The following is a 144,179-nucleotide window of genomic DNA, read 5'->3' as shown; positions in this document are numbered from 1 at the left end:
CTACCATAACCATGGTCTTGGTTGAGCAAGGGCAATATTACTTTAAGTCTCAAGCAGGGTGACCTCAACATACTATATATCGCCATACTATATACCACCACACTATACAGTGGGGCAAAAAAGTATTTAGTCAGCCACCAATTGTGCAAGTTCTCCCACTTAAAAAGATGAGAGAGGCCTGTAATTTTCATCATAGGTACACTTCAACTATGACAGACAAAATGAGAAAGAAAAAAAATCCAGAAAAATCACATTGTAGGATTTTTAATTAATTTATTTGCAAATTATGGTGGAAAATAAATATTTGGTCACCTACAAACAAGCAACATTTCTGGCTCTCACAGACCTGTAACTTCTTCTTTAAGAGGCTCCTCTGTCCTCCACTCGTTACCTGTATTAATGGCACCTGTTTGAATGAACTAAATCACCTAATCATACCTAATCATACTATATAATCATACTATATAATCATACTATATAACCATACTATTTAACCATACTATATAACCATACTATATATTACCACACTCTATATCACCATAATATATATAATCATACTATATAACCATACTATTTAACCATACTATATAACCATACTATATATTACCACACTATATCTGAAACACTTTATGTTAATGATAGTATGAAGCTGTTTCAAGCAATAGCCAGCTCACTTTGATATGCATTTTCAAGCACGGGTAGAAACAGCTAGGTGTTCGGCTGGTACCTTCAGCAGGCAGCAGATGGCACTGCTAGGGGTGATGCCAACGTCTGTCAGGACCCAGCTGTCCCGAAGGATGGATGGGTGCTAGAGGGGGGTTCTGTGGTACCAGAACTCATGAGATATGAGAACTCACGCATATCATCACATTTGGGTAGAGCCATTTACAGAAGGTGAACACATGGGGAACATTTTTAGTAGCCTAGGGTCCGGGAAAGTGTTGGCCTTTTTAAAACCGCATTTCGTGCAATTCTACATCCTTTTACATGACTGGAGACTTTGGCATTATCTTTTTTTAATCCGCACAAATGATCGAAATGGCAGGCTACTTTGACACTGACAAACTTAGTATCTGAGATCAATAAAAACGACCTTGTCTTGAATCCATCAATAGCCTATAGGCCTAGGTTTGTGGAGAAACATATAGTAGGCTACAATATGAGGAGGAAATTAGTCCTAAAAATGCTTTCCAGTTTCACTGACTCACCCAATGATGCGCAGCTCACTCGCTGGAGATTGTCGATGCGCTCGTGTCAAAAGCCTATCTCTCCCTCTCTCTGTTTTGTAAAACAATGTTTGGGTTTTGATCAAATATTTTGGTAGTCTACAGCATAGTCTTATCTTTTCAGCAAGAGTCATTGCTTTTCAATCTGTGTTTTCCCTCGATTGTATTTGAAATATTGCAAAAGGCCTGTTTTGTCTGCCTGCTGTTTTTTCACTGACAGATTTGCCTCGCGTTCCCGACTGTAGGCTATTCTTTGTTATTGGGCTACAATCCGCAGCTAGGCTATTTAAAAAAGGGGCCATTGGTCCTCTGTAGCTAAATTACAGGGCTTCTCATGACGTATTAGGCTATTCTGAATGATTTAATTTATTTCTGAACAGACAGCAGTAATTCCGTAACTTTAGAAAATTCCTCCAGAACCCTTCATGCAGCTATGATTCTATAAGGAAACAAATGATGAAGTGCAACTCTGGAGAGATGAGGGGGCAGGATAATTGACGAAGAGGCAACTCGAATGAACTTTGATCGCTTTTATTATAATTGTTACATAGCAAAAAGTGAAAATTATTTTTCATGGCACGAGAGGTACCGGATTCGGCCAAGTAGGTTCCGGAACAAAACAGTCCAGAACGGAACGGTGCCGGATCCTGTTCTGGCATGATCCTGCTCAAATTAAGCACTGATTTGAAGTACCTATGCCTCTACCTGCTGAGTATAAAGATTATTAAACTAGATTCAGTGGGCTTGTCATTCACAGTACTGATGAAAAATCAAGTATATTTGATCTAAATGTGGGTATACGAGGACATCTAGTGGTCACCGGATTTAAAAAAAAAATCATGCAAGCTATCTTTGCACTAGCATGCGATGCCATATATTTGACGCAGGTATTTATTTTTCAACATGTATTGTCATTGACTGGAACAAAATATAATTGTATGAGCTATGCCTCTGTGTCCCGGCGTTGTTGTACCCCTCTACTATCTGGCTTGGTGGGGCGATCTCGTTCTGCATGCCTGCTTCACTGAGATACAATGTGTCGTCATGCATTTGTGCATGCACGCTGTTAACGGTCATACCCGTCTTGCTAACTTAGCTAGCTCATCAACCAGTATTTTATTCGCTTTTTCTGCACGATAGCACTTATTAAAGCCTTGAAACTCATGGGGACCTCACTGTTACCACGGGTCATCGAGCTAGCCCTTATTTGGCAGCAGGGTTGCATCGGTTTCCATTGGATTTGACAGCTTGTTAGGCTGGCTAACTAGGTAGCTAATTCGCTAACGCGAACTGTTTATCACGTAGCAGCCTATGCTGACTAGCATCGCTAGCAACTAGCTAACATGGATAAAGTCTAGTCGTGGGTCCACAAAATCAAACAAATGGTACTGAACTGATGACAAAATCATGTTTAGAAATTGTAGTAGCTATTTATGTTTTTGTTGTTGTTGTTGCTTAATGACATTGCGAATATCATATTTTTTGTCATTTAACTACCGGTATGTATTTAATCCGGTTTCGGCATGAGAAAAGTATTAATGGCAAATTCCAGCACTAACGGATACCGGGAAATAGAAATAAGAGAACCGGTCACGAATGCGGAGCCACGCCCTAAAATAACATGTGACCACAAGGCGTTTGTGACGCATTCATGTGTTCCAATTTTGTCATAATTGTCTGTAGCTTCTAAATTGCTTATGAGCTTGGCTGCCCTTCAGAAAGTAGCTGATTCTTGTACTCTACAGCTGTATTTTCCTACAGTTACTAATAATACTAGCAACAAAACAGATTTCATTCCTTAAAATGATATTGCCAGATGGAAGAAAATAATAAGGTAGGCCTAAACTGTAATAAGATATACCTTAAAGACTGCTTGTGTTTAATCCTGAATCCAGTTGCCCCTCTTGTACTGGGATAAAACAATAGGCAAGCCATGAACCTTATGGAGGAGTACATGTGTTTTGTAGACACACCTGGGTTCTAGACTGGCTGAGGTAAACATTTTAGGAAAGCCTGGGTTTTTAATATCGAAGTCATTCTAAGGGGTAGGTTTGACAAAGCAAATGAGTGAGTGAGGCTTTTGACATGAAGACAGTGGTTAGATTCTGCCATTGGGACTGCTCTGATGTTTCCATTCTCTCCTGGTTATGACCATAGAGCCTTGTCCCAGTCTCTAGACCTGCCTGTCTGTGTGATGGATGACCACCTGACCTCTGAAGCTGTCAATGAGATGGTAAGTTGACCTTGTCATTTCATATTACAACATTAATCCAATAAAATGTTATAGTGATGCTATCATTGGCAATGTTGACATACCACAACCATCTCTGTTGTGTTGCAGTTGTTTAATTGGCCCAACGTTGCCAATGCTCCTCCACTCTTTAACAGTTAATAATTATTTCAGTATGATATGTTGTTTATTAAGTTTGATTATTTGCAATATAATTACATTTCTACCAGGAGCAGAGCAATTGTACCAGGAGCAGAGCAACCTCAGTGATGGAAACCACAGAAGAGGGAAAGCTCAACAATGTGGAACATCTGACACTTATGGACTTCCTTCAAAACCTAACTGAGAAGTATGTTCTGTTTTCTTTGGTACTATCACACCTTCAAGGAAATAGGATCAAATTAGAAACTGATCAATCGGAAAAAAATGTTCAGTGCTAGAAAAGTTGTCACATTGCAATTTTGCCAAAACAACTGACACAAAGCAAGTATAACTTCACGATCAGGCAAATAATTAAATAAAAACAATTCTGCCACGCATCCTGATATGACAACATTTATAACAATATTGTTTTCAGGCAATGGAGGGGGATTCGTGAGGGCATGTTTGACCCGGTAAGATCATGTTACTGACAATTTAATTAGATTACCATGAAAACTCTGCCTAATGTTTAACCTTGTTCATAAGCTTTAAAAAGACGCACTATGCAACATTTTAAAACACTTCTTCTGTTTCTGGAATACAGCTGACAAAACAACAGCTTGCCGGCTTGTGTCTGAGGATTGTCCAGTTTTTATCGGACAAGCTGATGCAGATCATCATCCCAGGTCTTTACGAACTACTGGGCATCCAAGATGCTGCCTCCTCTCCATTGTCACAGAGAACTCTCACAGCGTCACTCACCAGTCTGTTAGACGATAAGACTAACACCAAGTCCCGCGTGAGATTTACTGAGGCTGGTGTACCTAAGAGGCCAGGCAGTCGAAAGTCTTACAATAGCTTTCGCATCCCGACTCCCTACCCTTCCTCCAACTGTATGGAGCAGGAAGAGGAAGAAGAACAGGAATCACAACTTAAGTTCAAGGAGATTTACCTGACTAAGGGCAGTCTGGGCAGTGGAAGCTACCTGCCCAAGGGGGCCATGAGGTATGTTCTTAAAGGGAAATTTAACAACTTCGTATTCATCTCCAGCATCACCATATGTGAAAATTACACATTTCCATGCTTTGTAGTAAAAAAAATATAGAGGGACGTAACTGTTTCCAATAGTGCTGAGAAATTAGTGCTTTTTGAGGTTGGTTTGGTTTCCATTCAAATATTTAAAAAATAATCACGGTTTTGGATTTCAATACTTTTTTTAGACATTGAATGCACTATGGATTATGTGTGTTGAATGCTGTAACAACACATAATAAAACAATGAATACAAGTCCCATGATGGTAGTGACTGTCCATTACTGTTTATGACTTATCAACCATCATTTACTTTCTCATATAAAATATTTATTTGATGACTTTATTATTTCATTCCAAGTCATCAACTCATCTCTATAGAGCTGCTGCTTATTCTGTCTGACAAAATCACTATTTTAGTAGTTCTTCTAAGTAAATAAGACCTACTTTTATGACCGCTGAACACCAACTGTCAATCACTTAGATCATGTATTTCCAGGTAGAGGATCCTCGCAACGCAACTGCTTTTTATCTCTCTCATGCATTCTCTCGTCTCTCCGTCTCAGTCAATGAGGTTTCCGTATCTGCTCCACACAGAGTGGACAAGCAAGTGGGCGTGCAATGGATTATGGGAATTAATTGCCGTATTTTCTGTGCTAAACTATGTAGAATATTGGCCTGTTGGAAACTACAACTCCCTACTACATTGCATAGTTCGTGCTTGATCTGATTTATCTCTACAGAAACTGAGCATCGAGCTCACAGAAGAAGAAAAAAATTAACTATATGGAATTCAAATAATTGAGCCGACGTCGGTCAATTAGTTGTTTAAAAACCGAAAAATAACAAAAATGTTGGTTAAATGCTCAGCTCTAGATTCTAATGACATCATCAGTGTGCATCGTGTGATTTTTAACCAATTATGAGTAGGCATTGCCTGCTAATTGGTTGATGATGTCATAGAAAACACTTATCTTCCTCTTTCTTTTTTACTACAAAACATAGAAATGCCCATTTTTCACATATGCTGATGTTGGGGTGGTGCTGGAGATGATGAATATGAAGTTGAAACATTTAGAAATTTCCCTTTAACATTTCTTCAAACAGCCTTGTATTTATGATTGTCCTTGAAGTTATTAGAAGTTACAGTATTTGAAGTTTATAGCAATTTGGATTTTTGTAGAGGATAGATATTGCCAGGATAGATAGATATCTACAGGCCAGTTTCAATACAAATGACTTATACAAAATACATTTTATTGGGCTTTAGAAATTAAGCAGTTAGGCTGACATCACACTAAGGTTTTTTCTCAGAGAAACAGCAGCGTTTTCCTCATTGTTTTCAATGGTGCAGATGTATTTGACACACTGAATGTGCATCACAGCCTTACATATTATTTGTTTGACTTTGATGATTTCTGCGGTTTTTTTCCCAAGGACTCTAACCTCTCTGTCTGATGTGCAGAAGAAAACAACCAACTCTGAGACGCTACAAGTCCTCTTAGGTGTCTCAGAGGACACCCTTGTCACCTGTGTGCAGGACAGCCTGCAAGGTTCTCTATCCAAACTTGCATGCATGTCCAATTCTCCATCTGGAAGTGCAGGCTCTATGATGCTAACCCCTGCTGTAATGGCAGAGTTGGCTAAAGATGTCAAGTCGGCCTTATCAGTGGTCGTTAAGAGTGCCTCCGCTAGCCAAACCTCTGTAGTGACACCGGTAAGGGGAGACTCACAGACCAAGGTGACTGAGAGCATGGTGAGAGAGCTGGCTGCTAAACTTGAAAAAGTTGACCAAGAGAGCAAGAGTCTAACAGGGCAAGTCATGACCATGATCTCTGACACAATGGTGGCTTTTGTTGACGAGAACGAACAGAATTTGCTGGAAGATCTGAAGGACAAGATCACGTTTTTGGCATCGCATGTTGGCTTCATTGAGGATCTTGATGCCCTGATAAGGAAATACGAGACCAGCTACAATATTGGTGAATCTGGTTCCTCCTGCACGCTCACATCTAAGAGCATCCAAAAACTCTCCAGCCGGGAGTTTCAAACATCAGCAATACAAGCAGTGAGTGGAGTTCTTGACAAAAAAGTCAGTAGTTTGAGCTTTCCTAGTTCAGTCATTCAGTCTGAGTTAACAGGTGCTGTATCAGGTCAAACATTGTCTGGCATTGTAAAGACAGAGTCAATTCACCCAGTGGGCTCAGCAGCGTCAGTAGTTGTTAAGACTTTCGTGTCAGATATGAAGTCCTTGGCTGAATCTGAAGAGAGTCCCCAACAGAAGAGTGCCTGGTCTGCTGCTGTTCACATTTACCACAGCATCCAAAACAACTTGAAAGATTATTTCAGCAAGCTTCAGCGATGTGCCTTAAAGAGCATTGTCACATCTGATGATAACATCACAAATGCTGAGTTTAAGGAGACAGTTCCACTTCCTTGCTTAGACATGACGTATAGGCCCAGTAAGAGTGAGCCTCAGTTGCCAGAGTCCACTGGTGAAGTTACTTTACAAAGAGGCCTAAGTGAGTGCTCAAAACTTCTTTGGGCAAAAACTGAGTCAGAAGAAAGCAAGCTCCTTCTGACAACTTGCACCAAAGAAGTCATCTCAGAGCTTCTGGTCGTGTACAACACTGAGGTGTCAAAGGAGGACCCCCTGTACACTGTTGGAGAAAAAGGATCAGGCTTCTCTATTGAGAGAGAGAAATTTGTAGAGGGTGTTCTGGCTCAGCTTGGGGATATTGCCCATTCCAGGGCCTCATCACCAATAGTATGTGAGTTCCCCTGTCAAATTGAGGACAGCAGAAGTAAGGCCACAGCTTCTTTGACTAGTCTGTTAGATTGTATTAGAAAACTCTCAAGTGAGGAATTTAAGAGAAATGCCACTCAAGCAGTGAGTGAGTTCCTAGTTAAAAAGTCCTCCAGTAGCTTAACTAGTGCACAGCCTGCTTATTCTGTAGCATCCAGGTATTGTTCCATTCAAAACCAGTACACATGGTCAAAGGATATTTGTGCGGATTCTGCTGCCTTTGGCATCATTGAAACATTTGTGGAAGACCTGCAGAGCTTGGCGCAACCTGCAGAAGTAGAGGAGAGAGAACCTGACCTCCAGGAAAATGCACAAAAGCTACAGAGCAGGATCTGGTCTGCTACCACTAGTTTATATAACAATATTCAGAAGACATTAAAGGACTTCATCATTCATCAGCGGAGGTCAGACATGCTGAGCAGAATGTCTAGTCATATACCCACAGAGGACTCTGGACATCTTGGGACTAAGGAGCACATTTGTTTGGCAAGCCAGGACTTGAGGCAAGCTAGTAAGAGTGTGCCTCACTTGCACAGTTTGAACCTTGAAGTGGCTCTACACAGGGGTGTCAGCGAGAGTTCAAAACTTCTCTGGACTGAAACAGACGAGGCTCTACTGACCAATAGTACCAAAGAGGTCATTTCAACAATCTTGACCTCATGCGAAGATCAGGCATCAAATGCACCTTGCTTCTCCACAGTAAGAAAGAAAATATCTGATATGTCCCTTGAGGTCAACATGTTGGTAGGTGGTGTTCTGTCTCAGCTGAAGGACATCTCCTTGTCAAGGTCCCCAACACCATGTGAAGACATGTTTGAACGTCTCCAAGGTTCTCCTGAGCGAACCTCTCCAGTAAGTCTAGATTGCAGCACGGCTGCCTCCAAAGGCATTGCATCTTCCCACAGTCTTTCAACAAAGAGCCTCCAAAAACTCTCTAGTCATGAGTTCCAAACCAAAGCTGAGAAAGGAGTGAGTGAGGTCCTCTCTAGATCATTTAACATTGTGGAGGAAGGTACAACAGATAAGTACCTCCAGTCTGTATCTACATCCACCACATCTACTGATATTATACAAACCATGGTGAAAGACCAGCAGGAGCTCACCCAGACCACCCAATCATCTGACATGGTATCTGGAACCTCCCTGCTCACCACTGGACAGGTTTCTGAGAAAAGAATCTGGTCTGTTGCTCGTAACATCTACAACAGTCTGCAAAGTAAGATTACGGAGTTTCTCAGAAAAGATCTTCAAAGATCAGACACAACACTTGGTTCAATCCAAATCTTTACATATCAAAGCAGTCCTGCATCACAAAGAGCAAGTCTCGGCCATCTTGAGGTCAACCAGAGCAGTGTTACACCTGGTGGAAACGATGCCTGTGTGGACATTCCGCACAAATTACTACCTAAAACCACTGAGCTCTCAGGATCCATGCTGGAGGATATTGACACGATCCGTTGTAGGAGTGCTGACAGCCAAAATACAAGAAATACCTCTTCTTCACGCTCCCCCATCTCTCTAACACCTACTTCAAAATTAAGGCAGTCGAAATGGCACTTTGCTTTACCCGGGACTCCCATCCCCACTGAGTTTCCTGCTCAGATTGACTTTCCCATTGTTAGAAACACAATCATTGAGGACTTCTTTCACACAGAGGACTTACTTCCTGTAACCTTTGTGGACAAAGTCAGGCAAGCTGCTGGGGTGGTAGTGGACATTATGGTGGAAAGTGTTGAGAACACACAGGAAGATGGACAGGGTGCTTCACATCTTGACGACCTCCGATCTGCTGTTAGGAAATTGAGAAAAATCATTTCCACTTGGACCATCCACATTTTCAGCCATGAATTGTTGGATAAAGTGATAGCCCTTCAGGACAGCCACAGCACTCCACAGGCCTTAACATTGGCAGCAGCCAGAAGTGCTTCAGACTCCATTCTTTCAAGGCTGAAATGGGGAAATGAACAATGTGCCATATCCAAGGAGCTCTCCTCTCAGCTTCTCCAGATATTTGCTGAAGAGACAGTGAAGTGCTTCCTGAGACAGTGGTCAGATGAGTATGAAAACATAAACTTTGATGTTTCAGTCCAGAACGATCCAAAGACTTCTACTTGCATGGTCATTCTTCAAATGATCACCAAAGCCACTGCTAAATGTTATTTTGAGTCCGCTACCAGCGTGGCCACCAGTGACATTGTAGAAGGCGTGTTTGATTTGGAAAGGGATACCATCAGCAGTACTGGAGAGCAGGTCCTCACCTTCAATACAAAGGTATAGTACACATACATCTTTCATGAATAACACTGCTGTTGACCTTTTATATGATTCTTTGTGTCATGGCATTGCACTGCTTCTTTGCAGTTGATATGCTGTACTTTAAGATATCGAAAACATTTCAGTTTGTTTTAATGTGCCTTTTCCCACCAACCAGGGTTCCAAGAACGTTAGTAAGAACCTCTGTCCTCAAGAGTCTCTGGAGTACCAGCCTCAGAACATTTCCCCTACTGTGTACTTTACAGGTAAGCCCTCCTGCTGTTTAGGCTGCTGCTCAGTCAAGACTGAGACATTATCCCTTTACCATTCCACTAATTCATTTGGAAAGACGTTGTACTCCTCTGAGTTGTTACCTATGACATACTGTACTGTGGGCTGGGTGGTAGCCTAGTGGGTTAAGAGGTTGGGCCAGTAACCGATAGGTTGCTGGTTCAGAATCCCTGAGTTCACGAGGCAAAATCTGTCAATGTGCTCTTGAGCAAGGCACTTAATCCTAATTGCTCCTTGTAAGTCTTTCTGGATAAGAGTGTCTGATAAATGAGTAAAAATGTAAATTGATGGCATGCTGGATGGTCTTTCGTTGCAGAGACGATGACAACATCTCATGGCTCCTTTTCTCCAGAGGGAATTTATGATATCGCATCGTCCTTCCCACTTGAAGAGAAGAGTCGCAAACCCTCCCTTTTCACCAGATTGTCTAGATCCATCACGAAAGGCTTTCTCAGCCCATTCAAATCTTCAAGGAAAACCAAATTATTTAAATAAATTCCTCATTATAACAACGAGAACATTCATTTTTTCAGATGAAAAACTAATCGTATTGGTCACATATGCCGAAAACAACTGTGAGATGCTTTATTACGAGCCCATTCCCAACAATGCAGAGTTAAAAAGTAAGAAAATATTTTCTAAATAGTAACACAATAACAATAACAAGGCTATATACAAGGAGTACCAGTACCGAGTCAATGTGCATGGGTGCGAGGTAGTTGAGGTAATACAGTATGTACATGTAGGTAAGGGTAAAAGTGACTAGGCAATCAGGATAGATAATAAACACAGTAGCAGCCGCTAGTGTGAAAGTCGGTCAGTGTCACAGTGAATGTGTGGGTAGAGTGTAGTGAGTGTGCATCGAGCCAATTCAAGAGAGTCAGTGGAAAACAATTAGAAAAATACATCAATAACAAAGGGGGTCAATGCAAATAGTGCAGGTGGCCATTTAATTAACGTTCAGCAGTCTAATGAGTTGGGGGTAGAAGCTGTTCAGCAGTCTAATGACTTGGGGGTAGAAGCTGTTCAGCAGTCTTATGGCTTGGGGGTAGAAGGTGTTCAGCAGTCTAATGACTTGGGGGTAGAAGCTGTTCATCAGTCTTATGGCTTGGGGGTAGAAGCTGTTCAGCAGCCTTATGGCTTGGGGGTAGAAGCTGTTCAGCAGTCTAATGACTTGGGGGTAGAAGCTGTTCAGCAGTCTAATGACTTGGGGGTAGAAGCTGTTCAGCAGTCTAATGACTTGGGGGTAGAAGCTGTTCAGCAGTCTAATGACTTGGGGGTAGAAGCTGTTCAGCAGTCTAATGACTTGGGGGTAGAAGCTGTTCAGCAGTCTAATGACTTGGGGGTAGAAGCTGTTCAGCAGTCTAATGACTTGGGGGTAGAAGCTGTTCAGCAGTCTAATGACTTGGGGGTAGAAGCTGTTCAGCAGTCTAATGACTTGGGGGTGGAAGCTGTTCAGCAGTCTAATGACTTGGGGGTAGAAGCTGTTCAGCAGTCTAATGACTTGGGGGTAGAAGCTGTTCAGCAGTCTAATGGCTTGGGGGTGGAAGCTGTTCAGCAGTCTAATGACTTGGGGGTAGAAGCTGTTCAGCAGTCTAATGACTTGAGGGTGGAAGCTGTTCAGCAGTCTAATGACTTGGAGGTAGAAGCTGTTCAGCAGTCTAATGACTTGGGGGTAGAAGCTGTTCAGCAGTCTAATGACTTGGGGGTGGAAGCTGTTCAGCAGTCTAATGACTTGGAGGTAGAAGCTGTTCAGCAGTCTAATGACTTGGGTGGAAACTGTTCAGCAGTCTAATGACTTGGGGGTGGAAGCTGTTCAGCAGTCTAATGACTTGGGGGTAGAAGCTGTTCAGCAGTCTAATGACTTGGGGGTAGAAGCTGTTAAGGAGCCTTTTGTCCCAGACTTGGTGCTCTCGTATCGCTTGCCATGTGGTAGCAGAGTGAACAGTCTATGACTTGGGTGGTTGGAGCCTTTTGCCAATCATTTACATATCACTTACTTTATTTTTATTTGATTTGATGTCATATTGTAAAAGTATGTATCTGTTTTGCTGAAAATATGATTTTGAAAACAATGAATGTCTACAAGTGCTTCATAAAACAGTTATATTTATTTTTGGATTTTCAAAAGACAGCAAATAGCCAATCAAGTATCAACATAAGTGAAATGAAAGACAGATTTAATTTTCAGTGAATAATTGTCTTGTCCAGTGAGCAACTCAATGACATCGATTCAATGACATCATTAGATCACCTCCAAGAAGCATCTTCAACGTTCACCTGACAACCCATTGGATAAGACACATACACTAACCAAGTGTTTCTTACCTGTCAAGAAGGTTGAGATCAGAAGCTTCTTCAATACCCCAGAAATGGAAAGGCTTTGAGACAAAGACAATCAACTGTCCAGATAATGCACATACACTAACCCGGACGTTCTACTTGCCCCACTGAGTTACAGCAAAGTTATCATTTATGCATGGGTCCACGATCCACTCATAGCTCTCACAGCTATCTGACAGTTCTCAGAATACTAAGGAAGAAGTGTGTGATATTGGATTTGGTATCCTTCCCAGTCCCAAGTGATTGGGAGTCCCATATTGTGCCGCATAATTGGCCCAGCGTCGTCCGGGTTTGGCCATCATTGTAAATAAAAATGTGTTCTTAACCGACTTGTCTAGTGAAATAAAGGTTAAATAAAACTAAACTATTTAAGCTGTCTGCTATGTTGCTGTGTAAATCCACACACTGCAGGGGAATGATGACACATGCTGTGCTAACACATCGTCACAGTAGTTGTCAGTTTTGTAACGTAAATAAAGAGTTTGTCAAATACTCTATGTGAAATACAGTATGTATTATTTTCCCATAATGCCATTATTTCATGTCTTGTGGTATTTTTAGCATTTTTCCCCCCCTTATGTATCAGGTGTATTATTTTGACACTGCACAGACTCATTTAAATGAGCAATAATGATCCACATCTTAATAAAATAGTTTTAAGGCAGCAGTGTTCATACTGTATTTTACATTGATTTCAACCACTATAGGTCTTCATCAGCAAGTGAGGATTTCTATGGATAAAAACTAGTGTTAAGTGTGGGGGGGGGGGGGGGGGGCCTCAATTAGACCCATGTCAAACACTTACAATCACGTACAGTACAACCACATTCAGTACAATCACATAGTCACATTCAGTACAATCACATACAGTACAATCACATAGTCACATTCAGTCAACTGAATGATTCTAGAATAATAATAATTCCATTCACATTTGGCTACTACAAATAGCCAGTGAAATATGATACGTTTTTTGTTACTTGAGAGGAATGACTGAGAATCCACTGCCTGCCGTTGTAAACTTTCTGCACACAAATCAAACACAGTACTGACTATATCTATAAGCCTCATCCAAAGGAACAAAATTCTAAGTCGTCCGCATTGTTTCAGGCATCATCCGTTCCAAAGTCTCATCTTGTTCACTGTAAAAAATAAAAATAAAAACTCAAATAAGAGTTCCTTTTTGGACAATTCCAGGTTGTCCCTCCTTGTTTCAGTATGTTTAATCTGCCTAATGACCAGGATCCTGGTGTCTACCCAATGTGCTGAGCACTCCTCCTGGACAGAGTCCGCGCTACATTCAGCTGCTGCAACCATGGTCTCTGTGTGAAGGCACTGTTAGAGAGTCAATCAACCAGAACAAGGTTAGGAGACCAAATCTGTGTCCTAGCATTGTGAAATACTGTATATGTAATGGCCTCAATACATTAATGAAGCGCCCTTACATTCTATCCTCTCCCCATACTGAAACAACTTGTTAGGGTGAACCAAGAAGACTGACACTATATACCTTCTAAGCATGATAGTTGGCTCATGATTTGTTTCAGGACTTGTTAGGGTAAACCTATAACAGCTTCTAACCCCAAGTCATAAGACTGCTGAACAATTAATCAAATGGCCACCGGACAAGTTCAAATGTTTTATTATTTGTTACTTTAGTTTATTGGGTAAATATTCTCTTAACTCTTCTTGAACTGCACTGTTTGTTAAGGGCTTGTAAAGTAAACATTTCACGGAAAGATCTACACTTGTTGTATTCAGCGCATGTGACAAATTAAAGTTTGAGTTGATTTGATTTGACTATGTACCTTCTAAGCATGATGGTTGGCTCATGATTTGTTTGTACTGAAATCTATTCAGGGAGGATAAGGGTATATCATAGGCAGTGATGTAGTGGTAAAACCATTGACTGGTAAATGCTGATTGCCGTTCAGGATTAAAGAAGTAACGCTCCCTCTACTTTCAATGCATCTTCCACAAAAGGTGGGTAAATGCTTGCACAAAATAAAATAAAAAGTGTGTAAACAGCTTTTACATGTGTCCCCCCCCCCCCCCAACACCACTGATTATAGGAGGCTTCTTCTGACAGTATTCACACCTTTCATAAGAAACCTCCAGAGAAATATTCATATTCACCGTAGCTGTCATTTAAACTTGGACTAACCTGGCCAAGGCCAAACAGTATATGGCGTTTTCTCTGGGTGTGCGGTCGCAGTGGAGAGAAAAGGCCTCCAGTGAGGTGGTGAGGATCTGGGCGGAGTTTGGTGAGGCAAACACAGGTCTGAGATTGGTGTCTCTGGAAATGGGCGGGAGCGGGACTCTGCTCCTCCATTGGTTGCTGTTCTGATCCCCACTCTCATCCTCCTCACATCCCTTCCCTCCACATCCCCTCTTCTTCTCTCTTTCATCCCTCGTGGCCACAGGGTGTTGCTTCGGTAGTTGAAGAGGTTTATCCTGGGATGCCAGGGCGCGGAGCGGGCAGGTTACATGAGATGGGCAGTTGATGGGGGTCAAACGTCGAGAGGCTGTGGACATCACCCTGATACCCGCCTTGGCCTCACTCCTCCTGGGCTTGGAGGACATCTTGGGGAGGGTGAAGCCGTCCACCAGGACCGTGTCGCCCACCCTGGTCCTGAACGGAGCCCTGTTGAGGCCCATGCAGTGCCTGGATGCTGCCCTCCTCTGCCCCAGCCTCACCCAGCCCTTTATCTGGAGGTATGTCCGCATGGGCAGGGCCATACCTGGGAGGACCACCACAGAGCACAGCTTGGTGGCCAGGTGACTCACACGCTCCCTGTGGCCGTACTGAAGGGCGATCCTCGGGGGGTCATGACCCTGGGGATCCTGACAGGCAAGGGTCAGAACGCTGCTGGCGATACAGAGTTTGAGGATGGTGAGCTGGCCTCGCTCGATGGAGGCGACAGCGGGACACTTGGCGACGTCGGGGTGGGCCGTCTGGTGGCACCACTCACGGTAAGGGTGAACCCCCACCGGCTCAATGACACGCACCCCCCTCTCCAGCAGCCAGCCGGCCAGGTCCAGGTGGCCCAGAGAAGCAGCGATGTAGAGTGCCACCCGGAGCTGGAACCTGGAATAATACAGAATCAATGTATTTATATGTATTTATGTATTTATTTATTTATTTTGTCAAGTTCACAAGATACAGTGGGTTATAAAACAGTACAGTAAAATGCTTACTTGCAAGCTCTTTCCCACAATGCAGTATTAAATATCAGGGTAAGAGAAAAAACGTATGAAGGAAAAAAACACGAGAATATAAGCTATATACAGGGTCAGTACCATTATTGTAAGCTATATACAGGGTCAGTACCATTATTGTAAGCTATATACAGGGTCAGTACCATTATTGTAAGCTATATACAGGGTCAGTACCATTATTGTAAGCTATATACAGGGTCAGTACCATCATTGTAAGCTATATACAGGGTCAGTACCATCATTGTAAGCTATATACAGGGTCAGTACCATCATTGTAAGCTATATACAGGGTCAGTACCATTATTGTAAGCTATATACAGGGTCAGTACCATTATTGTAAGCTATATACAGGGTCAGTACTATCATTGTAAGCTATATACAGGGTCAGTACCATTATTGTAAGCTATATACAGGGTCAGTACCATTATTAAGCTATATACAGGGTCAGTACTATCATTGTAAGCTATATACAGGGTCAGTACCATTATTGTAAGCTATATACAGGGTCAGTACCATTATTGTAAGCTATATACAGGGTCAGTACTATCATTGTAAGCTATATACAGGGTCAGTACCATTATTGTAAGCTATATAAAGGTTCAGTACCATCACTGTTGATAGTAAGTCTATCATACAGTTCAGTGTGTAGATGTGTATTCTGACCTCACAGGTCTCTCCCTAGACAGGTGTCGTTGGACGGTCAGTCTGTGTCCCAGGAAGCAGCCTCTGAGGAACTCCGCCCACCCATGCCAGGTGTCCAACCGTAGAGTAGCCCCTGGGAGACAGAGACACATGCAGGTTGTCCTCCTGGTTTCCATGAACCAAGAATGTGTTCCATACAGTCCATTTGTCTCTGTGTTACATCCATAAGGTGTTGAGCCAGAGGACCATTGATCTACTGCACAAGGAAGGCCATACCCAGGTCAATGGCGTAGTCGTGCAGCCGGTTGCAGTCGTAGAGTTGCAGGCCGGTGGGAGAGCTCAGTCTGAAGGAGCTGACGGGAAGCCCACACTGCTGGGACACCAGGGTCATGAGCCTGGCCACAGACGTACTCAGGAGAAACACAGTGCCCAAGACTGAGAGGGTCTCCCCCGTCACGGCACTGAACACACGCACCACCGGCTCCCGCTGAAGTATAAGACCATGGACATACAGTTAATTCACTTGTTTTACATAAATACCTATGTTGTGTTTATACACCGAGTAAACAAAACATTATGAACACCTGTTATTTCCATGACAAAGACTGACCAGGTGAATCCAGGTGAAAGCTATGATCCCTTAATGATGTCACTTGTTAAATCCACTTCAGTGTAGATGAAGGGGAGCGGACAGGTTAAAGAATTGATGGCAAAAGGCGTGGTGCAACTCAATATTAGGAAGGTGTTTCTAATGTTTGGTACACTCAGTATATATAAGTTAGGAGTCATATAATTACAGGGGTAAGATGAAGTGGCTCCTTTGCACTGATCTTAGGTCTGGTTTGTGTTTTTACTGCTAATGGTAAAGGTTAGGATTTGGTGAGAGTAAACTGATCCTAGATCTGTGCCCAAGGGCAATTTCTATCCAGAGACAAATCAAAGGTCCATGCTATTTAAACTTATAATATACCACCATCTCGTGGCTCAAATTTGTAACAACATTTTCTAATTCATGTGCTGTACTGAGTTTTGTTCTATCACATTGAACACTAATCTGGGTGTAAATTAAATTGAACACTAATCTGGGTGCAGATTAAATTGAACACTAATCTGGGTGCAGATTAAATTGAACACTAATCTGGGTGCTGATTAAATTGAAGACTAATCTGGGTGAAAATTAAATTGAACACTAATCTGGGTGCAGATTAAATTGAAGACTAATCTGGGTGAAAATTAAATTGAACACTAATCTGGGTGCAGATTAAATTGAACACTAATCTGGGTGCAGATTAAATTGAACACTAATCTGGGTGAAAATTAAATTGAAGACTAATCTGGGTGCAGATTAAATTGTTAACTGAAATATTATGAATATGTATTTCAATGAACCCAAAGGGCCTCTTCTTCTCCTACTATACGGCCTGCTGTGCTCGGCTGTACTTTGCTGTACTCTGCTGTATTCTGCTGTACTCTGTCTGCTGTGCTCTACTGTAGTCTGCTGTACTCTGCTGTAGTCTACTGTAGTCTGCTGTGCTCTACTGTACTCTGCTGTGCTCTACTGTAGTCTACTGTAGTCTGCTGTGCTCTACTGTACTCTGCTGTGCTCTACTGTACTCTGCTGTGCTCTACTGTAGTCTGCTGTACTCTACTGTAGTCTGCTGTGCTCTACTGTACTCTGCTGTGCTCTACTGTACTCTGCTGTATTGTCTGCTGTACTCTGCTGTGCTCTACTGTAGTCTGCTGTGCTCTACTGTAGTCTGCTGTACTCTGCTGTACTCTACTGTAGTCTGCTGTACTCTGCTGTGCTCTACTGTAGTCTGCTGTACTTTACTGTACTCTGCTGTGCTCTACTGTAGTCTACTGTACTCTACTGTACTCTGCTGTACTCTGTCTGCTGTACTTTACTGTAGTCTGCTGTGCTCTACTGTACTATACACCACTGGGTATACAGACTCTTCAGATACTATTAGCGAACACCAGACTGAGGTCGAGGCGATTACATGGGGAAAAGGTTTATGACTGTAAGGGTGTTTGGTACAAAGACAACACTACATCGGGCCACATTTCAGCTCTATCCCAGGTCAACCATACAATACTATAGAGTTCCACTCTAGTCAACCAGCAAGAAGGAGAGACAGACAGAAGGTCTGGCTTTGACTATGTCAATGATGGGATGTGTAAGTAAGGATTAAGGAACACAAATAAACATTATTCTGATGGTTACATTTGTACTTAGATACATAACCACTCTCCTCTGTTAGCAAATCTTCCACAGAACTTTGTGGAACAGAGTGAGTTCTGTCCCTGTCTGGCTCTGGACATGTACCCAGGGACCTCTGTACAACAACACTTCACACTCATGAAGCAGTGTTCTTACTAACCAATCACTCTACCATAACCATGGTCTCGGTATAAAGCAGTGTCCTTACTAACCAATCACTCTACCATAACCATGGTCTTGGTTGAGCAAGGGCAATATTACTTTAAGTCTCAAGCAGGGTGACCTCAACATACTATATATCACCATACTATATACCACCACACTATACAGTGGGGCAAAAAAAGTATTTAGTCAGCCACCAATTGTGCAAGTTCTCCCACTTAAAAAGATGAGAGAGGCCTGTAATTTTCATCATAGGTACACTTCAACTATGACAGACAAAATGAGAAAAAAAAATCCAGAAAAATCACATTGTAGGATTTTTAATGAATTTATTTGCAAATTATGGTGGAAAATAAGTATTTGGTCACCTACAAACAAGCAAGATTTCTGGCTCTCACAGACCTGTAACTTCTTTAAGAGGCTCCTCTGTCCTCCACTCATTACCTGTATTAATGGCACCTGTTTGAATTAACTAAATCACCTAATCATACTATATAACCATACTATATAATCATACTATATAACCATACTATATAATCTTACTATATAACCATACTATATAATCATACTATATAACCATACTATACAATCTTACTATATAACCATACTATATAATCATACTATATAACCATACTATATAATCATACTATATAACCATACTATATCACCATACTATATATTACCACACTCTATATCACCATAATATATATAATCATACTATTTAACCATACTATATCACCACACTATATATCACCATAATATATATACTATATAACCATACTATATCACCATACTATATAACCATACTATATAACCATACTATATAATCATACTATATAACCATACTATATAATCATACTATATAACCATGCTATATATAACCATAATATATAATCATACTATATCACCACACTATATATCACCACACTATATATCACCATACTATATATCACCATACTATATATCACCATACTATATATCACCATACTATATAATCATACTATATCACCACACTATATATCACCACACTATATATCACCATACTATATATCACCATACTATATATCACCATACTATATAATCATACTATATCACCATACTATATATTGCCACACTATATTTCACCATAATATATATAATCATACTATATAACCATACTATATATCACCACACTATATATCACCATACTATATATCACCACACTATATATCACCATACTATATATCACCATACTATATAATCATACTATATAACCATACTATATAATCATACTATATAACCATACTATATCACCATACTATATATTGCCACACTATATTTCACCATAATATATATAATCATACTATATAACCATACTATATATCACCACACTATATATCACCATACTATATATCACCATACTATATAACCATACTATATATCACCACACTATATATCACCATAATATATATCACCATACTATATATTACCACACTCTATATCACCATACTATATATCACCACACTATATATCACCATACTATATATCACCATAATATATATCACCATAATATATATCACCATACTATATATCACCATAATATATATCACCATACTATATATCACCATACTATATAATCATACTATATATCACCATACTATATAATCATACTATATATCACCATACTATATATCACCATAATATATATCACCATACTATATATCACCATAATATATATCACCATACTATATATTACCACACTCTATATCACCATACTATATATCACCACACTATATATCACCATACTATATATCACCATAATATATATCACCATAATATATATCACCATACTATATATCACCATAATATATATCACCATACTATATATCACCATACTATATAATCATACTATATATCACCATAATATATATCACCATACTATATATCACCATAATATATATCACCACACTATATATCACCATAATATATATCACCATACTATATATTACCACACTCTATATCACCACACTATATATCACCACACTATATATCACCATACTATATATCACCACACTCTATATCACCATACTATATATCACCACACTATATATCACCACACTATATATCACCACACTATATATCACCATACTATATAACCATACTATATAATCATACTATATAACCATACTATATAATCATACTATATAATCATACTATATAACCATACTATATAATCATACTATATAATCATACTATATCACCATACTATATATTACCACAATATATATAATCATACTATTTAACCATACTATATAACCATACTATATATCACCACACTATATCTGAAACACTTTATGTTAATGATAGTATGAAGCTGTTTCAAGCAATAGCCAGCTCACTTTGATATGCATTTTCAAGCACGGGTAGAAACAGCTAGGTGTTCGGCTGGTACCTTCAGCAGGCAGCAGATGGCACTGCTAGGGGTGATGCCAACGTCTGTCAGGACCCAGCTGTCCCGAAGGATGGCACCAGCATAGCTCAGCTCCAGGAAGTACCTCACCTGCTTGTCGTCTGACAGTTGCACGTGGAAGTAATCCTGCCAGAGGAAGAAGATTGGAAACACAAGGAGCCGTAATTGAGTGTCCCATACAATCAGAGTGAGAGGGCTCAACACTGATGGAGCCGTAATGAAGGGTGTCCCACACAGACACCCATTATGGAGGGTGTTTCACCCAGACAGATGTCAATGTTTACCATACAATAATTGTAAAAGTGTCCAATTGTGTACAATTAAGAAATAAGGCCCAAGGAGGTGTGGTATATGGCCAATATACCACGGCCAAGGGCTGTTCTTAGGCACAACGCAACGCGGAGGTATATTGGCCATATACCACAAACCCCCAAGGTGACTTCTTTCTTTTTTTCCAATTTAGTGGTATCCAATTGGTAGTTACAGTCTTGTCCCATTGCTACAACTCCCATATGGACTTGGGAGAGGCGAGAGCCAAGAGCCGTGCGTCCTCCGAAACACAACCCAGCCAAGCCACACTGCTTCATGACACCATGCCCGCTTAACCTGGAAGCCAGCCGTGTCGACCGTGTCAGCGTGCACTGCTGCGTGCACTGCGCCTGGCCCGCCACAGGAGTCACTAGTGCGTGATGGGACAAGAACACCCCTGCCGGCCAAACCCTCCACTAACCCGGATGACGCTGGGCCAATTGTGCGCCGCCCCATGGGTCTCCCAGTCACGGCCGGCTGCGACAGAGCAGGCTCTGAACCAGGATCTCTAGTGGCACAGCTAGTACTACGCAGTGCCTTAGACCACTGTGCCACTCAGGAAGCCCGGGTTGCCTTATTGCTATTATAAACTGGTTACCAATGTAATTAGAGCAGTAAAAATGTATGTTTTGTCATACCAGTGAAATACCACGGCTGTCAGCCAATCAGCATTCGGAGCTCGAACCACCCAGTTTATAATAGTAAAATAGACAATAAAATCTACATAAACATTGTTGATTATCATAATTTCAATCCCATCACATAACCATGTCTCCTACTGTAAGTACTATCGCCCCATCACATGTCTCCTACTGTAAGTACTATTGCCCCATCACATGTCTCCTACTGTAAGTACTATTGCCCCATCACATAACCATGTCTCCTATTGTAGGTACTATCATCCCATCACATGTCTCCTACTGTAAGTACTATCGCCCCATCACATGTCTCCTAATGTAAGTACTATCGCCCCATCACATAACCATATCTCCTACTGTAGGTACTATCACCCCATCACATAACCATGTTATAACCATAACATATTGTAAGTACTAGTCACATACTTTACTTGACACCAGCCAAATGAACAAATTGCTTCTTAGAATCATCTTCCTTTCCCATAGCTGTTCAGTGTACAAACAGAGAGAGGGGAGTAACACTGCTATATTACCAGATAACTACAGTACTTAGAGGTTTAATTACCTTGACCATCAGTTTTACGCTCCCCACGGTCTGGTCAGGAGAGACGTCAAAAGGCTCACAGGAACCATCGAAGGCGATGAAGACCCTCATGGCAAGATGCCCCTCTCCACCACTCTAACCACAGAGTGCAGTTTGTGTGTCGTGTTGAAGTTTGTATCTAGGGTTTGTCTGAGGAGACCATTCTGGGGAGGGCCAGGGAGAGAAAGGAGACAGGGTGGCATTTGGTGTGTCTAAGGAAGTACCAGGGAGGGAAGGGAGGGAAGGGGAGACTGGGACGTTTGGTGGATCTAAGGAAGCCTCTCTGCAAGGAGGAAGAGGCGGGGGGGGGGGGGGGGGGGGGGGGGCATAGAGAAGGGTATGATGGATGGTGTTGAGTTCACGAGAGAAAGTGAGAACACACACAAACACACACACACACACACACACACACACAGATAGATAGAGAGAGAGAGAGAAGAGTTATACCTTTGCAGGGCACACAGAAGCATGTCTACTTGCCTACTGATAAGCACAAAGATAGTAAACATGTCTACTTGCCTACTGATAAGCACAAGGATAGTAAACATGTCTACTTACCTCCTGATAAGCACAAGGATAGTAAACATGTCTACTTGCCTCCTGATAAGCACAAAGATAGTAAACATGTCTACTTGCCTACTGATAAGCGCAAGGATAGTAAACATGTCTACTTCCCTACTGATAAGCACAAAGATAGTAAACATGTCTACTTGCCTACTGATAAGCGCAAGGATAGTAAACATGTCTACTTGCCTACTGATAAGCACAAAGATAGTAAACATGTCTACTTGCCTACTGATAAGCGCAAGGATAGTAAACATGTCTACTTGCCTACTGATAAGCACAAAGATAGTAAACATAAAACTATGGGTCATGTGGCAATGTGATGATACAGAAATAGTAAGTCCTGAATGATCCCTGGTCCAAAGTAGTACATTACATAGGGAATAGGGTATAAAGTACTTAAGAAAAAATACTTTAAAGTACTACTTAAGTAGTTTTTTGTGGTATCTGTAATTCACTTTACTATTTGTGTTTTTGGCAACTTTTACTCCACTACATGCCTAAAGAAAATGATGGACTTTCTACTCCATACATTTTCCCCGACACCCAAAAGTACTCGTTGCATTTTGAATGCTTAGCAGAACAGGAAAATGGTCAAATTCACATACTTAGCAAGAAGAAAATCCCTGGTCATCCCTACTGCCTCTGATCTGGTGGACTCACTAATCACAAACGCTTCGATTGTGAATTAGTGTTGGTGTGCCCCCGGCTATCCGTAGATTTAAAAAACATGAAAATTGTGCCATCTGGTTTGATTTATATTAGGAATTTTAAATGATTTATACCTTTACTTTTGATACTTAAGTATATTTTAGCAATTACATATAGTTTTGATACTTAAGTATATTTAAAACCAAATAATTTTACTCAAGTAGTATTTTACTGAGTGACTTTTACTTGAGTCATTTTCTATTAAGGTATCTTTACTTTGACTCAATTATGACAATTGGGTACTTTTTCCACCACTGCATAGATACATTGTCTGGTGTTAAAGCACATCCTTTAGATTATTCACATCAGAGCAGGTGACTACAGTCGGGCTATAAAACATATCATTCGGATTATTCACATTAACACATTATTCACATGATTCACTCACACACACCCCAAGGAAGGTCCATAACAAAGTCACACCTACTAGATATCTCCATTCGTACAACCAGATCACACCACAGTGCGACATTGATACACCACCAGCCTTGTGTGATGACTTCAATTCCAGTTTGGTGCTATAGATGGATTAGTTGATAACGTCACGAAAACAATGCGCAGACGTCAATGAGTTTTTATGATTCTGGATGGCCAGATATCTACCAACACAGACAAGAAACTTCCATGTGGGGAATACTACGTGACTCGTTTTCAGACAAACTATGCTATTTTCAGCTCGTTTCATCTTGTTTCAAAGACAAACTATGCTATTTTAATCTCGTTTCATCTTGATTCAAAGACAAACTATGCTATTTTCATCTCGTTTCATCTTGTTTCAAAGACAAACTATGCTATTTTCATCTCGTTTCACCTTGTTCCAAAGACAAACTATGCTATTTTCAGCTCGTTTCGTCTTGTTCCAAAGACAAACTATGCTATTTTCAGCTCGTTTTGTCTTGTTTCAAAGACAAACTATGCCATTTTAAAGAGATAATTTATTCAGCATACAAATTAACGTGATTTTCCACCTACGTTGCCTATAGTTGACTTCATTAAGAAGGCAGTTTTTATTTATTTTTTAATATTTTGTTCCTTTAGACCCCTAATAGTCAGATTGTGTTACTGTTAGCATTCTCAGTAACTTAACAATAAACTGTAATTGTGCCTGTGTAATGGAACAGTCTTTTATTACCATGTTGTTAAATGATACATTGGTAATTGCTTTTATATTTGCATAGCAATGAGCTGAGAGCTTTTGTAACTACTGTAAACCATTTTTTCCTTATTCCATTTGTATAATAATTATACATCCATTTCAAGTCCTATGTAACAACAATGTTGCTATTGTTGTAATCACATGTAACAAATAAGATATTGTCACGTACACCGGATAGGTGCAGTGAAATGTGTTGTTTTACAAGGTGCCCCTGGAGCAAATTAGGGTTAAGTGCCTTGCACAAGGACAAATCGACAGATTTTTCACATTGTCGGCACGCGTATTCGAACCAGCATCCTTTCAGTTACTGGCCTAACACTCTAACCGATAGGCTACCTGCCTCCCCCCTCTAACCACTAGGCTACCTGCCCCCCCCCCCCCCCCCAACCACTAGGCTACCTGCCCCCCCCTAACCACTAGGCTACCTGCCCCCCCCCTCTAACCACTAGGCTACCCCCCCCCCCCCCCCCCCTCTAACCACTAGGCTACCTGCCCCCCCCCCCCCTCTAACCACCAGGCTACCTGCCCCCCCTCTAACCACTAGGCTACCTGCCCCCCCCCCCCTCTAACCACTAGGCTATCTGCCCCCCCCCCCTCTAACCACTAGGCTACCTGCCCCCCCCCTCTAACCACTAGGCTACCTGCCTTTTGAATATCAAAAGGAAATAATTGCCTTTAATTGATTTTCTACATTCGACAACCTCTGCCCCCCCCCCCCCCCCCCCCCTCTAACCACCATGCTACCTGCCCCCCCTCTAACCACTAGGCTACCTGCCCCCCCCCCCCCCCCCCTCTAACCACTAGGCTACCTGCCCCCCCCCCCCCCCCCCCCCCCCCCTCTAACCACTAGGCTACCTGCCCCCCCCCCCCTCTAACCACTAGGCTACCTGCCTTTTGAATATCAAAAGGAAATAATTGCCTTTAATTGATTTTCTACATTCGACAACCTCTAATATTTGAAAAGTTTGGTATTTTCAAATAAACTATAAATTACAACAATTTTGTGCACAGGTCTGCTGTACTTCTGCTGTACATTGTGTAGGTTTAGCTTCTATACACGTTGTTTTCTCAAATGAGCTTCTTTTAAGCATTTAGTTAGACGCAGCACCCTCTTATTCAGAAAAACTCTCTTTCTTGAGGTAACAATGAGTTAAAGAAGGCCATTGAGGATTTCATGGTTGTGGGAGGGACTGCTTTGCTCTTTTTAGAGGTCATCTGGATGAGTTGTGTTTGGTTCCTATGGTAACATAGGCAGCAAATAGAACAATGACTAGAGATTGTTTTTTTTTCTTTTCAGTTCACAAGATACAATGGTGAACATGGAGAGAAAAGTGGGGCGAAGACACACAAAATAATGAATGGTCTGTCTACGACTGGGCTCCAGTCTGGGTTTGCTTTCATGTTAGAACAGTGTGGCTGGTTCAATAGAGCTCAGTAAAACCACTAGACAAATAACTGTAAAAAAAAATAAAAAGAGAAGACATTTGCAGAATTTTTATTCACCATTCAATGGTAGAACAATCCAAAGCCCATTTTCATGTGGTAAAAGTAAAAGTACTTTTGGGGGACATTTTGTTAGGACCAAATGCAGATAGTAAATATACCAACATTGATCATCTCCATGCCATTCAGAAAATCTGCAATGCAGTATGCTGCCTAACTGAAAGATGTGTTGTTGCCAAACTGAAAGATGTGTTGCTGCCAAACTGAAAGATGTGTTGCTGTCTAACTGAAAGATGTGTTGCTGCCAAACTGAAAGATGTGTTGCTGCCAAACTGAAAGATGTGTTGCTGCCAAACTGAAAGATGTGTTGCTGCCAAACTGAAAGATGTGTTGCTGTCAAACTGAAAGATGTGTTGCTGTCTAACTGAAAGATGTGTTTCTGCCAAACTGAAAGACGTGTTGCTGCCAAACTGAAAGATGTGTTGCTGCCAAACTGAAAGATGTGTTGCTGTCTAACTGAGATAAGTGTTGCTGCCAAACTGAAAGATGTGTTGCTGCCAAACTGAAAGACGTGTTGCTGCCAAACTGAAAGATGTGTTGCTGCCAAACTGAAAGATGTGTTGCTGTCTAACTGAAAGAAGTGTTGCTGCCAAACTGAAAGATGTGTTGCTGTCTAACTGAAAGACGTGTTGCTGCCAAACTGAAAGATGTGTTGCTGCCAAACTGAAAGATGTGTTGCTGCCAAACTGAAAGATGTGTTGCTGTCTAACTGAAAGATGTGTTGCTGTCTAACTGAAAGATGTGTTGCTGCCTAACTGAAAGATGTGTTGCTGTCTAACTGAAAGATGTGTTGCTGTCTAACTGAAAGATGTGTTGCTGCCTAACTGAAAGATGTGTTGCTGCCAAACTGAAAGATGTGTTGCTGTCTAACTGAAAGATGTGTTGCTGTCTAACTGAAAGATGTGTTGCTGCCTAACTGAAAGATGTGTTGCTGCCAAACTGAAAGATGTGTTGCTGCCTAACTGAAAGATGTGTTGCTGCCTAACTGAAAGATGTGTTGCTGCCAAACTGAAAGAAGTGTTGCTGCCTAACTGAAAGAAGTGTTGCTGCCTAACTGAAAGATGTGTTGCTGCCTAACTGAAAGATGTGTTGCTGCCAAACTGAAAGATGTGTTGCTGCCTAACTGAAAGATGTGTTGCTGCCAAACTGAAAGATGTGTTGCTGCCAAACTGAAAGATGTGTTGCTGCCTAACTGAAAGATGTGTTGCTGCCAAACTGAAAGATGTGTTGCTGCCAAACTGAAAGATGTGTTGCTGCCAAACTGAAAGATGTGTTGCTGCCAAACTGAAAGATGTGTTGCTGCCAAACTGAAAGACGTGTTGCTGCCAAACTGAAAGATGTGTTGCTGCCAAACTGAAAGATGTGTTGCAGTCTAACTGAAAGATGTGTTGCTGTCTAACTGAAAGATGTGTTGCTGCCTAACTGAAAGATGTGTTGCTGCCAAACTGAAAGATGTGTTGCTGTCTAACTGAAAGATGTGTTGCTGTCTAACTGAAAGATGTGTTGCTGCCTAACTGAAAGATGTGTTGCTGCCAAACTGAAAGATGTGTTGCTGCCTAACTGAAAGATGTGTTGCTGCCAAACTGAAAGATGTGTTGCTGCCAAACTGAAAGAAGTGTTGCTGCCTAACTGAAAGAAGTGTTGCTGCCAAACTGAAAGAAGTGTTGCTGCCAAACTGAAAGAAGTGTTGCTGCCAAACTGAAAGAAGTGTTGCTGCCAAACTGAAAGATGTGTTGCTGTCTAACTGAAAGATGTGTTGCTGCCTAACTGAAAGATGTGTTGCTGCCAAACTGAAAGATGTGTTGTTGCCCAACTGAAAGAAGTGTTGCTGCCTAACTGAAAGAAGTGTTGCTGCCAAACTGAAAGATGTGTTGCTGCCTAACTGAAAGAAGTGTTGCTGCCAAACTGAAAGATGTGTTGCTGCCTAACTGAAAGATGTTTTGCTGCCTAACTGAAAGATGTGTTGCTGCCTAACTGAAAGATGTGTTGCTGTCTAACTGAAAGATGTGTTGCTGTCTAACTGAAAGATGTGTTGCTGCCTAACTGAAAGATGTGTTGCTGCCAAACTGAAAGATGTGTTGCTGTCTAACTGAAAGATGTGTTGCTGTCTAACTGAAAGATGTGTTGCTGCCTAACTGAAAGATGTGTTGCTGCCAAACTGAAAGATGTGTTGCTGCCTAACTGAAAGATGTGTTGCTGCCTAACTGAAAGATGTGTTGCTGCCAAACTGAAAGAAGTGTTGCTGCCTAACTGAAAGAAGTGTTGCTGCCTAACTGAAAGATGTGTTGCTGCCTAACTGAAAGATGTGTTGCTGCCAAACTGAAAGATGTGTTGCTGCCTAACTGAAAGATGTGTTGCTGCCAAACTGAAAGATGTGTTGCTGCCAAACTGAAAGATGTGTTGCTGCCTAACTGAAAGATGTGTTGCTGCCAAACTGAAAGATGTGTTGCTGCCAAACTGAAAGATGTGTTGCTGCCAAACTGAAAGATGTGTTGCTGCCAAACTGAAAGATGTGTTGCTGCCAAACTGAAAGACGTGTTGCTGCCAAACTGAAAGATGTGTTGCTGCCAAACTGAAAGATGTGTTGCAGTCTAACTGAAAGATGTGTTGCTGTCTAACTGAAAGATGTGTTGCTGCCTAACTGAAAGATGTGTTGCTGCCAAACTGAAAGATGTGTTGCTGTCTAACTGAAAGATGTGTTGCTGTCTAACTGAAAGATGTGTTGCTGCCTAACTGAAAGATGTGTTGCTGCCAAACTGAAAGATGTGTTGCTGCCTAACTGAAAGATGTGTTGCTGCCAAACTGAAAGATGTGTTGCTGCCAAACTGAAAGAAGTGTTGCTGCCTAACTGAAAGAAGTGTTGCTGCCAAACTGAAAGAAGTGTTGCTGCCAAACTGAAAGAAGTGTTGCTGCCAAACTGAAAGAAGTGTTGCTGCCAAACTGAAAGATGTGTTGCTGTCTAACTGAAAGATGTGTTGCTGCCTAACTGAAAGATGTGTTGCTGCCAAACTGAAAGATGTGTTGTTGCCCAACTGAAAGAAGTGTTGCTGCCTAACTGAAAGAAGTGTTGCTGCCAAACTGAAAGATGTGTTGCTGCCTAACTGAAAGAAGTGTTGCTGCCAAACTGAAAGATGTGTTGCTGCCTAACTGAAAGATGTTTTGCTGCCTAACTGTAAGATGTGTTGCTGTCTAACTGAAAGAAGTGTTGTTGCCTAACTGAAAGATGTGTTGCTGCCTAACTGAAAGATGTTTTGCTGCCTAACTGAAAGATGTGTTGCTGTCTAACTGAAAGAAGTGTTGTTGCCTAACTGAAAGATGTGTTGCTGCCTAACTGAAAGAAGTGTTGTTGTCTAACTGAAAGATGTAATTGCTTGCCAAAGGAATTTCCGTTACCGTCACATGATTGTTTGGTAGACTTTTACAATCGAGTTGTAAAGTTTTACAGAGGACTCAACTAATTTGCATGTGACCTTTTAAAATAACTATCTGTCTCTGAGTGCTGGGAGCTGTGCAGGATTCTATCACACAAAGGCAAAACAGTTGTCGCTCCTAGCTCTTCAATCAATAATGGTTGGTTTCACCCAAGACCTTTGAATGTAGGTGGGGGAATTGATCAATGCGAGGGTAGTCACATCCTCAAAAGAGTGTAGGTCAGCAATCAGCTACTTATGCCATCAATAATAGTCCCCACACCAGTGGCGGTCGGTGACATTTAAGATGAGGGAGTACGATTATTTTTACTATGAGCATGGCCTTATTTCTATTACAGTATATCTATTACAGTATACAGTCTATTACAGTATACAGTCTATTACAGTATATCTATTACAGTATACAGTCTATTACAGTATACAGTCTATTACAGTATACAGTCTATTACAGTATATCTATTACAGTATACAGTCTATTACAGTATATATATTACAGTATACAGTCTATTACAGTATACAGTCTATTACAGTATATATATTACAGTATACAGTCTACTACAGTATACAGTCTATTACAGTATATATATTACAGTATACAGTATATTACAGTATATCTATTACAGTATACAGTCTATTACAGTATACAGTATATTACAGTATACAGTCTATTACAGTATACAGTCTATTACAGTATATCTATTACAGTATATCTATTACAGTATACAGTCTATTACAGTATACAGTCTATTACAGTATATATATTACAGTATACAGTCTATTACAGTATACAGTCTATTACAGTATATCTATTACAGTATATCTATTACAGTATACAGTCTATTACAGTATATCTATTACAGTATACAGTCTATTACAGTATATTTATTACAGTATACAGTCTATTACAGTATATATATTACAGTATACAGTCTATTACAGTATACAGTCTATTACAGTATATCTATTACAGTATATCTATTACAGTATACAGTCTATTACAGTATATCTATTACAGTATATCTATTACAGTATACAGTCTATTACAGTATACAGTCTATTACAGTATATATATTACAGTATACAGTCTATTACAGTATACAGTCTATTACAGTATATCTATTACAGTATATCTATTACAGTATACAGTCTATTACAGTATATCTATTATAGTATACAGTCTATTACAGTATATATATTACAGTATACAGTCTATTACAGTATACAGTCTATTACAGTATATCTATTACAGTATACAGTATATTACAGTATATCTATTACAGTATACAGTATATTACAGTATACAGTCTATTACAGTATACAGTCTATTACAGTATACAGTCTATTACAGTATATCTATTACAGTATACAGTCTATTACAGTATATCTATTACAGTATACAGTATATTACAGTATACAGTCTATTACAGTATATCTATTACAGTATACAGTCTATTACAGTATACAGTCTATTACAGTATATCTATTACAGTATATCTATTACAGTATACAGTCTATTACAGTATATCTATTACAGTATACAGTCTATTACAGTATATCTATTACAGTATACAGTCTATTACAGTATACAGTTTATTACAGTATATCTATTACAGTATACAGTCTATTACAGTATACAGTCTATTACAGTATATCTATTACAGTATACAGTCTATTACAGTATATCTATTACAGTATACAGTCTATTACAGTATATCTATTACAGTATACAGTCTATTACAGTATACAGTCTATTACAGTATATCTATTACAGTATATCTATTACAGTATACAGTCTATTACAGTATATCTATTACAGTATATCTATTACAGTATACAGTCTATTACAGTATATATATTACAGTATACAGTCTATTACAGTATACAGTCTATTACAGTATATCTATTACAGTATATCTACTACAGTATACTGTCTGTTACAGTATATATATTACAGTATACAGTATATTACAGTATACAGTCTATTACAGTATATCTATTACAGTATACAGTCTATTACAGTATACAGTCTATTACAGTATATCTATTACAGTATATCTATTACAGTATACAGTCTATTACAGTATATCTATTACAGTATACAGTCTATTACAGTAAACAGTCTATTACAGTATATCTATTACAGTATATCTATTACAGTATACAGTCTATTACAGTATATCTATTACAGTATACAGTCTATTACAGTATATCTATTACAGTATACAGTCTATTACAGTATACAGTCTATTACAGTATATCTATTACAGTATACAGTCTATTACAGTATACAGTCTATTACAGTATATCTATTACAGTATATCTATTACAGTATACAGTCTATTACAGTATATCTATTACAGTATACAGTCTATTACAGTATATCTATTACAGTATACAGTCTATTACAGTATACAGTCTATTACAGTATATCTATTACAGTATATCTATTACAGTATACAGTCTATTACAGTATATCTATTACAGTATACAGTCTATTACAGTAAACAGTCTATTACAGTATATATATATATATATTACAGTATATCTATTACAGTATACAGTCTATTACAGTATATCTATTACAGTATACAGTCTATTACAGTATAAAGTCTATTACAGTATATATATTACAGTATATCTATTACAGTATACAGTCTATTACAGTATATCTATTACAGTATATCTATTACAGTATACAGTCTATTACAGTATACAGTCTATTACAGTATATATATTACAGTATACAGTCTATTACAGTATACAGTCTATTACAGTATATCTATTACAGTATATCTATTACAGTATACAGTCTATTACAGTATATCTATTACAGTATACAGTCTATTACAGTATACAGTCTATTACAGTATATCTATTACAGTATATATATTACAGTATACAGTCTATTACAGTATATCTATTACAGTATACAGTCTATTACAGTAAACAGTCTATTACAGTATATCTATTACAGTATATCTATTACAGTATACAGTCTATTACAGTATATCTATTACAGTATATCTATTACAGTATACAGTCTATTACAGTATATATATTACAGTATACAGTCTATTACAGTATATCTATTACAGTATACAGTCTATTACAGTAAACAGTCTATTACAGTATATATATATTACAGTATATCTATTACAGTATACAGTCTATTACAGTATATCTATTACAGTATACAGTCTATTACAGTATACAGTCTATTACAGTATATCTATTACAGTATACAGTCTATTACAGTATATCTATTACAGTATACAGTCTATTACAGTAAACAGTCTATTACAGTATATATATATATATTACAGTATATCTATTACAGTATACAGTCTATTACAGTATATATATTACAGTATACAGTCTATTACAGTATACAGTCTATTACAGTATATATATTACAGTATACAGTCTATTACAGTATATCTATTACAGTATATCTATTACAGTATACAGTCTATTACAGTATATCTATTACAGTATATCTATTACAGTATACAGTCTATTACAGTATATATATTACAGTATACAGTCTATTACAGTATACAGTCTATTACAGTATATCTATTACAGTATATCTATTACAGTATACAGTCTATTACAGTATATCTATTACAGTATACAGTCTATTACAGTATACAGTCTATTACAGTATATCTATTACAGTATATATATTACAGTATACAGTCTATTACAGTATATCTATTACAGTATACAGTCTGTTACAGTATATCTATTACAGTATACAGTCTATTACAGTAAACAGTCTATTACAGTATATATATATTACAGTATATCTATTACAGTATACAGTCTATTACAGTATATCTATTACAGTATACAGTCTATTACAGTATACAGTCTATTACAGTATATATATATTACAGTATACAGTCTATTACAGTATACAGTCTATTACAGTATATCTATTACAGTATATCTATTACTGTATACAGTCTATTACAGTATATCTATTACAGTATACAGTATATTACAGTATACAGTCTATTACAGTATACAGTCTATTACAGTATATATATTACAGTATACAGTCTATTACAGTATACAGTCTATTACAGTATATCTATTACAGTATATCTATTACAGCATACAGTCTATTACAGTATACCGTATATCATTCATATTCCATTCACCCAGCTCAATGTAACAACGCTAAGTTTAGGCTAATACACAATGCTCTTATTTTCCTTATATCTCATCATGAGGTTGCTGCAACCTAGCCAATGAATGAAAGTTTACAACGTAAGTGCATAGGTCGAGAGAATGACAGATTGACAGTGACAGATTCAATGCTGCCTTGGACACTCTTGCCTGCATCTAGCTGATATAGGTGCAAACGAGAGTTTCTACGCGACAAATTCAGGTATGTTTATCCCCGTTTGGTTCTGTTTGCTTCTGTTTAAGATTTTTTTTTCAACAGAATTGGCAGAATGGATACACCCCTGATCACACGCAAACACAGTTCACTGTCATAGCAGCCACATACAAACAGCATGATCATTTTGCTCATTGTATAATTCCTTCTCGCAACTACACACTCTCCTCCTCTCACCTTTTCCCTTCGCTGGTGAACTTCAGTGTACAACATATCAGCTGTCTGTGACCAGGTGAACAAAACTTTCCAAGCCAAACCTTCATATTATAACCACTACACACAGTCTACATCGTTGTCACCATATTAGCTAACGTCATAATCAACATACAGTAGCTACTAGAACTAACGCGTTAGTAAACCCACTACAATCATGCAGTACAGTGTATAGTCAGCAAGCAGTTCAGCAGTTACACCGTCGGGCCCCGGTTGCAATAAATTAATACAACCAAAAGCTTGACTTCACTTGGAAGAGTTCCAGTGTTGGAGTTCCAAGCTAGCAGGCTAACATAGCATCCCTCTCTGTTTGAGCCGGGTGTTTGAGTAGGCTAAACTAGCTAGCTGCATTCGCAATTTTTTTTACAATGGATTATCTCTCTCTCCCTCTCTCTCTTGCTTCTCCTTAATTTTTAAAGAAATGAATTTGTTCAAAACTCTTAAATTAGGCCTCCTGAGTGGCGCAGAGGTTTAATGCACTGCATCGCAGTGCTTGAGGCGTCACTACAGACCCGGGTTCAATCCTGGGCTTTGTTGCAGCCGGCCGCAACCAGGAGACCCATGAGGCGGCGCACAATTTGCCCAATGTCGTCCGGGTTAGAGGAGGGTTTGGCCGGCCGGGCGCAATGCATGCAGACACGGTTGCCAGGTGCACAATGTTTCCTCTGACACATTGTTGCGGCTGGCTTCTGGGTTAAGCGGGCATTGTGTCAAGAAGCAGTGCGGCTTGGTTGGGTTGTGTTTCGGAGGATGCATGGCTCTCAATCTTCGCCACTCCGGAGTCCGTACGGGAGTTGCAGCAATGAGACAAGACTCGCTGGAGCGCGATGAGACAAGGACATCCGGCCAGCCAAACCCTCCCCTGAACCCGGACGACACTGGGCCAATTGTGCGTGGGTCTCCTGGCCGCGACCGGCTGCGACAGAGCCCAGAATCTCTAGTAGCACAGCTAGTACTGCGATGCAGTGCCTTAGATCACTGAGACAGAGCCTGGACTCGCACCCAGGATCTCTAGTGGCACAGTGTCTTGCAGTGTCTTAGACCACTGGGCCACTTGGGAGGCATTCACTGTTGATTGTGGCCTGTGGAATGCTGTCCCACTCCCCTTCAATGGCTGTGCGAAGTTGCTGGACATTGGCGGGAACTGGATCAAGCTGTCATACATGTCGATCCAGAGCATCCCACACATGCTCAATGGGTGACATGTCTGGTTAGTATGCAGGCCACTGAATAACTGGAAACATATGTGTACTGTCTTAATAAAGCACAATTTTCCACCATCATTTTGGTTTTTTATGACAATTTAGGATGATGCACACCACCTTAACCCAAGTATGTGGGTTAAGGGGCGGCAGGGTAGCTAGCCTAGTGGTTAGAGCGTTGGACTAGTAACCGGAAGGTTGCAAGTTCAAACCTGAGAGCTGTCGTTCTACCCCTGAACAGGCAGTTAAACCACTGTTCCTAGGCCGTCATTGAAAATAAGAATTTGTTCTTAACTGACTTGCCTGGTTAAATAAATACAAAAATAAAAAATTGCAACATCCTAAATTGTTGATTAAAGCTACTTATAAGGAGGATAATCATTTATGTACTAGCCGGTCCACAGGGGATACAAGTGTATTAATCCAAGATGATAGATAGTGCAGCTCTAGCGCTCACTATCGACTGCCTAGGCTATCTTTCATTGCAGGTGTTTTTGTATCAAAGGCACTGGGTAAAGGTAAATTAATCCACAAATATAATTGTAGATATATGAATGACACCCATCACAGAAACAGTACGTGACTTGCACCAGGAAGTAGGTGGGACTTTCATAAGGTATAGAGCCCCACAGTGGAGATGTCATAATACCCATAAACCTAGCGGTCAAACATGGAAACGGTTCCAATAACTTTTCCACCATTCATTTATCCCATAGGAGATTTTAGAAACCTTTATTTAACTAGGCAAGTCAGTTAAGAACAAATTATTATTTTCAATGACAGTCTAGGAACAGTGGTTTAACTGCCTCGGAAGAGTGGGTTAATTGCCTCGTTCAGGGGCAGAACAAGAGATTTTTACCATGTCAGCTCAGGGATTCGATCTTTCAACCTTCCGGTTACTAGGCCAACGCGCTAACCACTAAGCTACCTGCCACACTTACAATAAGGGCTGTGTGTTGTGTAGGCTTACCCTGGTGTAACGTTCTGCTAACCATGTAAATCTCTCTCGGACAAGGTGACTTTTATCAATATATTTCGGCTCTATTTACTCTCAGGTTGGAAAATGCTAATTAGCATCAAAGTAGACATTATGGAAAACTACAAATCCCTGCAAGCTGCTGCACATCATCTCCAGCTGATACCTTTGCTAACAGGTACTGTGTCAATTTAAAACTTGAACAAGACAGTTAACAATTGTCCATTTAAAGAAACGTAGCCAATTTATTCATTACAACATTTAGCTGACAATAGACAGTTAATCCAGAGATTCTTACCTTTGCCTCAATTCGGTAGTCTGGTCCAGATCATCATGGTATTTGTAGTTCTTTATGATAGCCACATTAGCAGCTAATTAGCATTTCATTTTGAGGGGGTAAATACAGACGAATATATTGATAAAAGTCCCCTTATCCTAGAAAGATTTAGACGGTATTCAAATGCAATTATTTGAAGTGTTTCTAAAATACCCTATGAGAAAAAGGTTTTATGGGTATGACTCTGTGGTACTCTCATTGTTACACAAAACACCAGTGTCAATACAGGAATTATACAACCAAACAAACAACCAATTACAGATTATTCAAAGGCCTTTAAAAAAAACAGGTATTTATTGTTTTTACAGCTTTCTTATTCGAAGAATGTAGAATAATCTAGAACACCTTACAGAAAACAAGGAAGACTGGGTCTTTATTAGTGAATTTACATGTATTAATGACTTTTTCCCCATTATTACAATTACATTAAATACTTTTTTTTTTTTTGTATATTATAGTTAATGAAACCAAGCAGCACATTACCCCATAATAAACAAAAGTATTCAAGACTATTATCAATTATAAATCTATAAATACCTTGCAATAATTTCTTTACACGTAGACAATGCCAAAATGAATGCAAAACTTTTTCTGGATGCTTTTCCCAAAAAATACAGTCAATGGTACTTTTTTGTTGTTTTTCAGCTAATGATTCGCAGGGTTATACTTATGGATAATTCTGAAAGAGACCTCTTTGACCTCTCTTTCAGAAATATCCATAAGTATAACAAGCAGATATTTGTGTGGTATAATAACCAAACCTTCCAAAATATATTATTAACAATGTATTCCAGGCCAGCAAATGCGGGTTCCAAGGCCAGCACTGCCCCGCCATAAACTTCGCTATTATTACCCCACATCTTGCGCTCGAATTCATAGTCAAACTGTCAGCCACTAAATGTAAACCTTTGCATACGTGGTCACACACCCCACACGTACAAATACTATATATTTTAGATAATTTCTTTACTGTAAATACATGATGCATCACGTGGTTATGTTTACCCCAGGAAACAGTTTCGGAAAGGAAAGATTGATTGTCCTTCCGTCCAATCAGCAGCAACAATCTGCTCGGGCGGGGCGGAGTTTGCAGATAGAGGAAGCTGGCTAGTTCGGGATTATTGTTGACGTTCTGTTGTACTGGCATGTTAAAGTAAAGGAATAAAGTTGTTGCGATCATACGTATAGATAGCAATTTATTGTAATGTCTATATTATTCGCATATATATTTTTTAAATCAGAGGAAACTTCGGTCTGATTCAAAGGTAACTTTCCACGATCTAACGTTAGTTATCTAGCTAGCTAACTTGTATTTGTAGCTAGCGCTGATATAGCTAGCTGTTACCAACGTCAAATACGCTGGTGTTTAGACTCGAGTCATGTCATGATGTTGCTATCAAGCTTGGGAGTTGCAAAGCTGGCCTAATAATGGTATTTAGCTTGCTAATAATGGTAGCTTGCTCCATCGGGTATATTTAGAAGACGTGTAATAGCTTGCTAAATAGGTTTGGCACCTCTACAGCCGCCATATATTGTTAGTATCATAAAACCCGATTCACCACTTTTGCAGCTGTGTTTACGTTAGCCGGTGGTCATGACTCTCAGTTCCACAACATTACACATAATAGTCATTGGACGAAGGCGTATTCTGTATGGGGGAGGTTATCCGCGACGCATCGCTTGCGGTACGGTTGTGGAAAACAAAAGGTCATATTGATACACGCCTTTTTTTATAGGATTATGGTTCCCATATGGCCATATTTCCATGCTACAGCTCTTGTTTACAGGAAAACAGACGGGAGACCGAGTGGACTACTTGTGCTAATTAGCTATCTGCGTTTCCAAACACCCAAGTTACTGTATGTGTAAACGGAAGACATATGCCACAAACGTGTTGTCTTGTCAATGAAAAGTACTGTCGGCTGCTGTGTTAAACGCGGTTAAAACAGTGTACAGTAAGTTTGTATTTTGCATTTGTGAAATGTTTGATGTACAGGGATTTATTTTTCTATAACCGTACCGCAATGGAGAATCGATTCACGTTTAGATGGAGTATTTGGCTGTTTTGTCTTTTTAAGGTCCTTGGACTAAGGAGTAACGTTAGGCTCTTTAGTCCAATATTGGGCTATGATTAAGTTAGCTAGCTAGCTAGATAGATGGGAGATTTGCGACAAGAATAATATTAGCTAGGAAGTTAGCGTGGCTAACTGAATAGGTTGTTATCCAAGTAGGCTATGTGGTTAAAGTCGCTATCTGTCATACTGCTGGGTAGTCACATGACATGCGACGACATTGCCACATGACTTTGACATCATCCTTCTTTTGCAACTAATACGATGACTTCTACTTTCAGGCTTAACTTTACAAAGATCATTACATCTGTAGCAAGTATCATACAGCAAATGTCCCCGTACCTTTTGAAAGGGCCTACCTACGTGAAACTTGGAATTGTTTATTTGTGGCTTTATACACCTGTGCCACCTTGAAACATACAGCATGTCATGTTTTAAATGAATATTCAATATTTGGGGAGATATTTTGTGTTATTAGTAGCGCTTGGTGATGCTGTATTGCTATCTGATGTAGTCTAATGCATGTTATTTCCTCTCTGTCCGACACCGGTCATCACTGAGAAGCACAGGGCCCAAGCAGTAGGTCTACTCTTGATAAGCCTTTTATATATATTTTTTGACGACTCACACTGAATTTGAATTCTGCTGCTCTATTGAACGTAACACATTGTTTGAGTCTGGCATCCAAGAAGTCGTTTGTGTGACTTCAGAAGGAGGGGTGTTGTACAAAACAAATTCATCAGCGATTGGATCATCTCTAACAAATCTAACCAATCAGAATTTCAAAGTTGATCACTTCATCATGTAGGCTGGCTCTGGCCCAACTGTTGTTTTCAGGGACCAATCAGAACAGTCAGAATGTGTTTGGCCAGAGCGATGTGGATGGGTAGCCAGGGGTGCAACTTTCACTGCAGACGGGGGGGACGGGGGGGGGTCATGTCCCCCCATATTCTGAAATTGCATTTATCATTGGAATGTGATTTGCATCAATGGGCTTTAGGACCAAGAGGTCGCCTCCGAGCAGTCGGGTATGCTGTTTGTAGTGTTCAGCCGGCTGGATTTAGGACCATGCAAACACCACAGAGCGGGTTGACAGGCTGTGTGAAGGCAAAGCTTTTGGAAGGCTGGCTGGACCAGCACTGGAGAGTTGAGCATAGTTCAGTGTCTGTGTTGCGCTCTTTCACCGAGTTGTAAAAGCAAGCAGAGCAGAAACTGGCTACTCTTTAGCTGACTGATGTAGCTGGCAAGGTAACAGCAGTTTAACTTAACAGAAAAAAAATGATCTAGTGTTTGTTCACAGTGCTGAGCTAGTATTGTAACTGACATGTAACATTAGCTAATGTTTCTTTCCCTCTTGACTGAGGTGAATGAATTAGCTACACTAGCTAGTAGCTACCATAGCCAGGCCATCTCTTCACAAGTTGATGTACCATTAGAGAGAGGGAGAGAGCTGACCATAACAGAACATGGCCAAGATGTTCAAATGTTCATAAATGACCAGCATGGTCAAATAATAATAATCACAGGCAGAACAGTTGAAACTGGAACAGCAGCACGGCCAGGTGGACTGGGGACAGCAAGGAGTCATCATGTCAGGTAGTCCTGAAGGCATGGTCCTAGGGCTCAGGTCCGAGAGAGAGAAAGAAAGAGAGAATTAGAGAGAGCATACTTAAATTCACACAGGACACCGAATAGGACAGGAGAAGTAGTCCAGATATAACAAACTGACCCTAGCCCCCTGACACAAACTACTGCAACATAAATACTGGAGGCTGAGACAGGAGGGGTCAGGAGACACTGGCCCCATCCGAGGACACCCCCGGACAGGGCCAAACAGGAAGGATATAACCCCACCCACTTTGCCAAAGCACAGCCCCCACACCACTAGAGGGATATCTTCAACCACCAACTTACCATCCTGAGACAAGGCCGAGTATAGCCCACAAAGATCTCCGCCACGGCACAACCCAAGGGGGGGCGCCAACCCAGACAGGAAGATCACAACAATGACTCAACCCACTCAAGTGATGCACCCCTCCTAGTGACGGTATGAAAGAGCCCTAGTAAGCCAGTGACTCAGCCCCTGTAATAGGGTTAGAGGCAGAGAATCCCAGTGGAAAGAGGGGAACCGGCCAGGCAGAGACAGCAAGGGCGGTTCGTTGCTCCAAAGCCTTTCCGTTCACCTTCCCACTCCTGGGCCAGACTACACTCAATCATATGACCCACTGAAGAGATGAGTCTTCAGTAAAGACTTAAAGGTTGAGACTGAGTTTGCGTCTCTCACATGGGTAGGCAGACCATTCCATAAACATGGAGCTCTATAGGAGAAAGCCCTGCCTCCAGCTGTTTGCTTAGAAATTCTAGGGACAATTAGGAGGCCTGCGACTTGTGACACAGCAATAAAACGACTCCCACCCGCTACCGCATGGTCCCAACAATTTTGCGCCCTATATGCACAAAAGTACATTTAAATCAAATCAAATTTTATTTGTCACATACACATGGTTAGCAGATGTTAATGCGAGTGTAGCGAAATGCTTGTGCTTCTAGTTCCGACAATGCAGTAATAACCAACAAGTAATCTAACTAACAATTCCAAAACCACTGTCTAATACACAGTGTAAGGGGATAAAGAATATGTACATAAGGATATATGAATGAGTGATGGTACAGAGCAGCATAGGCAAGATACAGTAGATGATATCGAGTACAGTATATACATATGAGATGAGTATGTAAACAAAGTGGCATAGTTAAAGTGGCTAGTGATACATGTATTACATAAGGATGCAGTCGATGATATAGAGTACAGTATATACGTATGCATGTGAGATGAATAATGTAGGGTAAGTAACATTATATAAGGTAGCATTGTTTAAAGTGGCTAGTGATATATTTACATCATTTCCTATCAATTCCCATTATTAAAGTGGCTGGAGTTGAGTCAGTGTCATTGTCAGTGTGTTGGCAGCAGCCACTCAATGTTAGTGGTGGCTGTTTAACAGTCTGATGGCCTTGAGATAGAAGCTGTTTTTCAGTCTCTCGGTCCCAGCTTTGATGCACCTGTACTGACCTCGCCTTCTGGATGATAGCGGGGTGAACAGGCAGTGGCTCGGGTGGTTGATGTCCTTGATGATCTTTATGGCCTTCCTGTAACATCGGGTGGAGTAGGTGTCCTGGAGGGCAGGTAGTTTGCCCCCGGTGATGCGTTGTGCAGACCTCACTACCCTCTGGAGAGCCTTACGGTTGAGGGCGGAGCAGTTGCCGTACCAGGCGGTGATACAGCCCGACAGGATGCGCTCGATTGTGCATCTGTAGAAGTTTGTGAGTGCTTTTGGTGACAAGCCGAATTTCTTCAGCCTCCTGAGGTTGAAGAGGCGCTGCTGCGCCTTCTTCACGATGCTGTCTGTGTGAGTGGACCAATTCAGTTTGTCTGTGATGTGTATGCCGAGGAACTTAAAACTTGCTACCCTCTCCACTACTGTTCCATCGATGTGGATATGGGGGTGTTCCCTCTGCTGTTTCCTGAAGTCCACAATCATCTCCTTAGTTTTGTTGACGTTGAGTGTGAGGTTATTTTCCTGACACCACACTCCGAGGGCCCTCACCTCCTCCCTGTAGGCCGTCTCGTCGTTGTTGGTATTCAAGCCTACCACTGTTGTGTCGTCCGCAAACTTGATGATTGAGTTGGAGGCGTGCGTGGCCACACAGTCGTGGGTGAACAGGGAGTACAGGAGAGGGCTCAGAACGCACCCTTGTGGGGCCCCAGTGTTGAGGATCAGCGGGGAGGAGATGTTGTTGCCTACCCTCACCACCTGGGGGCGGCCCGTCAGGAAGTCCAGTACCCAGTTGCACAGGGCGGGGTCGAGACCCAGGGTCTCGAGCTTGATGACGAGCTTGGAGGGCACTATGGTGTTGAATGCCGAGCTGTAGTCGATGAACAGCATTCTCACATAGGTATTCCTCTTGTCCAGATGGGTTAGGGCAGTGTGGTTGAGATTGCATCGTCTGTGGACCTATTTGGGCGGTAAGCAAATTGGAGTGGGTCTAGGGTGTCAGGTAGGGTGGAGGTGATATGGTCCTTGACTAGTCTCTCAAAGCACTTCATGATGACGGATGTGAGTGCTACGGGGCGGTAGCCGTTTAGCTCAGTTACCTTAGCTTTCTTGGGAACAGGAACAATGGTGGCCCTCTTGAAGCATGTGGGAACAGCAGACTGGTATAGGGATTGATTGAATATGTCCGTAAACACACCGGCCAGCTGGTCTGCGCATGCTCTGAGGGCGCGGCTGGGGATGCCGTCTGGGCCTGCAGCCTTGCGAGGGTTAACATGACCAGAGATTCTCACATGGCCCTTAAATTGTATTATTAATCTATATCAGCCACTATGCTAGATGTAGATTGAAGAGAGCAGAGCTGGAGAGACTTACTTTCTCTCAAACCATTTTTTTTATAGCTTACCTTTTTTTTTTTTTTTGGGAGTGGGAAGATTTTCAGACTGAGAAATATGGGTGATCAATATTTAGGCTTATTTCTAAGCAATGTAGTAAACTACTTAGGAAGTACATTTCCTTGGAAAGATAGCTGCCCAGTACTTCTCCACACAGGTTATATCCTACTCTATTTAAATGAGACCACACATGAACCTGGTTTCTCAGGTATGGCTACTGAACTTGAAACAGCAAGAATGATGACAGACTGGTCTTCCCTGCATTAGAATGACGCATTTCCTGAACAAATTCAGTGATATCCGCCAACCAGACGTGTCGACCTCTCATTAAGCGATGGTCTTGTATTGCTAAAGAATTCAGATGGTTAGTGATTCATTAAACACTTGCTATGTTTTGCATAGACCTATAGGATATAGCCTACCTTTTTTAGGAGGACGATTTGCAGGCAGAGACAAATAAATCGGTAACCAATACTTATTGAAATTGAAAATGTGCAACGCTTGCGCACCATTGTAACCTTTTTTCTTTTCAATGAATACATTTGAGTGCACTTTGACTCACGTTGGTTGAACGCCCTCCACTTCTTTCCATTTATCAATCGCCTATTTATTTACAGACATTGTAGTAAACTACAGGCTAATAATATTTAAGTTAACTGGCACGTGATTCTCCGACCATGTATACAGCCTAGTCTATTTCGATGAGACCACACATACTTTGGACACTTGAACACTCACATCCAACTAGGAGAGGAAGGCTACTGATGTTGAAGCAGTGAATTCTGGGCGTGTGAATAAATATGTGCTTTTAATACAATAGCTAGGCTAACGCGTACAAAGCAGAAAGAGGCCCGTTTCCAAATCATCTGTGGGACAACAAAAAATATTTTAATCTGACTGTTCGCAGCACGAACAATGCCGACCACACTGCAGTGATCTCTGTCGGGACTCACAGGCATCACAAGGGAATGCAGCCCTCTAGTGTATAGTCAGTACACAACACTACTCATCATGTCTTAGCAGGATCAGATGGTGACAGTGGTCCCAACAAGGTCAGACAGCCAGGGAAGACCAGTCTACAGAGCTCAGCTGAATTTTGCAGTATATTAACAATATCAGTGAATGACACAGTTCCATCTTGAATTGATGGGTAGACCTACAGTAGCTACAGGACAGAAGCTTAAAGCTACAGTCTGGGATCTGGGAATAACAGTCATTTCAATTATTGAACCATTGATTCTTTTCTTGGATAATATAATGTACACCAAAGTAATTCTTCGTCATGCCTGATCTTATGAGGATCAGATGGTGACAGGGGTCTCAGCAGGGTCAGGTAACCAGGGAAGACCAGTCTGTGACGGTGACAGGGGTCTCAGCAGGGTCAGGTAACCAGGGAAGACCAGTCTGTGATGGTGACACGGGTCTCAGCAGGGTCAGGTAACCAGGGAAGACCAGTCTGTGACGGTGACAGGGGTCTCAGCAGGGTCAGGTAACCAGGGAAGATCGGTCTGTGATGATGATAGGGGTCTCAGCAGGGTCAGGCAGCCGAGGAAGACCGGTCTGACGGAGCTGAGGTAAATCTGTGAAGATGCAACACTTTTTATTCTCTCTGTGCAGCAAACACTGGACAAGCAAGAAGCTTCAAAGATGTAAACTATGTTTTAAGGCTGTCTGACAAACCTCTAAAGTTGATTTCCAAACTGTATCAAGGGTTGATAGATGCTTTTCCCGGTGACACAAAACAAAAATGTGAGGAAGACCTGGTAGAAGCTATTGATGATGAATGGATACAGATCTGTTAGAATGCCCAGTCATGTTGTTATAATATTAGACATAAATGACTGCAGGTTAAAACCATCCATAGAACGTTCTATATGCCAGTGAAACTGAATATCAAGCACTGAGAAATGTCATTGCTCTGCTGGAGGTGTAAAACACAATAGGGACATATTTGCATATGTCATGGTCTTGTGAAGGCTGGCAGAATTCTGGCAAAGAGTATGTTCTTTTATCTCACCATATCTACAGGTTCTCCCTTCTCCCTGTTTTTGTTTTGCTTGGAAATGTTGATACTGGAGACTGTTATCAGAAGAAACTGAGTAACCTAGCGTTTTATAGTGGCTAAGAAATGCACATTCATTGGAAGATTGGTTATCCTCCCGCAATGTCAAGTTATGTATTGCTAGCTTGAGTTTATTACTATATTAAGGGTATATGGGGGAAGGCCTGGATGCCTTATATGGAATACAGTACGGTTAAAGGAGTATTGAAAACATGCCCTCGTCAGGGGAGATACCTATTTAGGCAAAGCTTCGCTGCTGGGCTCAGTCCTGTGGGTTGTCACTCTGGCCTTGGCCTAACACCCCCAAAACCAATAAATGAATGTTTCACTAAGGTCTTAAAGCTGACTGGGGTGTGTTGTGTAGAGGTCGACCGATTTAGGATTTTTCAACGCCGATACCGATTATTGGAGGACCAAAAAAAAGCCGATACTGATTAATCAGCCATTTTTTTTAATACGAGCCTTAGGTCATTAATATGGTAAAATCCGGAAACTATCATTTCGAAAACAAAACGTTTATTCTTTCAGTGAAATACGGAACCGTTCCGTATTTTATCTAACGGGGGGCATCCATCAGTCTAAATGTTGCTCTTATATTGCACAACCTTCAATGTTATGTCATAATGATGTAAAATTCTGGCAAATTAATTACGGCCTTTTGTTAGGAAGAAATGGTCTTCACACAGTTTGCAACGAGCCAGGCGGCCCAAACTGCTGCATTTACCCTGACTCTGCTTGCATTGAACGCAAGAGACGTGACACAATTTCCCTAGTTAAAATAAATTCATGTTAGCAGGCAATATTAACTAAATATGCAGGTTTAAAAAATAATATATACTTGTGTATTGATTTTAAGAAAGGCGTTGATGTTTAGGTACACGTTGGTGCAACGACAGTTTTTTTTGCGAATGCGCTTTTATTAAATCATCACCTGTTTGGCGAAGTAGGCTGTGATTCAATGATAAATTAACTGGCACCGCATTATATGCAATGCAGGACAAGCTAGATAAACTAGTAATATCATCAACCATGTGTAGTTAACTAGTGATTATGTTAAGATTGATTGTTTTTTATAAGATAAGTTTAATGCTAGCTAGCTCCTTGCTGGACTCGCACAACAGGTCGTCAGCCTGCCACGCAGTCTCCTCGTAGAGTGCAATGTAATCGGCCATAAAACGGTGTCCAAAAATGCAGATTACCGATTGTTATGAAAACTTGAAATCGGCCCCAATTAATCGGCCATTCCGATTAATCGGTCAACCTCTAGTGTTGGGTTGGGGCGCTGCAGGGTGGTGGACCCCTAGGGGTAGAACGGGGCGACCCAGCTATATTGTGTGTAAGTAAAAAGAGCTCTACAGTACTGTTAGTCCTAAGAGATTCATTATATGGAGGATTTGCTGTTTCTGTGTGGTAATGTATATTTGAGGTGATATGTGTTTTTAATGTTTTTGTTTCCAAACCTTTCCCTTGGGAATTAAAAATGTAAGGTGGGAGGGAACTGGGAAGGAAATTGTGTTGGGAGATAGTTGATGTATACACTGCTCAAAAAAGTAAAGGGAACACTAAAATAACACATCCTAGATCTGAATGAATGAAATATTCTCATTAAATACTTTTTTCTTTACATAGTTGAATGTGCTGACAACAAAATCACACAAATTACAAATGGAAATCAATTTTATCAACCCATGGAGGTCTGGATTTGGAGTCACTCTCAAAATTAAAGTGGAAAACCACACTACAGGCTGATCCAACTTTGATGTAATGTCCTTAAAACAAGTCAAAATGAGGCTCAGTAGTGTGTGTGGCCTCCACGTGCCTATATGACCTCCCTACAACGCCTGGGCATGCTCCTGATGAGGTGGCGGATGGTATTCTGAGGGATCTCCTCCCAGACCTGGACTAAAGCATCCGCCAACTCCTGGACAGTCTGTGGTGCAAAGTGTTGGCGTTGGTGGATGGAGCGAGACATGATGTCCCAGATGTGCTCAATTGGATTCAGGTCTGGGGAACGGGCAGGCCAGTCCATAGCATCAATGCCTTCCTCTTGCAGGAACTGCTGACACACTCCAGCCACTTGAGGTCTAGCATTGTCTTGCATTAGGAGGAACCCAGGGCCAACCGCACCAGCATATGGTCTCACAAGGGGTCTGAGGATCTCATCTCGGTACCTAATGGCAGTCAGGCTACCTCTGGCAAGCACATGGAGGGCTGTGCAGCCCCCCAAAGAAATGCCACTCCACACCATGACTGACCCACCGCCAAACCGGTCATGCTGGAGGATATTGCAGGCTGCAGAACGTTCTCCACGGCATCACCAGACTCTGTCACGTCTGTCACATGTGCTCAGTGTGAACCTGTTTTCATCTGTGAAGAGCACAGGGCGCCAGTGGCGAATTTGCCAATCTTGGTGTTCTCTGGCAAATGCCAAACGTCCTGCACGGTGTTGGGCTGTAAGCCCAACCCCCACCTGTGGATGTCGGGCCCTCATACCACCCTCATGGAGTCTGTTTCTGACCGTTTGAGCAGACACATGCACATTTGTGGCCTGTTGGTGGTCTTTTTACAGGGCTCTGGCAGTGCTCCTCCTGCTCCTCCTTGCACAAAGGCGGAGGTAGCGGTCCTGCTGCTGGGTTGTTGCCCTCCTACGGCCTCCTGATGTACTGGCCTGTCTCTTGGTAGCGCCTCCATGCTCTGGACACTACGCTGACAGACACAGCAAACCTTGCCACAGCTCGCATTGATGTGCCATCCTGGATGAGCTGCACTACCTGAGCCACTTGTGTGGGTTGTAGACTCCGTCTCATGCTACCACTAGAGTGAAAGCACCGCCAGCATTCAAAAGTGACCAAAACATCAGCCAGGAAGCATAGGAACTGAGAAGTGGTCTGTGGTCACCACCTGCAGTACCACTCTTTTATTGGGGGTGTCTTGCTAATTGCCTATAATTTCCACCTGTTGTCTATTCCATTTGCACAACAGCATGTGAAATTTATTGTCAATCAGTGTTGCTTCCTAAGTGGACAGTTTGATTTCACAGAAGTGTGATTGACTTGGGAGTTACATTGTGTTGTTTTAAGTGTTCCCTTTTATTTTTTTTGAGCGGTGTATATTGACTAGACTGGTGGGGGTCGGGCGTGCAGGTGGCCTGGGCTGGCTGGGCGGTTTGGCTGAAATTTGATATAGAGGATGTCTTAATACTAAAGACAATCAAAAGTCTCTATTTTTCAAGTGTTGTTCATTTGTCAGTCTTGGTTAAAGGTGCAACACAATATTTATTATTGATCAAAAGTCTTTATTAAGCTTAATTACATTTTGTTCTAAATAGAGACGACTCGTTGGGATTGTGTAACAATGCAGGAAGTTCGCTTTAGATGACCCCCAAAAAACTCTAGGAGAGAACCTGACGGGGGATCTGGGGGTCATGTCCCCCTCACTTCTAAAACCAAAGTGGCACCTGTGGGGAGCCAGGCAATTTATATATGGGGCGTGGCCCCAGTACTGTTCAATTAAAGTCAATGCAGAAATATTCCAAATGTTCCTCATTGAAACAATTGCATGGAATTTCATTGTACTTCCAGAATTGAAATGGAGTTAACCCCAACCCTGCTATCAAGCTAGTAGGCTTAACTACTTCAATCTTGTGTGTGTGTTAGGCATGAATCAATGACAAATTCACTACTGTCTTATTTCAGAACCGAGCAGGGTCACACCAGATTTCAGAACCGAGCAGGGTCACACCAGATTTCAGAACCGAGCAGGGTCACACCAGATTTCAGAACCGAGCAGGGTCACACCAGATTTCAGAACCGAGTAGGGTCACACCAGATTTCAGAACCGAGCAGGGTCACACCAGATTTCAGAACCGAGCAGGGTCACACCAGATTTCAGAACCGAGCAGGGTCACACCAGATTTCAGAACCGAGCAGGGTCACACCAGATTTCACGTAGTGGCATATATAATTACAGTTGTCCCTGGGAACTTTGGGGTGTTTGTTCTGTGGGAGGCTGGGAGCAGACGTAGGCCTACAGACATTGACAATCGTGTGTGTGTGTTTGTGTGTGTACGTACACTGCAGGTGTGAGAGCTGCCAGTGCTGGGACAGTCCGTCCGTCCGTGTGTCAGTCGACTGACACACACACGGAATGCAAGATGCTGCTCTCACTTGGGATGCTGATGCTGTCTGCCACACAGATCTACACCATCTTCACCGTGCAGCTCTTCGCTTTCCTCAACCTGCTGCCCGTTGAGGCCGACATCTCTGCCGTGAGTCCCCGCAGACAGAGATAGGCTGAAGGATAGACACCCAAACAGAGACGGGCTGAAGGATAGACACACAGACAGAGACGGGCGGAAGGATAGACACAGACAGAGACGGGCGGAAGGATAGACACGCAGACAGAGACGGGCGGAAGGATAGACACTCAGACAGAGACGGGCTGAAGGATAGACACTCAGACAGAGACGGGCGGAAGGATAGACACTCAGACAGAGACGGGCTGAAGGATAGACACTCAGACAGAGACGGGCGGATGGATAGACACCCAGACAGAGACGGGCGGATGGATAGACACCCAGACAGAGACGGGCGGATGGATAGACACCCAGACAGAGACGGGCGGATGGATAGACACCCAGACAGAGACGGGCGGATGGATAGACACTCAGACAGAGACGGGCGGATGGATAGACATTCAGACAGAGACGGGCGGATGGATAGACACCCAGACAGAGACGGGCGGATGGATAGACACTCAGACAGAGACGGGCGGAAGGATAGACACTCAGACAGAGACGGGCGGAAGGATAGACACTCAGACAGAGACGGGCGGAAGGATAGACACTCAGACAGAGACGGGCGGATGGATAGACACTCAGACAGAGACGGGCGGATGGATAGACACTCAGACAGAGACGGGCGGATGGATAGACACTCAGACAGAGACGGGCGGATGGATAGACACGCAGACAGAGACGGGCTGAAGGATAGACACTCAGACAGAGACGGGCGGAAGGATAGACACGCAGACAGAGACGGGCGGAAGGATAGACACGCAGACAGAGACGGGCTGAAGGATAGACACCCAGACAGAGACGGGCTGAAGGATGGACACCCAGACAGAGACGGACGGGTGGATAGACACCCAGACAGAGACGGGCGGATGGATAGACACCCAGACAGAGACGGGCTGAAGGATAGACACTCAGACCGACTGAATGACGAAGAACTATTAGTTATTAAACACCACGTGATGTGATTTGTATTCTTCTTTCTCTTTCAGTACACATTTGACAACAAGACAGGTAATTTTGATGACCTGCCTGCACGGTTTGGGTACCGGCTGCCCAGCGATGGACTCAAGGTGGGTACAACAAGGGGCATTTTTTTCTTTCCGGTAAATGCCAATGTTTAATGACGTGCTTACAAATCCCTGCAGTTCATTACAAGAACTCGATAAGTCGACTGTTACATATACCCTGTCATTTTGTTTTTTTACTGCTATTGACACTAGTTAAAGTATAACCAATGATATACAGTATATACAGTTTCTCTCTCTCTCTCTCTCTATGGTCAAAGTGTTGGCACTGAATATGGTGCATTTTGGGATGCAGATTAGTAGTGAGCCCAGTTGTGGTCCAGTGGCCAAACTGGAACTACAGTAAAGTGCACTGTGTTGTGAATGTGTAGCAGCAAGATCACCATGGCTTTCTAATGAGAATGAGGTCATGGGTTGTGAGGTGCCCACTCATTGTTGACCCACACACAGCTGGCAACAGGGCTGACTCATGTCTGCACTTCTAAGCCAGGCCATTGTCCCCCCCCCCCAGTGAAGAGCTTGTTTTTCATCGCTATGCTTGCCTTGCTCTCTCACTAACCTCTCTGTTTGAAACGTCCGTGATGAATCGTTCATTTCAGTCTCTTGTTGAATCGTTCATTTCAGTCTCTTGTTGAAACGTCCATGATGAATCGTTCATTTCAGTCTCTTGTTGAATCATTCATTTCAGTCTCTTGTTGAAACGTCCATGATGAATCGTTCATTTCAGTCTCTTGTTGAAACGTCCGTGATGAATCGTTCATTTCAGTCTCTTGTTGAATCGTTCATTTCAGTCTCTTGTTGAATCGTTCATTTCAGTCTCTTGTTGAAACGTCCATGATGAATCGTTCATTTCAGTCTCTTGTTGAATCGTTCATTTCAGTCTCTTGTTGAATCGTTCATTTCAGTCTCTTGTTGAATCGTCCGTGATGAATCGTTCATTTCAGTCTCTTGATGAATCGTTCATTTCAGTCTCTTGTTGAAACGTCCATGATGAATCGTTCATTTCAGTCTCTTGTTGAAACGTCCATGACGAATCGTTCATTTCAGTCTCTTGTTGAAACGTCCATGACGAATCGTTCATTTCAGTCTCTTGTTGAAACGTTCATTTCAGTCTCTTGTTGAAACGTCCATGATGAATCGTTCATTTCAGTCTCTTGTTGAAACGTCCATGATGAATCGTTCATTTCAGTCTCTTGTTGAAACGTCCGTGATGAATCGTTCATTTCAGTCTCATCATTAATTGGTGTTGAACTCCGATAGAGGTGCCGGTTTAGATATAGGTTCAACTGTCCCGGCGCGCCGACGATCACGACAAACGGGAAGTAGGATAGACTACTGGAGGTTTTTGGTGTAATTGAATGACCATAAAATCACGAACACGCGTTTAGCGAAACCGAAAGAGCAAACAACCGCATTTATAACCACGGCAAGGTGACTGGGAATATGGTGGAATACAAAGTGTAGTTATGATCTCCGTCAGGCAAACAGACAAAACGTCAGGAGACAAAGTGGAGTCGCAGTTCAACAGCTCAGACAGGAGACGTATGTGGCAGGGTCTACAGACAATCAGATTATAAAGGGAAAACCAGCCATGTCACAGACACCAACGTCCTGCTCCCGGACAAGCTAAACACCTTCTTCACCCGCTTTGAGGATAACTCAGTGCCACGGATATGGGCATCTCCCGAGAACTGTGAGCTCACGTTCACCGTGGCCGACGTGAGTAAGACATTTAAAAGTGTTAACCCTCGCAAGTCTGCCGGCCCTAGCCGCGTCCTCAGAGCATGCGCAGACCAGCTGGCTGGAGTGTTTACGGACATATTCAATCTCTCCCTATTCCAGTCTGCGGTCCCCACATGCTTCAAGATGGACACCATTGTTCCTGTACCCAAGAAAGCAAAGGTAACTGAACTCCGATGATGCAAACGCCATTGCACAGCACACTGCCCTATCCCATCTGGACAAGACGATTACCGATGTAAGAATGCTGTTCATTGACTTCAGCTCAGCATTCAACAACATAGTACCCTCCAATCTCATCATTAAGCTCGGGGCCCTGGGTCTGAACCCCACCCTGTGCAACTGGGTCCTGGGCTGACAGTCCGCCCCCCTCCACTATGCTGATCTTTAACACAGGGGCCCCACATGGTACTGTAGGCCTGATTAGCAACAATGATGAGACAGCCTACAGGGAGGAGGTGAGGGCCCTGGCAGAGTGGTGCCAGGAAAATATCCATCCCCTCAATGTCAACAAAACGAAGGAGCTGATCGTGGACCATCCACATTGACGGGGCTGCAGTGTAGAAGGTGAAAAGCTTCTTCAGGCTCAGGATGCACCATTGAGAGCATCCTGTCAGTGTGGTGGGTGAGGGACAAGGTCACCCTTCGGTGGAATGGATGGAGGGACAAGGCGATCATGATGTCCATGAGGCAGGGTCGTCCAGCAGGAGTGGGGACAGTCCGTGTCCATGCTGCTGGAGGTCTCCAGGTCTGGATGACAGACTCAGGAGTGGAGCTGGGTCAGGTGCTGAGGCGTCAGTAGGTGGAGTGGATGATAGATCCAGGTTGGTGCTGAACTGGTTCCCCGGAACGGCAGTGGACATCGCGATCAGAACTGCGATCTGGTTTTGATGCTGGCAGGTCCAGGAGAGATGGTGAAGTCTAAGGTGCTAGATCGGACGCCGACTGGGACTCTGGCTGTAGAGTCCGCTTGGGTGTCAGATCCAGGCCAAGCAGGTCTGCGAGGAGGGCAGAGGGTAGTGTAGAGATTAGCACCGGTGTTGAATCCGGTGATGTCTGGTCCAGGAGAGACACCAGCTGGTGTGTCTGCTCGTGTGTCTATTGAGGGGCTGGCTCGGGCACTGGCGGTTGTGGATCTGGTCCTGCAGGTTGCGGAGGGGAGCTGGGCCAGGTGCTGGAACAATTTGGGCCTCTGTAGCTGTCGCGGGGCAGGCTTGGGCCATGGCAGCACCACTGGCGTCAGTTTGGCTGACTGGAGCAGGTTGGATAGGACTGGGTGTGGCTCTGGCCACGGTGGTCGGGTTCGTTCCGGCGCCGACCTGGGCATGTGAATGGATGCCTGTCGTGCAATCGGTTTGGGTGGCTAGATCCAACTCTGGCAGCTGCTGGATGTGCTGGGGGCTGCAAGGTTGGCTGGAGCTCGGGGCTTCGTTCCTGGTTGGACATACTGAAGTCCTGGTGGCTGTCTGATGGGCCAGGACGGGGTGGGCTAGGACGGTGAGTGGGGGGGGGGGGGCTAGGACAGGGGGTGGGCTGGGACTGGGGGTGGGCTGGGGCTGGGACTGGGGGTGGGCTGGGACGGTGAGTGGGGGGGTGGGCTAGGACAGGGGTTGGGCTAGGATGGTGAGTGGGGGGTGGGCTAGGACTGGGGGTGGGCTAGGACTGGGGGTGGGCTGGGACAGGGGGTGGGCTGGGACGGTGAGTGGGGGGGGGGGTGGGCTGGGACTGGGGGTAGGCTGGGACAGGGGGTGGGCTGGCGAAGAGCAGGGGTCAGGTCTGTATGCGCAGCCTGCCAGGCTTACTTACATAAGGCATCGGGGTAATGAAAGCTGAGTAATTCAAAGGCCTACTCTCTCGTTCTCCTTTTCACTGTTTTTTCTGTTGCTCTCTCTCCAAGCAATCCATTTCCTCTTTCTCTCTCTTTCCTATTTACTGTCTCTCACTCCACCTCTGTACTTCTCCTCCCTAGTGATGGAGAATACCTCATGATATGCTGATAAGCCGTCCAATTTACCAATAGTTTTTATCTATATTTTTTTGTAGCTGTCTATTTACCACCACAAACCAATGCTGGCACTAAGCCTGCACTCAACGAGCAGTATAGGGCCATTGGCAAAAAAAATAAGATTTACATCCAGAGGTGTCGCTCCTATTGGCCGGTGATTTCAATGCTGGGAAACTGAAATCCGTCTTACCTCATTTTAACCAGCATGTCACTTGTGCAACTAGAGGCGAAAAAACTCAACTCAATCACATACACTCGGACGAAGCATACGAAGCTCTCCCTCGCCCTCCATTTGGCAAATATGACCATAACTCTATACTCCTGATTTCTGCTTACAAGCAAAAACTTGGAGGAACCAGTGAACTGGTTACAAGCAAAAACAGGAAGTACCAGTGATACGCTCAATACAGAAGTGGTTCGACGAAGCGGATGCTAAGATACAGGACACTTTCGCTAGTACAGACTGGAATATGTTCTGTGACTCATCCGATAACATTAAGGAGTTTACCACATCGGTCACTGGCTTTATTAATAAGTGCATTGATGACATTGTCCCCCCAGTGACCATACGTTTATATCCTAACCGGAAGCCATTTATTACAGGCAACATCTGCACTGAGCTAATGGCTAGAGCTGCTGCTTTCAAGGAGTGGGACGCTAATCCGGACGGTTGTAAGAAATCCCACTACGACCTCCGACGAGCCATCAAACAGTCAAAACATCAATACAGGACTAAGATCCAATCATACTATGCCGGCTCTGATGCTCATCGGATGTGGCAGGGGTTGCAAACTATGCCGGATTACAAAGGGAAACCCAGCCGCGAGCCTACCATACGAGCTAAATTCCTTCTATGCTCGCTTTGAGGCAAGCAACACTGAACCATGCATGAGCGCAACAGCTGTTCCCGACGACTGTGTGATCTCGCTCTCTGTAGCGGATGTTAGAAAGACATTTTAAACGGGTTAATATTCACAAGACCACGTGGCCAGACAGATTACCAGGACTCTTACTCGGGTAACTAGGATCAGCTGGCAAGTTCAATCTCTCCCTGACCGTCTGTAATACCTACATGTATCAAGCACCATATTCCCTGCGCCCAAGAACGCCAAGGTAACCTGTCTAAATGACTATTGCCCTGTAGCACTCATCTGTAGCCATGAAGTGCTTTGAAAGGCTGGTCATGGCTCACATCGACACCATCATCCCAGACACCCTGTACCCACTCCAATTAGCATACCGCCCCAACAGATCTACAGATGATGCAATCTCTATTGCACCCCACACTGCCCTCTCCCACTTGGACAAGAGGAACACCTACGTGAGAATGCGGTTCATTGATGATAGTTCAGCATTCAACACCATAGTCCCCTCCAACTCATCACTAAGCTCAACCCTGGGACTCAACACCTCCCTCTGCAACTGGATCCTGCACTTCCTGACGGGCCGCAACTACAACATCTGCCACGCTTACCCTCATCGCAGGGGACCCTCGGGTTCATGCTTATTCCCCTCCTGTACTCCCTATTCAATCATGACTGCGTGGCCACTCCAACACCATCATTAAGTTTGCTGACAACACAACGATGGGGGGGAGGGGGGGGAATGCAGACCCGTGAGTAACTGCAGCCCCTCAGGATTTCAGATTTTTTTGTGGGCCCCACCCCACAAAGTTGCCCATCTCTGGCCTAGAGGGAAGGGGTCAGTGACCTGGCAGTGTGGTGCCAAGACAACTTCTCCCTCAACATCATCAAGACAAAGGAGCTGATCGTGGACTACAGGAAACGGAGGGGTGAGTACGCCCCCTATCCACATCGACAGGGCTGTAGTGGAGCGGGGTGTCCACATCACTGAGGTCCTATCATGGTCCACACACACCAGCACAGTCGTGAAGACGGCACGACTGTCAAGCACAAATAAAGTAAATCGCCCAGAAAAACAGTTTCATTTGTCCACAAATAAGTCACCAAGCAATACTTTCAATTGCTTCCAACGGCACCAGAACATCATAGATTTTGTTCCAGCAATACGGTGCATTAAAACTAAAAGTAGATATACCTAGCTCGGTGGAGACCCTTGAAACCTCGAGTTAACCAATCCTGTGAACGGGTTAGACAAGCTCAGTTGTTGATTTAAAAAATAAAATAAAAAAATTCCCTCTGCGTTGTTGGGAAGGGCCCATAAGTATTTCACTCTTAGTCTTCACCTGTTGTTTACGAAGCATGTGACAAATAAAATGTGTTCTGGAAAATCGATAGTTATATGCGCCAAAACTCCAGTATTTTTCATACTATATAGATTGTTCTTCATCTTCTTTTAAATAGTGAGAACTTTTTTTATTTCCATGACTGATTTTAAAACGCTCTTGTCCTTCTGCAGCAGACAGAAGTATTGTGATATCTTTTGTGAGGTCCCTGGCAATTCCCAGCTCTAGTTCTACCCCCCCCCCCCCCCCCAGCTGGAGCTAAGCCACTTCACCCACTCGTTTGAACTCTCTGCCAGCGTCTGTGTGGATGCACTGCGGCGCTTTGAGCAAGGCAGGCGTGGCAGCCCACACCCTAGGGCTCATCGTCTCATTTTTGACATCTTGTTCCATTAGTGTTCCAACTCTTGTAAAAACAATATGGTCTCGTACATGTTAGTTCGGCTGCCATTTGGCTTCAGCAGGTTGGCCTGTGACGGTTGCAGTTGTACCGGTGCCATGCTGTCAGTGTTTGGACAGTAACTTGTCCTGCTGTGTTAACAAACTGTTTGGTAAATGTGGCGTGTCGACCATGTTTCGGTCTATTGTCCAGTGATTATCTGTGCAGTCGGGTGCACTGACCCAGAACCCATTTCTTCTGTTTGGTGCTTAAAGGGACAATCTGTAGTTTATAGATCCATTTGGACTTTTTTTTTAAAGTAATGATATGTACCCAGTGATTCTTGATGAATGTAACTTATAAATGCCTCATGAGCTTTAGTTCAACTGGTGTCTCCCATCAGAACCTAAAGTTCAGCTTGTTTTACTCCAACGTGTGTTTACATTTACTTTGTTTACAAACACTTCGTACAGCTTCAAAACATGGTTAAAACTATCATTTTGATATAATGGATGGCCAGTCCTTACATCCATAGCTTGGTTATGAATTTGAGTGGTTACATTTCTCCAGCACCACCCCTCAGCTTTTTTTTTTACTAAAATAGGGGCGGTGAGGTAGCTTTGTTATTGCTTCAACCTGCTGATTGTAGCTTTATGGAACACCACTACTATTATCTTATTGCTTTCACCTCTCCAGTCCCTGTGAAGGCCAGTGAACTATGGAAGAACTGAGAGAAGAATGTTTAGGAATGAACTGCAGCAGCGTCCATGTCCCAGGGGATTGCAGTCCTGATGGAACAAACCTTCCATCCTACAATGGAGCCTGCAGTTTGTCCCAGAATCACAAGACACTTACCAGCTTGCTTGTCTCCCATGATTTCCCAGTGTGCCTCAGTCTGGGCTTTCTTTCAATGGAACCACACACCCCTCCCATGCCACGAAATGGCACAGTGTACGACTAGCCGTGTGTCCCAAATGGGACAACTGGGAACATTAATCTCTTACACACAAGGAAAGTGTGCGAAGCGCATGTGCGCCAGCCATTCCCTCAAGGGTGAAATGGTACTAAAGGCAATAATAGTACTGACGGGAAAATGTAGCCGAGTCCTGGTGTTCTCTTATAGAACGCCGTGTGTCATGAACAGAGGTTTTCCCGCTAAATCTTGTGTCTGTTCAAGAGGATGTACCAGAACTTTCTAATTGAAATGTATCATGTTGAAAAAGCACTTGTTGTCTATCTACATCGGTAGGAATTCCCCTGAATACACCCCTTCCTCTTTTAATTTGGTCAACGGGTAGGCAATGGTGTGTTCCTCATGCGAAGCACAGGACTCTCACTTCCACTCTCCTTACAAAATATAGACTGAACATCGATACCAGCGTGACCTGGGATGGTTTATGCTGCCAAGCAAAGGTTGCAAAAACTGGTGTTAGATTAGGCCTTGTTTACTTTGAAATATGTTATTCCTCCCTTACTTTGGGGTAGTCTAATCGCTAATCTAACATGACTAGAATGCTGTAGGCTATGTGATGGAACTGCTGATTTACTCCTATCAAGTCATGTCAGATCTGTGATTAGTTAAGGAAGGATAATAAACATACTCTCAAGAGTCTCTACCCAGTTTATTTGGGGTAGGGCTTTGTTCAATTAGTGATGAAGCAGCAGATAATTGCCCTGGGGGGGAACTTCACGGAACCGTGACTGGCTTTTAGCAGGGACAGGAAGCACGGTGTCATATGGTGTCATATCCTGTCACATGTCTGGCTCGGGATGCAGGAGGGGGAGTGGCCTGGGAAGCTGGAGGGCAGTAGCTGGATTCGGCCTGTGGCTTTGGAGTTGGGATGCGGCTATGTACACATCTTTCCAGGGCAAAGATCATGCTGACCCATTTCCAGTCCACACAGCTACAGGGCCTTCAGAAAGGATTCACATCCCTTAACTTTTTCCACATTTTGTTGTGCTACAAAGTGGGTTTAAAATTGATTTTTTTTTGTCAACAATCTACACAAAATACTCTGTCAAAGTGGAAGGAAAATTCAAACAAGAAACATTTTTGTGTGTGTATGTATGTGTGTATATACATACATACATACATACATACATACATACATACAGTGGGGCAAAAAAGTATTTAGTCAGCCACCAATTGTGCAAGTTCTCCCACTTAAAAAGATGAGAGAGGCCTGTAATTTTCATCATAGGTACACTTCAACAATGACAGACAAAATGAGAAGAAAAAAATCCTGAAAATCACATTGTAGGATTTTTTATGAATTTATTTGCAAATTATGGTGGAAAATAAGTAGGCCCTGGTCAAAAGTAGGGCACTATATATAGGGAATAGGGTGCCATAGGTCCTGGTCAAAAGTAGGGCACTATAATAGGGAATAGGGTGCCATAGGCCCTGGTCAAAAGTAGGGCACTATATAGGGAATAGGGTGCCATAGGCCCTGGTCAAAAGTAGTGCACTATATAGGGAATAGGGTGCCATTTGGGATGTAGACCCAATTCAGAAAATAGCACTTTATTGTTCTGTATCAAATTTTACAACCCAGTTTTGGGCTGTAAAAATGTTCCACTTGATTCCTTGTTTCATGTGACAGATCAACATTAAAATGGAGAAGTTGATATATTTCTGGGTGCCGATATTAGTTGATTTCCTAGATAAAATGTTTGGCTCGGCTGGTTTAGTTCCCATTTTTTTTTGTGCCGTCTACAAATACCCTTCCATGTTAGATCCTTGTCATGTCATCTGCTTAGTGTGTATGTGCTTAGTAGTTTCAGTATAACATATGAGATTGAGGGGTTTAGCCATTTTTCAATACACAGTTGAATTTGTTGAGCGGCTCCTCTTTGTGTGCAGTGTATCTATGAAACCTTCTCTACTAATCTGATTTTTAGATTCATTCATTTTAATCTGCTTAAAACTGCACAAACGAGACTATATTTAATAATTCCTCTGTTCTTCCTCTTATCCATAAACGGGATATGCGTTAGTGACATTTACGGACTGGGATTAGGTATAGACCTGGGTTCAAATACTGTCTTAATCTGGGCTTGATTGAGTTTGTTCCATTTAAACCACATTATCAAATAGTTTCAACATTGTAATATTCATAATCTGTCAGGCCAAAGAAAACACTCCCAAGTATTTTTCAAATAGTATTTGAATCAGTCTGATTTTAGGTTTCACGACCACTAGGCAATCCCGCGGTGCAGGAGGAGGAAGATGACTGTATTGTCTGTGAATTCAAAACCTGAAACGAACAATCGGTTGTTAAACTTTTAAAAAGTAACGTTTAAAAAAAAAATGTCAGTTGTTTTATTGTATTTTCCCTCAAGTACACTGTGCTCTGTACAGAGGTGTGTTTAGGCATTTCCTTGTGAGTCTTTTTTGTGGGTCCATTGCCAACAGGGGGAGCTATTGTAGCTTGTTCTGAGCCAGGTGAAAATGTGAGGCAGTGGCACGGTGATGTCATAGCAGGCTTTGTATCCATGGAGATTTCCAGTCTGTGTTCCTTTCTGAAGCAGGATTCAACATAAAGTAGACCATGTATCGGCTTCCATGGCCAGTTCTTCACTACCTCTTTGTATCAAATCAAGAATGGAACGAGCTTTTGGAGTGACTGACAACATCAAAGGAAACACTTGAGTAAAGGAGGGATACAAAGCATATTGAAAGGAAGTTGCTTCCACACCTGTATGGTTCCTGAGTTAATTAAGCAATTAAAAATCCCATCATACTTACATGTATAAAAATGCCCAGTTGCCCATTTATTTTGGCTAGAATAAAAGATCTTTGACTTTGAAGGAGGAGTCTCAGAGATCCCGAAGGAGGTTTTAAAAGGTGTACCAGATCACCGGATCTCAACCCAATTGAACACTAATGGGATATTCTGGAGAGGCACCTGAGACAGTGTTTTCCACCAACATCAACAAAAACACCAAATGATGGAATTTATTCTGGAAGTATGATGTCGCATCCCTCCAATAGAGTTCCAGACACTCTATGAGTTCTTCAATAGAGTTCCAGACACTCTATGAGTTCTTCAATAGAGTTCCAGACACTCTATGAGTTCTTCAATAGAGTTCCAGACACTCTATGAGTTCTTCAATAGAGTTCCAGACACTCTATGAGTTCTTCAATAGAGTTCCAGACACTTGTAGAATCTATGCCAAGGTGCATTGAAGCTGTTCTGGTTGGCTGGTGGTGACCAACGCCCCTATAAAGACACTATGTTGGTGTTACCTTTTCATTTGGACACTTACCTGTACATATGAGTTGCTGTCCATCCTCTGGGGAAGTTGATGGTATGTTTTTATACGTTTCACTCTTTCATTGATCATCCTTTTTTATTTGGAGAGATTGACCTCAATGTGGCAGCTTGTAAGAGCTGTGTCGCTGCCATTCAGAATACACACACACACACACACACACACACACACAGTCTTAGCAGTGTAAGGTACACACACACACACAGTCTTAGCAGTGTAAGGTGTACACACACACACACACACACACACACACACACACACACAGTCTTAGCAGTGTAAGGTACACACACACACACACACACACACAGTCTTAGCAGTGTAAGGTACACACACACACACACAGTCTTAGCGGTGTAAGGTACAAACACACACACACACACACACTCACAGTCTTAGCAGTGTAAGGTGAATGGAACCAGGGTCTGTAGTACTGAAATCCAGGGTCTTAGACCGCTGCGCCACTTGGGAGATAAAATGGCACCCACCCTATTCCCCATATACACAGAGGCCTATAAGGCCAGAAGTAGTACACCATGTCGGCATTAGGGTGCGATCTGGGACGCAGCTGAGCTGTAAATTGCTGTGGGATTGGGGGGGGGGGGGGGGGGGGGGGGGTCGGGCCTTGACTCAGCACCAGCTACAGCCAGCGGTGAACGTTTTAGTGGAGGAGCTGGAGTTCAGTCTCAGGAGACATGCCAGTGCCTAGAACTTCAAAACAGACCCAGACTTCCTGCATTGCCAGTACTTTTCTCTGTGTGTGTTCACACATTCACACAGAGAAAAGTACTGGCAATGCAGGAAGTCTGGGTCTGTTTTGAAGTTCTAGGCACTGGCATGTCTCCTGAGACTGAACTCCAGCTCCTCCACTAAAACGTTCACCGCTGGCTGTAGCTGGTGCTGAGTCAAGGCCCGACCCCCCCCCCCCCCCCCCCCCCCCCCCCCAGTGCTGGGGGCGTCACTACAGACCCCGGTTCCATTCCAGGCTGTATCACAACCGGCCGTGATTGGGAGTCCCAAAGCACAATTGTCCCAGCATCGTCCAGGTTTGGCTGGTGTAGGCCATCATTGTAAATAAGAATTTTGTTCTTAACTGACTTGCCTAGATAAATAAATAACAATTTGGGACACAACCCTCTCTCTCTCAGCCTGTCACCCCGGGCAACCATCTGCACTCACACCTGATAGGATGTGTAGTTACACTGTATTTAAGAAGCGCTATGCAGAAATCATCTCTCTGCCGTTTTCCTGGTTGCTAAAATTCTAATGGTTCATCTAATTTCAGTTTGTGACAAAACAAGCAAGTATATAGTGTTGAGTCATTGTACCATCTAAACCGCTGAGAAAGTATATAGTGTTGAGTCATTGTACCAGCTAAACCGCTGAGAAAGTATATAGTGTTGAGTCATTGTACCAGCTAAACCGCTGAGAAAGTATATAGTGTTGAGTCATTGTACCATCTAAACCGCTGAGAAAGTATATAGTGTTGAGTCATTGTACCAGCTAAACCGCTGAGAAAGTATATAGTGTTGAGTCATTGTACCAGCTAAACCGCTGAGAAAGTATATAGTGTTGAGTCATTGTACCAGCTAAACCGCTGAGAAAGTATATAGTGTTGAGTCATTGTACCAGCTAAACCGCTGAGAAAGTATATAGTGCTGAGTCATTGTACCAGCTAAACCGCTGAGAAAGTATATAGTGCTGAGTCATTGTACCAGCTAAACCGCTGAGAAAGTATATAGTGTTGAGTCATTGTACCAGCTAAACCGCTGAGAAAGTATATAGTGTTGAGTCATTGTACCAGCTAAACCGCTGAGAAAGTATATAGTGTTGAGTCATTGTACCAGCTAAACCGCTGAGAAAGTATATAGTGTTGAGTCATTGTACCAGCTAAACCGCTGAGAAAGTATATAGTGTTGAGTCATTGTACCAGCTAAACCGCTGAGCAAGATCATTTACATACAAAAGCCGAAAGTAAAAGACTCGACTAAGCGTAAGAGCGGGGAGCATAGAAATAGCGCACATAGAACAGATCTGTCTTTTTCAATGAGAACTACAGATCTATAACACATTTCTATGTTACATTTTGCAGCCTTTTAATAGTGCAAGGAAATGTGATTAGACATTATCAAATCAATAAATCTGGTTAAATGTGAAGCCGGCTGGCGTGAGGTTACCGTGAAGCCGGCTGGCGTGAGGTTACCGTGAAGCCGGCTGGCGTGAGGTTACCGTGAAGCCGGCTGGCGTGAGGTTACCGTGAAGCCGGCTGGCGTGAGGTTACCGTGAAGCCGGCTGGCGTGAGGTTACCGTGAAGCCGGCTGGCGTGAGGTTACCGTGAAGCCGGCTGGCGTGAGGTTACCGTGAAGCCGGCTGGCTACTGCTGGTTACCGTGAAGCCGGCTGGCTACTGCTGGTTACCGTGAAGCCGGCTGGCGTGAGGTTACCGTGAAGCCGGCTGGCGTGAGGTTACCGTGAAGCCGGCTGGCGTGAGGTTACCGTGAAGCCGGCTGGCGTGAGGTTACCGTGAAGCCGGCTGGCGTGAGGTTACCGTGAAGCCGGCTGGCGTGAGGTTACCGTGAAGCCGGCTTGCGTGAGGTTACCGTGAAGCCGGCTTGCGTGAGGTTACCGTGAAGCCGGCTTGCGTGAGGTTACCGTGAAGCCGGCTTGCGTGAGGTTACCGTGAAGCCGGCTTGCGTGAGGTTACCGTGAAGCCGGCTTGCGTGAGGTTACCGTGAAGCCGGCTTGCGTGAGGTTACCGTGAAGCCGGCTGGCGTGAGGTTACCGTGAAGCCGGCTGGCTACTGCTGGTTACTGTGAAGCCGGCTGGCGTGAGGTTACCGTGAAGCCGGCTGGCTACTGCTGGTTACTGTGAAGCCGGCTGGCGTGAGGTTACCGTGAAGCCGGCTGGCTACTGCTGGTTACTGTGAAGCCAGTGGGACAAAACACTGGAGAGCAGCAGTTTGTTCAAGATGGGCACAACATTACAGAATATTCAGATAATCATATCTGTCTCTGTACATTCTATTTCTATCTGTCTTGTAGAAGAGAATTGTGTCATTCGGCTCTTTTCATTACATTTCTGTCTGCAATGTAATGAACGTTTCACTCACTGAAGAAACACCTCTCCCTGAATGGAAACACTTGAACAGTACCTCAGTGTAATTGGACAGCATCAGGCCCTGAAATTAGGCCTGCCTCTCTGGCTGTGTTCTGACAGGCTGAGTCATGCCCGAGGCGGATCCGAGACTCCAGAGCTGCAGGACCTGCTGGGTGCCATCAGCACAGTGTTCTGTGGATCCCACCTTGTGGAGTCTGACTCACTGTGGCTATAGATGTTACCATTTTGGCCAATGTTGGTACCGATATTCCCTTGAAAATAGCATTATTATTAACCCAAGGACTGCCAATATGGCTACCCATCTCAAACCAAGTTTACCAGCCAAACTCACTTTCACTCTTTTTCTCTCCCTCCCCCTCGCTTGTTCTCTCTACCCCTCCTCTCTCTCCCTCCCCCTCTCTCGTTCTCTCTACCCCTCCTCTCTCTCCCTCCCCCTCTCTCGTTCTCTCTACCCCTCCTCTCTCTCCCTCCCCCTCTCTCGTTCTCTCTATCCTCCTCTCTCTCCCTCCCCCTCTCTCGTTCTCTCTATCCTCCTCTCTCTCCCTCCCCCTCTCTCGTTCTCTCTATCCTCCTCTCTCTCCCTCCCCCTCTCTCGTTCTCCCTCCCCCTCTCTCGTTCTCTCTACCCCCTCTCTCCCTCCCCCCTCTCTCGTTCTCTCTACCCTCCTCTCTCTCCCTCCCCTCTCTCGTTCTCTCTACCCCCTCTCTCTCCCTCCCCCCTCTCTCGTTCTCTCTACCCCTCCTCTCTCTCCCTCCCCCTCTCTCGTTCTCTCTACCCCCTCTCTCTCCCTCCCCCTCTCTCGTTCTCTCTACCCCCTCTCTCTCCCTCCCCCCTCGTCATCTCTACCCCACTCTCTCTCCCTCCCCCTCTCTCGTTCTCTCTACCCCCTCTCTCTCCCTCCCCCCTCTCTCTCCCTCCCCCCTCTCTCTCTCCCTCCCCCCTCGTCATCTCTACCCCACTCTCTCTCCCTCCCCCTCTCTCGTTCTCTCTACCCCCTCTCTCTCCCTCCCCCCTCTCTCGTTCTCTCTACCCCTCCTCTCTCTCCCTCCCCCTCTCTCGTTCTCTCTATCCTCCTCTCTCTCCCTCCCCCTCCCGTTCTCCCTCCCCCTCTCTCGTTCTCTCTACCCCCTCTCTCTCCCTCCCCCTCTCTCGTTCTCTCTACCCCCTCTCTCTCCCTCCCCCTCTCTCGTTCTCTCTACCCCTCCTCTCTCTCCCTCCCCCTCTCTCGTTCTCTCTATCCTCCTCTCTCTCCCTCCCCCCTCTCCCGTTCTCCCTCCCCCCTCTCTCGTTCTCTCTACCCCCTCTCTCTCCCTCCCCCTCTCTCGTTCTCTCTACCCCCTCTCTCTCCCTCCCCCTCTCTCGTTCTCTCTACCCCTCCTCTCTCTCCCTCCCCCTCTCTCGTTCTCTCTATCCTCCTCTCTCTCCCTCCCCCTCTCTCGTTCTCTCTACCCCCTCTCTCCCTCCCCCCTCTCTCGTTCTCTCTACCCCTCTCTCCCCCCCCCTCTCTCGTTCTCTCTACACTCCTCTCTCTCCTTCCCCCTCTCTCGTTCTCTCTACCCCCTCTCTCCCTCCCCCTCTCTCGTTCTCTCTACCCCTCCTCTCTCTCCCTTCCCCCTCTCTCGTCATCTCTACCCCACTCTCTCTCCCTCCCCCTCGTTCTCTCTACCCCCTCTCTCTCCCTCCCCCCTCTCTCTCTCCCTCCCCCCCTCTCTCTCCCTCCCCCCCTCTCTCTCCCTTACCCCCTCTCTCTCTCCCTCCCCCCTCTCTCTCTCCCTCCCCCCTCTCTCTCTCCCCCCCTCTCTCTCCCTCCCCCCCTCTCTCTCCCTCCCCCCCTCTCTCTCTCCCTCCCCCCCTCTCTCTCTCCCTCCCCCCCTCTCTCTCTCCCTCCCCCCCTCTCTCTGTCCCTCCCCCCCTCTCTCCGTCCCTCCCCCCCTCTCTCTCTCCCTCCCTCCCCCCTCTCTGGTGCGCTCCCTCCCTCCCTCCCCCCTCTCTGGTGCTCTCCCTCTGGTGCTCTCTCTCTCTCCCTCCTTCTGTCATTCTCTCTCTCCCTCCTTCTGTCATTCTCTCTCTCTCCCTCCCTCTGTCATTCTCTCTCTGTGTCTCTGTCTGTCTCTCTGTCTGTCTCTCTGTCTCTCTCCCTCCCTCTGTCGTTCTCTCTCTCCCTCCTCCTGTCGTTCTCTCACTCCGCCTTAATTAAAACAAAATGTAGGGCCCATATTGACTGTTACATTAGCCATTTACATTTTTTTTATTTTATTGAAATGTTATTTGTCATTTCTGTTGTTCTTAGTTCAGTACGTGGCTCATCATTTCTCTCTAGTCTAATTCATCTAATTTTAGATGTTTGATCTTCCAGTGAATATTTATTTAGATTCCAGGGAATATTTATTTAGATTCCAGGGAATATTTATTTAGATTCCAGGGAATATTTATTTATTTTCCAGGGAATATTTATTTATTTTCCAGGGAATATTTATTTAGATTCCAGGGAATATTTATTTAGATTCCAGGGAATATTTATTTAGATTCCAGGGAATATTTATTTATTTTCCAGGGAATATTTATTTAGATTCCAGGGAATATTTATTTAGATTCCAGGGAATATTTATTTATTTTCCAGGGAATATTTATTTAGATTCCAGGGAATATTTATTTAGATTCCAGGGAATATTTATTTAGATTCCAGGGAATATTTATTTATTTTTCAGGGAATATTTATTTAGATTCCAGGGAATATTTATTTATTTTTCAGGGAATATTTATTTAGATTCCAGGGAATATTTATTTAGATTCCAGGGAATATTTATTTATTTTCCAGGGAATATTTATTTAGATTCCAGGGAATATTTATTTCCAGCGACTGTTTCTGTTGAGGAGAGCAAAGATTCAAATGGACATTGGAACGTAAAGTTACTTAGTGTTTTTGGTATTGGAACGTAAAGTTACTTAGTGTTTTTGGTATTGGAACGTAAAGTTACTTAGTGTTTTTGGTATTGGAACGTAAAGTTACTTAGTGTTTTTGGTATTGGGAACGTAAAGTTACTTAGTGTTTTTGGTATTGGAACGTAAAGTTACTTAGTGTTTTTGGTATTGGAACGTAAAGTTACTTAGTGTTTTTGGTATTGGAACGTAAAGTTACTTAGTGTTTTTGGTATTGGAACGTAAAGTGACTTAGTGTTTTTGGTATTGGAACGTAAAGTGACTTAGTGTTTTTGGTATTGGAACGTAAAGTTACTTAGTGTTTTTGGTATTGGAACGTAAAGTTACTTAGTGTTTTTGGTATTGGAACGTAAAGTTACTTAGTGTTTTTGGTATTGGAACGTAAAGTTACTTAGTGTTTTTGGTATTGGGAACGTAAAGTTACTTAGTGTTTTTGGTATTGGAACGTAAAGTTACTTAGTGTTTTTGGTATTGGAACGTAAAGTTACTTAGTGTTTTTGGTATTGGAACGTAAAGTTACTTAGTGTTTTTGGTATTGGAACGTAAAGTGACTTAGTGTTTTTGGTATTGGAACGTAAAGTGACTTAGTGTTTTTGGTATTGGAACGTAAAGTTACTTAGTGTTTTTGGTATTGGAACGTAAAGTTACTTAGTGTTTTTGGTATTGGAACGTAAAGTTACTTAGTGTTTTTGGTATTGGAACGTAAAGTTACTTAGTGTTTTTAGTATTGGAACGTAAAGTTACTTAGTGTTTTTGGTATTGGAACGTAAAGTTACTTAGTTGCCAGAATCCACCACACACACGCTGTTTGTTGACTGTTTGGTCGTGTTAAACAGCTAATAACTGATGCTCTAACTGTACTGTGATGTCACACCCACAGGGCTTTCTGATTGGTGCACGGCCCGAAAATGCCTGCGAGCCCATCGACCCGCCCCCTATCCGGGACAACCTCACTGGCGCCTTCATCGTGCTCATCAAGCGCTTCGACTGTAACTTTGACATCAAGGTAGGGTGCATCGCACTCACAAAAACATTACATTACTGATTTCCCCTAAGTTGCCCCTAGCCACTTATCCAAGATGAGATATTTTAGCCTCCCCCCACTGGGATAATTTGATCCTAGATTTGTGTTTTAATTCTACATCAAGGCCCCCTTATGGTCTACGATGAAGTTACCACTTAGCACTGATCCAGAGTCAGTTTCCTCTTTTACCTCCTGATGGGATTGGGAAAGCTGATCCTAAGGCACAACTTCTACCTCGAGCCCCTCTTACATGCAGCACAGTACACAGGAAATGGCTTTTGCCCAGTCAGGACTTCCTGTTCTGGCACTGAACCCATCCCTCCCTCCGCTCCTCCCCTGCTTCTCTCGTGTTTCATTAACTTGGTGCCCTATAACTGCGACCTGGTCAAGATAAAGCAAAGCAGTGCGACAAAAACAACACAGAGTTACACATAAACAAATGTACAGTCAATAACACAATAGAAAAATCTATGTACAGTGCGCGCAAATGTAGGGAGGTAGGCATTAAATAGGTCATAGTGGCAAAATAATTACAATTTAGTATTAATACTGGAATGATAGATGTGCAGATGATGTTGGTGGAGTGTGCTAAAGCAGTGACTAAAACAAACTTAAGAGAGGAGGCTTCTGATGTTAACATGCATGAAACAAAGGCTTTTACGGTTACAGAAGTCAACAAATGAGAGCGCCTGGGGAATGGGTGTGGTGCTGGAGGCTGCAGGGCCTGGGTTAACCTTTACATCACCAGAGGAACGGAGGAGGAGTAGGATAAGGGTACGGCTAAAGGCTATAAGAACTGGTTGTCTAGTGCGTTGGGAACAGAGAATAAAAGGAGCAGATTTCTGCGCGTGGTAGAATTGATTCAGGACAATGCACAGACAAGGGTATGGTAGGATGTGAGTACAGTGGAGGTAAACCTAGGCATTGAGTGACGATGAGAGAGGTTGCATCTCTCGACGCACTATTTAAGTCAGGTGAGGTCACCGCATGTGTGGGGGGTGGCAAAAGGTCTAGCTAAGGCATGTTGAGGAGGGCTGGAGGCTCTGCAGTGAAATAAGACAATAAGAACTCACCAAAAGGTCTAGCTAAGGCATGTTGAGGAGGGCTGGAGGCTCTGCAGTGAAATAAGACAATAAGAACTCACCAAAAGGTCTAGCTAAGTCATGTTGAGGAGGGCCGGAGGCTCTGCAGTGAAATAAGACAATAAGAACTCACCAAAAGGTCTAGCTAAGTCATGTTGAGGAGGGCTGGAGGCTCTGCAGTGAAATAAGACAATAAGAACTCACCAAAAGGTCTAGCTAAGTCATGTTGAGGAGGGCTGGAGGCTCTGCAGTGAAATAAGACAATAAGAACTCACCAAAAGGTCTAGCTAAGTCATGTTGAGGAGGGCCGGAGGCTCTGCAGTGAAATAAGACAATAAGAACTCACCAAAAGAGTAGTAGACAAGGCATATTGACATTAGGGAGAAGCATAAAGCAATCACAGGTGTTGATCGGGAGCGCTAAGACAACAGCGGGTAAATGTCGATGAATGGACAGAGAGGGTCAGTTAGGTACACACAGGACCTGAGTTCGACGCTGGGGCCGACAGATAAACAAAATGAGGTACTGTGTTAGTGAACAGTCCAGCAGGCAACAGCTGTGTAGGCGAGTGATCAGAGGTTACAATGAGCAGCAATAGGTGAGTCAGGGAGCTGTTCGGTAGTCACTACTACGCTAGGCGAGCGGGAGAGAGTAGTAGACAAGGCATATTGACATTTAGGGAGAGGCATGTGTAGCCGAGTGATCATAGGATCCAGTGAGTAGCTAGGTGAGCTGGAGACACTGCGATTCAGACAGCTAGCTGGCCGGGGCTAGCAGATTGAAAAGAGACATTTACCTTACGCCAATGTTTCAACGCAATCGAGCTCCAACCAAAAAGAGACAGAGACTTGGTTATTTCAGGACAGTTTAGACCTACTAAACTGAGTTAAAACCCTTTTTTAATAAATGGAAAATCCACAAAGACTTTAGTGTAGCAGCATAGTAGGCCTAATTTTCTTCTCCGCAACAAAGGAGACGTTTTTTAAATGTTTGCACGGCGCTCTGAACCGTTGAGAGAGAGAGGGGTGTGTGTGTGAGAAGAAAAGGAGGTAATGGGGAGGGTGGGGGAGGTGATACGTGAGGAAAGAGCGAGGGGCGGAATGAAAAGCTCTGATTTTGATCATTTGAGCTGTTAGCATCATAGACTGTCTGCCTCTCAGATGAAAACAGATGATACATGCTTCAAATGAACAATGCTGAGGATGAAGGGGAAACACACAGTCGTGCACAAGGAAACACAGTTCCTCACAACAGAGGGAGAGAACACAGTTTTATTGTGTCTGTGACATCAGAGCAGGAGTATAGAGAGGATGAGAGGAGACAGAATCACACAGAGATGGTAGGTCATGAGAGGAGACAGAATCACACAGAGATGGTAGGTCATGAGAGGAGACAGAATAACACAGATGGTAGGAAGTGAGAGGAGACGGAATCACACACAGATGGTAGGAAGTGAGAGGTGACGGAATCACACAGAGATGGTACGAAGTGAGAGGTGACAGAATCACACAAAGATGGTAGGAAGTGAGAGGAGACGGAATCACACAGAGATGGTAGGAAGTGAGAGGAGACGGAATCACACACAGATGGTAGGAAGTGAGAGGAGACGGAATCACACACAGATGGTAGGAAGTGAGAGGAGACGGAATCACACACAGATGGTAGGAAGTGAGAGGAGACGGAATCACACACAGATGGTAGGAAGTGAGAGGAGACGGAATCACACACAGATGGTAGGAAGTGAGAGGAGACGGAATCACACACAGATGGTAGGAAGTGAGAGGAGACGGAATCACACACAGATGGTAGGAAGTGAGAGGAGACGGAATCACACACAGATGGTAGGAAGTGACAGGTGACAGAATCACACAGATGGTAGGAAGTGAGAGGTGACAGAATCACACAGAGATGGTAGGAAGTGAGAGGAGACAGAATCACACAGATGGTAGGAAGTGACAGGAGACGGAAACACACAGAGATGAGAGGAGACAGAATCACACAGAGATGGTAGGAAGTGAGAGGTGACAGAATCACACAGATGGTAGGAAGTGACAGGAGACGGAAACACACAGAGATGAGAGGAGACAGAATCACACAGAGATGGTAGGAAGTGACAGGAGACGGAATCACACAGAGATGGTAGGAAGTGACAGGAGACAGAATCACACAGATGGTAGGAAGTGACAGGAGACGGAATCACACACAGATGGTAGGAAGTGAGAGGAGGATTCCAGTACTCCTTTTAGTCATACAGGGCTAACCGATAGCCAGGGAGGTTTTTGGAGACCCACTGGGCCAGTGCACCATCCACATCAGTGGTCTGCTATTTTCAATCTAGGATATATAATTAATGTTAGTTCACTATGTAGATTATTTAGCGCCCGCGTGCCGCACACACAGCCTAGTTGGAGAGGAATCATCTGTCGAGCAGCTCTCAGCTGGTTGTCGCACGGATCAGCTCACAGAAGAGCGACATCGGTAGGTTAGGTTGTTAGATCTACCAGTAACTGTTACCTAAGGCAACAATGTGTATACAAACCAGTTATTACAAATGTTTGTTTGGTTCAAAGTCTTCCCAATTTAAATGATGACTGCAAAGTAGTCCTACCAGGCAGAATGATATGATGATGGGAACGGTGGGTTTATTATGATTTGATTTGATTTGATTATTTTCTATCGAACTCTGCCTTCACATGTAGGCTACACTGTAGACCTACGCTGACGGTACAAAAACACAGCAGTCAAACACAACGGTTTCTTGCTAGCTGCACAGTTGTATTTCAAGGGCAACCCCAAAGTGTGATTTTGAGAGTAGAAACTAATGGGGAAAAACCCCAGAAAAACTACAGGGTAGTTAGTGGATGATGTGTGTATCATTTCAATATCAGGTGCTTTTATCTTTCATTAAATCAGACTGACCAAACTAACCTACCCTTCATACACAGATAATTACATTTAACTTTGCAATATCATATTTACTGTTTAAAAAAATAAAAAATATTTATATTTATTGGGGGGAAATAAGGGTGTTAACTGATTTTGACCAATCAGCAGGCTACAGTTGTAGGGCCCTATAAAATCAGTATTATCTTTTGCTTAATTCTGTTTACAACTGAAGCCTGCTGATTGGTCAAAATCACCTAACAATAACACCCTTATTTTCCCCCCAATAAATATAAATAAAAATAAAATAAAAAAACAGTAAATATGATATTGCAAAGTTAAAATGTGTGTGTGTGTGTGTTAATCTGTGTATGAAGAGTAGGTTAGTTTGGTCAGTCTGATTTAATGAAAGATAAAATCAGCTGATATTGAAATGATACACACATCATCCACTACCCTGTGTGATATTGGCCCGGGCCAATAGCGTTGGGCCAAATGCCATTGACAAATTGACCTGAATGTTTTAGAACAGGAGCCTCCTGGGGTAGATTCGTTTTGGAGGGCTCACAGCTAAAGGAGAAGTGGGAATGAAGAGGGAGGGGTGCAAGGTTAGCACTTCCTGCATGCTGGGCCTCTGAAATGAGGGGTGGGGGCTGGTTGGTGACCCATTTGACCCCAGCTGTGGGGGAAGGAAACCCGACACTACACTACACCACACCGCCCCACTTTCTCTACACCCCCCCCCCCCTTCCGTGTCCGCCTGTGTGTAAAGAGGCCCCCCCCTCCTTACCAAGCTTCGCCTGGGACAAAAAGCGGAAAGCCGGTGAATCAACCCTTTTCCTGCCCCTCTCACCACGAAACGCACTCTTAATATAGAGGGACAAAATGGCCGTGTTGTGTAACGCACATGCTCTGTCATACAGTGTGAAGGCAAGGCCTAAAAAAATGCTTCAGTTCGGCTGGCGCCTATCCGAACTCGGCTAGCCGAACCAAATGAGTGTGCTCGCATACTCCCTTACAAGACCCCAGAAAAAAGCGGCAATAGTACTGTTTGTCCATTTTGAGACGCCGTAGCCGGTATACACTTCCTCAAAAGTCAGAATTAATATAAGATAATTCAAGAAATCTGTTATTAATTTTTTTTTTTTTTTCCCCCCCGAAGAGATCTTTAGTCGCGATTTTACATCTAAGACGTTAGGTGTAGTATTTCTCATTTAAAAAATGTGCATGAAAGTGAGTGGTCCCTCTTTGAATTAATCCCTACTGTTGACCAATCACAGACGAAGGGGCGTGGACTTCGGCTGAACACTTTGGCTCGCCTCCGGAACAAAATGCCCGAACAACCCCCCCCCCCCCCAAAAAACTTGCCAACGAACCAAAAAAACGTACTTTTACATTGCCAAAGCAAATGGAAACGACAAACTTATATTTTGTTTTTGCCATAAACATATAAAAGTGACAAGTTCTGTTTATAATTCCTGACTGACTTACAGTACGGTCTTGTAGTTATTGACCTCAGCTTTCAGCACCTGGTGTTCCCAGGTGACCTCCCCTCCCATTCACTTAGGATTTATGGTATTTTGTCTGTAAAACAAATTGGGTAATGTTTATATGACAAACGGGCCCATTTTTTTTTATCACATTCTTGTGATGTGGGTGGGCATCTATTGTAATAAATCCATTGAAAGGAAAGGGGGATACCTAGTCAGTTGTACAACTGAACACATTCAACTGAAAAGTGTCTTCTGCATTTAACCCAACCCCTTCTGAATCAGAGAGGTGCGGGGGGGCTGCCTTAATCGACATCCACGTCTTCGGCGCCCGGGGAACAGTGGGCTAACAGCCTTGCTCAGGGGAACAGTGGGTTAACTGCCTTGCTCAGGGGAACAGTGGGTTAACTGCCTCGCTCAGGGGAACAATGGGTTAACTGCCTTGCTCAGGGGAACAGTGGGTTAACTGCCTTGCTCAAGGGAACAGTGGGTTAACTGCCTTGCTCAGGGGAACAGGGGGTTAACTGCCTTGCTCAGGGGAACAGTGGGTTAACTGCCTTGCTCAGGGGAACAGGGGGTTAACTGCCTTGCTCAGGGGAACAGTGGGTTAACTGCCTTGCTCAGGGGAACAGTGGGTTAACTGCCTTGCTCAGGGGAACAGTGGGTTAACTCCCTTGCTCAGGGGAACAGTGGGTTAACTGCCTTGCTCAGGGGAACAGTGGGTTAACTGCCTTGCTCAGGGGAACAGTGGGTTAACTGCCTTGCTCAGGGGAACAGTGGGTTAACTCCCTTGCTCAGGGGAACAGTGGGTTAACTGCCTTGCTCAGGGGAACAGTGGGTTAACTGCCTTGCTCAGGGGAACAGTGGGTTAACTGCCTTGCTCAGGGGAACAGTGGGTTAACTGCCTTGTTCAGGGGAACAGGGGGTTAACTGCCTTGCTCAGGGGAGCAGGGGGTTAACTGCCTTGCTCAGGGGAACAGGGGGTTAACTGCCTTGCTCAGGGGAACAGGGGGTTAACTGCCTTGCTCAGGGGAACAGGGGGTTAACTGCCTTGCTCAGGGGAACAGGGGGTTAACTGCCTTGTTCAGGGGAACAGTGGTTTAACTGCCTTGCTCAGGGGCAGAACGTCAGATTTTTATCTTGTCAATATACACCATAGAAAGTAATCCATAATTGATTAGTTTAGGCAGGTCCTAAGAAACATTGTATTTTTTTTTTAAAGGATGGAATGGCATTTTTTTGTTTGTTACATCCAAATGAATGACATCGATAGTTCATTTACTTTGTTAATTTATTTGTTAATTTATTTTGTTAATTAAACAGACAATACCTACACCTACCCCAGACAAGACAGACCTAGACACACCTACACCAACCCCAGACAAGATAGACCTAGACACACCTACACCTACCACAGACAAGACAGACCTAGACACACCTACACCAACCCCAGACAAGACAGACCTAGACACACCTACACCAACCCCAGACAAGACAGACCTAGACACACCTACACCTACCCCAGACAAGACAGACCTAGACACACCTACCCCAGACAAGACAGACCTAGACACACCTACACCAACCCCAGACAAGACAGACCTAGACACACCTACACCAACCCCAGACAAGACAGACCTAGACACACCTACACCTACCCCAGACAAGACAGACCTAGACACACCTACACCTACCCCAGACTAGACACACCTACACCTACCCCAGACAAGACAGATCTAGACACACCTACACCTAACCCAGACAAGACAGACCTAGACACACCTACACCTACCCCAGACAGACCTAGACACATACACCTACCCCAGACAGACCTACACCAACCCCAGACAAGACAGACCTAGACACACCTACACCAACCCCAGACAAGACAGACCTAGACACACCTACACCTACCCCAGACAAGCCTTACCTAGACACACCTACACCAACCCCAGACAAGACAGACCTAGACACACCTACCCCAGACAAGACACACCTACACCTACCCCAGACAAGACAGATCTAGACACACCTACACCTACCCCAGACTAGACACACCTACACCTACCCCAGACAAGACAGATCTAGACACACCTACACCTACACCTACCCCAGACAAGACAGACCTAGACACACCTACACCAACCCCAGACAAGACAGACCTAGACACACCTACACCTACCCCAGACAGACCTAGACACACCTACACCTACCCCAGACAGACCTAGACACACCTACACCTACCCCAGACAAGACAGACCTAGACACACCTACACCTACCCCAGACAAGACAGACCTAGACACACCTACACCAACCCCAGACAAGACAGACCTAGACACACCTACACCTACCCCAGACAAGACAGACCTAGACACACCTACACCTACCCTAGACAAGACAGACCTAGACACACCTACACCTACCCCAGACAAGACAGACAGACCTAGACACACCTACACCTACCCCAGACAAGACAGACAGACCTAGACACACCTACACCTACCCCAGACAAGACAGACCTAGACACACCTACACCTACCCCAGACAAGACAGACAGACCTAGACACACCTACACCTACCCCAGACAAGACAGACAGACCTAGACACACCTACACCTACCCCAGACAAGACAGACCTACACCTACCCCAGACAAGACAGACCTACACCTACCCCAGACAAGACAGACCTACACCTACCCCAGATAGACCTAGACACACCTACACCTACCCCAGACAAGACACACCTACACCTACCCCAGACAAGACAGACCTACACCTACCCCAGACAAGACAGACAGACCTAGACACACCTACACCTACCCCAGACAAGACAGACCTACACCTACCCCAGACAAGACACACCTACACCTACCCCAGACAAGACAGACCTAGACACACCTACACCTACCCCAGACAAGCCTTACCTAGACACACCTACACCAACCCCAGACAAGACAGACCTAGACACACCTACCCCAGACAAGACACACCTACACCTACCCCAGACAAGACAGATCTAGACACACCTACACCTACCCCAGACTAGACACACCTACACCTACCCCAGACAAGACAGATCTAGACACACCTACACCTACACCTACCCCAGACAAGACAGACCTAGACACACCTACACCAACCCCAGACAAGACAGACCTAGACACACCTACACCTACCCCAGACAGACCTAGACACACCTACACCTACCCCAGACAGACCTAGACACACCTACACCTACCCCAGACAAGACAGACCTAGACACACCTACACCTACCCCAGACAAGACAGACCTAGACACACCTACACCAACCCCAGACAAGACAGACCTAGACACACCTACACCTACCCCAGACAAGACAGACCTAGACACACCTACACCTACCCTAGACAAGACAGACCTAGACACACCTACACCTACCCCAGACAAGACAGACAGACCTAGACACACCTACACCTACCCCAGACAAGACAGACAGACCTAGACACACCTACACCTACCCCAGACAAGACAGACCTAGACACACCTACACCTACCCCAGACAAGACAGACAGACCTAGACACACCTACACCTACCCCAGACAAGACAGACAGACCTAGACACACCTACACCTACCCCAGACAAGACAGACCTACACCTACCCCAGACAAGACAGACCTACACCTACCCCAGACAAGACAGACCTACACCTACCCCAGATAGACCTAGACACACCTACACCTACCCCAGACAAGACACACCTACACCTACCCCAGACAAGACAGACCTACACCTACCCCAGACAAGACACACCTACACCAACCCCAGACAAGACAGACCTAGACACACCTACCCCAGACAAGACACACCTACACCTACCCCAGACAAGACAGATCTAGACACACCTACACCTACCCCAGACTAGACACACCTACACCTACCCCAGACAAGACAGATCTAGACACACCTACACCTACACCTACCCCAGACAAGACAGACCTAGACACACCTACACCAACCCCAGACAAGACAGACCTAGACACACCTACACCTACCCCAGACAGACCTAGACACACCTACACCTACCCCAGACAGACCTAGACACACCTACACCTACCCCAGACAAGACAGACCTAGACACACCTACACCTACCCCAGACAAGACAGACCTAGACACACCTACACCAACCCCAGACAAGACAGACCTAGACACACCTACACCTACCCCAGACAAGACAGACCTAGACACACCTACACCTACCCTAGACAAGACAGACCTAGACACACCTACACCTACCCTAGACAAGACAGACCTAGACACACCTACACCTACCCCAGACAAGACAGACAGACCTAGACACACCTACACCTACCCCAGACAAGACAGACAGACCTAGACACACCTACACCTACCCCAGACAAGACAGACCTAGACACACCTACACCTACCCCAGACAAGACAGACAGACCTAGACACACCTACACCTACCCCAGACAAGACAGACAGACCTAGACACACCTACACCTACCCCAGACAAGACAGACCTACACCTACCCCAGACAAGACAGACCTACACCTACCCCAGACAGACCTAGACACACCTACACCTACCCCAGACAAGACACACCTACACCTACCCCAGACAAGACAGACCTACACCTACCCCAGACAAGACAGACAGACCTAGACACACCTACACCTACCCCAGACAAGACAGACCTACACCTACCCCAGACAAGACACACCTACACCTACCCCAGACAAGACAGACCTAGACACACCAACACCGATCACAGTCAACACACAGAATAAACAGAATGAAATACAAGCATTTTTCCCCACACATCTTGCGTTATGGCAACATGTGGAACCGCTGTCATATAAAAACAAATCTGTATTCTGAAACGGAAGCCGAGACAAGCCCATGCTTTTTTTGATCCACGTTTCATCTCTTTCCTACCCTCACTCCCCTTTTTATTAGAGGAATGGCCGTAAAAGGGACTTATATTGTGAAGGTTTCTTCATCATGATACTGATTTTAGAAAACAACAGCAATCTTATATTTTCAAAAGCATGCAAGTCTCATGTTCATATTTCACAACATCCGCAGGATTTTGGAGTTGCCTTCGAGCAAAAATAATAGACCTAGACCCTTATTGTTGAATGTTTCTGATCTGTGATCGATGAGCAAACAAATATATCAGTAAAACCACCCCCACTTATTACCCAAATGTACAGACTGAGATTCAGTGAAACAAAATCCCATGGATTTATTAGGACACACGTGTTCCGAGTAGTAAACAGAGGTTATTAAGCAACGACGACTGAAAATAATCCATTTGTTAAACTACATTTTTACATTTGATTTATTGACCCTTTATTGAACTGGGCAAGCCAGTTAAGAACAAATTCTTATTTAAAATGACGGCCTACACCGAGCCAAACGCGGATGACGCTGTGCCAGTTGTGCGCCACCCTACATCTGTTTCAGTAGCTATAGTTAGCTAGCTATATAGCTAGGTGTCATCATCGAAAATAACCATAATTTATAAGACAAATTATTATTTGTTTAATGGTAGTCGGACCCATCTATGTAAAGCTAGCCACAATAATGATTAGCCACTATAGTGGACTTTGCGGTTAGGCTTCAAAATAAAAGTATGGCATAATTCTACTATTTGCATCACTGTCAATTACATGCTTTTATTTTGAAGGCAAACTGCACATTTGACTATTGTGCCTAATCCTTATTGTGCTAGCTTCACAACACATAATCCGGTCCGGTCGAGCCTCCGTAGCCAGACGAAGCTAGCTGGCTGCTTTTAACGTTAGCTTTGGGCAACAGGGTTAAGTAGCTGGCTAGCTATTTATTTTCATGAACGGAAGTTCAATTTCAATAGGCGAACAACAAGTGGCAACCTAGCTAATACTTACTCACAAGGATTCCTAAATCATTGATAAGAATAATGAAAATGACTACAGTTTCTACTGGTCAATGTTTTCAGGCTGGTTGTATTGGTGCTAGCTAGGTACCCCAGAAGTTGCAGTCGAACAAATTATGCTTTATTACCAACGCGGTATTGTAAACGCATCATTTGTGGCCGCTGTTTGCTTGTTTGCTGACTATTTTGTACAGCTTTGACAGTGCTACTGTATCTTTTTTGACACGCAAAGACCCAAACGGCGTTCCATAGTATGTATGTCGTGAAGCTAATAGCAGTGACACGATTACTGTGTAACTCCGGTAGGGCAACATCTGAAAAATAGCTCACTTGGTAGTGTTAACCGGTGCTCGACCAGTCGGCGAAAGCCAACATCACCCACGACAAGGGATTGTCAAGGGCAATTTATTCCATTATTTTGGATTTAATGGATTTTGCCTTTGAGTTGTCTCGTTGAAATTTTGTTACTCTTTCAAATGCTTGACTTGTTGGCTGCTCGATCCACACAGAAGACATTGTGGGCTAGGTTAGGAATGCTGTGTTGCACGTGTAGCACAACATTTTATGTGGCGTCATTACGTCATGTTATATAGGTATGAATGTCAGCTTTGACATCGGTTTTGCACATCGGGCGTTAAACTAGACATCGGCCGATACCGATGTTGCCATTTTTTAGCTAATGTCGTCCGATTCGAATATGTTCACCAATATATCCCTAATCCTATGTGTATGACTCGTCTGGGTCAGGGTGTGTATGACTCGTCTGGGTCAGGGTGTGTCCTATGTGTATGACTCGTCTGGGTCAGGATGTGTACGACTCGTCTGGGTCAGGGTGTGTATGACTCGTCTGGGTCAGGGTGTGTCCTATGTGTATGACTCGTCTGGGTCAGGGTGTGTCCTATGTCTATGACTCGTCTGGGTCAGGGTGTGTCCTATGCGTATGACTCGTCTGGGTCAGGGTGTGTCCTATGCGTTTGACTCGTCTGGGTCAGGGTGTGTCCTATGTGTATGACTCGTCTGGGTCAGGGTGTGTATGACTCATCTGGGACAGGATGTGTCCTATGTGTATGACTCGTCTGGGTCAGGGTGTTTATGACTCGTCTGGGTCAGGGTGTGTCCTATGTGTATGACTCGTCTGGGTCAGGGTGTGTATGACTCGTCTGGGTCAGGGTGTGTATGACTCATCTGGGTCAGGGTGTGTATGACTCGTCTGGGTCAGGGTGTGTATGACTCGTCTGGGTCAGGGTGTGTATGACTCGTCTGGGTCAGGGTGTGTCCTATGTCTATGACTCGTCTGGGTCAGGGTGTGTATGACTCGTCTGGGTCAGGGTGTGTCCTATGTGTATGACTCGTCTGGGTCAGGGTGTGTAAGACTCATCTGGGTCAGGATGTGTCCTATGCGTATGACTCGTCTGGGTCAGGATGTGGCTTATCTCCTGTTGTTATGTCTCTGTGCTGTTGTTGTATCAACACAGTCCGTGCTGCTCTGCTCCCCTGACCTTAATGACATGTGGCCTGGTGATCTCATCTCCAGGGAGTGGCGCACACACACACACACACACACACACACACACACACACACACACACACACACACACACACACACACACAGGGTTTCAGTGCTATAGTGCAGCTGTGCAGCATTATCAGTTGCAAAGCCCCTCCCTGCAGTTTCAATAGCTCTTATCTAATCAGAAGTCTGAACCTTGAAACAGCCCCACTTTGCAGCAGATTCTTTCCAAGAGCAAGAGAGAGAGAAGGGGAGGGGAGAGAGGTTGATGCAGGGAAAGGGGGGAGAACAAGAGAAGGAAAAGAGAGAAAGGGAGAGATGGAGGGAGAGAGATCAAGGAGTGTGAATCAAGCCTAGAGAGGAGAGTAGGGGGGGAACTGATGTGCAGCTACTGTATAAACAGTAGAGGGAGGGAGAACGGTGAGCGCCTCAGTTGGTCAGGAGAGGAGAGGCTGACAACTCCAGGCCAGGAGACGTTGGTTGTTGGCTGCACCACAGTGACCCTGATTCTGCAGTGTGCTGGCTGACAATGCAGCAACACACACATTGACGTGTCAGTGATTACTGACGCTATCAACTGTCTCTGTCATCACAGACGAGGCTACGAATCCCACTGTTTGCGAAATGGTTTCATCGTTAGAGGAATACAGTACTTAAACTTTTCATATTCTTTATTTACTTCACTCTTGAGAGTATTTTGATTTTACTATACAGCTTTCTCCACTTCCTGTCCTGCCCATACACTTTCAAATCTAATTTTATTAGTCACCCGCGCCGAATACAACATGTGTAGACCTTACAGTGAAATGCTTACTTACGAGCCCCTAACCAACAATGCAGTTTTAAAAAATAAAAATAAACAGGGATAAGAATAAGAAATAAAAGTAACAAGTAATTACTCCAAGTGTTGACAGTTGCAGTACAGTTTGTCCACCTCTCTGCTCTCTATGCTTCTGCCCGTAGACTATCTATCAGGCAGTCCACAGGTTTACAGTGCTGTACTAGTTAGTCATGGATCTCCAGATGGTTCCATTTTAAACAGCTCTATCCCATGACCAATGATCTTCCCCTTAACATTACCCAGCTTTCCCGTACTGGACATGGTGTCACGCACACACTACCACCACTGCAAATTCATTTGATTTATTCTTCGCCATTTAAAACGGATACGAGATCACTTCTCCCTCCTCTTAAGTTCACCTTTCACATTGTTTGGTTCCTGGTTAGTGTTTTTTTTTTTTTTTTTTTTACCATGACATAACCACGTTCATATAGGATACTGTTTTGTAGCCACATGCTAATTAAGTCATAAGAGTCTACATTTGGGAATTTAATTGCTAGTGTTCCCTCTTTTTAATTTAAAAAAAAAATCCCTTTCTGACATTGACTTGTGTATTTTCATATGAGGGAGAACGTAGAGCACTGAGGCAGAATAGGTAATGAAATTAGCTTAATTAACAGAACTTTTGTATTTAGCACTATCTAGTAAACCATATCTCAATCAAATTGTCATTAAAGCTAGACTCGGCGACATGACGTAGGCGCAGTAGGTCGTGGGGTCAATTTCCGCAACTAAGAGCGTTTAAAGCGTGAGGCTCAACTTCCCCGCTGTTTTTGTCCCGTACCTACCACGCTCTTAACAGCGTGAAGTGAACCCATGCGCGCATGTGCAGATACTGTGTGTGACTGGTAGAGCGAAGTCTTTGCGTATCTCCCTCATCTCGATATCTGCGGTGCTGCTCGTAGCCACGTCATTTCTCTTGAGTCTACCTTTTTAAGGGTAACCCGACTTAGAATGTTCTACAGTCAAACTGGAAATGGGATGAAAAGCTCTGGAAAAAAAATAACAATTATTGTGTGAATTTGTCATGTATCGTCAACAATCCTCACTTTACCTGAATGTTTGCACATGAGAGGTAGCTAACACCTTTCCTTGGTGACTGACACTGACTAGTGACCAACAATAAACATTCCTTGGTTGACCCCCAGTTGCTTTGTGAGACATAAATTCAAACACATCCATGCTGATACTGAGCAGAACTGCAGAAGCCTGAAAGCTCACATTGCACCCCACTCTGTCACCAACGCATCAAGATGCTAGAGAGTCTAGCTCTGCCACACAGATGGTCCAGTCTAGAGGTCTGTTACGGTGACCGTATTACTGGCAGTCATGAGTCATGACCACAGTAAAATACCATGTGACCGTTGAGAATCACGGTAATCTCCTCTTATGCACTCTGGACATGCGTTGGTAGTGCCCAAGTCGCTAATGACAATCAGGTCCCATTGGCCTGGTACTCAGGGCTCTCTTGTCCCTCCATCAGGTCCTATTGGCCTGGTACTCAGGGCTCTCTTGTCCCTCCATCAGGTCCTATTGGCCTGGTACTCAGGGCTCTATTGTTCCCTCTAACCACTTTGACACCAATGCAAATGTTTTCCAAACACTCATCAAAACATTATCATGCTTTTAAAACTCACCGTTCGGCTACATTTTTGGATCACATCAATTTGAAGAAAGAAGTAAAACAAGTTTAAAATGTGTAGAAAATATGGTGTTTGTGGATGTTGTTTGAAACCCAAACACAATAAAATGGATGTTGTTTCAAATCCAAACACAACAAAGTTTTCTACGGTATTGATTTATTTAAAAGTGTTGAGTTTAGAACACCCGTACGCATATTAGAGCTGCTGCATATGCCAATATACGAGTCCCGCCCCCTCCAACCGCATATTACGCACGGCAGATTTTCATTTTTTTAAATATATATATATATCATGTCTTTGGTACATACAGTGGGGCAAAAAATCATTTAGTCAGCCGCCAATTGTGCAAGTTCTCCCACTTAAAAAGATGAGAGAGGCCTGTAATTTTCATCATAGGTACACGTCAACTATGACAGACAAAATGAGGGAAAAAAATCCAGAAAATCACATTGTAGGATTTTTAATGAATTTATTTGCAAACTATGGTGGAAAATAAGTATTTGGTCACCTACAAACGAGCAATATTTCTGGCTCTCACAGACCTGTAACTTCTTCTTTAAGAGGCTCCTCTGTCCTCCACTCGTTACCTGTATTAATGGCACCTGTTTGAACTTGTTATCAGTATAAAAGACACCTGTCCACAACCTCAAATAGTCACACTCCAAACTCCACTATGGCCAAGACCAAAGAGCTGTCAAAGGACACCAGAAATAAAATTGTAGACCTGCACCAGGCTGGGAAGACTGAATCTGCAATAGGTAAGCAGCTTGGTTTGAAGAAATCAACTGTGGGAGCAATTATTAGGAAATGGAAGACATACAAGACCACTGATAATCTCCCTCGATCTGGGGCTCCACGCAAGATCTCACCCCGTGGGGTCAAAATGATCACAAGAACGGTGAGCAAAAATCCCAGAACCACACGGGGGGACCTAGTGAATGACTTGCAGAGAGCTGGGACCAAAGTAACAAAGCCTACCATCAGTAACACACTAAGCCGCCAGGGACTCAAATCCTGCAGTGCCAGACGTGTCCCCCTGCTTAAGCCAGTACATGTCCAGGCCCGTCTGAAGTTTGCTAGAGAGCATTTGGATGATCCAGAAGAAGATTGGGAGAATGTCATATGGTCAGATGAAAACAAAATATAACTTTTTGGTAAAAACTCAACTCGTTGTGTTTGGAGGACAAAGAATGCTGAGTTGCATCCAAAGAACACCATACCTACTGTGAAGCATGGGGGTGGAAACATCATGCTTTCGGGCTGTTTTTCTGCAAAGGGACCAGGACGACTGATCCGTGTAAAGGAAAGAATGAATGGGGCCATGTATCGTGAGATTTTGAGTGAAAACCTCCTTCCATCAGCAAGGGCATTGAAGATAAAACGTGGCTGGGTCTTCAGCATGACAATGATCCCAAACACACCGCCCGGGCAACGGAGTGGCTTCGTAAGAAGCATTTCAAGGTCCTGGAGTGGCCTAGCCAGTCTCCAGATCTCAACACCATAGAAAATCTTTGGAGGGAGTTGAAAGTCCATGTTGCCCAGTAACAGCCCAAAACATCACTGCTCTAGAGGAGATCTGCATGGAGGAATGGGCCAAAATACCAGCAACAGTGTGTGAAAACCTTTTGAAAACTTACAGAAAACATTTGACCTCTGTCATTGCCAACAAAGGGTATATAACAAAGTATTGAGAAAAACTTTTGTTATTGACCAAATACTTATTTTCCACCATAATTTGCAAATAAATTAATTAAAAATCCTACAATGTGATTTTCAGAATTTTTTTTCTTCTCATTTTGTCTGTCATAGTTGAAGTGTACCTATGATGAAAATTACAGGCCTCTCTCATCTTTTTAAGTGGGAGAACTTGCACAATTGGTGGCTGACTAAATACTTTTTTGCCCCACTGTAAGTGGTCTAGTCTATACTCCAAAGTTAAACAAGTAATCATAATCACCTTTGAGTTTGGACTGTATTACTTACTGGATGGACTGGCTACCTTGTGCTACGCTCCAAACTGTCTTTCCATGAGTCTGGGAGAGAACATATCCTAGGTGATGCTGTTGGTTCTTTGATTGTGCCGGGCGACTTGGAGTTAGCCTACAATTATAGTGAATCTGTATTTGATTTTGAATAGCCTAGTAATAGAGCATTTAAAAAAAATACTTTCGTAATTAATAGGCTGACACGTTACCTTTTTCCCTGTGGAATATCTCACCACAGTGAGTTTCCATATCCTCCTCCTTTCTCTTTAATTCCTTTCTCAAGCAAGTGCGCAGAGTTGTCAACACTTTTAATGATATATGTTTTGTTGTGAAAACAATATTTCACTTGGTTTCCCAAATGAACCACTGGGTAGCTTTCAGGAACATGGTTGGAGAGCCCATGGGATACAGAGATTGGGCGGAATATCACCTGTCGCACAGCGCTCCACAAACAGTGGTTGATGCATGAGGTGACTGCGGGAAAACGGCCTCCATTCGCTATTTGAGTGCGTACACGACACGTATTTTCCCCGTTCTAAATTAGAACACATTTTACACGTTAGTAAAGTCTGATGGGTGATCACATGATTAGAGAATGGGGTGTGCCGCCTGAGGTAAGAAACAGAGCTCTTTTGTGACTTTTTCCAAATCCTCAACAAGCCTGTAGTCTCATCAAGCAGACCAAACTTCTAATGTTCTTAATCATTCGCAACTAAATTAGCCAAATATCTCCAAATCTAGCATATAATAGGACCTGTTTCAAGTGATCATTGATATGCTCAACGTAGCTACTTCGTATGCACACTCACTCCAGAATGGGGGAAACATATCCTATCCATTTTAGTCAGCCTAATTCATTTGTATTAGTCTTATAAAAGAATTGCACAGGACTTGTACATATCTTGTCAGCTACACTGAACAAAAATTTAAACGCAACAATTTCAAGGATTTTAGTTCAAATAAGAAATCTGTAAATTCATTAAACTCTAATCTATGGATTTCACATGACAAGGAATACAGATATGCATCTGTTGGTCACAAATACATAAAAAAAAAAGAAGATGTGGATGAGAAAACCAGTCAGTATCTGGTGTGACCACCATTTGCCTCATGCAGCGTGACACATCTCCTTCGCATTTGAGTTGATCAGGCTGTTGATTGTGGAATGTTGTCCCACTCCTCTTCAATAGCTGGGTGAAGTCGCTAGATATTGGTGGGAACTGGAACATGCTGTTATACACGTTGATCCAGAGCATCCCAAACATGCTCAATGAGGGACATGTCTGAGTATGCAGGACATGGAAGAACTGGAACATTTTCAGCTTCCGAGAATTCTGTACAGATCCTTGTGACATTGCCATCAATAAAATGCAATGGTGTTCGTTGTCTGTAGCTTATGCCTGCCCATACCATAACCCCACCACCACAATGGGGCACCTCTGTTCACAACGTTGACATCAGCAAACCGCTCGTACAAACGATGCCATACACGCTGTATGCTATCTGCCCGGTACAGTTGAAACCGGAATTCATCCACGAAGAGCACACTTCTCAAGTGTGCCGGTGAGCATTTGCCCACTGAAGTCAAATCAAGACCCCGGTGAGGACAACGAACACGCAGATGAGCTTCTCTGAGACGGTTTCTGACCGTTTTTGCAGAAATTCTTTGGTTGTGTCAGAGGATTGTATGTTTGGAGGCCTGGAGATGCTGAAAGTGTTTGTTTATTAATGGTTAATAGCCGTGAGACCGGCAGTCATTTGCATGATAATAACCGACTGACAAAATGCAACGACTGCCAAAGCCCTAGTCGAGTCTCTCTATAATTGGTCATACACAGGTTACTAACCCTTCACTGAGGCTTCACGAAGACGCTATGTTCATTCAGTGTGGTAGTTATCTTTTTAGCTAACCTTGCGGCTTCCAGCGTGCTAAAATGAAGAGAGTGAAACATTTTTTGTTTCTGACCGTAGACCTCAGTTTAGAGGTTTAGACTTCAATAAATACTCTTGTCAAGCTAACGGTGAAGGAAATGCTTCATTTAAAGTGCTTTTGTTTTATTGTCACCCGGGAATTACAGTAATTAACAATAATGGCTGTTCAATTCTGATCAAGGATGTTGTTACTCTGGTGCTTGTTTGCAGACATGTGGTGCCTTCAGGCTGGGATTAAGAAAAGAGCTGTGTGTGTCCGTCCATCCAAGCATGTATGTGTGCTATCGATTTCTCATTGTGAGGTTTCATGTCTCGGTAGGCTCTGATTTACACATTTTTTTCCTTTTCATTCTCTCTGTCTCTCTGTCTCTCTGTCTCTCTGTCTCTCTGTCTCTCTGTCTCTCTGTCTGTCTGTCTGTCTGTCTGTCTGTCTGTCTGTCTGTCTGTCTGTCTGTCTGTCTGTCTGTCTGTCTGTCTGTCTGTCTCTCTGTCTCTCTGTCTCTCTGTCTCTCTGTCTCTCTGTCTCTCTGGCTCTCTGGCTCTCTGGCTCTCTGGCTCTGGCTCTGGCTCTGGCTCTGGCTCTGGCTGTCTCTTGCTCTCGCTGTCTCTCTCTCTCTCTCTCTCGCTGTCTCTCTCTCTCTCTCTCTCGCTGTCTCTCTCTCTCTCTCTCTCGCTGTCTCTCTCTCTCTCTCTCTCGCTGTCTCTCTCTCTCTCTCTCTCGCTGTCTCTCTCTCTCTCTCTCTCGCTGTCTCTCTCTCTCTCTCTCTCGCTGTCTCTCTCTCTCTCTCTCTCGCTGTCTCTCTCTCTCTCTCTCTCGCTGTCTCTCTCTCTCTCTCTTGCTCGCTTGCTATCTCTCTCTCTCTCATTCCGCAGTGAGGAATGCACTGAATGTCCTTATCTCTGCCCATACAAACATTCTGTGAGCCAGTAGAGGTTGAATTCCTCTCAGATTCCAGGCAGACGACACACTGGCATTAGAGGAGAAGCAGCCTGAGTGTCCTCTCACCAGTACACGAGAACCCTTCAAAACTGCATAAATAACATGAAAAAAGTCAAACGCTTATAGAATATATATATATATATATATATATATATATATATATATTTTTTTTAATCCCCAAAGGATGCTTATTTGCAGTGCGGCTGGTGGCAACGTCATTTAGCTGAGTCAACCTTTAAGAACACTGAACAACATGAACAAAAATACTAAGTCCTCTGAGGAGCTCCTCACTTCAACCATCATAGGGTTGTCAAGGCCTTCCCTCAAAAACATCCCTATTAAGGGGCTCCCGAGTGGTGCAGCGGTCTAAGGCTCTGCATCTCAGTGCTAGAGGCGTCACTACAGACCCTGGTTCCATCCCAGACTGTATCACAGCGGTCTAAGGCACTGCATCTCAGTGCTAAAAGTGTCACTACAGACCCTTGTTTGATTCCAGGCTGTATCACAGCGGTCTAAGGCAATGCATCTCAGTGCTAGAGGCGTCACTACAGACCCTGGTTCCATCCCAGACTGTATCACAGCGGTCTAAGGCTCTGCATCTCAGTGCTCGAGGTGTCACTACAGACCCTGGTTCCATCCCAGACTGTATCACAGCGGTCTAAGGCACTGCATCTCAGTGCTAGAGGCGTCACTACAGACCCTGGTTCCATCCCAGACTGTATCACAGCGGTCTAAGGCTCTGCATCTCAGTGCTCGAGGTGTCACTACAGACCCTTGTTTGATTCCAGGCTGTATCACAACCGGCCGTGATTGGGCACACAATTGGCCCAGTAACATCCCGGTTTGTCTGGTGTAGGCCGTCATTGTAAATAAGAGTTTGTTCTTAACTGACTTGCCTAGTTAAACAAAACATGTAAAAAAATGTAATGAGCGGTAACATGAGGATTTGTATCAATCACAGGGATTTGTTTTGCCAACTCTGCCATTACATGTAGCCTACACTGTACATTGTGCTGAACAAAACCACCACAACAGTCTCTAGTACTGTACAAAGCCACCACAACAGTCTGTAGTACTGTACAAAACCACCACAACAGTCTGTATTACTGTACAAAACCACCACAACAGTCTCTATTACTGTACAAAACCACCACAACAGTCTGTAGTACTGTACAAAACCACCACAACAGTCTGTAGTACTGTACAAAACCACCACAACAGTCTGTAGTACTGTACAAAACCACCACAACAGTCTGTAGTACTGTACAAAACCACCACAACAGTCTGTAGTACTGTACAAAACCACCACAACAGTCTCTATTACTGTACAAAACCACCACAACAGTCTGTAGTACTGTACAAAACCACCACAACAGTCTGTATTACTGTACAAAACCACCACAACAGTCTCTATTACTGTACAAAACCACCACAACAGTCTCTATTACTGTACAAAACCACCACAACAGTCTGTATTACTGTACAAAACCACCACAACAGTCTCTAGTACTGTACAAAACCACCACAACAGTCTGCAGTACTGTACAAAACCACCACAACAGTCTCTAGTACTGTACAAAACCACCACAACAGTCTCTAGTACTGTACAAAACCACCACAACAGTCTCTAGTACTGTACAAAACCACCACCAACAGTCTCTTGCAGTTGAATCAAGGGGCAACTACACCCTCCATTTTTTTGTAGGGGGGATTGTTTCCAGACATGTTCTGATATGCTTTAGACATTGTTTTAGTTTTTCTATAAAAAGGGAGTGAAACTCGGAAACCCGGGAAAAATTAAACCGGGAAAAACGCAAACTGATTTTATAGGGTTGTTCTCTGACAATAACACCCCCTTTTGAGATTGTGTAACGGCTTAAATCTTTTCCCTCTGAACAGTCAATGTAAATAAGATATCGTAACGTTAAAGTGTAATTATTTGTGAGGGTAGGTCATTGTAGGCTACTTGCTAAGCCTGCAAATTTAAAGATAACATTTAAATGTTACGCAACACCCACTTTCCCGGGCCAATATTATTTGAATTCAGGCCAGTAGGTTTCGGTTGGTAACGGCCAGATGAGCCGCTGGAAAATTGACCTGAATGTCAAGCTCTGTAAGGACATGCTCATTTTAAAATACGGCTAGTCGTTATTCGCCTGGTTCTGGATGGAATGCAGGTACATTGTGGGCATGGTTTCCCCAAAAGCATCTTAAGGCTAAGTTCATCTTCAGAACCTTTTTGTAGGAGCATCGCTAAATCTCTTGAGCTATTTCCCAAAAACCCATCGTTGTTAACGTTGCACTTGAAAATGCTTGGAATCTTAACGCCTGCCTCAAGACTACTCGTGGAACAGCCTAGTGCGCCGTTAGATGCTCCCCCCCCCCCCCCCCTCTCTCTCCCGTGTCACTTTATACAAAGAAGATCTCTGTTCAACATAATCACATGGTTTTCATCTCTCTGTGACCTCTGATAACTTTATTATTATTATTTTCATTTTTTATTTAACCTTTTATTTAACTAGGCAAGTCAGTTTAAGAACAATTTCTTATTTACAATGACGGCCGAACCCGGACGACGCTGGGCCAATTGTGCGCCGCCGCCTATGTCTTTGCAATTGATACAGGTCATGTATAAAATGCTTTGAATTAAAGCTGAGATGACTGAATTAAAATATCAACAGTAGGCAAAAGGCAGTGTGCAATCAATTGTTCCATTTAGCTTCTTGTAGGATACTGTCAGTACTTTGTCTCAATATATTTCATGATCTGTATAACGTCTGCAATGATATACCGAATCTGGGATTTAGTACATTTTTTATTGGCAAAGCATTAGAATAAGCCACCTCCAAAATGTGCAGGCGTAGGCGCTTTAAATCTCTCTAGGTGCTGATCCGTCATCAGTATTGTGAAATAATTCTTATGTCAAGGTAAGCTTTGAATGGAGAAAGCTGACCTGGGAACAGCGCTCCCTTTTTGTTTTGATACTATCAGTATCGACAAATTCTTCTTACGACTCACTTTCCATCGCTATTGGAAAACCGAGCACAGGTCATTCTCGCCGTGCAGCTGAAACCAAATCATGTGCTTGTGCCGCCAAATGAAAAAGTTGGTAGCACCAGTGGGAAAAGTTGGTCTGGAACTCTTGCCTCATTGGCTTGGATTTGTCTCCTCTGTTCCAGTTTGTAAGCGTTTTATGCAGTGGGAATGAAGGGGGTGGGTTGAGACAGCATCAGGGCTGTTAGACTTAACAAGAATTATCTGCTGGCTCTCTCTGTCTCTCTTCAAAGGCAGCCTCCTTAAGGAGACACACACACACACACACACACAGACGCGCGCGCACACGTTCACACACAAATACACCCACACGAATCAGAGCGCAGAAAATGACAGTGACTAACAAAAGGCTGCGCTAATGTCTGTTAGCATCTTGATTCCGTCAAACAACTCTTCGCTCATCCGCTTTGTCTGAATGAACAGTTACATTTTGTTATCTTAGCATAGCAACATAAAAATGATACCAGACTATTATATTGGGTACAATGTGGGGAGTGAAAGCCTAGAATAACCTATAGGCTCAGGGCTTAAACAAGCTATCGCTAGGCTACTTTGGTGCATTCAGTGGATAGATGGATGGGGGCAACATAACACAGCATCTCTGAAAGCCACTGAGAGGGCCACACATCCATTATTCATCTCAACAGATGAGGTTCGCTGCTCCGGCTATCTGGGCTCACAGCGAGTTCCGTGTGACTGAGACAACCTGATTTCTCAGCTCTCTTTCATGGTTTATTTTGTTACAGGTTTTCCCTGTGCCTCACTCTCACTTGCAATTTACACCAAGGATAACACATCTTTACCCCAAATCATTTACGAGGGGACTTCGTAGAAGGATTTTTATTTCCTTTTTATGTTTAGTTTTTGTAAGTGAAGTTGGATTAGGCATCTACAGTGATTCAAGCGTCTAATATGACATTTTTTTTCCCCTGTTTTTGCAATTGTAGCATCCTTACACACTTCAGTTACACACTTCACACTACACTTACATCCTTTCACTTACACACTACACTTACACACTACACTTACATCCTTTCACTTACACACTTCACTTACACACTACATTTACATCCTTTCACTTACACACTGCACTTACACACTACACACTACACTTACATCCTTTCACACACTACACTTACACACTACACTTACACACTACACTTACATCCTTTCACTTACACACTACACTTACACACTTCACTTACACACTACACTTACACACTTCACTTACACACTACACTTACACACTACACTTACATCCTTTCACTTAGTCTAATTGTACATTTAAGTATTTGATTTGGTCTTGATTGAATTTAAAGCCTAGGATCTATGTAGTTAGGGGAGGGTGTGGGGTCTTGGGTCTTGGCCTCTCCATTAACTGGACTTTTAAAGACCGTAAGACCGTGGTGTGTTTATGCAATAATTTGGCTGTAGCTAAAAGGTGTGTGAGTGTTCGGGCGAGTGTGTGTGTGTGTGTGTGTGTGTGCGGGCGAGTGTGTGTGCGTGCGTGTTCGGGCGAGTGTGCGTGTGTGTGCGCGTGTTCGGGCGAGTGTGCGTGTGTGTGTGTGCGCGCGTGCGTGTTCGGGCGAGTGTGTGTGTGCGTGTTCGGGCGAGTGTGTGTGTGTGTGTGTGCGTGTTCGGGCGAGTGTGTGTGTGTGTGCGTGTTCGGGCGAGTGTGTGTGTGTGTGTGTGTTCGGGCGAGTGTGTGCGTGCGTGTTCGGGCGAGTGTGCGTGTTCGGGCGAGTGTGCGAGTGCGTGTTCGGGCGAGTGTGCGTGTTCGGGCGAGTGTGCGTGTTCGGGCGAGTATTCGGGCGAGTGTGTGTGTGTGCGTGTGCGTGCGTGTTCGGGCGAGTGTGTGCGTGTGTGTGTGCGCGTGCGTGCGGGCGTGTGTGTGTGTGTGTGTGTGCGTGCGTGTTCGGGCGAGTGTGTGTGTGCGCGCGTGCATGTTCGGGCAAGTGTGCGTGTGTGTTCGGGCGAGTGTGTGTGTGTGCGTGCGTGTTCGGGCGAGTGTGTGTGTGCGTGCGTGCGTGTTCGGGCGAGTGTGTGTGTGTGTGTGTGTGCATGTTTGGGAGAGAGAGAGAAACTAGTACAGACTACAGCAGGGTGGAAGGGGGGGGGAAACTCTAGTTTACCACACTTACTGTGACAGTCTGTTTGGCTGTCTACTCTGTGAGTAAAGGAAACAGGCAATTGCCTTTTTACACAAGCACACACACACACACACACACACACACACGCCACAATATCACAGGCTTCCTCAACAATTTCAACCATGACTTAAACTGGAATTCTGCACCAACCATAACAGGTTGCCCTGCCAACCCAGCCTGCGTGCGTGCGTATAGATCATGATGATCCACACAGAGAAAGACCATGCAGGTCTGAACAAAATGGCTGCCAAACAGGAAATACCTCAACTAAGCATGGGAGTATGCATATACAGAGCATTCGGAAAGTATTCAGACCCCTTAACTTTTTCCACATTTTGTTACGTTACAGCCTTATACTAAAATGTATTTTAATCTACACACAATACCCCATAATGACATCACAATACCCATGATGACATCACAATACCCATGATGACATCACAAAACCCCATAATGACAAAGCAAAAGCAGGTTTTTAGAAATGTTTGAAAATATATTTAAAAAATTAAACTGATTTACATAAGAATTCAGACCCTTTGCTTTGTTGAAGCACCTTTTGGCAGCGATTACAGACTCAATTCTTCTTGGGTATGACGCTACAAGCTTGGTACACCTGTATTTGGGGAGTTTCTCCCCATTCTTCTCTGCCGATCCTCTCAAGCTCTGTCAGGTTGGATGGGAGCATCGCTTTACAGCTATTTTCAAGTCTCTGCAGAGATGTTAGATTGGCTTCAAGTCCGGGCTCTGACTGGGCCACTCAAGGGACATTCAGAGACTTGTCCCGAAGCAGCTTGGTTTGAGGAAATCAACTGTGGGAGCAATTATTAGGAAATGGAAGACATACAATACCACTGATAATCTCTCTCGATCTGGGGCTCCACGCAAGATCTCACCCCGTGGGGTCAAAATGATCACAAGAACGGTGAGCAAAAATCCCAGAACCACAAAGGGGAAATCCCAGAACCACAAAGGGGGGACCTAGTGAATGACCTGCAGAGAGCTGGGACCAAAGTAACAAAGCCTACCATCAGTAACACACTACGCCGCCAGGGACTCAAATCCTGCAGTGCCAGACGTGTCCCCCTGCTTAAGCCAGTACATGTCCAGGCCCGTCTGAAGTTTGCTAGAGAGCATTTGGATGATCCAGAAGAAGATTGGGAGAATGTCATATGGTCAGATGAAACCAAAATATAACTTTTTGGTAAAAACTCAACTTGTCGTGTTTGGAGGACAAAGAATGCTGAGTTGTATCCAAAGAATACCATATCTACTGTGAAGCATGGGGGTGGAAACATCATGCTTTGGGACTGTTTTTCTGCAAAGGGACCAGGACGACTGATCCGTGTAAAGGAAAGAATGAATGGGGCCATGTATTGTGAGATTTTGAGTGAAAACCTCCTTCCATCAGCAAGGGCATTGAAGATGAAACGTGGCTGGGTCTTTCAGCATGACAATGATCCCAAACACACCGCCCGGGCAACGAAGGAGTGGCTTTGTAAGAAGCATTTCAAGGTCCTGGAGTGGCCTAGCCAGTCTCCAGATCTCAACCCCATAGAAAATCTTTGGATGGAGTTGAAAGTCCGTGTTTCCCAGCAACAGCCCCAAAACATCACTGCTCTAGAGGAGATCTGCATGGAGGAATGGGCCAAAATACCAGCAACAGTGTGTGAAAACCTTGTGAAGACTTACAGAAAACGTTTGACCTCTGTCATTGCCAACAAAGGGTATATAACAAAGTATTGAGATAAACTTTTGTTATTGACCAAATACTTATTTTCCACCATAATTTGCAAATAAATTCATTAAAAATCCTACAATTTGATTTTCTGGATTTTTTTTCTTCTCATTTTGTCTGTCATAGTTGAAGTGTACATATGATAATTACAGGCCTCTCATCTTTTTAAGTGGGAGAACTTGCACAATTGGTGGCTGACTAAATACTTTTTTGCCCCACTATATTCTGAGAGTCCTTTAGGTGCCTTTTTGGCAAACTGCAAGCAGGCTGTCATGTGCCTTTTACTGAGGAGTGTCTCCCGTCTGGTCACTCTACCATAAAGGACTGATTGGTGGAGTGCTGCAGAGATGGTTGTCCTTCTGGAGGGTTCTCCCATTTCCACAGAGGAACTCTGGAGCTCTGGCAGAGTGACCATCGGGTTCTTGGTCAACTCCCTGACCAAGGACCTTCAGAAATGTTTTGGTACCCTTCCCCAGATCTGTGCCTCGACACATTCCTGTCTCAGAGCTCTACGGACAATTCCTTCGACCTGACATGCACTGTCAACTGTAGGACCTTATATAGACAGGTGTGTGCCTTTCCAGATCATGTCCAATTAATTGAATTTACCACAGGTGGACTCCAATCAAAGTTGTAGAAACATCTCCAAGATCATCAATGGAAACAGGATGCACCGGAGCTCAATTTCTGGGCTCAAAGCAAAGGGTCTGAATACTTATGTAAATAATACACTGCTCAAAAAAATAAAGGAAACACTAAAATAACACATCGTAGATCTGAATGAATGAAATATTCTTATTAAATACTTTTTTCTTTACATAGTTGAATGTGCTGACAACAAAATCACACAAATTATCAATGGAAATCAAATTTATCAACCCATGGAGGTCTGGATTTGGAGTCACACTCAAAATTAAAGTGGAAAACCACACTACAAGCTGATCCAACTTTGATGTAATGTCCTTAAAACAAGTCAAAATGAGGCTCAGTAGTGTGTGTGGCCTCCACGTGCTCCTGATGAGGTGGCGGATGGTCTCCTGAGGGATCTCCTCCCAGACCTGGACTAAAGCATCCGCCAACTCCTGGACAGTCTGTGGTGCAACGTGGCGTTGGTGGATGGAGCGAGACATGATGTCCCAGATGTGCTCAATTGGATTCAGGTCTGGGGAACGGGCGGGCCAGTCCATAGCATCAATGCCTTCCTCTTGCAGGAACTGCTGACACACTCCAGCCACATGAGGTCTAGCATTGTCTTGCATTAGGAAGAACCCAGGGCCAACCGCACCAGCATATGGTCTCACAAGGGGTCTGAGGATCTCATCTTGGTACCTAATGGCAGTCAGGCTACCTCTGGCGAGCACATGGAGGGCTGTTCGGCCCACCAAAGAAATGCCACCCCACACCATGACTGACCCACCGCCAAACCGGTCATGCTGGAGGATGTTGCAAGCAGCAGAACGTTCTCCACGGCATCTCCAGACTGTCACGTGTGCTCAGTGTGAACCTGCTTTCATCTGTGAAGAGCACAGGGCGCCAGTGGCGAATTTGCCAATCTTGGTGTTCTCTGGCAAATGCCAAACGTCCTGCACGGTGTTGGGCTGTAAGCACAACCCCCACCTGTGGACGTCGGGCCCTCATACCACCCTCATGGAGTCTGTTTCTGACCGTTTGAGCAGACACATGCACATTTGTGGCCTACTGGAGGTCATTTTGCAGGGCTCTGGCAGTGCTCCTCCTTGCACAAAGGCGGAGGTAGTGGTCCTGCTGCTGGGTTGTTGCCCTTCTATGGCCTCCTCTATGTCTCCTGATGTACTGGCCTGTCTCGTGGTAGCGCCTCCATGCTCTGGACACTACGCTGACAGACGTAGCAAACCTTCTTGCCACAGCTCGCATTGATGTGCCATCCTGGATGAGCTGCACTACCTGAGCCACTTGTGTGGGTTGTAGACTCTGTCTCATGCTACCATTATAGTGAAAGCACCGCCAGTATTCAAAAGTGACCAAAACATCAGCCAGGAAGCATAGGAACTGAGAAGTGGTCTGTGGTCACCACCTGCAGAACCACTCCTTTATTGGGGGTATTTTGCTAATTGCTTATAATATCCACCTGTTGTCTATTCCAATTGCACAACAGCATGTGAAATGTATTGTCAATCAGTGTTGCTTCCTAAGTGGACAGTTTGATTTCACAGAAGTGTGATTGACTTGGAGTTACATTGTGTTGTTTCAGTGTTCCCTTTATTTATTTGAGCAGTGTATATTTCTGTTTTTTTACATTTAATACATTTGCAAAAATGTCTAAACCCTTTTAAAAATTTTTTTTTTTTAAAGATTTAATCAATTTTAGGATAAGGTTGTAAAAGTAACAAAAATGTGGAGAAATTCAAGGGGGTCTGAATACATCCCCTTTTCTCATCCATAGCCTAGTGGCAGTTTGTGAATATAAATGAAGGCTGTAAAGCAGTATTACTTCATTCATGGGGTTTCCTCATCAAGTTCTTCCTGTTTTGGAGCCTCTGTTGTAGCAGGGACACAGTTACACGAGGGAGCAGGACCAATGTTTACCACTGCAGGGGAAGCTGTTGTATTTTAAACTCAAGCCTGTTTTCTTTTCTTATTTTTTTTTTTCTCTCCTGAGAGTACTTTCTGGGAAGAAGGTCCTAAACAGATGAGTTGTTAGTAGTGAAATGTCAAACGGTTTTCGACATGGAGGCAAAGCACACTCCCAGGTTCCATGGCTACATGGCTACATGGCTATATGGCTCCATGTCAACAGTGTTAACCTGTAGGGCAACACTGTTATTACTGGAGTCTGCCAGCACATGACAGAACTTTACATGCCCTCTATAAGTTAATGCATACCACCGACTCTATGAAGTAAGTTATTTTAGCCTGTAGATTTCTTTCAGAATGCTATGTGTTTAGCCACATTACACACTATGCTAATTATGTCGATTTAAGGCAGTCCCCCGCACCTCTCTGATTCAGAGGGGTTGGGTTAAATGCAGAAGACACATTTCAGTTGAGTGTGTTCATTCCTGACTAGGTATCCTCCCAATTTTAAATCTAGCCTCATTGTCCTTCGTGTTTTGGTGTGGCCATATAGCATGTCATTGTCATTATACACACAGTGCACCTATGGACCAGACGTCTGCGCGACCATTGACACGTATTTAATCACACACTCACACCCTGCCCCGAAGGGATGTCAGTTACAGTAGAGTTCAATCCCTCCCCTTAAGCCAGTAGACCTATCCCAGGGCCCACAGAGTATGGGTGATGGAGTTGGAATGAGGGCTTGGCAGAGGCTACAGTATGGAGATGGTTACGACAGTATGGAAACAGTATGGAGATAGTTACTGCAGTATGGATACAGTATGGAGATAGTTACTACAGTATGGATACAGTATGGAGATAGTTACTACAGTATGGAGATAGTTACTGCAGTATGGATACAGTATGGAGATAGTTACGACAGTATGGATACAGTATGGAGATAGTTACTACAGTATGGATACAGATATAGTTACTACAGTATGGATACAGATATAGTTACTGCAGTATGGATACAGTATGGAGATAGTTACGACAGTATGGATACAGTATGGAGACAGTTACTGCAGTATGGATACAGTATGGAGATAGGTACTACAGTATGGATACAGTATGGAGATAGTTACTGCAGTATGGATACAGTATGGAGATAGTTACGACAGTATGGATACAGTATGGAGATAGTTACGACAGTATGGATACAGTATGGAGATAGTTACTGCAGTATGGATACAGTATGGAGATAGTTACTACAGTATGGATACAGTATGGAGATAGTTACTACAGTATGGATACAGATATAGTTACTACAGTATGGATACAGATATAGTTACTGCAGTATGGATACAGTATGGAGATAGTTACTACAGTATAGAGATAGTTACTGCAGTATGGATACAGTATGGAGATAGTTACTACAGTATAGAGATAGTTACTGCAGTGTGGATACAGTATAGAGACAGTTACTGCAGTATGGATACAGTATAGAGATGGTTACTACAGTATGGATACAGTATAGAGATAGTTACTACAGTATAGAGATAGTTACTACAGTATAGAGATAGTTACTACAGTATGGATACAGTATGGAGATAGTTACTGCAGTATAGAGATAGGTATTACAGTATGGGGATAGTTACTACAGTATAGAAATAGTTACTGCAGTATGGAGATAGTTACTACAGTATCGATACAGTATGGAGATAGTTACTGCAGTATAGAGATAGTTACTACAGTATGGATACAGTATGGAGATAGTTACTACAGTATGGATACAGTAAGGAGATATTTAATACAGTATGGATACAGTATGGAGATAGTTACTACAGTATGGATACAGTATGGAGATAGTTACTGCAGTATGGATACAGTATGGAGATAGTTACTACAGTATGGATACAATATGGAGATAGTTACTACAGTATGGGGATAGCTACTGTCTGATCCTGAGCCTGTGAATATGAGTCGCTGTTCTGTGGTGGTCCAAGTGTTTATGTGGGCTGGCTGAACGCACACTGATCCATAGAAACCACACACACACACTGAACACAAATATTTTGTCTCCCGCAGGTGCTTAATGCCCAGAAGGCCGGGTACAAGTCGGCCATTGTTCACAACGTGGACTCTGATGACTTAATCAGCATGGGATCCAATGATCGTAAGTCCCCCCCCCCCCCCCGACAATCCTCCTCTGCACAATCACACAAACATGCAGCAGCACTACACACAGTCCTCTGTTCATTTGGGGAGTAGTGGAGTAGTATAGTAGTGGGGTAGTATAGTACAGGGGTAGTGGGGTAGTATAGTACAGGGGTAGTGGGGTAGTATAGTAGTGGGGTAGTATATTAGTGGGGTAGTATATTAGTGGAGTAGAAGGGTAGTGGGGTAGTGGAGTAGAAGGGTAGAGGGGTAGTATATTAGTGGGGTAGTATATTAGTGGAGTAGAAGGGTAGTGGGGTAGTGGAGTAGAAGGGTAGAGGGGTAGTATATTAGTGGAGTAGTATAGTAGAGGGGTAGTATAGTAGAGGGGTAGTATAGTAGAGGGGTAGTATAGTAGAGGGGTAGTATAGTAGAGGGGTAGTATAGTAGAGGGGTAGTATAGTAGAGGGGTAGTATAGTAGAGGGGTAGTACAGTTGTGGAGTAGTATAGTAGAGGGGTAGTATAGTAGAGGAGTATAGGCATAGTATAGTAGAGGGGTAGTATAGTAGTGGAGTGAGTAGAGTAGATGTACCTTTGATTCCCAAACCTCTGGGTCAAGAGGAGCATTAGGACTCGCTGGGAGCTGCTGCACCCATAGCACCAAGCCCGACTCCTAGCGTCGTTGTGGAGGTATGTAGTGCCGTAGTACGTCTCCAAACGGTTCAACCCCGTCCAAGTTGATCGCCCGGCCTTAGCTACCATCACAGGAAGGAGGAGGGGAGGAGGGATGGATATCTGTTTCTCTTTTCTCGACTGCTTTTTCTTCACATCATTTGCTGCTCGTCTCCCCGTCTCTCACTCCAGGGCGTATGACAACATATCATGAGTAACGGTGACAGCTCCTCGTGCTGGTAACTGTCTAGACCGGATCATCCGTTGAGATGGCTTCTTTTCAAACGTTGGGCAGTGAGACATTTCTTAACTCATCAGCCATCCAAGAGATTTCTGCCTCCGGGGTTCGGGGGGCCTTAACAACTGTCGCATATGAGCAGAATACTAAATGACAGTGGCACAAGTGGGCATCAGCCTGGTTCCCATAGACACTGAAAACTACCTCAACTGAAAACTACCTCAACTGAAAACTACCTCAACTGAAAACTACATCAACTGAAAACTACCACATCTGAAAACTACCTCAACTGAAAACTACCTCAACTGAAAACTACCTCAACTGAAAACTACCTCAACTGAAAACTACCTCAACTGAAAACTACCTCAACTGAAAACTACCTCAACTGAAAACGACCTCAACTGAAAACTACCTCAACTGAAAACGACCTCAACTGAAAACGACCTCAACTGAAAACGACCTCAACTGAAAACGACCTCAACTGAAAACGACCTCAACTGAAAACTACCTCAACTGAAAACTACCTTATCTGAAAACTACCTTATCTGACAGCTTTAAAGATCTGGGGTTCGCCATGGTTTTGTTCTATCTAAGTAAATGTTTTCAGAAAAGGCCAGACGTTGAACTGCGTTGATATACAGCAAACAGGCCCTTCTTTCTATTCCGGTATTTTTCCCCAGTAGCTGACTCGTGTCTTGGCGTTTCCTTCAAAACGTCTCGTTATTTCATGATGGACATCAGTATGTAGCCACTCCACATGTGTATAAATAACTTCCTCTCCTCCTTTCCCATTTAGTGGATATTTTGAAGCAAATTGACATTCCATCAGTGTTTGTTAGTGAAGAGACTGCCAACTCCCTGAAAGAAGACTACACATACGACAAGGGGTGAGTCGGAGACCTACATCTTATTTCCATTGTCTATCAACATAATTCAAGCCTCGGACATTACAGGCACCATAACTGGCACAGTCTAACTGGGCTCTCTAACAATGATGTCCACATAAATCTTGTCAGCGTCATGTTGTTAAATAATATATTCATTTTATTCAATGTTATTCAGTGGAAAGACAACATAAACCGGATTGTCCATCTTTTTAAATAAATATATTTCCATCTTTATGACATAATGATGTAACACAGTGTGTTGACTTGTCGTAAAGGAGACGTGTCGTCACGTTCCCAGCGCTCCGCCCGAGATCGGTGGATAATCTGGGATTTAAAAAACAAAATGTCTCGAGTTCCTCAAAGATATCAAATCAAATGTATTTCTATAGCCCTTCGTACATCAGCTGATATCTCAAAGTGCTGTACAGAAACCCAGCCTAAAACCCCAAACAGCAAGCAATGCAGGTGTAGAAGCACGGTGGCTAGGAAAAACTCCCTAGAAAGGCTAGCCGACGATACATTGTAAACACTTGAATATATCTCCATAATGGTGCTGTTGTTGTTGTTGTTCTCCAGGGGTCATGTGGTCCTCATGCCAGACTTCAACCTACCTCTGGAATACTACCTGATCCCCTTCCTCATCACCGTGGGAATCTGCCTCATCCTCATCGTTGTTTTCATGGTAGGCAAATACACTGGTAGAGTTCATTCGTTAATGTGATTGAGTCAATGGTGGCATGGCAGATCTGTGGGAAATGTCAGGAGTAGGGAGTTTTTCTAGGATGTTCTGGTCTGAGGGCACTAGGCATAGGGCTGGTGACGATGTCATCAAGCTAGGACAAGTAGCAGAGCTCGTGCTCATTCAATTTTTTTTTCTAGAACATTATTACTAGAAGAAGAACCAGTTACCCAAGTCATCCCTTTTCCAACATAATTGACCCAAGAACGTTGATTAATGTAATTCTGTTAAAATGTAAATCAAATCAAATTTTATTTGTCACATACACATGGTTAGCAGATGTTAATGCGAGTGTTGCGAAATGCTTGTACATACAAATATTGCTTTAGTATTGGTTGTGGAATTTTTCAACTGCAGAGAATTCTCTTATAATTTGAAAATAACTGTCAATCGAATAGCGACGTTAGACTTTTGGCAAGAGGGTTCGAAGTACAATGGCGTTGTGAGGTTCAGAAAAACTCTTGTGGAGTATTCATCAGGATGTTTTTTTTTTCGACGAGGTTAAGGGGCTTAAAAACTCCCTAACTGACTGTTGACTTTTCCCCTCCTCGCTCAGATCACCAAGTTTGTCCAGGACAGACACAGGGCTCGGAGAAGCCGTTTGCGCAAGGACCAACTGAAGAAACTCCCCATTCACAAGTACAAGAAAGGTATGGAGGGAAAAAGCTATCGCCATGGCAATCTGGACAGTTTTGTGTTAAGCATGGGGATGGCACTCCACTCATGTTGTGTAATGCCCCGATCTTGTTACATCTGTGAATTGTTGTAGTAATGTCTGTTAGGGATGTGTGGTATCCCCTTGTGTTTTTCTCACTTTGCGTTAATGTGAAACTGCTTCAGCACAGGTTCAGGTCGTCCCTGCTGAGGGGAACAAAGAGTCTTAAAATAGTTTTGTGTTTGTTTGCCTGCCTTTTTGTATGCGTCAACAATACAAAGATTGAGATCTGGCTTTATGATCGGAGAGCACACTTACCCTTGTATGAGGGCATTAATCTGTCGACCTTTGTCCTCTACGAACAGTTGACCGTAAACGCTGATCTAGCAGGTCAGCTCGTACCAAAATGAGAACTCCAAACTAACCTCAACCGGCTCTAGACACGCTATGCCTTGTGTCATGTGACTGGGCCACGGTGAGGGTGACATTTCAGAACGACTTATGAAATAGTGAGATTAGCCAGGCCGTCATTGGAAATAAGAATTGGTTCTTAATTGACCTTTCTGGTCAAATAAAGGTTAAAATATATATAGAAATAAATACTGCTTGATTTTCCTAAAAGCCAACCCCACAGATTAAGGCTCCTTACTCTTGAGACTAAATACAGGGCTGAAGGTGAGTAATGCCACTCTCAATACAAATACATCTTCTGGTTACCTTGAGGGAGGTTTTTTAAACTCCTGGACTTGAGAGGTTTTCCTCCATTTTACTCTTGTCTCTCTCAGTGCAGGAGGAATTTATAGTCCATGTTTTTGCATTGCTAATAGGAGTTTGTCCAAGATAGTCTGCGAATGTCAGTCCTCTTTTCACACTGGGAAGGAGTTTAGACGCTCCTGCCGGGTTTGGGGTGGGAAGCCATTAAAGATCTGCTGTGCAGGGAACACTGAGGAGATTTTGTCTGAGTCTGGCTGGCGCATACTAAGTAGCCCCCTCGCAGAGCTTATAATGGGGGTATGGCAGGACTCCTCCCTCTGGCTGGCAGTAGCATGTGCTTTGAGGAGAGGCAAACTGTGTGGCTGTGTGTGGGGGTGTGTGCGACAGCCCTTGTCTAACTGACAGTTTCTGCGGCCGTTCCATAGAGTTCAGACGTCCCAGGGAACGGGTCCATCAGTTAGCTGGGTTTCTGTTCGCTCTGCCAGTGTTGTGGCGATACAAAGCGGGGACACCGAATCTCTACCTAAATCACCCTTTTAAGCCCTGAACTCGGGATCCCTGCAATCATCGCGCAGAATGGGTCTCTGGGGACTCCGGCTCAACGTTTTTATAGAGCGTTTAAGTAGTGGCAGGTAAGGGGATAGAATTGAGTGTTATCAACGACAGAGAGTGGACTGTTTTGTATTTAAAACTATGATCTGAGGGTTTTCTCGCTGCTGATTGGCCTGTTTAGGACTGAAGGGGAGTATTCCAATGTTGTTAGTTGTTCCTAATTGGCCGGAGTGGGTTTTCCAGCTTGGCGCCATTTCAACATGGGAGGTGAATAGCTGGATAACTAGTATAGCGGAGCGATGTTCCGGGATGGAATGGCATCCCAGATTCGCACTGGTCCGTAGCCAAACCTTGCAGCCTCCCCATAATTCCTCTCTACATGGGGCGGCCGATGACTCACGGAGCCTTCTAAAATCGCTCGTCTGACTCGTTCTGTGCTCATTGTTTACACCAACGGCTCTTTTCGACCTTTTTATACCAACTCAGCGCTCACTTTCTCCAGCCCGGGGTATTTTTAGCTATCCCTAACACCACTCTGCGACAGCAGAGTTCTTCTGTCTTGGCTGGCTTTCTGGCTTCTGCTGCGATGTGGTAATGATGCCTAATGGTGCCCTCAGCCACCCGTCTCCTCCCCCTCAGCTAAACCTTGATGCCTGCTGAGTCTGGTCTCTAGGGATTTGTTTTAGCAGGCTGTGTGATACTGTGATGCCGTCTGTCTGTTTTGAATGGTTTTGTGGGGCCTGGTCCTCATTGGCTGTGTGTGTATGTGTGGACAACTGAAAGAGAAGGCCTGTCACTAAGGGCTTTGGATTGGAACCAGTCTGTGCACACTGCAAAATGAAAATGTTAATTGAAGATGGGAACCACGCGCCACAATGATTTTATCATATCATCTCCCACAAGTGCCTACAAGTCAGACAATTAAAATCAACTTCTCTCTTCACTGGCGTCTATGTCCTTTGCTGATAACACATCTAACCTACAGCCAGTGTTAATAATGCTAATGCTAATATAATGGTATCACCACAGATAAAAGGGGAAACCTAGATAGTTCATGCAGGGTAGCCTAGTGGTTAGAGCGTTGGACTAGTAACCGGAAGGTTGCAAGTTCAAATCCCCGAGCTGACAAGGTACAAATCTGTCATTCTGTCGTTTAATGCCAGCTAGTGATTTTTACCTTGGTTTACTGCATTTGCAACAAGAAAGAGGCAGGTCGTTATTGCGTTGGACTAGTTAACTGTGCGGTTGCAATATTGGATCCCCCGAGCTGACACGGTGAAAATCTGTCGTTCTGCCCCTGAACAGGGCAGTTAACCCACTGAACAAGGCCGTCATTGAAGATAAGAATTTGTTCTTAACTGACTTGCCTTGTTAAATAAATGGGGGTATAAATCCAAAGCATCTGTTTTTAGAACTTCCAGTCATCACCAAATATGAGAGGAAGTCCAGTAGCAGGAAGAGGGAGCTAGATGAAACTGGGACGACCTTTTAAAAAATTAAAAAAATAAATAAAAACATTTTCACATCGAATAAATATTCTGTTTCCAAAACTAATATCTGTCACGAACAGAGTGTATATACGTTTTGTAGACGACCCTTTGCCAAACGAACAGAGTGTATATACGTTTTGTAGACGACCCTTTGCCAAACGAACAGAGTGTATATACGTTTTGTAGACGACCCTTTGCCAAACGAACAGAGTGTATATACGTTTTGTAGACGACCCTTTGCCAAACGAACAGAGTGTATATACGTTTTGTAGACGACCCTTTGCCAAACGAACAGAGTGTATATACGTTTTGTAGACGACCCTTTGCCAAACGAACAGAGTGTATATACGTTTTGTAGACGACCCTTTGCCACACGAACAGAGTGTATATACGTTTTGTAGACAACCCTTTGCCAAAGCTTCCAAAAAAACTGCATTGTTTAGGGCGAATTGAGTTATTGGGTACACGCACTTCAGAGTAGGCGTTCCTTAACGGAAATATGCAGATACATGCTAAAAACACACCAATAGGATCTCGCTCGTTCGTGATTGGCTCTGACCCACCTCCTTACTTGTTCCACCCACTGTGTTCATATGCTCCCTTTGGAAATGACGCAGATGAACTATCTTCAGTTCGTTACCACCAGTATCTTTGATATCACACTGGAGTATTAGCACGCTAGGTCTTTTGACTTGTTTTCCCTGTCATTCCAGGGGATGTTTGGGGCTGAGAGACTCGTCCCAGAGAAGCACAGTGTGCACTGATGCAATTATACCTCCAGTGGTGTGAATAAAGCCAGTATTAATTCCCTTAACTGAGCGATGCAGGCTTCTATGGGCAGCGGGGTGACACGTGGGCGAGATGCTAGCTGATTAGCCGGGCCTAGCGTATTGTCTGTGCCGTTGCAGAGCGGTGCGTCTAGCCTGCAGCGTTAATGAGGAATTTGTGTGTGTGTGTGTGAGAGAGAGAGAGGACGGGCGTGGAATGATGTCAGACTTGCATGTCTGGAGATGAGACAGAACACACTGTACATATAGAGCACAATGGAGGGGCTCTGAATAGACTGGTACCTGTGTCAATAGCAGCGTAATTACCACACAATACTAGTCCTTGGAGTATTATGTAAAGGCATACAATAATACTAGGCTGGTAAACATGATGTAATTCTAACGTTAGCTAATTCTGGAGCATAGGGCCTAGTACTTGTGTGCCATTTTTGTACCCTTGTGTTGATGATAACCGTTTGCTAGTCTTTTTGTTAGCCCTTGAATTAGCTTTGATGCTATCCCTAGTTTTAGTTCCTTCTTAGGATGTTTTATAGCTCCTCGAGTATTGACTTTGGTGTAGCCTTATTGCTAGCCCATGCATCATCCATATCAGCTTACTGTGTGCTTTTTGACTGTCTTTCCAGCTCTTTTTATTTTACCTTTATTTAACCAGGCAAGTCAGTTAAGAACAAATTATTATTTTCAATGACGACCTAGGAACATTGGGTTAACTGCCTGTTCAGGGGCAGAACGACAGATTTGTACCTCGTCAGCTCGGGGGTTTGAACTTGCAACCTTCCGGTTACTAGTCCAACGGTTACTAGGCTACCCTGCCGCCCCTGGTTAAGGCAGAGGGTGTGTGTTTGGTGTCGCCACCAGATGAGGAGCAGACACAACAACCTCCCAATACCAGAGAAAGCCAGGGAGATTAATTTCCCCTCGCTCTAGTTCACCCTTCTAAAACCACTCAACGGTGGTACCTCGTTGCTCCATGTCTGAGAGGGACCGGGCTCTCCCTCTGACCCCTGCCCTCTGCGTCTCTCCCCGGGGCTCTCTGACTGATGAGTCACTGTGTGTGCTCCTCCCTTCCCCTGTTCCAGCCCTGGGCTGAATATATACACTCTGAGGCTTTGTGAACAGTGAGGCAGGAAGATGGTGATATACAGCCCTTCTATCTGTAGGTAGCTGTGCAGATCTGTGCCCGTCACACAAAGTCACAAGTGTGCATTGTTGTCTCATCGCTCAGATTACTTCAGTAGTGCAGTATGATTCTTCCTAAGACCAAGGAATGCTGGTTGACTGGATGAAGCAAAATGGAGGACTTGCATTGACCTTCTGGCTCTTTTTAAACTACTGGCCCCCAAAACCCCTTAGGGGCCTGCCTCTTCAACACGATGTCTGGGGAAGGTCGTGTTGAAAGAGCCTGTCGCAATCAGCGATAATGGGATAATAAAGTGTTAATCAAACTGTATGCAGAGTCTGATTTTAACATTATTGGCTAAACAGAGACTCTTCCAAATGGTTGAAGGTTTTAATGCTTCAATTATTATTATTATTTTTTTTTATTTTTTTTACGCTGCTGAGTTTAAAAAACAACGTTAATTGAATCCTTCGTTCCCACATATTTTGACTTGTGATGTATCTAATGTAAATAGTGATATCATCACTACCAACAGTACTAAATACATTGAGTGTAAAGTTCCAGGAAATGTGAGTAAAAATGCTCACACCAGCCTGAGTAGTTTAATCCCTTTGCTTTTGTGAGAAGTGATGGTCAGACAGTGAATTTTTCTCAACCAGATAATTCTGCCGCCATGATTCTCTCTGACCGACACAAACTTGAACTGCTTGATGGGGACAGTGGCCTTGGCAAATATACTGAAATCAGACCAATCGGAAAAGGCCCTCGTAGTAATGTAGAAACCATAATATGAGGACTGTAAAGTAAAATGAACTTGAAGTGAGGCCAGTTTGGACTCGCGAGTGGCGCAAGGCACTGCATCGCTGTGTTAGAGGCGTCACTAGAGGCGTCACTACAGTCCCTGGTTCAAATCCAGGCTGTATCACAACCGGCCGTGATTGGGAGTCCCATAGCGCGGCGTACAATTGGCCCACCGTCGTTCCGGGTGTGGCCCGGGGTAGGCAGTCAATGTAAATAAGAATTTTGTTTTTAACTGACTTTCCTAGTTAAATAAATAAATAAAAAAATATTATTTTTTTTAAACAAACTGAATGGAGTACTGACCATAAGGCAAACGTGTTGTTTTACTTTGCTATGTCAGATTATTAAACTGAGCTGTTACGCTGCGGAGCAGGTCTTAGATGTCACTGTGTTTTGTGCCTTTGTGTTATTCACTATGTCTTACTTAATACAACTAGTAATACTAAGCAGTGCACCACTGAGTTTGTGGTGTCGGAAGTATTTTTCTGCTTAGTGCTTAACTTCACTCAGAATAGCCCAGCGACACAGTTCAGCATTTCCTGAGTGTGCTGGACCCATGGCTTTTATAAAACGCTCCCCTTCTCTCACCCCTTTGTCCAGCACTGGGTTAGAGAGGGAGAGAGAAGGAAGGGAGAGAGCGAGGGAGAGAGCGAGGGAGAGAGCGAGGGAGAGAGCGAGGGAGAGAGTGAGGGAGAGAGCGAGGGAGAGAGAAGGAAGAGAGAAGGGAGAGAGCGAGGGAGAGAGCGAGGGAGAGAGAAGGGAGAGAGAAGGGAGGGAGAGAGCAAGGGAGAGAGTGAGGGAGAGAGAGAGCGAGGGAGAGAGAAGGAAGAGAGACTCGGCGAATTATCAAAAGAAAGGAAGTGTGACAAACAGAGAGAAGCAAGAGAGTTGGAGAAAGGCGACAGAGACAGTCTGAGAAAAAGTGAACGAGACAGAGGCAAGGGGGGGGGGGGGGGGCAGATATAAAGAAGGGGACAGAGGAAAGGCACAAAAAAAAAAGAGGGAGAGTGACGTTATTGAAGGGGGGAGTGGCCTTGACTCCTCATCCTTATACGGTCACATGCAGTCCTGGCACAGATACTGGGGAACAGCCAAAAACATGCTCATTTAAAGCTCGCATAAACACCGGCCCCTCCACAGCGCTGCACATCCTCCTCCCCACAAGCGAAGTGGCAGGGAAGAATGCTGTGGAATTTCGAAAGGGAGTGCATTTAGAATTCCTGGGCTTGTAAGAGAGGGCCCAGCGTTTTTTCAAGAAGTCCTCCGGGACGTCAGGACTGAAAAAGGAAATGCGCCTAGGCCCTATTCATCAGCCGCCTACCTGGCAGCCATTTTGGAAAGAGTGAGAACTTAGTACAAGACTAATGTAGGGGAATGACCTGTGTGAGAATATAGAGGAATGACCTGTGTGAGAATGTAGGGGAATGACCAGTGTGGTGTGAGAATGTAGGGGAATGACCAGTGTGGTGTGAGAATGTAGAGGAATGACCTGTGTGAGAATGTAGGGGAATGACCAGTGTGGTGTGAGAATGTAGAGGAATGACCAGTGTGGTGTGAGAATGTAGGGGAATGACCAGTGTGAGAATGTAGAGGAATGACCAGTGTGGTGTGAGAATGTAGGGGAATGACCTGTGTGAGAATATAGAGGAATGACCTGTGTGAGAATGTAGGGGAATGACCAGTGTGGTGTGAGAATGTAGGGGAATGACCAGTGTGAGAATGTAGGGGAATGACCAAATCAAATCAAATTTTATTTGTCACATACACATGGTTAGCAGATGTTAATGCGAGTGTAGCGAAATGCTTGTGCTTCTAGTTCCGACAATGCAGTAATAACAAGTAATCTAACTAACAATTCCAAAACTACTGTCTTGTACACAGTGTAAGGGGATAAAGAATATGTACATAAGGATATATGAATGAGTGATGGTACAGAGCAGCATAGGCAAGATACAGTAGATGGTATCGAGTACAGTATGTACAAATAAGATGAGTATCTAAACAAAGTGGCATAGTTTAAAGTGGCTAGTGATACATGTATTACATAAGGATACAGTCGATGATATAGAGTACAGTATATACGTATGCATATGAGATGAATAATGTAGGGTAAGTAACATTATATAAGGTAGCATTGTTTAAAGTGGCTAGTGATATATTTACATCATTTCCCATCAATTCCCATTATTAAAGTGGCTGGAGTTGAGTCAGTGTCAGTGTGTTGGCAGCAGCCACTCAGTGTTAGTGGTGGCTGTTTAACAGTCTGATGGCCTTGAGATAGAAGCTGTTTTTCAGTCTCTCGGTCCCAGCTTTGATGCACCTGTACTGACCTCGCCTTCTGGATGATAGCGGGGTGAACAGGCAGTGGCTCGGGTGGTTGATGTCCTTGATGATCTTTATGGCCTTCCTGTGACATCGGGTGGTGTAGGTGTCCTGGAGGGCAGGTAGTTTGCCCCCGGTGATGCGTTGTGCAGACCTCACTACCCTCTGGAGAGCCTTACGGTTGAGGGCGGTGCAGTTGCCATACCAGGCGGTGATATAGCCCGCCAGGATGCTCTCGATTGTGCATCTGTAGAAGTTTGTGAGTGCTTTTGGTGACAAGCCGAATTTCTTCAGCCTCCTGAGGTTGAAGAGGCGCTGCTGCGCCTTCTTCACGATGCTGTCTGTGTGAGTGGACCAATTCAGTTTGTCTGTGATGTGTATGCCGAGGAACTTAAAACTTGCTACCCTCTCCACTACTGTTCCATCGATGTGGATAGGGGGGTGTTCCCTCTGCTGTTTCCTGAAGTCCACAATCATCTCCTTAGTTTTGTTGACGTTGAGTGTGAGGTTATTTTCCTGACACCACACTCCGAGGGCCCTCACCTCCTCCCTGTAGGCCGTCTCGTCGTTGTTGGTAATCAAGCCTACCACTGTTGTGTCGTCCGCAAACTTGATGATTGAGTTGGAGGCGTGCGTGGCCACGCAGTCGTGGGTGAACAGGGAGTACAGGAGAGGGCTCAGAACGCACCCTTGTGGGGCCCCATGTTGTTGCCTACCCTCACCACCTGGGGGAGGCCCGTCAGGAAGTCCAGTACCCAGTTGCACAGGGCGGGGTCGAGACCCAGGGTCTCGAGCTTGATGACGAGCTTGGAGGGTACTATGGTGTTGAATGCTGAGCTGTAGTCGATGAACAGCATTCTCACATAGGTATTCCTCTTGTCCAGATGGGTTAGGGCAGTGTGCAGTGTGGTTGAGATTGCATCGTCTGTGGACCTATTTGGGCGGTAAGCAAATTGGAGTGGGTCTAGGGTGTTAGGTAGGGTGGAGGTGATATGGTCCTTGACCAGTGTGGTGTGAGAATGTAGGGGAATGACCAGTGTGATGTGAGAATGTAGGGGAATGACCAGTGTGGTGTGAGAATGTAGAGGAATGACCTGTGTGAGAATGTAGGGGAATGACCAGTGTGGTGTGAGAATGTAGAGGAATGACCAGTGTGGTGTGAGAATGTAGAGGAATGACCAGTGTGGTGTGAGAATGTAGGGGAATGACCAGTGTGGTGTTAGAATGTAGGGGAATGACCAGTGTGGTGTGAGAATGTAGGGGAATGACCAGTGTGGTGTTAGAATGTGGGGGAATGACCAGTGTGGTGTTAGAATGTAGGGGAATGACCAGTGTGGTGTTAGAATGTAGGGGAATGACCAGTGTGAGAATATAGAGGAATGACCAGTGTGAGAATGTAGGGGAATGACCAGTGTGAGAATGTAGGGGAATGACCAGTGTGAGAATGTAGGGGAATGACCAGTGTGGTGTGAGAATGTAGGGGAAAGACCAGTGTGGTGTGAGAATGTAGAGGAATGACCAGTGTGGTGTGAGAATGTAGGGGAATGACCAGTGTGGTGTGAGAATGTAGGGGAATGACCAGTGTGGTGTGAGAATGTAGGGGAATGACCAGTGTGGTGTGAGAATGTAGGGGGATGACCAGTGTGAGAATGTAGGGGAATGACCAGTGTGGTGTGAGAATGTAGGGGAATGACCTGTGTGAGAATGTAGGGGAATGACCAGTGTGGTGTGAGAATGTAGGGGAATGACCTGTGTGAGAATGTAGGGGAATGACCTGTGTGGTGTGAGAATGTAGGGGAATGACCAGTGTGAGAATGTAGGGGAATGACCAGTGTGGTGTGAGAATGTAGGGGAATGACCTGTGTGAGAATGTAGAGGAATGACCAGTGTGGTGTGAGAATGTAGGGGAATGACCAGTGTGGTGTGAGAATGTAGGGGAATGACCAGTGTGAGAATGTAGGGGAATGACCAGTGTGAGAATGTAGAGGAATGACCAGTGTGGTGTGAGAATGTAGAGGAATGACCAGTGTGAGAATACACAGGTCATTCCCCTACATTCTCACACTGGTCATTCCCCTACATTCTCACACTGGTCATTCCCCTACATTCTCACACCACACAGGTAATTCCTCTACATTCTCACACTGGTCATTCCTCTACATTCTCACACTGGTCATTCCCCTACATTCTCACACTGGTCATTCCACTACATTCTCACACCACACTGGTCATTCCCCTACATTCTCACACTGGTCATTCCCCTACATTCTCACACCACACTGGTCATTCCTCTACATTCTCACACCACACTGGTCATTGCCCTACATTCTCACACCACACTGGTCATTGCCCTACATTCTCACACCACACTGGTCATTCCTCTACATTCTCACACCACACTGGTCATTTCCCTACATTCTCACACCACACTGGTCATTCCCCTACATTCTCACACTGGTCATTCCTCTATATTCTCACACTGGTCATTCCCCCATATTCTCACACTGGTCATTCCCCTACATTCTCACACTGGTCATTCCCCTACATTCTCACACAGGTCATTCCCCTACATTCTCACACTGGTCATTCCCCTACATTCTCACACCACACTGGTCATTCCCCTACATTCTCACACCACACTGGTCATTCCCCTACATTCTCACACTGGTCATTCCTCTACATTCTCACACAGGTCATTCCCCTACATTCTCACACTGGTCATTCCTCTACATTCTCACACAGGTCATTTCTGTGGGGAATGACCTGTGTGAGAATGTAGGGGAATGACCTGTGTGAGAATGTAGGGGAATGATCAGTGTGGTGTGAGAATGTAGGGGAATGACCAGTGTGATGTGAGAATGTAGGGGAATGACCAGTGTGGTGTGAGAATGTAGGGGAATGACCTGTGTGGTGTGAGAATGTAGGGGAATGACCTGTGTGGTGTGAGAATGTAGGGGAATGACCAGTGTGGTGTGAGAATGTAGGGGAATGACCAGTGTCAGTGTGAGAATGTAGATGAATGACCAGTGTGAGAATGTAGAGGAATGACCAGTGTGGTGTGAGAATGTAGGGGAATGACCAGTGTGAGAATGTAGGGGAATGACCAGTGTGGTGTGAGAATGTAGGGGAATGACCAGTGTGAGAATGTAGGGGAATGACCAGTGTGAGAATGTAGGGGAATGACCAGTGTGGTGTGAGAATGTAGGGGAATGACCAGTGTGAGAATATAGAGGAATGACCTGTGTGAGAATGTAGATGAATGACCAGTGTGAGAATGTAGGTGAATGACCAGTGTGAGAATGTAGGGGAATGACCAGTGTGGTGTGAGAATGTAGGGGAATGACCAGTGTGAGAATGTAGGGGAATGACCAGTGTGAGAATGTAGGGGAATGACCAGTGTGGTGTGAGAATGTAGGGGAATGACCAGTGTGAGAATGTAGATGAATGACCAGTGTGAGAATGTAGATGAATGACCAGTGTGAGAATGTAGGGGAATGACCAGTGTGGTGTGAGAATGTAGGGGAATGACCAGTGTGGTGTGAGAATGTAGGGGAATGACCAGTGTGATAATGTAGATGAATGACCAGTGTGAGAATGTAGATGAATGACCAGTGTGAGAATGTAGGTGAATGAGTCAGTGGTCAGTATTCTGACTCAGCTCATCGTTTAAATAAATGCAGGCAACACAATGTCTTTATTAGGAGGATGTTTCTGTTTGTCCTGCCTTTGAGCTTTGTGTTTTTGACCCAGGCGACGTCTACGATGTCTGCGCCATCTGCCTCGACGAGTATGAGGATGGAGACAAGCTCCGGGTTCTTCCCTGCTCCCACGGTGAGCCTGACCTGCCCCATGCCACACACCCCCAACACACTACTGCCCTCTACCCCCCCAACACATACACTCAACAACCTGCTGCCCTCTACCCCCCCAACACACACCCCCAACAACCTACTGTCCTCTACCCCCAGCAACCTACTGTCCTCTACCCCCCCCCCCAACAACCTACTGTCCTCTACCTCCCCCCCTAACACACACCCCCAACAACCTACTGTCCTCTACCCCCCCCCCCCCTCCCTAACACACACCCCAAACAACCTACTGTCCTCTACCCCCCTCCCCCAACAACCTACTGTCCTCTACCCCCCCCCCCCCCCATAACCTACTTTCCTCTACCCCCCCCCCCCCCCCCCATAACCTACTTTCCTCTACCCCCCCCCAACAACCTACTGTCCTCTACACCCAACAACCAACTGTCCTCTACCTCCAACAGACACACCCAATAGGTCATGTGAACGTGATATCTGTGGGAACACCCCGTGCTGGTCCTGGAACCATGCCCGGCTTCTTCATCATCCCAGAAAATCATCCATTTGGCTCCGGCTCACTTTGCTGCTTCTAATAGGAGGCTGGTCGAAGCTCTATACCACACTAGGCTCCTGGACATCGGGCACTGCTTAACTTTAGGGAACGTCTTGAATAGAATTCAATGTCACATCCGTATTTTGAGTTTTGTGAACTTGAATTAATTCATGACTTATTGGGAGGAAATGAACCGATTTTACATTTGAACTCAGGATTACCTTGTGATTTCCAACCCTAGTGATCTGTATCCAGGGATAAACATCTCCATGATGCTGCCTCTGATTGTAATGACCTGGGTCGTTTCTCCTCTCCCTCCCTATAGCTTACCACAGCAAATGCGTGGACCCCTGGCTAACCAAGACCAAGAAGACATGTCCCGTGTGCAAGCAGAAGGTGGTCCCCTCCGCAGGCGACTCGGACTCGGAGGACGACAGCGGGACCGAGGAGAACGAGGTGTCTGAGAGCACTCCGCTGCTGCGCTCCCTGGCCTCCGCCAGCGGCCACGGCTTCGGCGCCACGTCAGGGGCCTCTCGCTCCGAGCCCGATCAGGAGTCCTCGGAGTACGAAGACACCAGCGACGACAGCGAGGAGGAGGACGTCACCGTGGAGACTGAGACGGTGGTGGTCCAGCTGCAGGAGCCTCGTCCCGATGACCATGACGCGCCTGATTGGTTGGCCTGAGTTGACGGACAGGTCACCCGGTTTCCCCCCGCCTCTCCCTTCCCACTCACCCTACAGGCTTGCAGCAGCAGAGACTCACGCTGGAGACTCACGCTGGAGACTCACGCTGGAGACTCACGCTGGAGACTCACCCGAGACTGTGTGTTTAATTTGGAAGTCCCCGATTTAATAAAAATTAGTTTTATCTCCCTCTTTAAGTTTAGAATGCAAATCACCATAATAATCCGTTTGTTGTATGTTTAACCTGATTTACTGAGCAGTGTCATCACGTGTTTTTGGGCTAACCGACGACATAGATTTCACAGGAACATTGCAGTAGACTTCACTGTAGTTAAGTCTGTACGGGGTGGTAGAACGCCGGAGACATCCTCCGACTGCGGTTTACACTCATCACTGTGAGAAAGGGCTCGACACCAACTACGAAGGAATGCGTTGTGTGTGTAAAAAAATGTATAGATCACCATCCGTATCATCACCATCCAACATGTTAAAACATTATTTTGGTAGCCTGCATATCTGTATGCCTCTGTATCAGAAGGTGAGGAGTTCTAATATTGTATATATTCTTACTGCTTGTATAGAAATATCAAGCCGTATTCAGCAGCCTTTTATAAATTGATTGAACTGATCTTTTCCCATAAGGACTATATAGAAACGAGGCCATGGGAACAGGGTTTTGTCAATCGGTCTCGTGCCAGAGATAATGGAGTCATAGAGTACGATTTGGATGCGACTGATCTGGTACTTTGATAATGCAAAAAGGCAAAAAAAACCTGTTTGTGGTGCTGCATTTAGCCAAAGGAAGTTGTTTGTTTGTTTGCCCAATGTTATGCGTTTTCCTCTCAAGACGTCATATGTAATACAAGCAGAATGGGGGTGGGGAGACCGTTCTGTTCAGATAATACCCACGTCTACACTGCTACAAGCAGCCTGTTGGCTTAATCTAGACATAGCAGAGAGATCATTTCCCTGAAATACAAGACATACTTGGTGGATAGGTCTCGCAAACATATATTTGGTGTCATATCATTTTAATACTGTAAGTAGGTAGTTCAAGTATACAGAACTAAAATATAAAGCGCAACATGTAAAGTGTTGGTCCCGTGTTTCATGAGCTGAAATAAAAAGCCCAGAAATATTTCATATACACACACACAAAAAAATATTGTTCTGTGCACATTTGTTGACATACCTGTTAGTGAGCATTTCTCCTCTGCCAAAATAACCCACCTGACAGGTGTGGCTTATCAAGAAGCTGATTAAACACGATCATTACACATTATCTGAGGACAATAAAAGGCCACTCTAAAATGTGCAGTTTTGTCACAACACAATGCCACATGTTTTGAGATAGCGTGCCATTGGAATGTCCACCAGAGCTGTTGCAAGACACTTCAATGTTAATTTCTCTACAAAAAGCTGCCTCCAACTTCATTTTTAGAGAATTTTGCAGTACATCCACCCGGCCTCACAACCACAGACGACGCCAGCCCAGGACCTCCACATCTGACTTCTTCACCTGTTGGAGGGGGGGGGTTAGGGTTGCCAAGGAGTAAAGCCCTTTTGGAGAGGAAAAACTCATTCCGATTGGCTGAGCCCGGCCATGTGAAATCCATAGATTAGGGCCTAATGAATTTATTTCAATTTTACATATGAACCAAGTCAGTAAAATCTTTGAAATTGTTGCATGTTGTGTTTATATATATATTTTTTTCCCCTAACATGAAGTTGTTTTATGTTAAGTCCTTGTTGCCTTTCCTTTTTATTTGATACGTCTTACCACTGTCTACATTCAATCTAATTTCACGTCAATAAACAATAACATCTGTAACGTCTACAGAATGCTGGATGCCCTCCATTCAGTTCAAGAGTTGTAATTATGGCACACAGCCTCAGTGATTGTGTTCATTGTGATGAGTCCTGTTCTTCCCCTGGTTCTCACTTTTTCCAGGGATCTTCCCCTGGATCCTTTGTCCTGATCTTGTCCAAATCCTGTTTGTACCCACATTGACAAATACAGTGTGAGCAGATCATTCTGAACACCTCGAGCAGTTATCCAGACACGGTGCGTGTTTGACTCTCTTACAAGTGTAGACAGATCAATCATTTATTAATCCACCCTCTCTAATCAGTGACAGGTGGCACCAGTGACAGATTAATGGGTCTTATAAATAATATTGAAAGAATAGCTGTTAAAATTTGCATTAAAAGAGCCCGGGAAATCTAGTCACAGTGCAGACAGTGGACATTTTTAATACCATGTGTATACAATCAGAATGTAGACAAGACCAGGACAAAGTACCTCACGTTTGCACTAGGTATAAACAGGGCTACGGTTGTACAGAATTGCAATGATTGATCAGGACAGGTATTGAGAGAGGATCAGTAAACCATTGAAATCACCAATGTTACAGCACACACTGCAGCCAGGACAATGGTTTCTGAAACCCCGTCTCTTGGATCAGACCTGTAGGTAACAGGCTACATGGTGGCCTAGATCTCTCCCCATGACATCAGCTGTAAGTTGTATTGTGTCCAATTGATGCAGGTTACATGAGGGGGGAAAAGCCTGTTCCAATGGTCTGATACTTGCCAAGTCGTGGACTACACCCTTTATGTGAAAGCTGTATTTAAGATGGGAGACTAAGTCAAATCACATGTAATGTCACTGCAACAACTTGGACTCTATATTCCTAGTTTGGTTACTTTGATCAGAAACACATTAAGTAAATATCAAGTCTACAAAAAAAATATATATAATATATAGGGAACTATGTGGTTGGGAAAAATATTTGTAAAAGTTGTAATATATATATATATATAGGATGCCATCTATACCCAACCACAGGTTGGTATAATGAGTCTTTGAAAAGGCAATGTGTACCCCCCTTTCGCAGAGATCACAATGCCTAAAAAAAACCCGTCGCAGCCTGTGCCTAGTTTCAAAACCATGTTCAATGGGTATACATTGCTACACTAATTCAAAAAGGTCAGACGAAAGCTTCAGTTTAGTCTAGCCTATATAAAAAAAAAACACATGAAACACCCAGAGTCAAAAGATACTAACAGTTACTGTGCTTTGCAGCTGATGGCCACGTATCTCCCCCCCCCCCCCCATCATGCCAGATTCCCAGGCGTAAATGTGCCTTATGCCTCTACTAAGGAACACTTCCATGTTTCCTCAACAACTTTCTTTTCCGGGTGGGGTTAACAAAAAGCATCTCAGTTGAACTATTGAGCTCCAGGCTAGGATGGTAAAAAAAAATAATTAAAAAACCTGACCAATTACATACAGCCTTCTGAAAACTGCTGCTCTGGCTCAAAAATCCTTTCCCCCGGAGCAAAGCCCCCCCCCCCCCCCCCGCCGAAAAGAGGGTACAGTTCAACTGGGGAAAAAAAACAAGTACAAAAGCAATCTGGTTGGAATTTATTTATTTGATCTGTCTGTAAACAAGGTGATAAATTAATGTATGGCATTTCTTGGTTTAGGCATATGAAGTGTTAAAGAGACTATCCCAAGTGTAAGAAAAGAAGTGTCAGGAAAGTCAGCAAATGAAGGTTTTAATTAGTACACACACACACACCCCACAAGGCCTGAACATTGGCACTGATGCAAAAAAAAAAGTGCCAATGAAATGACTCCTTCCTGGGCAGCTGTTAAAAATCCATCATACAATAGAAATTGATGTTTCAACATTATGGTACAGGATACACAGCTTTGGTATACAAGTTTCCACAAGACAATCAAAAGAGTTTTTATTCCAACCAATCCCGTCTCCCATTTCAATTGTGTAATTTCTACTTTATATATATTCTTTTTTTTTTTTTTTTAAAGTTCTTTTCAAATTGGACATTACATTTAAGTAGAGAGCTTGAAAAGAAAGTTTGATACCATATCTTAGTTGAACACGAGTACAAGGCCATTTATTCCACAGTCGTTTCTTCACACAGCATGGGTTTAGAAATGCAGTAATTCATTTCTTTAATAAAAAATCTGAAGTTGTCAAATTATGACCGCTCGATTTCATCCACCGCAAACCCTCCCTCCCTTGTGCCTTCAACAGAAAGATGTGGTTTTACATTAGTGTTGTTTTGCCTTCAGCGGGAAAGATGAGGATAGAAGGCATCCTTCAATGATTTAGAGCAATTGTAAATTTACCCAAAGCTGTCACTAAAATTGGTCCTATGAAAATGTCAAACTGGATGTATCTACTGTCCAAAATGGCAGCCTTTAAAAAATAAAACAAATAAAGGAAATGCATTACAGGAGCTGGCAAACAGTTTTAAGTGTCTACGCCATTGTAACGATGGAATGTCCATGATGGGGTTCATGTAGTCATGAAGAGGACATGGAAGAGATTCTGCCTGCATCCACCATGTCGGTTTTGCCTTCTGACTCAATCAATACCAGAACTGATAAGCCTGCCATGACTGCATTGAAGCACAACCCCCCCCCCCCCCCCCCCAATCCGGTAGAGTAGTGTGGCTCAGAGAGGGAGATACCGGGGACTTTAGGGTGTAGTGATTGGTTAATGGAGTGTTCCTCCCGTGTACTGATGTAGTGTCACCTATGGACAAACAGGAAGAGGGGGAAGGAGCTACAGATATTTGGCAGGAGTTACAGGGAGGGGACAGAGGGAACAACAGTATTTCAGTAGCCTCGAAGATATGCATGCGCCCCCCCCAAAAAAATAAACATGCTCTAGAAAAGGAAGACAATGAGCTTGGTTACAGCTCAAGTGCTCCAAAGGCATCGGCTGCTCAAGAGAACTTCCGGGGCACCATCACACGAAATCTCAGTTCATCAATTTTAGGTTTCCTTCACTTTATTCGTCCCCCCCCCCCCCACTGAGCATTGGCCAGAATGGTGCAAGGGTGTTTTTTTTTACGGTTTTTTTTTTAACAAGTATAGATTTGTCACAATGTCCTGTTAACAACATGCTCATTTTTTTTTTTTTTAACTATGGTGCAACAGTGCTAGAATGGGATTGAGTACACAGTGTGAATGCATCAAGATGACTGGGAAAGAACAAGAGAAAAGGGGAATCAAACCCCCCCCCCCCCAAAAAAGGGGAGGGGGACGACAAAAGGAGGGTCTGGGGAGAAAAGTAAGCAACTACCAACTAGAACTGGAAGTGTGTGTTATGGGTGAGCTGCTAGGTGGCTGGGCCGATGCTCCTTTAGTATCCAGACTTCCTCAGGTACTCGGCCATTGTATACGCTTTCTTGTTGAGCTGTCCTCCATGGACACCTTCCTTTCCCATGACTAAAACCAACGCTGAAGTACACAGAGGGGGGAGACAAGAGCAGAAATTAACAGATGTGTTAGGGGGGGGGACTACATTGTTGATGTCAGGGTCTTGACCACGTGATCCTGTACTGCTACTAACCCTTCCAGGACATTTTAAATAGGACTGCTTGAAAATAACGACTTTCCCCTCAACTACAACACTAAGGCTAAGTCGAGACTAGAACCCCGAATCACTGAAATATTTAGCCATTACACATTATTCAAGCCAACTCCATGGACCCCTTCTTTGCCCATTATAAGATCCAAGACTGAAAAAAAAAAAAATAGGAACATTTAGAGAATGTGAAGATGGAAGATCGTTAAATTCTTAATTTTTTTTATATATATTTTTTTTAAGGTTCAAGAAAAGTCAAATTAAAAGAAGCAGGTGGTTATAGTATGAAGGAAGACAGGAAGAGGCTCCCACCCATAGCCAATATGCCAAGCATTCACTTTATTAAAAGCTTCTGGCCTTGGACGGGGGGGGGGGGGGAAGAAAAACGTGGTCACTAAAATGATGCAATATAGCGCTGACGATTCCAAACAAGTCCATTAGCCTACTTTACTGTACGCTAACATTAACCTTCCTACTCTTCTGAACTAATAAGTGGAATGTCTGAATCATTCCCTTATGTTAACAACGTCCATAAATGGTGTCTTTACCCATTTGGAAGCCTTGACATTAACTGCAGTAAGCAACGACCACAAAATGGCTCACTTTCTAAACCGAGGAAGAGTATTATAAAAACTAAATGGGGGGGTTGGGGGGCAGCAATGACGAATTTTGTAAATTAGACAGAAAATGCCCTGGTCTAAAGCCATTCCTTTATCCTCTACATGGCACGCCAGAACCGAGTCTACATGGCACGCCAGCAGTAAGGAGGAATGAGAAAGGGAATGCTTTAACTCACTACCACCTATATTAACGCAATACAGCATGCTTGCAGTACCTCAATATATATATATATATATATATATATATATATATATATATATATATATATATATATATATATATATATATATATATATATATATATATATATATATATATATATATATATATATATATATATATATATATATATATATATATATATATATATATGAACAGAAGCAAATTCCTTCAGTACCACTATCTGAAGAGGACTAGGCTTACCATGTGATTGGGGGGGGGGGGGGGGGGGGGGGTGGGGGGACTTGATGTGAGGAGAAAGGTGCGTCAATTAGAGGGATAAGGGAGTCTTATCAGGAGAAAGACCGAAACCAAAAGAGAAAGGTTGCCCAGCGACAGAAAACCTCCCACCTGTGCATTTCGTGACGGGGGAGTTATGGACTTAATCCTGCTAGGGGGCGTGGGAGAATAGAGACTGGGAAAAGGCCCAACTCACAGGCATATTGTTTTTCAAATGACCATCTCGCCTTCAAAATTGGGCAGATCAACATGGAATTGGTGGATAATTTGACTGGCTAGCAGTTAAATCAGTGTGCTCGAATCAGATCTGATACAAAACTAACACTTATTTGACATTTCTACTTGATTGGCTTTCTTGACCTGGAATTTTTTTTTTTTTTAAAAGACTTGAAATTGAACTTTTCCCATCTAAATTTAACCATCCCTGGACAAGTTAAAAACCATTATACTGCATGAACCTTAAGTGAATACCAGTATATTGTACATGCACAACAAACTACAGCGTTTAATGTTTGAGTGAGCAGTGAAGAAAATGGGATGGACACTACCTTTGCCGGCTTTGCCTATGGAAACGTTATATGTGGGCTCTCCTCCTTGACTCTTTGTCCTGATGTCCATTGTCCAGTCCCCATCGGCGTGGAGGCTGTCTCTGATGACGGAGCATTTCTTTTGGCCTAGGGTCAGCCCACCGCAGAAGAAGGCTTCTCGGTCCTTTCCTACGATGATGTCGATTTCTTCAACCTACGGATGACCATGAAAAGTTTGAAAGCCATTCATTTTTCATTAAAAAAAAATAATATTCATTATTCCACTACCAATAAGATGAGGGTCAATGTTACAGCCTTATTTTCTGCAAATACTAAAATAGCAGGACTCTCCAGCTAAATAAAAATACGCAAAGTTCCTGAGAGCATTTATTTGGCAGTCAAATGCAGTCTGACTTTGGAAATACATTAGGAAATGTTTGGAGTCGCTGTTGTCCAGTTCATTTCATAAGTATTGCAGGTCACATTTATCCTACCAGGCACAAATAAACAGGCCAAATGATTTGTTCAGGGTACATTGTGCTAGAGATTGATACAGCGTAACCATCTCACTGGGCTCTGATAGGACAGTGTCCAAATTCCTCATGGCAGTTCGTTGAATATTTATGCACTCTCAGTAGACCATACCTTGGCACAGCTAGTAAGTAGCTCTAGCTGGAAAAAGACCAGTTAGATTTCAACGCTAATACAGTACTAAGGGAAAGGGGGATACCTAGTCAACAATGCATTCAACAACTTAAGTGTGTCTTCCGCATTTAACCCAACACACAACGTCCTCTCTGAATCAGAGAGGTGTGGGGGGGCTGCCATAATCGACATCCACGTCTTCGGGGGCTGGGGAACAGTCGGTTAACTACAACGCTCAGGGGTAGAACGGCAGATTTTTACTGTCAGCTCAGGGATTCAACACAGCAACCTTTCGGTTACTGGCGCCAACACTCCTGCCTGCCAGGCTACCTACCTACCAACTAACTGTTAATACTATACCACCCCTTAGTTTTGTATAGAGGTCTGCCGATTAATTAGGGCCGATTCCAAGTTCTCATAACAATCGCAAATCGGTATTTTGGGGCGCCGATTTGCTTATTTTTTTTACACCTTTATTTAACTAGGCAAGTCAGTTAAGAACAAATGCTTATCTTCAATGACAGCCTAGGAACAGTGGGTTAACTGCCTTGTTCAAGGGCAGAACGACAGATTTTCACCGTGTCAGCTCGGGGGATCCAATCTTCGAAACGTACAGTTAACTAGTCCAACGCAATAACGACCTGCCTCTTTCTTGTTGCACTCCACAATGAGGCTGCCTGTTATGCAAATGCAGTAAACCAAGGTAAAAGTCACTAGCTGGCATTAAACTTATCTTATAAAAAGTGATCAATCATAATCACTAGTTAACTACACATGGTTGATGATATTACTAGATATTATCTAGCGTGTCCTGCGTTGCATATAATCTGACTGAGCATACAAGTATCTAAGTATCTGACTGAGCGGTGGTAGGCAGAAGCAGGTGCGTAAACATTCATTCAAACAGCACTTTTGTGCATTTTGCCAGCAGCTCTTCGTTGTGCGTCAAGCATTGCGCTGTTTATGACTTCAAGCCTATCAACTCCCGAGATGAGGCTCGTATAACCAAAGAGAAATGGCTAGCTGGTTAGCACGTGCTAATTGTCGGTGTGTTGCTGGTTCGAGCCCAGGGAGGAGCGAGGAGAGGGACGAAAACTATACTGTTACACTGGCAATACTAAAGTACCTATAAGAACATCCAATAGTCAAAGGTTAATGAAATACATATGATAGAGGGAAATAGTCCTATAATTAACTACAACCTAAAACTTCTTACCTGGGAATATTGAAGACTCATGTTAAAAGCAACCACCAGCTTTCATATGTTCTCATGTTCTGAGCAAGGAACTGAAACGTTATCTTTCTTACATGGCACATATTTTACATGGCACATATTGCACTTTTACTTTCTTCTCCAACACTTTGTTTTTGCATTATTTAAACCAAATTGAACATGTTTCATTATTTACTTGAGGCTAAATTGATTTTATTGATGTATTATATTATATTAAGTTAAAATAAATGTTCATTCAGTATTGTTGTAATTGTCATTATTACAAATAAATAAAAAAATCGTCCGATTAAATCGGTATCGGCTTTTATGGTCCTCCAATAATAGGTATCAAAAAATCATAATCGGTCGACCTCTGGATTTGTGTTTTGATAAATCCAATTTTAGGATATTAGACTAGTCCTAGCTGGCCTCCTCCTGTAAGTCAGTCTAAAACACTATAGTTTTTTTATTTTTTATTTATTCAACTAGGCAAGTGAGTTAAGAACAAATTCTTATTTACAATGACGGCCTTGAGGTTAGCTGAAACCAGAGCAACGCTGTCCACAGAGGCAATATACAGTAGGACAACTTGACTGTTGACAGCTGGCCTACAACCTGTAACATTTGACCATAAGACTAACAGAGCAAGTGCCAACTCGTTCATTTCACATCCATGAGAATGTGCCCAGGGTACCAAACAGCTAATGATTAACTGTCTAGCCATAGCTTAGCAAAGCGGCTAACTAGAATAGTGACAAGGAAGCAGCTCACTGAAAATGAACCCCCATTAACACACGGATATCGATACAGGACCCGCACGGATATCGATACAGGACCCGCAATTTCAATTGTAGTGTGGTATCATACATCCTGCCGCAGTCCCATCCTAGCTAGAAAGATAGTCAACGTTTGGTAGCTAAAAAACATGTTTTATCAATCTAGCATGTATCCAACTACGAGCCTGACGGAAACTACAGAAGAAATGCCCTGCCGCGCGAGCGAATTTAAACGCTGCAATCTGGAAATTGACAACACAAGCAATCTTTGCTAAATAGTTCATTTCCATGCTTGCTAACTAACAAAATGGAGGGTTAATGAATGACCAAGAGTGATGCAATACGTTAACTTAATAAACGTCCAAACTAATTGTATGGTAGATTACTGTACAACGACCAATGTGCTTCGAGATGGTGCATATACATTTAAGTTTCCATACGATTACTTGTGTAGACTGGAAGGGTACAAATGAATGAAAGCAGGCGCCATCTTGGGAAATTAAAAGGGGCGGCAGCATTGCAGCGAAGGCCCTGATTCACAAACGCATTTACGAACTCCACGGAGTCCACAATGGTACATTTAACTGTGCATGAAGCGCAATGATCCGCCAACGTTGCCTAATTATATTGGAATCTGGATAACCTGAGATATTGTGCCATTTTTCGCCGCTGCTCCTCCCAAAGCCCGCATTGCCGGCTAAATATAACAGGAAACTGGTTTCAATTTATCATTTGTGGTAACAAGTTTCTAAACGCACGCTTTTAACGCTTAAAAATGTGGGGAGTTACCTTGCTAACAGAAGCCAAAAATAGCCTGGCTAATGTGTTGATATCTAGTTTAAAAAAATGTCAGTCGGCTGGTTAAAGTTAAGTTAGTTTGCTAGATCACAACACATTTAAAAATGTAGTTTGTGGTCCTAAACCTATTCACGAAATATTTAAAATAACCATGTGAAAAGTCTAATAGCTGTACCGAAGAACACCGGATACCATGTGTTAGTGAACTCACTAGCTAACACACATGCTGCCTGTCTGCCTTATCGTTCCGTCTGGGGCTTTCCCTCTTATAGGCAGGGCCCCAACACCCATATTTAAACAACAGACTAAAATACCAGCATTTACCGGGTTCGTAGATTAGTCTTAATTATTATTATTAAAATGTCCTTACCGTTATGTTAACAAATGTACCACCGGGAAACGATGCCCAGACATATTTGGAGTCCGTGTAACCAACAATGGCGGAGTCCTGGCAGCTGCCATCGGCCATCAGGTTATCCACGTAGCCTTGCCAGGACATACTTGCGTATTAGTTCAAATGTGGAAATATATATAGATTTTTTTTTTAAATATATATGTGACAGGTACTCTAGAGCAACAGTGCTGGTTCTATAAGCTGTATTTTCTTTCGGTGATTTTGAAGTCTCCAACAATTCCCCGGCTCCGTCTCGTCCCGGCTGTCTTCTGGGTTTGGACAGAAGAAGAGAAGCCACACAGCCAACGGGTTGCGCTTGGGTGTAGTCCTTAAATAAATCACTCCGCACAGTCGTTGTTAGGCTGAACTTTATTGCAAATCGTCGGTTGTCGCGGATGAATAAAATAACTGTTCCTAAGAATGATATGTACGGTGTGGTATCTATTTTACTAACTTGTCAATAGGCTGCTAATTATTATCGTTTGCATGTCAATCTTATGTGGTATTTTACACAAGCAGTATGCTCCTTCTGACTAGTGACAGATTACATTTTTCATATGACATGCATACATAGTCCTTCTTTTCCCGCCACGATGTCCTTTATGAATCCAAGTATGTCATTGGAATTTATTTTCAATTGATGGCATATATCATCATCAATGATCATCGTCAGATTCTTGTGAGATAATTTGTCAGATATGTATGATTGAAAGCGTGCAATAGTGACATTTAACTGTCCATTTTTTTGTATTAGACAGTTAGTCAGTCTACAATTAGTCAGTTAAGTCAGTTTGCAATGTTACTTATTTTACAACAAACAAGTCTGAGAACCCAAACTAGCCTATTTAGCTCCACTTTATTAGAAAATAGAGGTCTCCATATTTGGAGACAATGCATGTGATTGAACGAGCATAAGTTCTTGTGGCAGGTCAGACCAGTGTGACGCCTATTACAATCAATGTGTGTACAAAATAAAGACACCCGTTGGTTACATATTAACTTACTCAGGGTGTAACTTATTGGAGTAGATGTTTATTCAGTTTGTTAATCGCCATCTGCATGGGTACAGCATGATACAATAGATCTTTGGCATTTTCTCAGAAGCTGTATGTCGCATATAACCCCAAAAAAGTGGTAAACAGAGCAACCTCTTTCTAGCCAGGTCACAGATCTTTGTTCTATCATGTCAACTCGTTGTCTCTCGTTGTCATGGCAAATTGATGATAGCACAAACACATCTGGGACCACCCTTTCCACATGTTCTCATCAACTTGTTCTTACAAAAAGAACACCATCTGAGTGTAGGCATCATTTCATTTCCCCAGAGAGGCAGAATGTGACCATTGTCTCTGATATTTTTTTTATTTTTTTTATACCTAGGATGATTCATTCATCCATTGGCCCTCTCTCTCTCTTTTGGCTGAGTTATAACCCATGACTCTACCCCTTGCGCAATTCATCCAATCCAAACACTTTGCACCCTGAGAATTTGCATGATATTGCCCTGTTGGGACTATTTTCTTCAGAGGTGTGGTTTGTTTTGCTGAGTTCAAAGTTCATGCACTTGTCACAGATTGATACAAAGGTTCTAAGTAATATGTTCAGGCAGGGAAGGCCAAAAAACAAGTGGAGACGCTCCACTGAGTAAAGCTAGGGGTCTCCTTACTAGAGGTAAACGCCTTCTCACAGAAGAGACAGAAGGTGGAGAGCCATGGTGGAAGCCTGATGCTCCCAAGGGGCCAAGAGGTTTAAGTAAGCGTTCCTCATCAAACCAGAATCTGTTATATAAATACACACAACTTCCTTCTCTTACTTCCTTATTGAAATAACCATAGTTACTGTGTGTGAAAGTCTCTGTTTTTCTAGACAGGTGCAGAGGAACATAACAATATAGCATTAGTTTCTTTCCACCTAGGTAGAATAACTTAGTCCAGAATACGTGGAGTTTCACCTTGCCTTAACTGTGTGTTGTCAAATAGCCAACCCCAAATCCTAACCTTCTCCTAACCTGCCGAGTTAATCATCCTAACCTTCTGCATAAATTCTCGTAACCTGCTACAAAAAATTAACTTCTGGTCGTAGCTATGCTCCCTCTAGTCAGAACCTCCAATCAGCTGACCACGCCCATATCCATTCTATGTCGTTGGTTTCCAGGCCAACCCTTGTTGGGTGGCGGTAGTTTGACCAACCAACTGAGTGAGTCACTCAGCCAACGAGTCATGGACAGAAAGCTGACCTGTTTTTTTTTTTTTTTTTTTACTGAGGAAATTACTCAGCAATAGTAAACGGCTGGCAAGGCAACCCTGATATGGTCACTCACTAATATGTCATAGCACCCTTACAATAGTCCTATTGTATAATCCAGGGATGGGCAGGGATGGGATGGGCAACTAGCCCGCACCCCCCCTTTAAAAAAAAAAGAAGGAAGAAAAGGGCCCGCGAATTATTGACACATAAAATAAAAATGAAAGTCAGTCAGAGTCTCAACAGTTGAGAGTTAGAATAGTAGAATACACCAGGTGCCATTTTGAAATTAGTTTGTGAATCAGTAGTTTTCCTCTTGTTATGTCAGTCACTGGCAGTCACTCAATTAGCGCATATCAGGTAAGATTTTTAAGATTGGTAAATTAGTCTAGCCAGCTACAGTATCTAAACGTGTATTAATCATGGTAAAATTACAGACCGGGGTGGCTCCCATTTATTTTATAGTCACTTTAACTCAGATATCATATTCAAAACTGCAAACATTTCTCTCCACCCTATGGCAAAATTAGTAATATTGCAAGAGATTAGCTCTAAAACTGCCAATTTTTCTCTCCACCCCATGGAAAAATGTGTGTAATTGCACGGAATTAGTTGTAGAACTGCAAAATCTTCTCTACGCTCCATGTCAAAATGTGTAGTATTGCAGCTAGCTTGCTTTAAAACTGCAATATTTTCTCTACACACCATTGCAAAATGTGTAGAATTGCAGGAAATTAACCCGAAACTTAAATGTTTTCTCTGCACTGTCAAGAAAAGGGGCATTAAAATGCGGGTCCCCCCGGGCGAGCCCCCCCAACAAAATGTCCCCCCGGGCGGGGCCCCCCAACAAAATGTCCCCCCGGGCGGGCCCTCCCAACAAAATGTCATTTTAGGGCGGGCCCCCCCAACAAAATGTCACTTTAGGGCGGGCCCCCCCAACAAAATGTCACTTTAGGGCGGGCCCCCCCCAACAAAATGTCACTTAGGGCTCCAAAAGGCTAGGGCCAGCTCTGACTGCATGTGTGGGTACGGATGTGGGTACGCAGATCTGCGAGCAACTGCGGCCCCTCATGATGAGTTCAGATTTTTCATCCCTGGTAATATAGTCACAGGCAGAAATATTATTCTGCTCCTGTTACAGCTTCTCGGCTCTGGAAGCTCATTGGCTCTGTCATTCACCGGTGTTCACTAATAACCTGAGCATCAACCCACTACTAATAACCTGAGTATCAACCCACTACTAATAACCTGAGCATCAACCCACTACTAATAACCTGAGCATCAACCCACTACTAATAACCTGAGCATCAACCCACTACTAATAACCTGAGCATCAACCCACTACTAATAACCTGAGCATCAACCCACTACCAATAACCTGAGCATCAACCCACTACCAATAACCTGAGTATCAACCCACTACCAATAACCTGAGCATCAACCCACTACTAATAACCTGAGCATCAACCCACTACTAATAACCTGAGCATCAACCCACTACTAATAACCTGAGTATCAATCCACTACTCTGTCATGTATGGATGGACCTACCCTGACTCTACACCACACCAAGACAGGACCAAATATACAGACTGATATATGAGACTAGAGGAACAACAGTGATATATGGGACTAGAGGAACAACAGTGATATATGGGACAGGAACAACAGTGATATATGGGACAGGAACAACAGTGATATATGGGACAGGAACAACAGTGATATATGGGACAGGAACAACAGTGATATATGGGACAGGAACAACAGTGATATATGGGACAGGAACAACAGTGATATATGGGACAGGAACAACAGTGATTTGTTCCCTAACGATGAACCAGAGAGAGATAAAGATGACTAGAAATCTTAACCCTTCCAAAACCCCCTGCTGTCATTCAACAATGTGGGGTCCGTAAAATCTTTGTCTGATTTGGGTAATCCCTATAATCTGGGAGGTTTTTGTATTTCCCATCTGTGTGAATAGTTGGGGAGAGTATCTCCATTACAAACTAATTAGATTGCCCCATAATTAGTTTGTTCACTCATTATTTTGAGTGGCATGTCCCCCTTCCCCGAAACAAATTAGGAGATTGCAATCATGTTATTGGGTGGTGGTAACATGTCATTTAATGAAACCAACTGAAACTGGTGAAATTAAATCATTGAGGTGGGATTTATTTTGCTGTCTTCGTACACCGCGTGTAAAAAACATTAAGGACACCTGCTCTTTCCATGACATAGACTGACCAGGTGAATCCAGGTGAAAGATATGATCCCTTATTGATGTGATTTGTTTAAATCCACTTTGATCAGTGTAGATGAAGGTTGAGGAGACAGGTTAAAGAATGATTTTTAAGCCTTGAGATAATTGAGACATGGATTGTGTATGTGTGCCATTCAGAGGGTGTTGTGAAACCCAGTGAGCACGACAATTTGAAAAAAGGTGTATTCAACCTTTTTAACATCTTACGCTCATAGGTCACACAGAGCACTAATGGATTATGGGGAAGTGTGTACACTCTGAATGTAGAGAGATGTGATTTTGATATATCACTAACACAGGAGTTTGGTGGCACCTTAATTGGGGAGGACGGGCTTGTGGTAATGACTGGAGCGGATTCAGTGGAATGGATTCAAATACATCAAACACATTGGTTTCCAGGTGTTTGATGCCATTCCATGGACACCATTCCAGACATTATTATGAGCCGCACTCCCCTCAGTGGCCTCCACCGATCAGTAAACAGTTTCACGTTCTATTCTACAAACCCCAAGAGATTAAAAGCTCAGAATGACTCATTTTCCATGTTTTCTCCTTTCTGCCGTCATAAACACGTCTTTCTTTATCCACATTTCAAGGAGACATTAATAAATGAAGGAATGTGTCTGTCCAACCCTTCCACACAGTAATCTCAGGGCACTTTAACTGGGGAGAACAGGCTCATAGTAATGTCTGGATCAGAATAAATGGAATGGTCTCAAACGCGTCAAACACGAATGGTCTCAAACACACAGTTTCCATGTGGTTGAGGCCATTCCGTTACCTCAGGGTTTCCCAAACTCGGTCCTCGGGACCCCGAGGGGTGCATGTTTTTTTGGTTTGTTTTGCCCCCTAACACTACACAGCTGATTCAAATAATCAACTCATCATCAATGTTTGATTATTTTAATCAGCTGTGTAGTGTTAGGGGCAAAAATCCAAAACGTGCACCCCTTTGGGTTCCAGAGGACTGAGTTTGGGAAACGCCGCGATTAACTCCATTCCATGCCACACTATTCCATTCCATGCCACACTATTCCATTCCATGCCACACTATTCCATTCCATGCCACACTATTCCATTCCATGCCACACTATTCCATTCCATGCCACACTATTCCATTCCATGCCACACTATTCCATTCCATGTCACACTATTCCATTCCATGCCACACTATTCCATTCCATGCCACACTATTCCATTCCATGCCACACTATTCCATTCCACACTATTCCATTCCATGCCACACTATTCCATTCCATGTCACACTATTCCATTCCATGTCACACTATTCCATTCCATGTCACACTATTCCATTCCATGCCACACTATTCCATTCCATGTCACACTATTCCATTCCATGCCACACTATTCCATTCCATGTCACACTATTCCATTCCATGCCACACTATTCCATTCCATGTCACACTATTCCATTCCATGCCACACTATTCCATTCCATGTCACACTATTCCATTCCATGCCACACTATTCCATTCCATGCCACACTATTCCATTCCATGCCACACTATTCCATTCCATGCCATCCTCCCCTCGCTTCCTTCCTCTGCATCCATTGTTTCACACCCATGAAATGGTGTTTGTATTCAATTTATTTTAGCTGACTTAATTGACGGCACCTCGCCTATCGCAGAACAATGTGATGACTTGGCCTTGAGATAAGGAGGTTGTGGAGTGAATGACTGGAATAGACTGGAAGCTAGAGGAATTTAAAAGGTATTTCTCTTCCCTGTGAGAGGTCTGGAGTGGTGTGAGGCAGGATTTCCAGAGGGGCCATCTTTCAAGAGGAATGGTGACGTTAGTCACAGTTGTTTTTTTCCCCTGGAGCTGTTCCAGCCCAGTGCATTAAAAATGGAGGAGGAGCAGGTAGAGAAGACGGGAGGATTGGTGCTTGTTTTCATCCTCAACACTCCTGACCCTCTGTCACGCCCAGTGGAAAATCAATACAACAGCCCACAGCTAATTGTTGATCAATGCGCCAAAGTAAAAGGAAAAATCCTTAGAGATCTTTGTTTTTCAGGAAATCATATTCTCATAACAGGTAGGTCATGTAGACTGTCTCTCCCTAGCTGGCCTGCTGAAAAATACAGCATAGGCCAGTCTACATTTCAAGCTGGTCTATGTTGGTCAAGCTGGTCTGACCAGCATGATCTAGCTGGTTAGACTGGCTGACCAGCTGGTGATGCTGTGGACCAGTTTATGCTGGTGATGCTGGTCCAGAATGGTCTAGCTCAGGGGTTTTCAAACTGGGGTCTGAGCTGTTGGGGGGGGGGGGGGGGGGGGGGTCCACCGAAAAAATGTGAATATCTAATTTTGAAAATATTTTGGGGGGGATTTTTATGAATACCATTAGCTACAAGAGATACCATCATGGATATAATTTTTTAGTATGAAGGAAGTTAGAGGTAGTTTCACGAGCCAATGCTAACTAGCGTTAGCGCAATGACTGGAATCATAATGTGACTTGCAGGCCTGATGTGGCCACTCTATCAGGGAAAAACTAGGCCCTCGAAGTAAGGTCTTGTGATATACAGGTAACTGCCCAAAATAAAGGGAACACGAGTAAATGAGGAATATAAAGTCTTTTGAAAGCAGGTGTTCCCATACAGGTGTGGTTCCTGAGATAATTAAGCAATTAATTACCTATTATACTTAGAGTCATCTACATAGTATGTTTCCCGCGCGCGTGTGTGTGTGTGTGTGTGTCAGTCAGTGAGTCAGTCACCAAATCTCAACACTTATAGGAGATTCTGGAGCAGCGCCTGAGACAGTGTGTTCCGACTACCATCAGCAAAACACCAAATGATGGTATTTCTGTTGGGAGAGTGGTGCAGCAAGCTGTTTTGACAGCTGGCCGTGGCCCAATGCCCAGTTAAGACATTATGCTGGTGGTTCCTTTATTCTGGCAGTTACCTGTAAGTAATGTAATGTCTTAAATAATGAAGCACCTTGATGCTGGTACACTGGTGACCAACATACACTGGTACACTGGTGACCAACATATACTGGTACACTGGTGACCAACATACACTGGTACACTGGTGACCAACATACACTGGTACACTGGTGACCAACATACACTGGTACACTGGTGACCAACATACACTGGTACACTGGTGACCAACATACACTGGTACACTGGTGACCAACATACACTGGTACACTGGTGACCAACATTCACTGGTACACTGGTGACCAACATACACTGGTACACTGGTGACCAACATACACTGGTACACTGGTGACCAACATACACTGGTACACTGGTGACCAACATACACTGGTACACTGGTGACCAACATTCACTGGTACACTGGTGACCAACATACACTGGTACACTGGTGACCAACATACACTGGTACACTGGTGACCAACATACACTGGTACACTGGTGACCAACATACACTGGTACACTGGTGACCAACATATACTGGTACACTGGTGACCATGTTACCATGTGACCACGTATGTTGGTCAACACTGCTCAAAACACAGCAAAAGACTGGTGACCAACAAAAACACAGCCAAGACTGGTGACCAACAAAATCACAGATAAGACTGGTGACCAACAAAATCACAGACAAGACTGGTGACCAACAAAAACACAGCCAAGACTGGTGACCAACAAAATCACAGACAAGACTGGTGACCAACAGAAACACAGCGAAAGACTGGTGACCAACAAAATCACAGACAAGACTGGTGACCAACAAAAACACAGACAAGACTGGTGACCAACAAAAACACAGCTAAGACTGGTGACCAACAAAAACACAGCCAAGACTGGTGACCAACAAAAACACAGCCAAGACTGGTGACCAACAAAAACACAGACAAGACTGGTGACCAGCAAAAACACAGACAAGACCGGTGACCAGCAAAAACACAGACAAGACCGGTGACCAGCAAAAACACAGACAAGACCGGTGACCAACAAAATCACAGGCAAGACTGGTGACCAGCAAAAACACAGAAAAGGAGCGTGACCAGCATGACTAGTCTATGCTGGACTATGCCGTTTCTTCCAGCAGGGTGTAAGAAGTCTGTATTAATTTGCAGTAAAACATGAATAAAATACCTCAACATGTAAACATTGCTCTCTCTCTCTCTCTCTCTCTCTCTCTCTCTCTCTCTCTCTCTCTCTCTCTCTCTCTCTCTCTCTCTCTCTCTCTCTCTCTCTCTCTCTCTCTCTCTCTCTTTCTCTCTCTCTCTCTCTCCCTCTTCTTTCCACACTATATGACAGAAAAGTGCACTCCCACCTTCTGCATCACCACTCCCACTAATTCCACCAATCCTAACCCTCACACTAATCAAACAGGTCGTGATGAATCAAAAGGAAGTCCAGCCTCACTTGCCAATCAAATGAGTGAAATCCATATTGCGTTACAAATCCCAGCATGTCCAGTAGCGACCCATACAATAAGACAGTGTGTTCATTGGTCACCCATTCGCCCCCACAACCCTCCCACACCCTCCATGGAGAGTGGATCAACACAGCCATTGAGCCAACCTCATGACTGCAACGCATGAGTGTCACACATACACATATACCCACACACACACACACACACATGCCCGCATGCATGCACGCAAAACATGCACGCAAAACATGCACACACACACACACTGGACATGGCTGACCCAAGGCCTTCGGATTCACTTGTGGTATGGTGGGCTCATACTCTGTGTCCCTGCCAGAAGGGGGGGCGTGGGGGGGGGGGGGGTATGACAGACCCATGCTGTGCTCCACCACTCACTTCTGCCCATCTGCAGCCATAAACCAGCTCAGAGAACAGCTGCAGCCGACTGTGCCCCTGAGAGTCAGCCTCCCGCCCCTGGAAGGAGCTCACAGAATCTCCCCTTCACACCCCCTCTCCAGGGGCACCCTCCTCCTGCCGAATCCCAGCCACCACGTAACTGATGCTCACTGTCCCTTAACCAGCGGCAAGCCACCAAAAGACCATTAAGTCATGCAGAAAACAACCACTCAGTTACATATCAGTCAGTCTCCACATAATTTAGATGGAGATGGATTAGAGATAGATACACTCATTGGCTTTGTGGTATGTAAGTATGGTAGTAATGTATTATGCACAGTGCAGATGCACATAGTCTTTCAACAAGGAAGGATGGTATTATAATGCACAGTCTGGTATAATAGTCAACTGTTCTGGGGGCTGAATGGAAGTGATTCATCTGAAGGAGAACTGGAGTCCTGTCCTTGGAAAGACACATTTGCATGAGGAGTAATACATTCAGAAGAGTCTTGGGCCTTGGGGATTGGGCCTTGGGGATTGGGCCTTTGGGATTGGACCTTGGGGATTGGACCTTTGGGATTGGGCCTTGAGAACTGGGCATTGGGGATTGGGCCTTGAGAACTGTGCATTGGGGATTGGGCCTTGAGGATTGGCCATTGGGTATTGGGGATTGGGCCTTGGGTATTGGGGATTGGGCCTTGGGTATTGGGCCTTGGGTATTGGGCCTTGAGGATTGGGCATTGGGTATTGGGGATTGGGCCTTGAGTATTGGGCCTTGAGGATTGGGCATTCGGTATTGGGGATTGGGCCTTGGAGATTGGGGATTGGGCCTTGGGTATTGGAGATTGGGCATTGGGCATTGGGGATTGGGCCTTGGGGATTGGGCCTTGGGCCTTGGGGATTGGGCTTTGGGCCTTGGGGATTGGGGATTGGACCTTGGGGATTGGGCCTTGGGCCTTGGGGATTGGGGATTGGGCCTTGGGGATTGGGATTGGGCCTTGGGGATTGGGCCTTGGGTATTGGGGATTGGGCCTTGGGTATTGGGGATTGGGATTGGGCACTGGGCCTTGGGGATGGGGGATTGGGATTGGGCTTTAGGTGATTGGGGCGGCAGGGTAGCCTAGTGGTTAGAGTGGTGGACTAGCAACCGGAAGGTTGCAATTTCAAACCCCCGAGCTTACAAGGTACAAATCTGTCGTTCGGCCCCTGAACAGGCAGTTAACCCACTGTTCCTAGGCCATCATTGAAAATAAGAATTTGTTATTAACTGACTTGCCTAGTTAAATGAAGATAAGATAAAAATAAATAAAATTGGGAACTAAGGCTCTTGTAGATCCTCCTTAGGGTTGGGCCCTGTAGAGCTCTTTGTATAGCTAGGCCATGGATCTTCAGAGTGAATCTTTGAAATGATATATAGGTTCCTATCAGACTGATCCGTGTAAAGGAAAGAATGAATGGAGCCATGAATCATGAGATTTTGAGTGAAAACCTCCTTCCATCAGCAAGGGCATTGAAGATAAAACGTGGCTGGGTCTTTCAGCATGACAATGATCCCAAACACACCGCCCGGGCAACGAAGGAGTGGCTTCGTAAGAAGCATTTCAAGGTCCTGGAGTGGCCTAGCCAGTCTCCAGATCTCAACCCCATAGACAATATTTGGAGGGAGTTGAAAGTCCGTGTTGCCCAGCAACATCCCCAAAACATCACTGCTCTAGAGGAGATCTGCATGGAGGAATGGGCCAAAATACCAGCAACAGTGTGTGAAAACCTTTTGAAGACTTACAGAAAACATTTGACCTCTGTCATTGCCAATAAAGGGTATATAACAAACTATTGAGATAAACTTTTGATAGTGACCAAATACTCATTTTCCACCATAATTTGCAAATAAAGTCATTAAAAATCCTACAATGTGATTTTCTGGATTTCTTTTCTCATTTTGTCTGTCATAGTTGAAGTGTACCTATGATGAAAATTACAGGCCTCTCTCATCTTTTGAAGTGGGAGAACTTGCACAATTGGTGGCTGACTAAATACTTTTTTGCCCCACTGTAAACTTAGCAAAAAAATAAATGTCCTCTCACTGTCAACTGCGTTTATTTTCAGCAAACTTAACATATGTAAATATTTGTGTGAACAAAACAAAATTCAACAACTGAGACAGAAAATGAGGAAGTTCCACAGACATGTGACTAGCAGAAATGGAATAATGTGTCCCTGAACAAAAGGGGGGTCAAAATCAAAAGTAACAGTCAGTATCTGGTGTGGCCACCAGCTGCATTAAGTACTGCAGTGCATCTCCTCCTCATGGACTGCACCAGATTTGCCAGTTCTTGCTTTAAGATGTTACCCCTCTCTTCCACCAAGGCACATGCAAGTTCCCGGACATTTCTGGAGGGAATGGCCCTAGACCTCACCCTCCGATCCAACAGGTCCCAGACATTTCTGAGGGGAATGGCCCTAGCCCTCACCCTCCGATCCAACAGGTCCCAGACGTGCTCATTGGCATTGAGATCCGGGCTCTTCACTTGCCATGGCAGAACACTGACGTTCATGACTTGCAGGAAATCACTCACAGAACGAGCAGTATGGCTGGTGGCTTTGTCATGCTGGAGGGTCATGTCAGGATGAGCCTGCAGGAAGGGTACCACATGAGGGAGGAGGATGTCTTCCCTGTAACGCACAGCATTGAGATTGCCAGCAATGACAACAAGCTCAGTCAGATGATGCTGTGACTCACCGCCCCAGACATGACGGACCCTCCACCTCCAAACCGTTCCCTCTCCAGAGTACAGGTCTCGGTGTAACGCTCATTCCTTCGACAATAAACGCAAATCCGACCATCACCCCTGGTGAGACAAAACCACGACTCCTCAGTGAAGAGCACTTTCTGCCAGTCCTGTCTGGTCCAGCGATGATGGGTTTGTGCCCATAGGTGACGTTGCTGACAGTGAGTTCTGGTGAGGAGCTGTCTTACAACAGGCCTACAAGCCCTCAGTCCAGCCTCTCTCAGCCTATTGTGGACAGTCTGAGCACTGATGGAGGGATTGTGCGTTCCTGGTGTAACTCGGGCAGTTGTTGTTGCCATCCTGGACCTGTCCCGGAGGTGTGATGTTTGGATGTACCGATCCTGTGCAGGTGTTGTTACACGTGGTCTGCCACTGCGAGGACGATCAGCTGTCCATCCTGTCTCCCTGTAGCTCTGTCTTAGGCGTTACACAGTACGGACATTGCAATGTATTGCCCTGGCCACATCTCCAGCCCTCATGCCCCCTTGCAACATGCCTAAGACACGTTCACACAGATGGTCTAGGTCTATTTGCATATATTAATAAATTAACATAGCGGTGAGGAACAGGGCTGCAACCACGACACACCTCCTCTGTCAACCCTACCAGCACTTACCTGTCTGTCTATCTTACCTGCTCTGTCTACCCTACCTGCACTTACCTGTCTGTCTATCCTACCTGCTCTGTCTACCCTACCTGCACTTACCTGTCTGTCTATCCTACCTGCTCTGTCTACCCTACCTGCACTTACCTGTCTGTCTACCCTACCTGCACGTACCTGCTCTGTCTACCCTACCTGCACTTACCTGTCTGTCTACCCTACCTGCACGTACCTGCTCTGTCTACCCTACCTGCACTCACCTGCTCGGTCAACCCTACCTGCACTCACCTGTCTGTCTACCCTACCTGCACTCACCTGTCTGTCTACCCTACCTGCACGTACCTGCTCTGTCTACCCTACCTGCACTCACCTACGCTGTCTACCCTACCTGCACTCATCTACGCTGTCTACCCTACCTGCACGTACCTGCTCTGTCTACCCTATCTGCACGTACCTGCTCTGTCTACCCTACCTGCACTCACCTACGCTGTCTACCCTACCTGCACTCACCTACGCTGTCTACCCTACCTGCACTCACCTGTCTGTCTACCCTACCTGCACTCACCTGTCTGTCTACCCTACCTGCACTCACCTGTCTGTCAACCCTACCTGCACTTACCTGTCTGTCAACCCTACCTGCACTTACCTGTCTCTCAACCCTACCTGCACTTACCTGTCTGTCAACCCTACCTGTACTTACCTGTCTGTCAACCCTACCTGCACTCACTTGTCTGTCAACCCTACCTGCACTCACCTGCTCTGTCTAGACTGCCTCATTGTGGATCTGTCTCTGTCAGTCTGTACGTTCGTTCGCATATTAGTCAGTCACACAGGATATATCAGACAACTTTGGCCTGATTTTGAGGGAACTCGTGGACGATGCGTCTTGCCATAGAGATCCAGCATTTAAAAAAATCACACTGATTGGGCAGATTGTGTCGCTATACAAGCATTGAAAACGCAAACTCTGAAAGGTCACACCCCTCACCAAGTTTGACCTATAGTCTTGAGATTCGGTACATATGTCCCTCTCCTCACAAGGAAACCATAAGGTCCGCCATTATGAATTTTCTGACATTTTGAATTTTGTGAAAAACCCTTTAAACGCTAGTCTTCTGGCACTGAATTACCGATCATTATCTTTATCTGCCATTATCTTGATATGTGGCATCTATTGACAAAGGTCTCTCAACCCAATATTTTCTAGACTAGTACCTAAAACAACATACGTCTTGCCATAGAGATCCGTCATTTACAAAATTACACTGATTGGCCCAAGGCTGGAGCTATGGTAATTAACTGAAATGTGTTAGTCTCACATGATATCTCAATTGGCCTAAGGGGTGGGTGCTTTATAATTTGTGGGGGATGACATGTTTACTGTAGCAGGATACCCCCCAGTTTAAAAATCCACATGCTTGGCTCTAGATTACACTTATCTAAATATACTATACATTATTCGTGAGATCAGATATAATATCACTATAATCTGAGTGGTCATTTTCGGGAAGTTTCTTTCATTTCAGCGCTTCTGATTTGTAAACATTTCAACTGTGTTAAATGATCACTTTTTTTCAATTCCAATGAAATATCTACACCCATCAAAATAAAGCTATCTTTCCTCTCTTTTTGTGATGTAAGTGTGTCGAGACAGTGTGTTAAATCCCAGACGAAGCTTTCGTATTCTTACAGATTCAGTGGAAAACCAATGTATCCCCTTGAGCCCATTTCATCCATTAATGGGGATTGTGTGAAACATTTCTGTGGTCGTAACGTTAATGGGGGGGGGGGGGGGGGGGGGGGGGGGGGGGGGGGGGGGGATAAGAGACACAAGCAAGATTATGAGAGAGATTTAAGTGACAAGTGGATTTTTGCAACCCTCAAACACAGGAAATAGATTGCTGAAAAAGACAAATCCTCAGGTGGGCGGGGCATTCGCCTTGCTCGTTTGGTCCTTGTGTCACTATACCAGTTACACTGACTAGCTCAGAGCAACCTAATGATGCACTCCATAAAGCCACCAGTCGTTTGCAAGTAAAATGTATAATAAATGGTAGCCTGTGAAGCACTACTGCACCACTCCCCTCCGGTCACCTGCAGCAAATAACCACAGACAGCGTAGCTGCATGGCATATCTTCGTTTGATCATCCTGATGTTGCAGGAAGTTTCCTGCACGGCAGGATATGCAAACTTGTAGTGTATTCAAGGTTTACAAAGGATTTTAAGGTTTGTCATTTCCATTAAAAAAATTCCAGACTTGATTTTCCATACCAATTTGTTTTTTATCAAGTCCTACAACAACAAAACATGTCCATTCATTATAATCCACATAATAATTCACATTTCCTGTTGCTGCAGGATTATTTTACTTCTGTAGCAAACAGGCTCAAATTAAGATCCTACATCTGTACTAGAGGTCTTGTCTAGCACAGAGAAACAGAGAGAGGCATTCTGAGGTCAGAATGACAAGTATGATTGTGACACAGAAATCCCATTCACTGGACCAGGAAGTAGTAGGGTGTCTCTTTTCAATGGCAGCTTCTCTTCAGAGTGGTGTGGAGTGGACCGCTGTTTTCGAAAAGCTGCATTGTCACACCCTGACCTGTTTCACCTGTCTTGTGCTTGTCTCCACCCCACCAGGTGTCTCCCATTATCCCCTGTGTACTTACATCTGCATTTTCTGTTGGTCTGTTGCCAGTTTGTCTTGTCTTGTCAAGTCTTACCAGCGTGTTTACCTGGTTTCCAGTCCTCCTCGGTTCTGACCATCCTGCCCGCCCTGAGCCTGCCTGCGGTTCTTTCCCTGATTTACACTGCCTTGGATTAGTGACCTCTGCCTGCCCTGGACCTGCAGTTTGCCTAACCCCTGTTTTGTAATAAGCATCTGAGATTCTAACTGTCTGCTTCCTGCTTCTGCATCTGGGCCTTGTCCTGAGTCTTGTTAGGGATGAGCAATTGAAGGGATCAGTATAGTACTGCATCAGACTGTTGTGAATGTGACTGGGAATCGGGAAAAATGTGCTTGTATATGCCAGGGCTGCTAACAAAGGACAAAGTGGGGGTTTCTTCTCACACGGTCTGCCAATGATGAGAGAGGGAGGATATATCTGAATTATTCTGCTGCACTCTCAAACAAAGAGAATGATGTGAAACCACAAGATCAAATAGACCACCATGGGAATCACATGACTATGAGCAAAGTGCCCATATTTAGACAAGATTGATTACACACAACTAGTCTTTAACAGGGAAAGATCAGATTCACCACCACAGCTGGGAAGCCAGGCAGGTACTTTCCAATCCACACAATGACTGTGAGGTAGAGAAGACAACATTCATATTGGGCTTTATACATTCACACTTAACAGGTGAAAGTACAGGACTCTAATTAACTGATATAGATGAATGAATGTTATCCATGGCTGCCACTTCCCCTTTAAAGGAGCAATCAAGCAGTTGAAACAACAACAAAGCGTTTTTGTAAAAAAACTGAGGGATGGGGCTGGAGAAATGTAACCACCCACGTACAGCGAGTGAAAGCTATGGATGCAAGGTCTGACCATCCATGGTATCACAATTATTTATATATTATAATTGTAACCATGTTTTGAGGCGACATTTACTTTGTTTACAACCATTCGAGTAAAACAAGCTTATATTTTGGGTTCTGATGGGGTACGACAATTAAACTAAGCTTATGAGGCATTTATAAGTTAAATTCCTCAAGAATAAATGGGTACTTAATAATTCATTTATCAAAAAAGTCAAAAAATGGATGTGGCAACTGCCGAATGCCCCTTTAACCAAACAATTCTAAACCTAACGTTGTGAACGGCCCTTGCTATTTGGGATCCTTGGGATGTCACTAGTCACTCCATTGAAGTAGAAATGTAAAATGGTTACGATAAGGGTTAAGGTTAGGGTTAGGTAAGGGTTAAGGTTAGGGTTAGGTAAGGATTAAGGTTAGGGTTAGGTAAGGATTAAGGTTAGGGTTAGGTAAGGGTTAACGTTAGGGTTTAGGTAAGGATTAAGGTTAGGGTTAGGTAAGGATTAAGGTTAGGGTTAGGTAAGGATTAAGGTTAGGGTTAGGTAAGGATTAAGGTTAGGGTTAGGTAACGATTAAGGTTAGGGTTAGGTAAGGATTAAGGTTAGGGTTAGGTAA

The 144,179-nt window shown here is 43.8% G+C and overlaps 3 protein-coding genes, 1 long non-coding RNA gene and 1 pseudogene across 5 annotated transcripts; 3 read left to right on the top strand and 2 right to left on the bottom strand.

Moving 5' to 3' along the window:
- Positions 1-3,387: 3,387 nt before the first annotated feature.
- LOC149985356 (uncharacterized) lies at positions 3,388-10,488 on the top strand. The gene is made up of 6 exons (XM_090236323.1): positions 3,388-3,459; positions 3,687-3,805; positions 4,034-4,070; positions 4,202-4,602; positions 6,067-9,954; positions 10,296-10,488. The coding sequence occupies exons 1-5, from the start codon at positions 3,421-3,423 to the stop codon at positions 9,710-9,712; spliced, it is 4,242 nt and encodes a 1,413-aa protein (XP_090092449.1). The 5' UTR covers positions 3,388-3,420; the 3' UTR covers positions 9,713-9,954; positions 10,296-10,488.
- Positions 10,489-13,409: 2,921 nt separating this feature from the next.
- On the bottom strand, positions 13,410-22,617 carry LOC149985355 (protein ANKUB1-like; annotated as a pseudogene).
- Positions 22,618-37,991: 15,374 nt separating this feature from the next.
- On the top strand, positions 37,992-118,344 carry LOC110508833 (E3 ubiquitin-protein ligase RNF13). 2 transcript variants are annotated; one of them, XM_036987041.2, is made up of 10 exons: positions 37,992-38,311; positions 49,710-49,897; positions 50,914-50,994; positions 68,485-68,610; positions 100,419-100,506; positions 102,195-102,285; positions 102,862-102,967; positions 103,581-103,674; positions 115,217-115,297; positions 116,151-118,344. In XM_036987041.2, the coding sequence occupies exons 2-10, from the start codon at positions 49,784-49,786 to the stop codon at positions 116,507-116,509; spliced, it is 1,140 nt and encodes a 379-aa protein (XP_036842936.2). In that variant the 5' UTR covers positions 37,992-38,311; positions 49,710-49,783; the 3' UTR covers positions 116,510-118,344. The 2 variants fall into 2 exon arrangements, with proteins under 2 accessions (XP_036842936.2, XP_036843004.2); XM_036987109.2 differs by having other exon boundaries at positions 38,138-39,001.
- On the top strand, positions 70,016-70,728 carry LOC149985354 (uncharacterized). Its single transcript, XR_016496451.1, has 2 exons — positions 70,016-70,250; positions 70,657-70,728. It is a non-coding gene; the product is annotated as an uncharacterized LOC149985354 (long non-coding RNA).
- A 1,580-nt stretch (positions 118,345-119,924) lies between the features above and the next one.
- On the bottom strand, positions 119,925-127,622 carry LOC110529807 (profilin-2). The gene is made up of 3 exons (XM_036987202.2): positions 127,324-127,622; positions 123,543-123,735; positions 119,925-121,787 (listed from the first exon to the last, which is right to left on the bottom strand). The coding sequence occupies exons 1-3, from the start codon at positions 127,450-127,452 to the stop codon at positions 121,690-121,692; spliced, it is 420 nt and encodes a 139-aa protein (XP_036843097.1). The 5' UTR covers positions 127,453-127,622; the 3' UTR covers positions 119,925-121,689.
- Positions 127,623-144,179: the final 16,557 nt, after the last annotated feature.

This window comes from Oncorhynchus mykiss, chromosome 1 (assembly GCF_057628025.1).
Source record: "Oncorhynchus mykiss isolate SJ-2025 chromosome 1, ASM5762802v1, whole genome shotgun sequence".
In the NCBI taxonomy this organism is placed as follows: domain Eukaryota; kingdom Metazoa; phylum Chordata; class Actinopteri; order Salmoniformes; family Salmonidae; genus Oncorhynchus; species Oncorhynchus mykiss.
This window is presented reverse-complemented; position numbering and strand designations above follow the sequence as displayed.

Coding starts and splice junctions, on each gene's coding strand:
- LOC149985356 (XM_090236323.1), top strand. CDS start 3,421: ATGGATGACCACCTGACCTCTGAAGCTGTCAATGAGATG. Junction 3,806..4,033: donor CTTCAAAACCTAACTGAGAA/GTATGTTCTGTT, acceptor TATTGTTTTCAG/GCAATGGAGGGGGATTCGTG. Junction 4,071..4,201: donor GTGAGGGCATGTTTGACCCG/GTAAGATCATGT, acceptor TCTGGAATACAG/CTGACAAAACAACAGCTTGC.
- LOC110508833 (XM_036987041.2), top strand. CDS start 49,784: ATGCTGCTCTCACTTGGGATGCTGATGCTGTCTGCCACACAGATCTAC. Junction 100,507..102,194: donor CAGCATGGGATCCAATGATC/GTAAGTCCCCCC, acceptor TTTCCCATTTAG/TGGATATTTTGAAGCAAATT. Junction 115,298..116,150: donor GGTTCTTCCCTGCTCCCACG/GTGAGCCTGACC, acceptor CCCTCCCTATAG/CTTACCACAGCAAATGCGTG.
- LOC110529807 (XM_036987202.2), bottom strand. CDS start 127,452: ATGTCCTGGCAAGGCTACGTGGATAACCTGATGGCCGATGGCAGCTGC. Junction 123,736..127,323: donor GTACATTTGTTAACATAACG/GTAAGGACATTT, acceptor GGTCATCCGTAG/GTTGAAGAAATCGACATCAT. Junction 121,788..123,542: donor CATAGGCAAAGCCGGCAAAG/GTAGTGTCCATC, acceptor TGTGTACTTCAG/CGTTGGTTTTAGTCATGGGA.